The sequence below is a fragment of the Ammospiza caudacuta genome, chromosome 11 (assembly GCF_027887145.1).
Source record: "Ammospiza caudacuta isolate bAmmCau1 chromosome 11, bAmmCau1.pri, whole genome shotgun sequence".
Classification (NCBI taxonomy): Eukaryota; Metazoa; Chordata; class Aves; order Passeriformes; family Passerellidae; genus Ammospiza; species Ammospiza caudacuta.
The window spans coordinates 6,890,862-6,997,399 of NC_080603.1; the positions used below are offsets into that span (position 1 = coordinate 6,890,862).

General features: G+C 49.3%; 6 protein-coding genes across 6 annotated transcripts; 4 read left to right on the plus strand and 2 right to left on the minus strand.

Annotated features, from left to right (window-relative positions):
* Positions 1–1,649: 1,649 nt before the first annotated feature.
* On the plus strand, positions 1,650–4,753 carry NRROS (negative regulator of reactive oxygen species). The gene is made up of 2 exons (XM_058812545.1): positions 1,650–1,763; positions 1,990–4,753. Exons 1-2 carry the CDS (start codon positions 1,656–1,658, stop codon positions 3,946–3,948), a joined length of 2,067 nt encoding a protein of 688 aa, XP_058668528.1. The 5' UTR covers positions 1,650–1,655; the 3' UTR covers positions 3,949–4,753.
* Positions 4,754–12,585: 7,832 nt separating this feature from the next.
* CEP19 (centrosomal protein 19) lies at positions 12,586–16,135 on the minus strand. Its single transcript, XM_058812376.1, has 3 exons — positions 16,008–16,135; positions 14,042–14,203; positions 12,586–13,364 (listed from the first exon to the last, which is right to left on the minus strand). Exons 1-3 carry the CDS (start codon positions 16,132–16,134, stop codon positions 13,003–13,005), a joined length of 651 nt encoding a protein of 216 aa, XP_058668359.1. The 5' UTR covers position 16,135; the 3' UTR covers positions 12,586–13,002.
* A 174-nt stretch (positions 16,136–16,309) lies between these two features.
* PIGX (phosphatidylinositol glycan anchor biosynthesis class X) lies at positions 16,310–22,326 on the plus strand. The gene is made up of 6 exons (XM_058812520.1): positions 16,310–16,377; positions 16,979–17,042; positions 17,434–17,566; positions 18,641–18,854; positions 20,349–20,449; positions 21,803–22,326. The coding sequence occupies exons 1-6, from the start codon at positions 16,311–16,313 to the stop codon at positions 21,944–21,946; spliced, it is 723 nt and encodes a 240-aa protein (XP_058668503.1). The 5' UTR covers position 16,310; the 3' UTR covers positions 21,947–22,326.
* A 2,912-nt stretch (positions 22,327–25,238) lies between these two features.
* On the plus strand, positions 25,239–64,984 carry PAK2 (p21 (RAC1) activated kinase 2). The gene is made up of 15 exons (XM_058812002.1): positions 25,239–25,362; positions 46,788–46,995; positions 52,045–52,145; positions 52,602–52,752; positions 53,319–53,350; positions 53,711–53,818; positions 55,088–55,220; positions 55,639–55,702; positions 56,155–56,203; positions 58,079–58,191; positions 58,347–58,464; positions 60,328–60,427; positions 62,912–63,108; positions 63,775–63,912; positions 64,826–64,984. The coding sequence occupies exons 2-15, from the start codon at positions 46,812–46,814 to the stop codon at positions 64,910–64,912; spliced, it is 1,575 nt and encodes a 524-aa protein (XP_058667985.1). The 5' UTR covers positions 25,239–25,362; positions 46,788–46,811; the 3' UTR covers positions 64,913–64,984.
* Positions 64,985–72,728: 7,744 nt separating this feature from the next.
* Positions 72,729–75,636, plus strand: LOC131562725 (aquaporin-12-like). The gene is given in 7 exon segments (XM_058812566.1): positions 72,729–72,782; positions 72,784–72,819; positions 72,821–72,895; positions 72,897–73,050; positions 73,053–73,667; positions 74,502–74,618; positions 75,455–75,636. Coding segments are annotated over 7 exon segments (1,233 nt in total).
* A 2,312-nt stretch (positions 75,637–77,948) lies between these two features.
* On the minus strand, positions 77,949–85,681 carry LOC131562668 (galactose-3-O-sulfotransferase 2-like). Its single transcript, XM_058812494.1, has 6 exons — positions 85,653–85,681; positions 81,406–81,516; positions 80,577–80,741; positions 80,291–80,402; positions 79,823–80,191; positions 77,949–78,851 (listed from the first exon to the last, which is right to left on the minus strand). Exons 1-6 carry the CDS (start codon positions 85,679–85,681, stop codon positions 77,949–77,951), a joined length of 1,689 nt encoding a protein of 562 aa, XP_058668477.1.
* Between the last annotated feature and the right edge of the window lie 20,857 nt (positions 85,682–106,538).

The following is a 106,538-nucleotide window of genomic DNA, read 5'->3' on the forward strand; positions in this document are numbered from 1 at the left end:
CCTGCATGGCTGTGCAAAGCAGAATCACTCTGGTCACCATCTCTGTGTGCTGAGCGTGAGTTCTGCTGCTGGACTGCACAGAGGAGCCACCATGCAAGGCTTGGCTTGTCCCCAGGAGCTGTGTGACACCCTGGCTGCCTGCTGGGCCCCGTGGTTCCTCCCTGCAGGGTGTGAGTGAGTGCATGACCCGTGCAGGGAGTGCTGTGCTCAGTGAGCAGAGCAGCAGGGCCCGCTCGCTCGCTGCCTCCATGTGACTGCAGCTTCCGTCGCTCCTTCCGCAAAGCCTAAATTGGTGCTCAGCCACAGGGCGGGTGGCACACGGCCCCAGGGGTGGCACACCGACCCCCAGGGTGGCACACCGACCCCAGGGTGGCACACGGACCCCCAGCCCTGTCCCAGGACCCTCTGAGGGGCTGCAGGATGGAGCGTGCCAAAGCCCACGCGGTGAGTAACTGCCCCCCATAGCTGTGCTGGGGGAAACACCCAGCACAGGGGTTCCTGTGCCAGTCTGGGGACCTGTGTGTCACCAACAGCCGTGCTCGAAGGGCTGTGGCTGCGTGGGCTCGTGCTGGGGTTGGTGTGAAGCATGGGGAGCAGCCGGCAGCTCCCAGGGCTCTTGGATGTGGGCTCTGGTGAAGGGCTGCGGGCAAGGGTTTCCTGCTGGGGCTGCTGCCTCCTCTCCTGGCTGGCCAGGTGCCATCCCACCAGCTCCAGGGAGCACTGGCAGGATGGAGGAGCTTCTGGTGTTGGGAGAAGCCGAGGAAGGTTGAGGTGGGTGAAGGAAAGTGGGAGTTTCTGCAGAGAGCCAAAACTGTGTTCTTTGGGTGCAGCAAGGACCGAGGTCCAGGACAGCAGGGTCCCTCTCCTACCACTGTGCCTGGGTATGAGCTGCTGCTGGACCCCAAGGACTTGAGAGGGTGAAAGGTGCTGTGTGTCACTTGCAGCCTGGGGAAAAGGGGGCTACCTCTCTAGGGTAATAGATTCTGCTTTGATAATTCACCAGTTCAACCCTTTGGCTGTCCCAAGGAAGGAGACAGCCCAGGACATGCCCTGCTCCCTCTGCGCTGCGAGGCTCTGGCTCCCTGGGCTGCCCAAAATAACCCTGTTTCTCCTTCATGCAGTGGCAGCTGTGAAAGTGCCGTGTGTCAAACACTGGCTGAGCCCTCACTGCTCATTTGCCTGAGTTTCAGCTTTTCCCCAGATGCAAATGCCGTCAGCTCCGCTCCCACCAGGTCAGTGATGGGGCAGCTCCTGCTGGAGAGCCTCTGCTTCCCTGGAAGGGTCCCCAGCACTGGGATGGGCACTGGGGGGACTTGGGGGGTGGGCTGGTGTCCCCTGGGGAGTGTTTGGTGCCAAGAGGGGCACAGGAGCCCTGTTGGGGGATGCCCTGCTGGAAGGATGCAGCTCAGTGGCCTCCACGAGCAGCTGTGCAGCAGTGACAGTGCCTTCCCCCTGTGCACTGCCACCCCCATGCCTGCCCTTCCCCAAACTGGGGGAGCCCCACCAGGGCTTCTGCTGGGCTGGGTGGGCTCAGTGCCAAGGCTCTGTGCCCCTTATTCCACAGGCAGCATCACCTGGGGCTTTTGGGGTGAGCAGTTTGCAGCTCCTGACCTCCTCCCCTGTGCCTCCCTCTCCACAGGAGTGCCGCCACTGAGATGGAGGCCCCGCTCCCTGGTCTCTCCCTGCTGCTTCTCCTCCTGGCAGTGGGATGGGGAGGCAGGATGGACGCAGCCTGGGCACCATCTCCTGGGGGCTGTGAGCTTGTAAGTCCTCTCTTGTGAACCCTCTCCCCTCTGAGTGCTTGGTCCTGCCGGGAAAAGCCCAGGCAGCTCAGCATCTCCAGACCTTCTCCATCCCAGCTACTGGCTTGGAGTGGACTGGTGTGCCAAGGCTATAAGCAAAGAGCCACCTCCTACCCCCTTCCCCAGACTTGTCCCTCTTCATCTCCTGCCTTCCACAGTGGTGTTAGATATCCTCCTCTTCCTTCAGGTGCAGAGCATCATGGACTGCACTGGCAGATGGCTGAGTTCCATCCCAGGAAACCTTCGAGGCGACACCGAGGAGCTGTTCCTTGATGACAACACTATCCAGGTCCTGAGCAATGCCTCCCTGCTCCTGTATCCCCACCTCTGGCATCTCAGTGTGACCAGGAACCGCCTGGAGCTCATTGAGCCCGGTGCTTTCCTCAGCAGCCAGGGCCTGGAGGTGCTCTCCTTGACAGACAACCTGCTCTTCACCAACTACTCGCTGACAGCCACTGCTCTTTCTGCTCTGCCAGCCTTGAGGATGCTGGATCTGGCTGGAAACCAGCTCAGGGAGGACATGGTGTCAGTTTTAGTCTCAAACCTCTCTTCCTTGGAGTCCCTGTCTGTGGCCAGGAACATCATCATGAGATTGGACTCATCCACCTTCACAAACCTGACAGAGCTGCTGGAGCTGAACCTGGAGAAGAACTACATCTTTGAGATTGACAATGCCTTTGAAGGGCTGCAGAGGCTGCAGAGGCTCAACTTAGCTTACAACTACCTCCCGTGTCTGGTGGGGTTTGACCTGACCGAGCTCAGGGTGCTCAATCTCAGCAACAATGTCATTGAGTGGTTTCTGAGCATGGAAATTGATGACCTCTTTGAGCTGGAGGTGCTGGACCTGTCCCACAACCGCCTGCTGTTCTTCCCTGTGCTGCCCAGGCAGAGCAAGCTGCACTCCTTGCTGCTGCAGGACAACAGGATGAGCTTCTACCAGCGGCTCCCCAACGGCACCTCCCTGGCCAACGTCACCATGCAGTTCCTGATCATTGATGGCAACTCCACCAACATCACCACGGTCAGGCTCTGGGACGAGCTCTGCCACAGCAACCTCTCCTCCTTGCGCCTCCTGGACATGAGCCAGAATGAGGTCTGGGGCCTGCCAGATGATTTCCTGGCCCAGATGCCCTCCCTCACCCACCTGAAGCTCAACCAGAACTGCCTGGAGGCATTTCACCTGCCGGAGGAGGACCCCTTGGCCAGGCTGACAGAGCTGGACCTCAGCCAGAACCAGCTGGTGGAGCTGGGGGTGAAGGTGGGCACTGGGGACATCCTGCCCAGCCTGCAGCTCTTCAACCTCAGCACCAACAGGCTGCAGGCTCTTCCTCCTGGGATTTTCACCCACACCAGGAAGATCACTACCCTGGACCTCAGCTACAACCAGGTTGCCCTCTGTCCCCGGCCAGGTGAGTCCCAGAGTCTCTCCTGCGTGGACATCAGGGGTGTGGAGACCTTGAGCCACCTCTCCCTGGCTGGGTGTGGTCTGCAGGGCATGGGTGGCCGCCCCTTCCAGGGGACATCGCTGATGCACCTGGACCTCTCTGACAACCGCCAGATGCTCTCCGGGGACCTGGCCTGGCTGCAGGACCTTGTCCTGACGCTGCAGGTGCTGTCTCTGAGGAACACCAGCCTCTCCTCCACCACGGACCTCTCTGCCCTGAGCAGCCTGGTGCGCTTGGACCTTTCTGGGAACCGCCTGGCCGCGTTCCCCGCCTGGCTGGGCGCGCTGAGGCTGCGCAGCCTGGACCTGCGGGACAACTGCCTGCCAGCGCTGCCGCGGGACCTGCCACAGCAGGCGCCGCTGGGCAGGAGCCTGCGGGAGCTCTACCTCAGCCACAACCCCTACAACTGCTGCACGCTGGGCTGGTGGGACGCCCTGCAGCAGGCCCGGGGGCTGCGCGTCCCCGACGGGCAGGAGGTGACCTGCAGGCACGGCCCCAGCGCGCTCAGCCCCGGCGCGCTGCCCCAGCCCGTCCTGCAGAGCTGCCAGTGGCACACGGCCAACATGGAGCTGCTCTACCTGGTGCTGGCTCTGCCCACCTGCCTGACGCTCCTGGTGGCCTTCGTGGTTGTCTTCCTCATGCTCAAGGAGAAGCTGCTGAAAATGGTGAAAAATCGGTGTGGGGTGTCCAGCCCTTACTGATGGCTGAGGAAGAGGAAGGGCTTGGGAAGAGTCAGTAATAGGAGGTGGTCAGGAGTGCAGGTGATAACCCCTCTGAGGTGGTCAGGATGGAAAGCTGATGGATGCAGGACAGGAGGTGCTGGGAGAGCTGCCATTCCTGCCTTGATGGTACCCAAAGGGTGAGAGCTGTGTCTGGTGATGGAGCGCTGGGAATCCTCAAGGAACGTGTCTGCAGCAGAAACCTTCAGCTGGTGCTGGTGAGAGCTGAGTGGACACAACATCAAACATTCCTTGGCTGAAAGGACAGGTTGCCCAGAAAAACCTGTGGATGCCCCATCTGTGAAAGTGTTCAAGGCCAAGTTGGAGTGGGCTTGGAACAATCTGATCTAGAGGAAGGCGTTGTAACCAGATGGGTTTTTAAAGTCCCTTCCAACCCAGACCATCCTGGGATTCTGTGACAATTTTCTCCAGCACTGCTTTCCCCCCCACCTTCCAGCAGTTCTTTTTATTTATTCCCACCTGTAGCCAACTCAAAAAATCTTCCAGATCTGCAACCAGCCTCCACAAAGTGCCCCAGGCTGGAGCAAACATCACCTGGGCACTGTGGAGAAGGGTCTCTCTAGTCACAGCTTTCCAGCACTGCCAAACTCGCAGGCAACCCTACTCATGCACCATATGGATGTGCTGATAAAGACAGGCACTGTCAGCAGGGCTCAAAGACACATTTTGGGGTGTTGTTTCTCCACTAAGTCACAGTTTGGGCTAGAAAACTCCATTAGAAACAGCCCAAGCTGCAACAAGAGGAAAAGCAGGGGAGTAAATTATATCCCTCAGCGATATTTTATCATGGATTTATGTTTCTCCAGTGACTGCTGGATTAAACATACAAAGGAAACAAGAGAAATCCTTCCTCCTTGTTGTGCAAGCCCTGCTCTGGTGGGCAGTGCCCAGGGGTTTCCTCCACCCAGCCCTGCTCACAGCAGCTCTGCCTCTGCCAGAGCAGCCAGCACTACCTGGGGAAGTGCTGCTCTGCTCCTTGGGGGTCACTGAGGGGAAAGCAGAAGTGGTGGTGATTTGTGCTAACTCAAAAGCCCTTCTGAGAACTGGAGTGGCTTTATTCCTGTGGCACTGTTGGGATTTTTCTAGTGAAACATGTTTAATAGGAACGGGGCACAGGCAAGTATGCAGCAGTGCTGGAGTGGAATTCTGGGGGCTTGTCCTGCCTTGGTGTGGTGGGCTCAGTCAGTGATGTGGGGTGTGCTGGGGATCAAACCTGGTGGAGTTGTCCTGTGAGGTGATGGAGGGAGATGCCCAGGCCTGGCCTGAAGCTGGGAGGATGCTCGGGATGGTGCAGGCAGGGGACCCAAGGCTGGCAGCAGGACAAACCCTTCCCAGGCACGGGGCCTGGGCTCATGGAGGAGCCTGGTGTGGCTGCCGGCTCTCCAAGGCTGGAAAATGGATGGGTCAGACCCTGCTAGAGCAGCCAGCATCTCCACTGGGGCTGAGAGCAGTACAGGCTCTGGAAACCCATCTGTCAGATCTGGCTCAGAAATGACCGCTTTCTGCCCCAATTTTAGACTGAAATAGCCAAAACCAAAGCAGGCCCCAACTGGGGAATCCCTCAGCCTATTTCAACTCTTCTTTTGTTTGTAAGCTGAACCCTGGGGGACAGCAGTGACCTATAAATACACCCCTGCACTGTCCCCAGCTGCATTCTGGTGTCTCCCTGCTGGCAGGGTGAGCAGATGTCCCTGAGAGATCCCCTCTTCCTGGAGCTGGGCTTGGAGAGGGGTGTGTGTCCTTCCTCACCTCCACAGCTGGAGAGGGATGTGTGTCCTTCCTCACCTCCACAGCTGGAGAGGGGTGTGTGTCCTTCCCCAGCTCCACAGCTGGAGAGGGATGTGTGTCCTTCCCCATCTCCACAGCTGGAGAGGGGTGTGTGTCCTTCCCCATCTCCACAGCTGGAGAGGGGTGTGTGTCCTTCCTCACCTCCACAGCTGGAGAGGGGTGTGTGTCCTTCCCCATCTCCACAGCTGGAGAGGGGTGTGTGTCCTTCCTCACCTCCACAGCTGGAGAGGGGTGTGTGTCCTTCCCCATCTCCACAGCTGGAGAGGGGTGTGTGTCCTTCCTCACCTCCACAGCTGGAGAGGGGTGTGTGTCCTTCCTCACCTCCACAGCTGGAGAGGGGTGTGTGTCCTTCCCCATCTCCACAGCTGGAGAGGGGTGTGTGTCCTTCCCCAGCTCCACAGCCAATGCTGCTGCTCCATCCAGCATGGGGAGCAGGGTGCAGATGTAGCAGGAACCCAGGCACCTGGCACTGCCCAGGGTATGGATTAAAAGGAGATATTCTTAATTGTATGGAGCTGATGGGGACATTCAGCATTCCCTTATGGTGCCTGGAAAGCTGTGGCTCACCTGGAGCTGTGATGTGAATGGGATGTTGGGGCAGCAAGAGGAGATTCCACTTTCTGAGGTGTCCTTACAAAGCTGCTCTCAGCATCCTTGCAAGGCCATGGTGATCAGGGAAGGTCCTTGGTGACTGGAGAACCCAGGGGTCACACCCAGCTTCAGTAATGGCCAAAAGGCCATCCCAGAGAGCAACAGGGCAGTCACCCTCATGTTGGGGAAGCCATGGAATGAATGTTCTTTGTTTGGAGTGTGGTAGTCAGGGAGAGGCGCTGCGGAAGATCTCGCGATGTGACGGAAAGGCAGGACCCTCTGTTCCCCATAGATAAGACCCTCAGTTACTCACAGATAAGAAATTAACATAGGAATGTAGCCCCACTAACAGTAGGAATGTTGCCCCACTGAATCCAGTAACTTTCCACTCCTTACCCAGTACTTTTCCATTCCCTACTAACCATAGGTAAGAAAGACAAACCCCTTTTTGACGTAGAGACCCCCAAGACTATAAGATCCCAGAAGAAGAAGTAATAAACGCCATTTGACCGTCCACCACATTGGTGTCTGCGTGTGTCATTGGCCCGAACGGCCCTAGAGAGAGAGGGCTGTCGAGCTGTACCTCAGAACCAGGTCGCCTGCCTTGGAATAGAAGGCAACATTCTGGTGCCGGAACCCGGGACAGCGGCTTGCGCCCGGCGAACGGGGACACTCCTGGAACGAGGACGGCGGCTGCGGCAGCAGGTCTGACCGCAGCGGGGAGGACGCTCCCGGACCAGCTTGGACGATGGAAGCCATAGCGAAGGTCGTAACAGAGATGCATGCGCAATGGGGTATAGAATGTAAACTTAGGGATTTAACTCTCGCATTGTCGAGATTGATTAAGCTTGGGGCTATTGAAAGCCCCGTGGACGTCCTACATTCGGACGTGTGGGATAGTTGTACAAAAGCCCTGGCGCAGGACACTATGTCCTTGGGCTCAGGGAAAGCCTTAAAATCGTGGGGCAGAGTTGTTCAGGCTCTGCAAAAAGCTCGACAAGAGCAAGAGACCTGGAAAGCCGCTCGAACTTGTTTATTAGCCGTGCCGCAGTTGGGGGTGGGCGCGGCGACACAAACCGCGGAGGTGCCTGATCCGGACAGGCACGCGGAGGCGCGAACGCCAGATCCCCCTCAGAGAGCGGACTCACCATCGGAGGGGGGGGAGCACACGCGGGCGTTCTGGCAGGGGCTTGCGGAGGAGGCGCGGAACGCGGCCAGAATGTCGGACCCCATAGAGACCGATAAAAAAGCTCCCCCACCATATGCGTTTGAAAATGGCGCCGGACCGCATGGTCAGGGCGGAAAGGAGGAGAAGGGGGGCGGAAATGCAGTCAGCCCACGGAACAACGCATGCGCGGGCGAGCGGGGAGACGGGGCGGCCCCCGCGGAGGCGCGTAAGACCAATCAGAGCGCTTTATTCAAATTAAGTCCTTGTAGGGCAAGGACCTCCCCCAGCAGGAGGCGGGGGGACCCCAGGGGGAGGGAACGGCCCGACCCCCGTAAGAAGGGGCGGGGTCGGAGCCCGAGGAAAAGGCAGAGCAGCCCGGAAGCGTTTCTTTACTCGACTTCCGGCTCGGACTCGGATTCGAGCTCGGAGCCCGAGACAGGGTCGGAGGACTCCGGCTCAGATTCTAGCTTTAACGGAGAGAGAGCAGTGGCGTGTAAGGTTACTAGCCACAGCGCTCCTGCATGGGTGAAGGAGTTACCAGAGAAAAACCGAACCCCGCTTACAAACTGGCGGAAAATAAAAATGGCTTGCGCGGAATGGGCTCCGTCCGCCACTCTGGTGTTCCCGGTTCGTGTGGGGGGTGCAGGCGGAAACCAAAGGATTTATTCACCGGTCAATCCGAAAGATGTGCAGGCAATTATTAAAGCGATCGCGGATAAGGGAATTAATTCTGCCATGGTTAGCACACTTATTGACGGCCTTTTCGGTGGGGACGATATGCTTCCCTTTGATATTAAGCAGACGTGTAGAATGATATTTGATGGTGCGGGGATGATCGTTTTTAAACAAGAATGGGAGGATAATTGCCTCAAACAGCTAGCCTTGGTAACAGGGGCAGACCACCCACTGCACGGCTCCAGTATACAGAGGCTAATGGGCACAGACCCCACTATGATCACCCCCCAACAACAGGCTGAGGGCTTGCGGGCCCATGAGGTCATGACAACAACCCGTGCTGCCCGAGAAGCTATCCGTGATGCTTCTAAAGTGGTAGCTAAACCATCCCCGTGGTCTCTCATAAAACAGGGTGAGAGTGAGAGCTTCACTCAGTTTGTGGACAAACTTCAGGCTGCATTAGATTCCTCTGCATTACCCCCAGAGGCGAAGGGTCCCGTGATGGCAGAGTGCCTACGCCAGCAATGTAACTCAGCCACCAAAGACATTTTAAGGTCGCTACCGCTGGGGTCCAGTATAGCTGCCATGATCAGACACGTTGCAAAGGAGGAACATCTAGTTCCCATTCAAGCAGCAGTTCAAACCGCAATAACCAGTGTGATGGCGTGCCTTAAGTGTGGCCAGGCAGGCCACTTGGCAGTAAACTGCCCCCAACCAAGGCACCTATCAGCAGATGCTCCGCATCACTGACCGGTTTCCAGGACAGCCAAGGGTAAACCCCTATTCCACACACGTCACACACTCGTACCTATCCTACTGGTGCCCAGCTTCAAACCCTGGGAAAAGCTACTGCAATTACCCAGGGTGGGGATATTGTGGGCACTGGGGTTGCGAAACCATAGTTACAGATGCCAGACCGTCGGGGCCTGGGTGGGACCCACAAGAGCCAGACAAATTTTTACAATTCACCTGGGCACCCATTGGCTGCAAAATACCATTCTTCTCCCACGGAAACTTCCATCGAAACCAACATAAAGTCCCAAGTTTTCGGGCGTGCACTGATTACAACATGACGGTCTTGCAGCCAGATCACCCTAGCTGGGCCACAGGCAGAACGTGGACAGTGGTCCTTCAAGGGTCAAAAGAGAGGGTGAACGTGCAAATTATCAGGCTCCAGCCGTCAGCACCCCGAGCAGTCGGACCCAACAAAGTGATTAAAAGTGTGCCGAAAGGGAGAAACACAACCTACCCCAAAACCTTACCCACAGGGGTCAGCAATGTCCCGACCGGTCAAGCGGAAACCTTCCAGATGAGCCGCTTAACCGAGTCAGACTCAGACCCAATCCTTCGTATGTTAGAAGCTACCTTTGTATCCCTGAACGAATCCAACCCTAACCTAACCGAATCCTGCTGGCTTTGTTACGATGTCAAACCCCCCTTTTACGAAGGAGTCGCTTTAGACACTCCCTTCAGTTATTCCTCAGCCGACGCCCCTCACCAGTGCAGATGGGACACCCCTCGCAAAGGAATCACCCTGAGTCAAGTCACAGGCCGAGGCAGATGCTTTGGCAATTCAACCCCAGCTAAGCGGGGAGGTAACATCTGCACCAAAATTGGCAGGCCGAACAGGAAAAACAATAAGTGGGCAATCCCATCCGCATCGGGGATGTGGGTTTGCCAGCGATCCGGAGTGAGCCCTTGTGTGTTTCTTCCCAAATTCAATGACTCTATCGACTTCTGTGTCCAAGTTCTGATTGTTCCTAGGGTTTTGTACCACTCAGACGAAGAAATGTACCATCTTCTTGAGGGACCCAGCCGGATCCACAAAAGAGAAATAATGACAGGTATAACTATCACAATGCTGCTCGGCCTGGGAGCACCCGGAACGGCCACAGGAGTCTCAGCCCTAGCGACACAGCACCAAGGACTGTCACAGCTGCAGGCAACGATTGACGAGGACCTGCAGAGGATCGAGAAATCCATCTCCTATCTAGAGAAGTCGGTCTCCTCACTCTCAGAAGTGGTCTTGCAGAACAGGCGAGGTCTGGACCTCCTGTTCATGCAGCAAGGGGGCCTGTGTGCCGCCTTGAGAGAGGAGTGCTGTTTCTATGCAGACCACATGGGAGTCGTGAGAGACTCCATGACAGAACTCCGGAACAGACTGGCTCAGAGGCAGAGAGACAGGGAAGCCCAACAGAGCTGGTACGAGTCCTGGTTCAATCAATCACCTTGGCTAACCACTCTAATTTCTGCCTTGATAGGTCCATTGGCGATGCTGTTTCTAACAGTCACCTTCGGACCATGCCTGCTGAACAAGCTAGTCTCGTTCGTTCAGAGCCGCCTGGAACGGACCAACATCCTGTTCATAGGGCGACGACAATTGCTGTGAATTCAACCAGGGAATTCAACCCAAGGAACACTGCCAGTCACAAGACTTTCTAAACTTGTCTGGCAAAAGCTTACTCAGGTTTCCCAAAATCCCTTTCCCTTGTCAAGCTACAACCTTATACCTCATTTCAATACCTATGTACATGACTACCTCATTCATTTGTGAAAAGGGGGGGGGAGATGTGGTAGTCAGGGAGAGGCGCTGCGGAAGATCTCGCGATGTGACGGAAAGGCAGGACCCTCTGTTCCCCATAGATAAGACCCTCAGTTACTCACAGATAAGAAATTAACATAGGAATGTAGCCCCACTAACAGTAGGAATGTTGCCCCACTGAATCCAGTAACTTTCCACTCCTTACCCAGTACTTTTCCATTCCCTACTAACCATAGGTAAGAAAGACAAACCCCTTTTTGACGTAGAGACCCCCAAGACTATAAGATCCCAGAAGAAGAAGTAATAAACGCCATTTGACCGTCCACCACATTGGTGTCTGCGTGTGTCATTGGCCCGAACGGCCCTAGAGAGAGAGGGCTGTCGAGCTGTACCTCAGAACCAGGTCGCCTGCCTTGGAATAGAAGGCAACATTGGAGCATAGCTCTGCAAAAAGAGGGTGGCTGGAAGAAGTCAGGATGGACTGCTGAGGCTAAGTGATGCCTGCCCAACCTGCTCTCAGGATGACCCAACCTTTCCTCTCAGGATGAAATGGATGGGTCTGTAGGCAAGGGGAGAGTGGTGGATTCCATGTGCCTCAGCAAGGCTTTGGACACAATATCCCACAACGTTCTCCATGCAAGTGGAGATGTCAGGGTCTGGATGGGTGGGCAGCCAGGCAGGTCAGGATCACGGGGAGTGAAGTGCAGAGGGCTGTGGCTATGGGATTTGCTCTACCAGGAGGCTGCTGAGGGGACTGTTATGGGATCTGTCCCATTTTATGTCTTTATGCATGATCTAAAGCTGGTTGGGAAGTGCCTTCCTGTCATGTTCCCAAACTGGGAAGAGCAGTCTGGCTCCCTGTTGAAGGTCTGGGGTGGGCTGGAGGGATGGGGAGCAGGAACCTCACAATCCAGGCACTCCTTTGGCCTCATGTAGCCCTCACTGGGGCTGGGCACAGGCCATGTCCTGGTCAGGATGAAGCTGGGGGCAGGCTGGAAGTGGAGGAGAGGTTCCCAGGGGCCCTCTCCCTCCCAAGTGGGAGATCTTTGTGTGTTGTTATGTTGCAATTGTTGAGGCAAGGCCTGTGCCAGAACCCTGCACGCCCTTTCCTGTCCTGGGAGAGCTGAGTCAGCCTTTACATTTTTTTTTTAATTTTGGCAAGTGAGGGCTCATCTTTCATTTCTCTCCTGACTGAAGACCCCCTTGGCCAAGTGTGAGCTCCCTTGTCCTCTCTAGTAAAGCACTGTGGTTTAACTGACACTTGCTCCATGTTTTTCACAACAGCAACTCATTTTGGGGTGTAGGAGGAGAGCTCTTCCAGCTGTTCCTCCAGCCACTCCTCTTAGTTATGTCAGGCAGCAGTTTGTTGGGGACCCTCAGTTTGGGATGAAGGCCCTTCTCACCCTCAGCCCTCCCAGCTGCCTGGGTTCAGAAAGCCAAAACCCAGGAAGCTTTTGGAGTTGTAAAATTTCCCAAAGAATCCTAATCTTAGTCCTCCAGTTATTACATGAGAGCAAGACTGATCTAGTAGGGCCCAGCCAAGGCAGACAGCTGGATTAAAACCTTCAGTGGGACGAGTTTGTCTTACTCCAGAACCACCCCCAGCCTCTGACCTTCTACCACTCTGGTTTTTCTGATATTTTAAGCAATTTCTCCCAGAACTAAGCACTAATGAGGAAGCATCACCCAGGAGTGTAAGGATTCAATCATCCCATTTCAGCAGTCTGAAATCACTGTCTTTTTAAAAGTACTTTCAAGACTAATTCATTTTCAAGATATTCATTCTCTTACATGTAAGGACTTATTTTTGTGTAAGCTAAAACTGAAGATTTAAGCATGCTAGGGAAAGGTGAGAGTAATATTCTCAATGCAGAGTTGATTTATCCAGAATGACTGATACATATTTAACCTCCCAGCAGGCAATAATAATCACCCTATTTGTACAGTACAGCTTTAACAGTGTCCTCAGGACATGAATATTTAACACCTCATTTTCAGCCAAAGCTGACTGAAATGTAAGAAATTGAAAGATTAAATAATTTAAAATTCTTTTATGTAGAAAAAGACTAAAACCAGCCAACAATTTCAGCTATGCAGTTTCCATTTAATCAAGTCTGGCTCCTTAAAAAAAGCTGACTCAAGCCTGGGACTGCTGTGGCACCTTGGGTTCTCCTGAGCCAGTGTATGGTGACATTGTTCTCTCTGCTGGGACACTGAGATTTGTCTCTGAACTGCCTATCTTTGTCTGGAATCACATTTCTTCATCTGACTCCGTGTCCCAAGCACAGGACTCCAGGTGCTCATGCTGTGGGAAATCCACCTCAACGTTGTAAACAAAGTCAGGGTCATCCCTCCTCTTCCTGTTCTTTTCGAAGAGCTCGTCCATGATGCTCTTCCTTTGGGCCAGTTCCTTGTCATCCAGTTTGTTCATGTCCTCCTCTGGGTCAATGGTGTATTCATGGTGATACCTTCCCAAGCTGTCAGACAGGCTCTGTCCTTCCAGATGATCTCTCAGCAGCCTGTGCAGCTTCTCCAGCTGGTGCAGTGAGACCCCTTCCAGGTAGGGCTTGTGCCGGGGGTTGTTCTTCAGCTGCTCAGCAGCGCTGACGCAGTCTGGGGAGAGCCAACACAGCCACCTGCAGCTCCAACAAACCTCTTCCCACTGACACACCTCCTCCCAAACCCTCCCCAGGGTGTCTCCAAACCCTGCAGGCTCAGAGAGCCATTGAGATGTGGGCTCCTCAGAGAGGCAACATTACCCCCGTTGCCATATTTCTCTTCACAGAGAAAAGCAAGGCACAATTCCTCTCAAAGATTTCTGAGATTCACATTCTCTGAACTTAACACAATTCTTATCACTTGCTGTGCCTGTGTTGTGCCAGAGTAGAATGCAATATGGAAATTGTTTACTCAAAGTGAAGATGCTTTGTTCCCTTGGCCTCTCAGGACCAAGAGTGTGTGTCCAGACTGTCATGGGACAGTCATGAGAGAATCAGAGATGAGTGCAGCTCTGTGCAGTGCAAGCAGTGAGTGAGTGCATGGCAGATTCAGTGTAGATACAAGGTACATAGTATAATATAATGAAGTCATTAATTAGCCTTCTGATGATAGAGTCAGATGCATCATTCTCTCTCCCTCACCAACATCAGAGTCACCTTTGATTTACAACAACCCCAGCACAGCCCCTCCCTGCAGGCTGCTGGGAGGGCACTCAGTGTGCTGCTACCAATGGGCTCCTCTGGAGGAAAAGAGTGAATTCATTCCTGCATTCAAGAAGGAATTTCCCTCACCTGAGAACCTGGAGAAATTCCTGATGGGCATGATGCGCTGGCGAGTCTTCTCCTGGACATTGTCTCTGTAGATGAGGATGATGGAGGGGGGCTGGAAGCAGATCCCACATTTCTGAGCAGTGAAAGTCATCCTGGCTCCATCAAAGTCCCCAGCAGCTCTCCCTGGGAAACAGGGAAAAAGGAAAACAGGGGGCAGAGTCTCTCAGTCGTGGTATTTTCTGGGGTCCCCCGTGGCAGGAATGACATGCTGAATCTGACTCCATGTTCTTAGAAGGCTAATTTATTATTTTATGGTATTATATTATATTAAAGAATACTATACTAAAACTATGCTAAAGAATAGAGAAAGGATACTTAGAGAACAAGATACTAATGAAAAACCTGTGACTGATTCCAGAGTCCCGACACAGCCTGACTGTGACTGGATATTAAGTAAAAACAATTGTTGGATGAACAATCTCCAACCACATTCCAAAGCAGCAAATACAGGAGAAGCAAAGGAGATAATATTGTTTTCCTTTTTCTCTGGGGGCTTCTCAGCTTCCCAGGAGAGAAACCCTGGGCAAAGGGATTTTTCTAGAAAATATGGCAGTGACACTCAGTGCTGCTCTTTTTGTCAGGAGTTCAGCAAAATCACAGAACCCCAGAGTGGCTTGGGTCAGAATGGGCTTAAACCCCATCCAAATTTAATTATGAAATTAAATTAGAGGGGACTTAAAAATCCAAATGTGTTGCAGATCTGTTTCCCAGCTCAGTGAACAGCACTGAGCGCAGGTGTTACTTTTATTTTGAATAAAATAAATTGGTTAAAACCCAATGTTTTTATTGGTTTAAATGTTTGTATTGGTTTAATATTTTTATTGGTTTAAAACCTATGAAAAAATTTGTTTTAAATGAGTGAAAATATGTCAAACATGAAGGCGATTTCCAGGCTGCAGTAAGGCAAAGTAACATATTTTACCCCCCAAAAATCAATGTATTTCTCCACATTAAGAAAAATCGCATTAATGTTGAAAAGCTGCTTTGAGGCAGAATTGGAAACACTTCTTCCTTTGCAAAAAATCACACAGGAAAGAGTTTGAACATGCAGTAATGTCCTTAAAAATGGAAAATTTCCAGTGCCAGGCTGGTGGGGATTTGGAGGAACGTGGAGCAGTGGAAGGTGTCCCTGCCCATGGCAGAGGATGGAACGAGAGGAGCTTTAAGATCCCTCCAGCCCAAACCGTTCCGGGATTGCACGAAGATGAGAAGCACAAACGGGAGCAGCTCTTCGGGTCTGCGGCAAAGAGCGTTTGGCTCTCCCGGTAACCGGGCTGGGCCCTTCCCTGCCGGTGTCACCGGTGGCTTCGGGGTGTGTGCCAGTGCCCGGGGCCGTTCAGAGCCGCAGTTGAGCCGCACGAGCGGCCGAGCCCCGAGCTCCGAGCTCGAGGGGCAGCGGGGCAGGGCCGGGCTGGTCCCTCCCAGCCGGGCCCATCCTGGAGAGGCAGGAGGGACCACGGAGTCCATCTGGTGCCACCTACCCATGGCACACACTGTGCCCAGACAGCTCTGGGATATCCCCAGTGAGGAGACTCCGCACCCTCTCTGGGCTCTGTTCAGGGCTCGGTGACTGCCCAGGAAAGTTCTTGCTCATGTGCAGGTGGAGCTGCCTGGGCTCAGTCCCTGCCCGTGGCTCCGGTGCCATTGCTGGGCCTGGAGCAGAGCCCGGCCCTGCTCTGCCCCTCCCTGCAGCCAGGGCCAGCCAGGGCTGAGGGCCCCTCTCAGCTGGGGCTCCTCTCCAGGCTGGGCAGCCCCGGCTCCCTCAGCCTTGCCTGGGCACCCACACGCTCCAGGTCCTTCCTCCACAGCTTCTGCAGCCCCGGCTCTCTCAGCCTTGCCTGGGCATAGAGATGCTCCAGGCTCTCCCTCCGCTGGCCCCGCTCCAGGCACTCCCAGTCTCCCTTACATTCTCGCCCTGTCCCCTCACCTCGGGGGGCGTAGAAACACATTTCTTCCTCTTCTCCTTCCTCCTCCTCTTCCTCCGGCTCCATCTCCATCTCCTCCCGCTCCCGCTCCTCCCCCGGGGCGGTCCAGCCGCTCCGGGCGGTTGCCATGACTCCGCCGCCGCCGCCGAGCCCCAGCGGCAAAGGCCCCGTCTGCCCAAGGCCCCGTTCGGGCTGCCCACAGCAACGCCTGCGGAACACGGCGTCGCGCAGCAAGGCGTGGGCGGGCCCCGCGCGGTCAGGCGGCGCGAGGGGCAGCCCGCGCGGGCCGTGAGGAGCGGGCCGCCATGGCGGGCGGGCGGCGCGGGCCGGTGCGGGTCGGGGCCGGGCTGGGCGCGTTGCTCTGCGCCCTCCGTGAGTGCCCGCGGGGAACCGCGCCGGGAAAGGAGCGCGGGGCGGGCAGGGTTAGGGAGCCAGACTGGGAGAGGTGGGGGTGTTCCGCCTGGGGAAGGGAAGGCTCCAGGGAGAGCTCAGAGTCTCTGTCAGTGCCTAAAGGGGCTCCAGGAGAGCTGGAGAGGGACTGGGAACAGGGGATGGAGGGACAGGACACAGGGAATGGCTCCCACTGCCAGAGGGCAGGGTTAGATGGGATTTTGGGACGGAATTCTTCCCTGTGAGGGTGGCGAGGTTCTGGCACAGCTTGCCCAGAGCAGCTGTGGCTGGAAGTGTTGAAGGACAGACCTGGAGCACCCTGGTCTTGGGAATGCATCCCTGCCCAAAGCTGAGGGTTAGAACCCACCTTCAAGATGGGCTTGAAGGTTTCTTCTAACCCAAACCATCCTGCAACTATGGCTTGGCCAGTGAACCAAGAAAGCTCTTCTGCTCTTTGGTCACAGTCAAGTACTGCTTCCCTTCTTCTGGGAGAGGTTTGCAGATGAGGCGTTCGTGGGTTATAAAACTTTTCCAGCTCCTGTGGTAGCTGTGCTGTTACACTGTTGGCTCTGTGTCACCTTAGATGTGCAGGCAGCCTGTCGGGTCACCAGTGTCACACAGGAGCTGCTGAAGGAGGGGTTTCACAGGTGAGTCCTCTCCCTGCCCTCCAGCACCAGGATCTTCTGTTGGAAGAAACGTCTTTTCATGTGGAATTGTATCAACTCCCTGGGCCATGATCCCTGGGAATGTATTAACAGCACCAAGGGATTAACCAGCTGTAGTGGAGGGAAAATAGGAGGCCCCTTTGTAAAACCTTTGTGGAGGCCATTGGTGGTTTTGAGTCATTAACAAAGAAGTGAAACTTCATTTTGGCCGTGGATGTGGGGTTGAGGTTAAGAAGGCTGGACAGGGAAGTGTGATCAGAATGGGCTGCGCTCGGTGTGAGAGCTCATCTCATCTGAGAAATGTCTCACGGGGATCTTGTGTCCCACTTTTGAAGTGTGGGTGTAAATGTTTTGCTCCTGTTGCTGTTTGAAGGGACCTGCTGGTGAAGGTGGAGCTGGGGGAGGATGCAGGAGGATGTGCAGTGGCAGCTCAGGTGCATCTGCCACCAGGACTCTACGTGGATCCCTACGAGCTGGCAACGCTGCAGCAGCACAACCTGACCAAGGTAATGGCCCCAGCAGATGTGCCAGTGAGCCAGGGAAGGACTCAGGGATTTGGAATGTCTGCTCATTGCCTGGCTCATTGGAACAAGGTGATTATTCCTGGAAGGAGGTGCCAAACAAATTAATCTTCCTGGTGTCTCCTTGTAGCTCAGCTTGCTTGGCATCCCCTGGTGCTGCTGATATTGTCACACACAGGGGATGTACCAGGGAGCTGCTGCTCCTCTCTTAGCCCCAGGCGAGCAGCTGTGCTAAAAGGGACTGGGGTTCAGAAGGTGGAAGGGAAACCTGTAGCCATGATATCTTTTGAAAAATCCCTTTGCCAGGATTTTTCTCCTGAGAAGCCTCAGAAGAAAAGAAAAACATTGATTATCTGCTGCTGTGGAATGTAACAGGTGCATCTGTGATTGGTCTCATGTGGTTGTTTTTAATTAATGGCAAATCAAAGTCCAGCTGTCTCAGACTCTCTGAGAGTCACAAGATTTTATCATTCCTTTTCTTTCTTTGTTAGCCTTCTGATGAAATCCTTTCTTCTATTCTTTTAGTATAGTTTTAATATATCATTTTCTTTTAATGTAATATATATCATAAAATAATTAATCAGCCTTCAGCCTTAATCCTCATCTCTTCCCTCATCCTGGGACCCCTGTGACCACCACCACAGAAACTCCCAGAGAGGTGCTGGTGAGCTCTAAATCACATGCTGTGTGGTTGGACTGAGCAGCTTCATTTTCAACCCAGCTTTCTGTGCTGCTGCCCAGTCTTTGCCTCACTTTAGAGATGTGCAAAGGTTGTGGCTTTTATCTGCTTAGGTGCTTAATTGGCCTAAAACATGGGTGCAAAGGCTGTGGGCACCATGATTGAGCTGACACCTCACAGGTCTGGCTGTAGGCACAGTGACACTGTGAACTTTTCCCACACAGTCTTGGAAAGGTATTTTGGAACAGCTTAAGGCTGGGAATTCAGGAATTCCCAACCTGATCACCCTGACCACAAAATCACTCTCAGTGTCGGAACGAGGAGGGGAAACAATTCCTGATTTCCATCCCAACCAGTGCTGTGTCTCTCCCTGCTTGCAGGCAGTGCTGTTCCCTGCTGCCATTGATGTGGAGGCTCCTGAGTACCTGGCTCAGGCTGCTGTGCTGCTGCTGTTCCTGGAGCCGGAGTCGCGCTGCTCCCGCTGCTTCCGCGGCACCGTGCCCGTGCACGCCCGCTACCACCGCCCAGCCCGGGGCACACACCGGGCCTCGATGCCTCTGCAGAGCCCTCAGGTGCTGCTCTGCTGCTGCCATGGTGAGATCCTCACTGGTGCTCCTGGGCATCCCAAAGCTGGCTGTGTCTGGGATCTTGTCATCTTGCTACCACCGCCCAGCCCGGGGCACACACCGGGCCTCGGTGCCTCTGCAGAGCCCTCAGGTGCTGCTCTGCTGCTACCATGGTGAGATCCCCATTGGTGCAGTCCCAAAGCTGGCTGTGTCTGGGATCTTGTCATCTTGCTACCACTGCCCAGGGAACACACCAGGCCTTGGTGGCTCTGCAGAGCCCACAGGTGCTGCTCTGCTGCTGCCATGGTGAGATCCTCACTGGTGCTCCTGGGCAGTCCCAAATCTGGCTGTGTCTGGGATCTTGTCACGACATGTGTTTGTCATGGTCCTGGTTTGCCAAAGGGCCCCTGCTCTGACCACTTTTCCCTTGGCAGCTAGAGATGTGCAGGGTATGTTCAGTAGCCACTGTCACCTATTTATAGTAATCAAAGTGTTCAAATGGCTTCTGACACTATTGCTGCATTCCCTTTATATGAAGGGGGAATGCAGGAAACTGTGCCCAAAGCTTGGAATGGTTGGAGTCTCAAACTCTGGTGAAACAAGAACCTGACATCCAATTAATATCAATAATTACATTTCAATAATACATTTATAATGTATTATATGGCTTCTGACACTATTGCTGAATTCCCTTTATATGAAGGGGGAATGTAGGAAACTGTGCCCGAAGCTTGGAATGGTTGGAGTCTCAAACTCTGGTGAAACAAGAGCCTGATATCCAATTAATATCAATAATTACATTTTAATTATACATTTATAATAATTACAATCAATGCATTTATAATAATTACAGTTAATATTTCAAGTTATGTGAACAATGAAATCCTATATTTTTGTTACAAATTTTGTGTCCCTTCACAAAATCATTCCTGCCAAGTCAGGCACACTCATGATTTTCAACTCCTTTTTCTTTACTTTTTCATTATTTGAGCAATGATTTTCTGGGATAAGCACAGGGGCAGGCAAGACTACCTGGTCACTTAAAAAAGGGTGTTAAATATTCCTGGCACATTTACTAGTTATGAGCAGGAAAACTGTTATTATTAATGATTAATGGGGAAGGATTTAAAGTTTTGGAAAGAGATGTTTTGTGTGCTGACAGGAGGCCAAGAAGAGAAATGGCCTTACTTACTTTGGGGGAAATTCTAACTACATGGCTGAAGTTGAGGGATCTGCAGGCTGACCAGGAATTCTTTGCCCTGTTAAGGGCAGAAGGGCCAAGATACCACACAGGTGAGATTCTTTCTTGGGTTCCTGCTGTATCAGGAAGGGAAGAGTTGTAAAGTCCACAGCAAAGACTGCCCAGTGTCACTTTGACCATGCAGAGAAGTTTCACCACTTGGCTCCCACAGAATAGATTCTGTTGAGCTGTTGTAGGGGAAAAATCCCTTATTTGGAAAAAGCTTGCAGGCTGATTGCTTATCCTGCCTGGCTCCTGGTGATGCAGGAATGCTTTCCCTAGGTCAGCTGTCTGCAGAGTGCTGGGAACCTGCTGAAGTGGACACTCCCTGCTCATCTGACACCAACAGTTCCTGTCAGTGGCACACCACAAAACACAGACCTGTGAGTTCTCCCTCTGGTTATTTTTAACAACTGTTGCCTTTTTGCTGTGATTCATACCTTTCTGGATTAATTTTTAATCCTTTTTTCCTTTCTGACTAGCTTTTAGTGGGGGTCATTCTGCCCTTCTCCTGTGTTTACAGGGATTGTGCTCTCCTGACCTTTTATTTCCCCTTACTAGTTTGGAATCCTAGGATGTAATTGGCACTGGTCAAATTAAGAAAAGTCTTTATAATGCTGGTGCTTCAGAGGGGAAGATGATAATCTAGCTAAAGTAATGGTAAAACTGCAAAGATTTAAGGAGTAGCATCCTAAAAAAAGGCCACTTCTGTTTGCTTGGTTGTTACCTGGTTGGGTAAACGTTTAGGAAAAGGTGAAGTTTCTTACTGTGTTCAAAACCAAGGAAAGTTGAATCTTTAGTGTGGCCAACAACTGCCTTTGATGTCCAAAAGTACCACAGCAGTGTAGAGATTCAGAAATTAGACTGATTTATATAAAAAAATAATCTGTTGTTGTTGTAACACATGTACCTTCCTGTACAGGTCACACAGGGGTCCCAGGACGAGGGAAGAGATGAGAATCTTGACTCCATGTATCAGAAGGCTGATTTATTATTTTATTATATATATTATATTAAAAGAAAATGATATATTAAAACTATACTAAAATAATAGAAGAAAGGATTTCATCAGAAGGCCAGCAAGGAATAGAAAGGAATGGAATGAAAATAAAATCTTGTGACTGACCAGAGTCCAAGACAGCTGACTGTGATTGGCCATTAATTAAAAACAACCACATGGACCAATCACAGATGCACCTGTTGCATTCCACAGCAGCAGATAACCATTGTTTGCATTTCATTTCTGAGGCCTCTCAGCCTCTCAGGAGAAAAAATCCTAAGGAAAGGATTTTTCATAAAACATATCTGTGACACCTTCCTATGTTTAAGGTACCTGCAGACCACTGGTACCTCTGTAGCTGTTGTCCATAAACATTTTGCAGCTTCCTGTATCAATGAAAAAAACCAAATGTTTGTTGACTTTGGAGAAATCTGTCTGCTTAGTGGTCTGAGCTCAGCTTGGGAGCTGCTCTCCCTGCAGCATTCCAGACATACCCTCAGTGGCTGGAGCAGGAGCAGAGATCCAGGGGTACAGGTGGCAGCAGATCCATTTCCTGAGCTCTGCAGTGCAGCAGTGGAATGGCTGGGAATTAAAAGGAGATATCCCATCCTGGTTCTGATATTGAATCCCAGAAGAAGCTTTAGCCAAGGGCTAATTAAATCAGGGTCTGGTTCCTCATCCTCTCAAAAAGAAACAACTGGTCAAATGAGTGTTATATATTTATTTTTCTTTGTAGGTATGTGAGGAATTGATGCTGAGGGTTCCTGTGGGGCACAGGGAGCACAGTTCCCTGGTGTGTGCCCTGACCCTGCTCACCACAGGGCTCTGCTCTGGCCTGATCCTGGCTGCTGCCTGCAAGTATGGACACTTCTCACAGTGACCTGGGGAATGTGGCGTGGCTGAGCTCCCTCCAGCACAGCTAACTGCACATTGCACTGGGCTCCTGGGTGCATCCTGCTCTGCTGATATTTATATCTTATGGGGTGCAATGTCCCATAATGGGTTATGGTTCCTTTGGCTCATCATGTTTACAAATGCCTTTCACAGCCCACAAGACATTCTGGGTGTGTTGTCAATATCCAAAGCAGATGGAGAGTAGGAAAAAGCCTCAAAAAGCTGAAAGCACTGCTGTGGGCAATGAGGCAACAATCAGGAGTGGGTTTGGGGCTCCTATTCCCTCCTCCTGGCCCAGAGCCTGCTTCTAATATAGTGCTGCCTCTCACAGAGGTGTTTGTATTTATTCACTCAGGGATTGGTTATTAAGGGTATGAAAAACATCATTGAGTAATTAAAATTTTTTAATTTTAAGCTTGTTGTGCAGATGGGTTATGTATGAATTTGTGAAGAGACATTCTGTGCCTACCTGGGATGTGTCAATAATCTCTCCCATCCTAATGACTGAGGAATTGGCTGCTCTTGGCCTAATTAGAATCACAGAGTCATTAAGGCTGGAAAAGCCCTCTAAGATCCTTGAGTCCAACCATTCCCCCAGTGCTGCCAAAGCCACTCCTAAGCTGTGTCCCCAAGGGCCACATCCACAGGTCTGTGAAACCCCTCCAGAGGACTCCACCACTGCCCTGGGCAGCTGTGCCAGGGCTGGACAACCCTTCCCAAGAGGAACCTTTCCCAATATCCAGCCTGAACCTCCCCTGGCACACCTTGAGGCTGTTTCCTCTTGTCCTGTCCCTGTTTCCTGGGAGAAGAGCCCAACCCTCACCTGGCTCCATGTCCTGTCAGGAGTTGTGGAGAGAGTGAAGGTTCCCCTGAGCCTCCTTTTCTCCAGACTGAACAACTGGTCAGAATTGAAAGAGTTTAGAAAATCTGAAGAAATTTCACCCTATTTCATGAGTGGAAAGAAACCCTTGGAAGATGAAAGTGAGGGACAGAATAGTGACCAGAAGCAAATATTTAGAAGATGTACCTTCAGTCTCCAGGACAGTTGATAAATAGAAGGAAATGGAGAGGAAATGAGCTAATGGAAAAGCAGAGAGGCTCTGGAGCAGCAAGGCTCGAGCACTGTCTGCAGCTGTCAGTAGGTGGCACTGGGAGCCCACAGTAACCTGTGTGGAGAAAAGAGATTTTATCCCCATTAACCTCGAGTAAATCAGTCAAAGCAGTGAATCTGGGTGAGTGTGTGTGTGAGAGTGAATGAAATTCCTTTCATCCTTGTCCTTTGGGCATCTTTCTTCTGTTGGAATTGAACAGAGTGAATCCCTTGGGAAACCATCAAAGAGAGATTTGGGCTGTCCAGCACTGGGACCAGCAGTGTGTCACTTGTCTCCAAGTGGGGTGTTTCATTCCCAGAGCTCAGTTTGTTCCTGTGCTCTGGAGGTTTGGAACCAGACCCTTGGAATGGCAATAATCCCAGTTTGCCAGAGCTGAGGGACAGGATTCCATTGCCTGTTTTTAAACACCAGTTGAAAATCACAGGTTGAATCCCTCAGCTAAATCAAAAACCTGGGGAAGGGGAATGGGAATGAAACAAAAAATATTGCAGGTGGAAAAAATATGGAGGTAAAGTGTATATCAAGATTTCCATCAATCACCTTTTCAACTGAACCTAAGTAATTGATTCTGATTAATGTAAAATATGAGAGGAATGGCAGAGCTTCACAAGGGGTGGGTTTTGTTGTGGTAAATATTTGCTGTTTTTAAATCCACAGCACTTGTATTATAAATACAGCAGACACATTTTTCCTTACAAGCTGTAATTAATCTGATAACCATAGCAGTGTTAATTACAAAGGAATTTGCCAGTGAATCTCTCTCTCAGAGCAGAAACTGCTGTCACTGAGGCAGCACAGAATTTAGCAGGAGTGCCATGCAGGGGGATTCAAGTGCCAGCTTCAGAGGGATCACAGAGATCAGAGGAGGAGCTGTAAGTCCTCTGCCAAAATTCTGGCAGTTTTGGAGACAGGAATGAAATGTTCAGGAGTTCTTGGCAAGAGACCACCACAAGGAGGGTTGGACACAAAGATCCCCCTTACTCATCCTTAATATGAGTAAGGAGGAAAGAAAAGGGGATGGGGCATTGAAGGTGCGTTGGGGATTAAGGCTTTTTGAATCACAAAGAAATGGGTATAAAAAAACCCCCAAAACAAAACAACAAAAACCAAAATAAAAAACCCTCCTTGGGGAGGGAGACAGAAGGGAGGGAGGGGGGTCAGGATTCTGCAAATGGAGCTGGAGCTGAGAGGGATTGGGTGTAGGAGGCCAAGGCAGCACAGAGAGGTGAGGAGGGATGGGGAGGAAGGCCAGGGAAGGGTGAAGCCACAAACCTGCTGTGGCTTCTCCAGGGGTGAATTAGCAGTGGCTGGGCTGAGTCAGAAAGGAAAAGCAAACGTGGGAAGAGCAGTGAAAGCATGGCTGTGCCTGCAGGGGATTGGGTGGGGGTCACTTGGGAATGGTGTTCCTGGAAAACGCGCACATCTGCAGGGACAGGGGTTCTGTGGCTCTGCAGAGCTTCTCTGAGAGTGAGGGAGCACACAGCACACAGGTGTTGGCTGGAAGCTGGAAATTGGGATGTGCCTGGAGCTGCAGGGAGGATTGGGGTGTGCGTGGATCCTTTCCCTGAGAGCTGGGGAAGGGGAGCTCCTGCTGTCCTGCTCCTTGCACAAGGAACATCAGATGTTGCTGCAAACTTGGGTGCACAGAGGAGTTGAGATCCAGCCCCCAGGGCATGTGGAAGCTTGGAGAGATCATGGAAGATTAAATGGACCACGGGAATTTTGGGGGAGAAGCCTTGAGGGTACATATGTGCTGCGTTCCTGCTGGATGTCTTGGAAGCTGTATTTCCAGCTGGAAGGGGCAGCACAGAGCTCTGTGTGTCCTGCTGCTGCCAGCAGAGGTGGGACCCTGGGCCAGGTGGGCTCTGAGAAGGACCCCAGGCTGGTGGCAGGAAGGATGGTTTGTTCTGAGCTGTATCCACACAGAAGATACAAAATGAGCCCCTTTCAGGGCAGGAGGGAGAGCTGAGCACAGAGGAGGAACAGGAACAGAGAAGCTGTGGTTGCCCCTGGATCCCTGGCAGTGCCCAAGGCCAGCCGGGGCGGACTACAACTCCCGTCATGCCCCGCGGTGACTCAGCTTCCGGCGCGCGGCGGGCGGTGCCCCCGCGGCAATGCTCCGCCCCGCCCCCGCCCCCGCGGGCTGTGGCCACGCGCGGCGGTTCCGCTTCCCCTCCGGCCCCGCCGCCGCCGCCCCGCCGGCTCCCGGTCCCGCCGCCGCCCCGCTCAGCCCCGTTCCTTCCGTCCGTCCTTCCGTCCGTCCGCCGAGGCGGCGGCGCCGCCCCACCCGGTGAGTCCGCTCACACCTGCCGGCCGCGCCCCCCGCCCTTTGTGCGGCCCCGGCCGGGCCGGGCCTGCGGCGGGCGCGCCCGGGTCGCGGATCGCCCCTCGCTGCTTCCCCCGCTGTCCTTCCGCTCCCTCCGCTCCGGCCCCGCTGCCCCCGCCCGCCCCGGCCGCGGCCCCGCCGCTCGGCCCCGCTTCCTGTGGGCCCCGCCGGCCCCGCCTCGCCCCCCGCCCCCGGGAGCGCCGCGCCGGGCGCTGCGGGCAGCGGGGCGAGCCCCGGGAACGGCGGGGACAGCGGCGGGAGTCAGTGCGGAGAGCCCCGGGGACAGCGACGGGAGTCAGTGCGGAGAGCCCCGGGGACAGCGGCAGGAGTCAGTGCGGAGAGCCCCGGGGACAGCGGCAGGAGTCAGTGCGGAGAGCCGCGGTCGGGGCCCGGCCGGGGTTCCAGCGGGAGAGCCGCGCTCCGGGCCCCGCGCTGTCAGAGCCCGCCGGCCCCCGGTGCTGGCGGCCCCGCGTCTGTCCGTCCCTGCGAAAGCTGCTGCTGCTGCTCCCTGTGTTTCTGCCTGCTTTCCGTGGCTGCTTTCTGTGTTTATCCCAAAGGCCAAGCAGGATGGGTTAGAATCACAGAAATGCAGCATGGTTGGTATTGGAAGGGACGTTAAAGCTCATCCAGTTCCACCCCTGCCATGGGCAGGGACACCTTCCACTAGCCCAGGTTCCTCCAAGCCCCATCCAAACTGGCCTTGGACACTTCCAGGGATCCAGGGGCAGCCGCAGCTTCTCTGGACACCTGTGCCAGCACCCTCACAGAGAACAATTTCTTGTTATTATCTGTTCTAAATATACTCTTAGTAGTTTAACAGCAGTGGGGAGCGAGGAGAGTAAAGTTGGATGTAGCCTGGTCCATGTGGCAAGTGCCCAAAGGCTGCTTTGGGAGCAGAGAGTTCATCAGCTGCTTTCGAGGAGCAAGGTTGTGCTTTGCTGTAGCCAAAATAAACCAGCTCACCAGCTGCCCTACAGCCAGCAGTGTCTGGGTATGGAATATAAACATTGTTGTGGAGGTCCTGCAGTAATAGCAGTGTAAGGTGCAATTCAAACATGGTATATTGTGAAATTTTTATTGTTTCTGTCTTTTCAGGTTTTGCCTTTTTTTTTTTTCTTTTTCTTGGTGGGTCTTTAATACTTCAAAAAGCAATGCCTGCTCTAGAGAGTCTGGGATTTGCTTTGCAGCTGGAGTGTCCTCATAATGTGAGTTCTGGGGTGGTATCTCCTTAAAAAAACTGAGATGAGCTACTTCAGTTTGTTCATTTCAGAGACAATAGTAATTAAATTTACAGGGATATTGGGCAGGCTGGTTAAAGCACATGTTACCAGGGAACTGGTTGGTTAGTACAGACTGAAATAAAATAGAAGGAAAGTAGAAATACAAAAATGCAAAATTGTTGTTTTACGAGCTTTTGAATAGAATCTTTGAGACAGTAAAAACATTTTAAACAAAATGCTCTGGGTAATGTATTTTAGAGGCAGGAAAAACCTCACTCTAAAGTTCACTGGTTGGATATGGCAGTTCTGGAGGGCAGAACAGAAATGCTTGAGGGAGGGTAACTTGGAATTTCTGTGCTAAGTTGCATATGGAATTTGGCTGGTCTTTGTACAGAGGTGGCTGTTAAAACAAAAATACCAGGCTGTTAACTGTGGAATATTGGCTCTGTCTGTATATTTTGCACTTTTTATCACCAGGCAGCTGATTCAGTGCATCTGAGGCTTGTGCTCTGCTGGGCAGCTGTTTGTCAGAGGCAGATTTACTGGGATGAGGTTTGTGCTGGGATACAGCTTGGACCTTTAACAGTGGGAGTTTATTCCTGCAGGCACCTGGGCTGGATGCTGGGCTAGGTGGGTGGATGATGCTCCAGCCATGTAAGGCAGCTCCAATCTCGGGCACATGTTAAATTAATACCCTTTTAAAATCCCAAGTTTTAAAACTTGGGTTGCTGTTGGTCAACATTCTGGTTGTGTTAAAAGGGGGAAATTATTCAAGCACCTTTGGTTTCAAAATAACTTCATAATTCAGGGTTTTGGTTGATGCTGCAGGTTTTGTTCTTGTGACAGGGACCCCAATGTAGGTCTGTGTGCTATTAGTAAGATTCTTCTGCTTCAGAGCTCTCACATCTGTCTTGGGTTGGTTTTGTTTGGGTTTTCCCTCCTTTTATCTGTTCTGTGCATGAGGAGGTTTGTGTGCTCTGAGGTTTGTGCCAGTGTTTTCTGCTTGCTCACAACACGGGCAGCTCCTGAGTGCCTGTGAAGCAGCTCTTTGTTCTGCAAACAAGCCCCAGTCACAGAGGCTGCTCTGCATGGCCCAGCCCAGGGACAGCACCAGCACAGCTCCCAGTCCTGCCTCCCACACCGGGACAGCCTTTGGGAGGGAGCTGAGCGTTCCAGGAGGCCCTGGGGACACGGAGCAGAGGCTGGTGCTGGGGAAGGAGGGGACATGAGCAGCCAGGCACCTGCTGTGGGTTACACTCATCCTGGCCACTGCTGCCAGCTGGGAGGAGGCAGAAGTAAGGTGGAGGTGGATATTTTGATTTTATTATTCCCCTTCTTCCTCTTTCTTTTCTTTCTTTCTCTTTCCTTCTTTCCTTCCTTCTCTCTCTCTTTCTGTCTTTCTCTCTCTTTCCCGGAAGCATGATCAAAGCAAAGGCACTCCTTGGGGCTGGGATTGATTCAGCAAGGCTGTACCATGCTCCATTTTCAGTTTCCATGCAGGTACCTCCCTCCTAAATCTGAATTCACAGAGTGACCAGGTTGGAAGAGACCTTAAAGACCATGAAGTCCAGCCCAGCCCCAACAGCTCAACTCAACCCTGGCACCCAGGGCCACATCCAGGCTTGGTTAAACACACCCAGGGATGGGGACTCCACCACCTTCCTGGGCAGCCATTCCAGAACTTTATCACCTTTCTGTAAAAAACTCTCTCCTTATATCCAACCTCAATTTCCCTTGGCAGAGCATGAGACCTCTGGTTGTGTCAGTGCTGCTGGAGAAAGAGCCCAGCCCCAGCTGAGCACAGGCACCTTTCAGGAGCTGCAGGGAGTGATGAGGGCACCTGTGAGCCTCCTTTTCTCTGAAAAAATGTATCTGGAGGCTGTGCCCTGGCCTTGGAGGGCACAGTGTCCTCTCAGAGAGGGACTGAACCTGTGCAGGTGCCTTGCCCTGGCTGCCACCTGCCCTCCCAGAGATAACCACCCAGCTGGGTGCCAGGCTGAGCTGCCAGGCTGGCTCCAAGGAAAGATAAAAGTCCAATTAATGCCGAGCTGGATTGGTTCTGCCTCTTGGCAAGGGCAGTTTGACCAGGAAGGCTCCATGGAGGAGGCAGAATCTCCTGGCAGCTCTCAGGAGGAGGTGGGGAAGAGAAGAGTCCAGAGTGCTCACCTGGGGGCAAAGGACAAGGAGCCCTTGGGCAGGGCTCTGGTTCGTTTTAGCAAGGAAACTCTGCAGTGTTCCCTGGAGGATTCTTATCGTGCTCTGCTTTTCTGTGTCTCGAGCTTGATAAGCTTTTGAAAGCTCTTATTTGCATTTAAATGCAGGTGGTAAGAGGTAGTAGAGCTTGCAGGTGAGAAGAAATCTCCTAGTGACCCACAAGGTGTGAAGTGCAAATGGAGCTTAGTTCAAGCCTTATTTCACTATTCAGGGTTTGTGAGAACTCGGAGCATGATTTTACCTAAAGCTGTTAAAGTTGTTTCCTTTAAAGGGCAAACACACATTTCAGTGTTTGTATTTTCACTGATGTAGTGGGCAGTGTCTGCCGCTGAGAGCTGGAAATGCAGGTTTTGGTCCTGGTTCTCTATCTGACTTGCTGTTTTTTTAAGTGGATCATTCTAAATGTTTTCTCAGCTTCTTTCTGTTTTCTCAGCTGGAAATGGGGATTAACCAGGCTTTGAAAATGTCTCACCTGGCAGGCAGGGATTTAAGTGTTAAGAAGATGATTTAAAACTGAGTTTCAGTTTTTCTGTTGAGATAAATTTTGATTCGATACCCTGTGAATTCATAGGAATTCCTTGTGCTCTCTAAAAGTTACAGTACATTGAAATGCTCCAAAAATTGGTGAGGCAGCTCTTTACCTTCAGGCAAAGCAAGTGGATTTTGAAATTCTCAGATGGACATATCTAATTTATATTTATGAATTTGAAAATGCTTTTAAAAATCTTCACTTCAATCTCTAATAATGTATTTGTGCTTAAAATTGTTTGTATGAATACATTTTACTTGGGATATAGAATATTTTTAATACTCATGGAAGTACTGGGGGCTTTGTATAATTGATTGTTTCCCAAAAGATCTGAGCCCAGCACTGGTGTTGGTGTAGCCCAAAGCTGAGTGATATTTGCACCTTAGATTGGGGCTGTTCTCTCAGCTAATTAGCAAAAGTTGTTTTATATCTTGAAAGGAATTATTTTGATAAGAAAGGTTTAATTATTTTTATTTCTGTAGTTTGATTTAACACAGAAAGAGCCAGCATACTGGGGCAGTGGTGAGTGTGATTTAAGTGGTGCTCAGTGTTGTGAGAGGGATTTAACATCATGTGAGGGCAGCTGGCAGGTGTAGTAAGGAGTGGAAATACACTAAAAACTTTTTCCAGTTCAACTTCTACCTTTTTTTTTTCCCCCCCCTAAAGTTTTCTGCTTCCTGTTTTAGGTGCTGGACTTTTGACTCAGTGTGTACCCACTGTCAGCTTTCCCACAGCTTCTTTAATGAGTAAAATTAGAGTTATCTGATAGTGTGGGGTTTATTTTAGAAATGGGATGTTTTCTACTCTACGTTGCATTAGTTTTTCATTTACAGTCATTTTACAACTGCTTTAGCTAGCAGAGGTATCTCCTGGACAAAAGCAAGAAAAAACTGCTTCTGGAGGAGGATTTTTAAAGTCACCTTTGAATATTTAACCCATTTCCTTTTGAAAAGGTCTCCAGTAAAGTGAGAACCTGGAAGAATTGACAGTATCTTTCCCCTAAGCCTGTCTGCAGCAAAAGGCTGTTTAAAGGGATCTGGGGATTTGGGCTCCAGGCAGGACCTGGCTGGGCAGATTTCTGTGGAAAAAGTTCATTGGCAGGGGCTTCAGCTTGTGAGTTATCTGCTTTACCCTGAAAAATAACCAAAATAATAAAATAAACCCAAATAAAATCACCAAAATAATACAATAAAAATATCTTAATGTTTGAAAGTGAGCAACTTCTAAAATTCAAAACCATTACTTAAAAGGTAAAATTGGTATTTTCTACTTGTATTAAATAAGCTGAATGCTTGGGATTTTACCAGGACATTAAATCCACCTGCTGGCATTAATGGAGACACAAATACGTGACCATGAATTTGTTACTTGGGGCCACCTGGGCAGGTGGCAGCAGCCACAGTTTGGGTTTTGCCCTCCTCTGGCCCCAGTTATTCCAGCCATCCCAAAGTCCCTCTGTGGGGATCCACATCAGGGAATTGACAGCTGGAAAAGGAATTCCTGATGTTAAACTGGGTTTGGGAATGTTGCTGAGTGATCTGACACGAATTCTCTGTAACAGCCTGGGAGTGTGTCTGGATTTCTGCTCCTCCTGCCTTTTTCAGGTGTTTGCTGAGCTTTTGGGAATGCTGCTTCAGATCAAACACACAAAAATGAGCAGGATCTCACAAAACACCACCATGGTTTTCTGTGGCATAGCAAATAGGTCCCTAATGTTGTTAAGTGATTTTTGGCTTTGAAACAGCCTTTTATTTCCAATGTGTGAAGTGCTAGCTGTCACTACTATAAAAATAAATTATGTGAAATCTTTGATTTGTCAGAGCTGGGGCATTATCACCAAGTGTGAAATATTTTCTGCTTTTACCCATTCAGTGGAAAAAGCAAAGAGGAGAGTGAAGTTGGGGATTTTCAAAGCTCTTTAGCAGCAAGAAGAGTTAATTTTCATCTGATGCCAACGTGCTAAGGCTCTTTGATACCAATGCCCAAGCTTAGGAATTAATTCTTTGTGGTGAAGAGAGCCTTGACTGCTGCAGCCTGGAAGTTCAGGCAAGCATCTCCTTCTGATTTTTGGGATTTTGCAGTAACCAAAGTATGTGTTAGCTGAGGGCTCATTGCTTTTTCTTTTCAGCCCTTTTGGGCCTATTTACAGGGATTTTATATTTTATAGATATATTTTTAGAGGGAATTGGTGTTGAGATTTTTAGATGTAGATTATTTTCCCAGGTAGCTGCTGGAAATGAAAAATAAAAAAATCAGGATAGTTCAGTAGAGCTGGTTTGGGTGGTTTCTTCACAAGCAGGGCTCTGTGTTTTAATGTGTGGTTGTGATGCCTTTTATTTCCTTGTTCATTAATAATTATTCTATTGTAAAATATTTTACTTCTGAGAGGCATAATTCTCATTCTCCTTGGCTTGTTGTGTGCATGCTGGAAAGTCTTTTTGCAGCACAAGGAAATGTACTCAGTCTTGGTAAACCTGGATGGAGTTTTGCTGTGGAAAGTTAAGAAGTTAAGATTTCTGGTCAACCTATACATCCACATCAATCTGACTGCAACTTGGAACATCTGATATAATAAAGTTTTAGTGTTTTAAAAGAATTAAATGAAGGGTTAGGGAATAAGCTGGAAGAATGAAGGATAAGTGAAAATACTGAGATGAAATGATTTTTAATTTGGTTTAATTTGTGGTAGTGATGACTGTTACTCCTGCAAAACAAAATTTTTACTAACACCATCAGGATTTAAATGACTTTTTTTTTTTCATTCCCTCATTGCTGCTAAGAGATACTTGACAGACGCATGGTTGGCACTGGGTTTTATCTTGTAACACTTTGGGCAGAGCTCCTTGGAGATCTCTCTTGCTCTGGGATTGAAGATCTTTGGCTGTAAATCTTTGGCAGCACCTTTGTGCCTGCTCGTGCTTGGCTGAGGGACTGATGGTGGATGCACTTCACTTCCTCAGCACTTCCAAAGCCCATGGACCAGAGTGAGATGCAGTTTCCTAAATTTAAACACATCTGAACTGGAGAATTCTTTGTTTCCAGGATCTTGGTCAAGATTTGAAGTAGATGTGACTTTCATTCTACACACAAGCGACCATGTATCCTGCACTAGTGGAGCAGCTTTTGCTGCCCAACCCTGAAGGTTTGGGCAAATAAAGTTATTTTGTCAAATAACTTGTCAATAATCCTCAGCACTTGGGATCTTTATTTCCCTTTATCTTGGCCATGTTTTTAATTTCCTAAATGAGATGAGGATGCCGTCAGTGCTTTGTTTTGGTTTCTCACTCACTGCCTCTGCTCTCAAACCTGGCTGTGGAAACCCAGCATGGTTTGGGTTGGAAGGGACCCTCCAGCCCATGCAGTCCCACCCCCTGCCAGGTGCAGGGACACTTCCCAGTGTCCCAGGTGGCTCCCAGCCCTGTCCAACCTGGCCTGGGACGTTTCCAGAGGGATGGGGCAGCCTCAGCTGGTTGGCAGTGGATGATGGGGCATTCCCCGGTGGGACAGGCTGGTGGCAAGGGGCTGCTCAGACTGATGCTCTGTGGGTTTTATCTTTGCTGCCAAGTTTAATAGAGATCTTTATCTCTTGTTTTACTCTATTGAAATGGCTTACTGAAATTTGCTTCCTGTTTTCTTAACAATTGAAAGGACCTGAGAAAATTTTCCTTTAGATGACAAACTTTTGGAAAGCTGACCAGTTCTAAAGGTATGACCTTCTTCCCTAGTTACAATAAAATTTATGAGGAGAATAATTTTTTTAAATTAAAAATATAAGCATGTGGATTTTCATAAACACAAAAAGTGTAAGCCTTCCATGTTCATTTGTTGCAGCAAAATTGTTTTATGCCCTTGTTTCTGTGTTCACCCTTGCTGGTGGCAGCTCCTGGTATTGTGAATTAAAAAGAGGAAGATTTGGAAGGCATGAAATTGTTGTGCTGGGTGATGTGAGTTGCCCCATGTGGTGGCTGCAGTGTCATTGGGATGGTACCAGCTTAGTGGGAGGACTCTGTTAAATGGGTTTTTGGAGCTGGGACGTGGCCCAGGATTTGCTTGGGCTGCTGTTTGTATTCTTCTGGCTGAAGGAATGGATTATTGGTGCTGCCTCCCTCACCCTCCTGTGATCAGGGCTCAGTGAGGCTGGAGGTGAAGGCAGTGCTGTGGTGTCTGATGTTTTTCCATAATTATCATCATGCATCCCTTGCAGTGGAATTAGACCCCTCAGATTAGTGCTGTCTCTGTTATTTCTATTAAATTAAACTGCTCTAATTTGTAATTGGGGTGGTGTCTGTGTGTGAGGACATCATGGACAGACACCTCAGTGTTGTCACCTCACTGAGTTTTGTTCTGTGGCCGTCAGACATTGCTCTTGGAGATCTGTTTTATATTAATTCAGTCTCACTCTCACAGATATCTTCATCTGCTTTACAATTGCACAGCTGTTATTGGGGCAAGATAATAAGGTGGAGCAAGGACTCAGAGCTGCATTCTTTTGGTGTGTGAATGCCTGGGCCTCATGAAAATGCATTTTCTGGAGCTTTACTCCTGCTCTGTCATATTTCACTCAAATCTTCTAATTCTGCCTATAGGAATGCCATTCATTGTTTAATGAACAGGCACAGTTACCTATGCTTATGTGTTAAACTCAGGATTTGTACAACAATATCAGTAGATTTTTTTCAAGTCTTTTGCAGCTTTCTAAGTGCAATATTATGTTTTGTCAACTGTTTCAATATTATTTTAACTTGACAGCTTCCTTTGGAAGCTCTTCAGATTCCCAGGGTGCTGGTTGTAGTTTTCACAGGCCTTCTGTCTATTCAGTTAATAACTGTGTTTTTCATTTTGTATTTTTATTTTTTAAAGAGTATTTCATTCCTGAGCTGTAAAATTAGTTTTTGTGGCTGTGGTGCTGCTGCATCCTATATAAACAGCCATGGTTAGTAACTCCCTCAGTGTACTAATATTGGTGGGATGTATTAAATCACTTTGAAAATTCAATTTGTTTAACCACTCACAATTGGTGTTTAAAGCATTGTACATTTATTTAAATATCTATGTTTAGGGCATTTTTATAATACATTTGATTTTCAAATTGTAAGTAGTGTATGGGATAGTCATCACAAATGTTGGGGCTTTTCATATTTTTTCTCTACTAACTGACTCCTGTACTTGTCCTGTAGGCTTGGCAAAAATCAATTTCTACATCAGCATAAGAATTATTTAAATATTTTGAATTATTATATAGTTTCAGGCTTTTTCTGGCTATTTAATCTATTTTGATGTGTAGCGTGTGTACAGTTATAGTTGGTTTGGATTTGTTTTCTTTGGCACTTCAGATAAAAACCTGTTTATGGGCAAGAAGAGTGAGAGATGTAGTTTTACAAGGAATGACTTAAAAAAGAAAAATCAGAAAGTTAGTTTAAAAACTCATTCTGGCAGCCAGCATTTTCAGTGGAAATTGTTATTTCCAGTGTCCAGATGGGTGCGTTGGCTCCCTGAAAAGCACACAACAACATTATCCCAAATTTCAGGGAATTTGCTGCATTAAGCTGTAAGTGAATGCGTTGCTTATATGTGTGCAAGTAATTTTAAAGTAGGAAATCTGTAAGAGCACAAAAGGAAAAGTCTGGTAGTGTCACAACAGGAGTGCTGGGGTGTGAACTGCTGTAAGTGATTTCCAGAACACCTCTGCCTTCCTCATTGCCCCCCTTTTTAAAGCAAAACATGATTACAGTATTTAGTTTTTCTGTTGAGGAATCCAGGTCTAATGTTCAGAATTGTGTCTGAGCATTCAGGATAATTTGAATTTGTGGCTGTTGTGCTTTGCACTTTTTTACTGTTTATTTTGTCTTGAAATAATGGGGAAGGAGTTGCCTGGGCTGCAGAATTGGTTGTATACCTCATCTAGGTATTCCACTTCTCATGATAGACCTAAACATGCCAAGAAAAAACAAAATAAGGGCTTGTGTCCTTATATAAAATCTGTAAAACTTCAAACCTCAGCAGTGTAAGGAAGATGTCCTGAAACACTCAGTGCAAAAATGTGAGTGAGGTTTCACCACCAAGCTCTGAGAATATTTTAGTAAGATCTGATTTCATCCTGAGCTGCTGTTGGCAGGGAGATATATTGGGATGATCCTTCCTGTGTTGCATTCTCATTTAATGAGAAGATCCCACTGGGAATATCCAGCTCCAGAGTCCTCAGCAGAAGAAATGTGGACCTGTTCAAGTAAGTCCAGAGGAGACTGTGGAGATGCTCCAAGGGCTGGAGCTTCTCTGCCCTGGGCTGGGAGAGCAGAGAAGGCTCCAGGAAAGACCTTCCAGTCTCTAAAGGGGGGTTACAAAAAGGAGGGAGAGGCTTTTTACACAGTACAGTGAGGAGTGGTTTTAGGATAAAAGAGGAGAGATTTGAATGGGATAATATTGGGAAGAAGTTCTTCCTTCTTCCAAGGGTGCCCAGAGAAGCTGTGGCTGCCCCTGGATCCCTGGAAGTGCCCAAGGCCAGGCTGGACAGAGCTTGGAGCCACCTGGGACAGTGGAAGGTGTCCCTGGCCATGGTGGGGATGAAATGAGCTGAGCTTTATGGTCCCTTCCACAAACAGCTGTCCCAGCTATCAGCAGTGAAATTCCTGGTGCAGAAGTGGGATGCTGCAGGGAACCCAAGTCCTGTAGAAGTTTCCATGTGTGAAGAAGCCAGTGTGGTCTGTTGTGACACAAATGGAATAAAGCTGTCCCAGGAGGAATGGTCTCTAATTTCTGTGTGGTGCTGCTGAATACACTGGAAATGAGCTATGTCCACCAGAGCCATCTCTGGAAGGGGTTTGGTTTTGCCATGCTCAAGTGCTTTTGGTATTTTCAGCTCCTGCATTTGATCTCTTGAAGCCTTTGGCCTCTCTCTGCTGGATTTGTGTCCCGTGTGGGTTTGAGAAAGGAAGCACCTTGAGCTTGTGTCATGCAGGGGTTTCAGCAAACTGGTGAACCTTCCCCAGGGGCTGTGGCTAGCTGGTCGGCATCTGTACTGGTGTCCCTTGGGATTTCCCCCTGTGGCATTTTGTGGCAGGTTGGCACTCCTGTAAGAAGAATCAAGGTTTGGCCTCAGGACTGCTGTGCCAAGCTGAAGTTCCCACTATCCTCTGGTTCCTGTGGTTGGAGCAGCCTTGGGCAGCCACTAGAGAGAAACAAAGAGCTCTATTCTGAGTGCCTGTGAAAAAGAGAGCTCTTCTGGAGGGAGATGTTTCATTTTCCCCTTTGTCTTCTCCCTTGTTACTCCTTTTTCCCTTAGCTGACATTTGACAGCTCTTCCAGTGTGATGGGGGAGTACCAGCTCCCTTAACCTTGGATTCTTTCTGCTTCTGCCACCCTCATACACACTTCATGTTACCTCTGCTTTTTCCACTTACCTCTAATCTGGATGAGAAAGCCATGACCTTGTGTTACCATTGCCCAATAATATTTCTGGAGGTTAAAAGAAAAGCTTAAAAAGCACTTTCATTCTGTGTTGGCATTACTGGTGACCCTTCAGCACTTTGCCAGCAGTCTGAGGTTTTTAGAGCTCTGTTGCGTGGTGAATCTCCAGTTTAAAGAGCTGGGAATGCTCTTATTAACACAGAAATGCACCAAACTCTACAGGTGCCTCATGTGGGGCAGCCTTTAGTCAAATAACTTTTGCTCTGGAATGTGTGGTCCCTCCCTGCCTGTAAATGTCAGCTTTAATTAAGAGAGAATCTCAACAATGAGATGCAAACCTTCTTTTTTAATTTTCATGTAAACTTTCCATACTTGCCCTTTTCCCTATTCTCCTTTGATCTTTAGAAAACCTCAGCTATAAAAATAAAGACTGAGAAGTGTCTGCTAGGTGGTGAAATATGAGTAAGCACAAACACCCCGACTCGAGTCGTGGATTTGCATGTGCCGCCGGCTGCCTCGTCTGCCTTTAGTTGACTCAGGATTTTCAGCAGGCAGAAGAAAGATAATTTCCTTGTTCATTGCTGAACAGGCTGGTTCAAACACCTTGGAGCACGTGTTATCATGATGCATCTTTGCACAATGGTTCCGTGAAGGAAAACTCTGGCTGCGGGCTGGATAAAACAGAGCGTGGCCTGAATTTGGTGGGTAGGAGGCAGCTCCCCAGCCCTGGGGCCCAGGCTGGGAATGGATCCCTTGGATCCCTCTGGTTTCATTCCTCCTCCACCAGGCTCCTCAGATCTCTGTATTCCTGCAAGGGCTGCCTCAGAGAAAGGTGAGATTGGTGTTTGTGTCCATCAGCACATCCCTCTGCCTTGTGTCTGTGTGCTGCTCTCATCAGCTGCCTTCCAAAGTGAGTTTTCCTGCCACATTTAGGGGAAATCAGGGAAATCACTTCTGAGGCCCATCTGGTGCTGTCACCTGTGGTGTTTGAGGTCTTTCAGAAGCAGTAAAGCAGAGAAGAGGTTCCTGGTTTGCTGGTGGTGAAATGCCACCACAGTTCAGCAGAGCCACATTTGTTTCATGAAGCAGAAGTGATGACTCGGGTGGGCGTTGGGTGCTCTGCAGGGTTCAGGGGACAAGGTGAAGATGAATCACTGCTCACAGGTGGCCCCAGTTTTCAGTGACCCAAACATCATTCATTTGCTATTACTAATAGCTAATAACTTACTGGTTTTTACCAGGACTCTTGCACATCTGGGCCAACTCAGATTTTCCCTGTTTATTTTTTTCAGCCATGATCCTCCTCAAAAGACTGAGATCCCTTTTTGATTTCAAAAATGACATTTTTGCAGTCTGGTCGCTCATTTTTGGTGCAAGACTTTGCACATCTGCTTTATGGAGTCAATAATTGCTTCAGGTTGTAATGGACTTCGGCAGTGGGTTTGAAGAATATTTTCCTTTAGGAAAGCTTAGGAACCCTTTCAAATACCCCTCAATACACATTTGTCTTGTGTAACTCAGTTCATGATAAGCACATTTATTACAGTTTTGGCTATTCCTTTTTCTGTTCTAAAGATAATTTCCTCTCTGCTTTTTTTATTCCTTCCGCTCAACTATGATTTTTATCTTCTTTTTTCCCCTAAATCTCTTTATCACTTGGCAATTAACAGTTGTTTGTGCTGTGTTTTCCTTCTGTTTGTGTGACTCAGCAAAAATCCTAAGGAAATTAATGGGTTGGAAAAAGACAAATTGGAAAGAATTTAGCTGGGTATGTTCTGTGTGTCATCCAGTTGGATTTTGTCAGGCCAGGCTGAGGTTCTCCTGCACCCTTGTTAGGAGTGGGAATATTATGTGTTTCCTCTGTAGCAGTAAAGGGAAGAGGCAAGGAGGGACCTGATCTGATTATAAACTTCATATAGTTTATAATCAGATTATACCATTGGTAGTTGGTTTGGTTACTGTGTCTCTTTGTAAATCTTAATGACAGATTGGTTTGGCTCAGATATTTTATATTTCTGGGGTTTTTTCAGCTGTTCTCTCAATTGCATCGTTTGAAGAGTGAGTGTCTTGCTGAGGCAAGGAGGGACCCGACCTGTTTATAAGCTTCATGGTAGTTAGTTTGGTTACTGTGTTCCTTTGTAAATCTTAAAGATAAATTGGTTTGGCTCAGATATTTTTTATTTCTGGGCCTTTTTTCTGCCCAGAATGCAGTTCTCAATGATGCAGTTCTCTTAACTGCATCATTTGAAGAGTGAGTGTCTTGCTGAGGCAAGGAGGGACCTGACCTGTTTATAAACTTCATGGTAGTTGATTTGCTTGCTGTGTCCCTTTGTAAATCTTAATGATAAGTTGGTTTGGCTCAGATATTTTTTATTTCTGTTTTTTTTTTTCAGCTGTTCTCTTAGCTGCATCATTTGAAGAGTGAGTGTCTTGCCTGTTTGTGGTTGTAAATCTGAGCTTGGTCGGAGGGTTTTAGGTCAGCGTAGGTTCCTCTGCGCTCCCTATAAAGAAAACTAAATAAAAATAACTCGGTTTTCACGGGTGTGTGGTTTGGCATTGACCAAATCCTCTTTTCTGAGACCCCCTAAAGCTGGAAGGAGAGGTTCCAGCACATCCCATGGAAGTGGGTACCTGCTTTTCCAGAGGGCTGGCTCTGAGCATCCGCGGCTGTTTCCAATAACCGTAGGTGGAACAGATGATCCCTCTGCCTCTTCCTGGCCACTCTCACAGTTACTCTTCTCCATGCTTTTGCACGAATCCTCTCTTGGCAGGCAGAAGATCTAGGATTATGTTTGCCAAGTCTGCAAGAAAGCAATTCTTTGTCTGCCTCTGCTGGGTTTTTTTTTTGCACGGTTTTCTCAGTTGAAATGATGAGATAAGTATTTTCAGGCTCTGAAGGTAGTCTCATTCTGTTCCAAAAAACTCCTTTTTGGAGCTGATTAAATAAATCTCGTGGATCCAAATGCTTCAAGTTGGAAAGCTAGACATCCCAAAAGACTTGTTTTGTTTTTTGTGGAGAAGACAGTCTGAGATGTGCTGCTTTTGTGAATTTTTCTGCAGCAGTGAAATAATTTCAAGCTGCTGAGCTGCTGAACTAAGAGGCTGTTAGTGATGGGGCAGGAAGCTGTGGCTAGGTAGCACCATCTGAATAAAAACTTGTCAGAAAGCTGCTTTCTGCTAATCCCTGGGAGGAAGTGAGCTATAATCAGCACTAAGTGAGCTAATCACAGGAAATCTATTGCTCAACAGGAGCCTTTGAAAAAAAAGGAGGGGGGCAGGGAGAAAAGAAGAATACCCATGGATATTTTTCATTTTGCTTTTGGACACCAAAATCTGTTTGATCTAAGAAAATCGAATACCTGATGAAGTAAGGATCCCTCCAGTCTCCACTTTAAAACTGCACCTCTTTTCCAGAATAATGAAGCGTCAAGTCTCCTCTCTTCCAGTGTGGTGATTTTCAGGTATTAGGAGGCGGTGGTGTGGGGAGGCTGTGTTTAGGCAAACTACCAAAACCACTGGAGGCCTGGGGGGGATGAGAATGAGTCTCTAGGCATTTTCAGCAAGGATTTTTATGATATAAAGCCAGAGTGGGACATGACTACCTTAAATCTGTTTTGCCACACCAGTCTTCCCTTGGAGCATCACACACCAGCTCTTGTGTTGTTCTGTGCTCCTTTTCATGTGACGCCTTGTGCCCTGGAGATTTCTTTCCCGGACACCTCCTTTGCTCTTTTCCTCTGCTCTGGCTGTGGCTGTCCCTGATGCAGTGACAAGTGTGGCCAGTGGCCCCATGAGGCCCCCGGGGCTGTGGTGAAGGCTCTGCCTGGAGATCTGCAGTGGAACCCTGGTGTCCTCTGCAGGGACTGCACCCACCAGCAGCCCTTCCTTCATTTCTGGCCTGTTCTCTTTTCTTCAGTTCCTTATCTCAGCCACAGGCAGTTTTGCTGTGTTGCCTTCAAGCTGTGTGCATGGCCCAAGTGTTTCAGGTGTTGTCCCAAAAGTGTCCTGCAGCTGTAGGGGCACATTAAAAGCAAAGTGGTTGTTTCTTAATGCCTTACTAGCCTCAAACTTGTTACTCCTCCTTTTTGCCAAATGGACTTAAATGTGATGTTTGTGCTGCTCCTCCTGTGTTGTGCTGCCGATAGTGAATGAGCTGAGTAATATTTACCTGCAGTGAAGAGCTGAGTTCGGTTTGCAGCTCTCTGAGGCTCCTGTGACAGATTTATTTGATGTATTTCACTGATTCTGCTCAGAGATCAGTGGCAGTGTAAAGCACAGTACTGTGTGCCAGCAGCAGGAATTTAGGGACATGTTATCACGCAGCTCTAATGTGGATCTGTTTTGTTTTGGTTTCTTTTTCCAAGCAGTAGCCTGGTGTAGTTCTGCATTGCATCCCAGGCAGTGAAATACAGGTGCAGCCTAGACTGCTCAAATACATTAATTTGAACATTGTAAGAAGACAAATTCAGGTCATTGTGGTGTGAGAACTTCCTACACCAGCTGTTTGGTTTGGCACATGGTGCCATCTTCCTACCCCTGCTCAGGGCTTTGTAAAGCTCATGTGAGTGCACTGTAATCCAGATTTAAAACTGAATCTGCTCAAATACAACTGCTCCAGGGAAAATGTGAGTGTGCACTAATAGCAGAATGATTGATTTCTATTTTGTTTTATTTCCTTTCATCCTTTTATTCAATTTTCCTTTTATTTCCTTTCCTTGTCTGCAAGCCAAGTTGGAGAAGAAAAATGTTTGTTTTTTTCCAGAGTCAGGGGGGCTGAAGGGCAGCCCAGAGCTTCAGCTGGGATGGGAGTGCGTGTCAGGCTCCATCCCCATCACGAGGGAGCTGGGCTGGCACCAGAGCTGTGCTTAGGAAGTCCTTCAGGAAGCAGCCAGCTTTATGCTCACACAACGGGAACTGGGGGGGACAAACAACAAAAAAGGGCAAGTCAAAGCCAAAGCATTCATGACATGCTGCAGCAGTGTGTGTTTGTCAGCTTTGTGAGAGCACTGCCCAAGCCTCACTTCGGCTTTTACTCACTGGCAGGGTTACGTTTCTCTGGGTGTTTTCCCACCAGGGACAGGAGTGGCTGTCTCTCTCCTGTGACCTGTCCTTGACCTTGGGTTTTGGGGCCCTTTCCATCCCCAAAAGAGGAAAGACAGCGAGCAGCAGGATGTAGATTGTAAAAATGAAACTTGGAGCATGTGAACGTGGTGGGCAGGTCCCTGCAGGGGCTGGGAGGGGACCAGAGGTGGGTTCAGCCACACGAGGAGCTCCCTGTGCTTGTCTTGCCTCAGCCTCTCTGGGCAAAGGTGGGGAGGTTGATGGTGCTGAGTTAACTGTTGGACTCAATGATCTGATGGGAGAGAGGAGTTGCAGTTGTGAGGAGCTTCTCCAACTTCTCCAAGTGTTGGTGGTGAGGTATTCAGGACACCCAGACCCTTCTGGACCCTCTCTGCTGCCTCTGCAGAAGAGCACATTTGTTCTTTGGCTGTGTAGGATGGAGAGAGCACTTCATTTTCACTGCCCCAGTGCAGGGCAAGAAACTTTTGTCCAAAGGAGGAAGGAGTGTCCTATACTGGGGATGAGGACTGAGAATCAGAGCCCTGTGGTCACCTGTGACACACAGGGCACTGGCACCTGTGACTGTGTTTGTGGGTTAAGCAGCAGAACTGTGGGGAGAAAAGCTTTTAGCTTTTTTTGTCTGTCATTTTGGGCTGCAGTTGTGTCCTGTGGTGGGACTGAACCTGTCTGAAGGCTGTAGTTAAGTGTTATTTGCAGCTTCTCAGCTTGTCTCTGTGGTTCAATCCATTGCTTTCTAGTTCTTGTACTAAATGTAGTGTGAGTGGTGGTTGTGGGGGAGCTGCTGATGTGCTTGAATACATTATTATTACTGGCATTTCCTGCACTGGCAAAGATGAAAGTGAATCCCTCTTCCTTGTATTACCTTTAGCATATTTTTGTAGGGCTGCTCAAATTCAGGTTAACTATTTGAGTAAATGTCTTTCAGCCAAGCTAAAAAACCCATCATTACTTGTGTTGTCTGATTGTGTCAGAGAAATATGAGCCTGACATCCCCTTTGCTGGGTTACAGATTCCTGGCAGGCACTGGAAAAAAATTCCCCATGTCTTTGCAATTCCCTGCAGATCAGCAGGGCAGGCAGTGGGTGATGGTGCAGGAGTGATTCTGTCTGGCTGCTGCTCTGAACAGGCTCCTTCTCCTCTTTGGAGGCTGAGACAGCAGAAACAGAGCTTTGGGGGTATTTACACTCTTCTTTTATTTTTTTTTCCATTTTTCAATCCCTGCTCCAGTCATTGTCTATAATGCCAAACCTCTGTAGCCATTTCCAAGAGCTTCCTGACACTGTGGAAACTTTCCTTGCATGATAAAGGCAGGATAAGGATAAAGGAGATGGGAACTGCTCTCCTCTTCAGCTGAGTGCAGAAGAAAGAGGGCTCTTTGGATTTGAACCTGGACAAAATGATTGATTTTTCACTTCCCATGATGACTGAAGAATCAGAACTGTGCTTCATGATGTTCTTGGCCTGAGTGGATCTGTTGTAATTTATTTAAATGATGAATTGAAAGCTTTGAAATGGACCTTTGTGCAAACTAGGTTTGAATTCAGCACTTTATTTTATTAATGATCTTTGAAATGGCCACTCAGAAATTCTACCATGTCTTGTTAAATAAATCACAGTTTAAATTGTTCCTTGCAGCTGAGGTTTTCCTAGACCACAGATTTAGTGAGCTGGAAGGGTTTTGGTGCTGGAGGCAGTCCTTGAGGTGGGAAGCTGATGCCTGAGCTCTTTGTGTCACTGCAGTTTGCTCTACCAGCCCCACAGGTTGTTTTTCTGCTTTCCCTGAGCTCCTGGGCTGTACTTTGGGCAAGGTCAAGGATCTCTGTGAGCACTTGGACAGTCAGCAGCTGATCAGAGCTGCAGCTCTCAGGGTTCTGCTCACATGCTCTACACCAGTTCCTTGGAGCGCTGATTTCCTCCTGTAATAAATTTGGATTTCCATATCCTTCCTTCCAACTTGTTATTTCTCTTGAGCACACAAGATACTAAGGAATAATTTGTTTTTGCTCAAGACTGAGTATGTGATGAGCTGCTTGTCACTGAAAATGAAGATTTTTACTAGAGTGAGAATTTGATTTTAAAATTACAACAGCAGAAGTGCAGTTGGTTGATTTTTTGGGCGTGTTTCTTTTTTGTTTTTTTAAATTTGTAGTCTGAATATCACATGGCAGTGTTGTTAATTTAGTGACTGGCCTCTCTAAGGGAGTGTGTGGGGAACTGCTGTGGGTTTGGAGTGCCAAGTCTGTTCTTGTCCAGTTTCAGGTGCAGGTGAGTTATCCTTACATCCTGCTCTTGCCCTTATCAGACACCTCAGAAACACTGCTCAGATTAGGGAAATAATAGGGTTTGCTTTAGAAAAATACAAAAGGCCACTCTTGATGTTGTTTTCTTTGCCCAGTATACCATTTGGGCATACAAGTTATGTGATGCACTTATTTATCTGCTATGGTTTATTTGGCTGTCTGATTGCATTTGCTGCAAAGAAGACATTTTTTGTTTTACCTGTCCCCATTTGGATACCTAATGATCTTATATCCACCTTTTTTCTGAGTTTTGATTCACAGAAGGGACATAGATTATGGTTCCCTGTATTACCATCACTCCAAACTCAACTTGAATATATATCTATATATACAAATATATATATTCATATATATATATAAATATATAAAATACATATATGAATATATAAAAATACACATATGCATATATATGTATAGGAATATATACATATATATGGATATATCAGTTTGATTTGGTGGCTCTATTATATGTTAATAAAGGAAATATCTTAATTGATTTATACATCTCAAATGGGTGGCATGTCCTTGCTGCAGTGTCTTGTAAGGGAAGCATTTGCAATTAAAATCCCTGTGGGTTGGCTGCTCAGGCCTGCTGTTGGATTGCAGGATACTTAATTTTTGTACCCCATATTATGGTGGAAAACAAGAAAATCTTGCCGATAGCTTGCAACACCTGAAATAGCAATCAGTAAGTTGATTTGGAAGAGTGGTGGTGTTACTGTTAGGTTGGATGTGCCACACACACGTGGTCAGGGTTTAAGAAGAAAAAGGTTTTTTATTCTGTGTGTTCTTTAGCTTATATACTCTTAATAAATAAAGTGTGATCTTAAGTCATTAACTACATCACAATAACTTATTATATTTATTGGTATAAAGCAATTTGCATCAATATAGTTGGCAAAAGTTTGACAGAAATTTAATAAGACACCTGTACACATCTACTTAGGCACGTAGTCTAGCTTACAAAATTTTTCATGTATTTTTTCTAATCTGTTTCCATGCTGACAGCCTTGTCTTCTTCTTTGCTGTGGATACACTTGAAAATCATTAATTGTTATTTCTTCTATTAACTCAGCTTTGCTTGCAGGCCAGCTGTGCCTGGTTCACAGGTGCATCCCTGCAGCCACGTTCAGGTGGCAGGTCTGTTTATAATCCATCAGCAGAGAAGGCTCCAAGGCAGGGCTGTGCAGGTGGGTGCTGCACAGCTTGGAGTGCTCTTCCTGCTGCCCTCCAAGCCGTGGAGCAACCAGCACATGTCCAGTTTCTGCTGTTCTGCCAGAACTTGTGCTGCTTGTGCCTCTGATGATATATTACAGAAATTACATTCTTTCATGGTCATTTATGGGAATAATTATCGTTAATCTCCTTGAGCTTCACAACATAAACCAGAGTGCTGCTCCAGTCCAGGCTGCTGGCCTGACTTGTGTGTCTCTGTTGGGGTTTGGCAGCATTCAGCCAGCCTGTGAAATGGCAGGGAATGACAGCCCACGTTGTTTTAGCTGTGCTGCTGGGCAGGATGCAGGTGTTGTGCTGTTTGGAGCACAGTAACTGACAGGGGATGGCACTGCCTTGCTGTGGCTCTCGTGAATGGCACTGATCATGTGAGTCATGCCTTGAGATGTGATGGGGAAGCTGGTGGGCACCAGGAGGCCATTCATTTCCCAATGAAATTCCCATTTCCCTCTCCAACTGTTGTGAGAGAAGGAAGTCAACACAAAGATGTGTTGGCTCCTGTCCCAAAGAGGTAGCTTGTCATTTGAGGGAACAGAGGAACTGAGGGTACATTTGTTACTGTTTGTTACCTATCATTGAGAAGTATTTTCTGTACATCTTTCTTTGTGCTCTTTACTCTGTAGCACACAGGCTGCCTGTTTCCTGGTAATCAGAACAAAAATCCCTGAAATACTCCAAGGAGGGAGGAAGTGTTAGCAGAGATCTTTCTGAATGGGGAATGTGTCACGTAGATGTTTTATTGTGCTGTGGTTGCAGCTCCAGCAGCTGTTTGTCCGTGTTCTCACTCATGTTTTTGTTGAGGATTCAGGGGATTGTGGTGATACTATGTGTTATTTTCTGCACGTGGAAGAAGTTTGGCACCGAGTGGGGAAGCAAAGCAAGCCTCATTCAGAAGTGGGTCCTGTGGATCTCAGTGCTGAGCTTTTTAATGTAGGCTGTGTGACTTGGGTAGAGATGTTTTGAGTGCCACTTAATGTGGATAGTGACCTGAATTATGACTTACAAACATAATCTGTTCCTTTGTCTGATAAATGACAAGAAGGGAAGGCTTTTTCAAAGCTGTTTGGTACTAGAGCATGAAGCTTTTTGGACTAGAGCTACCCCCAAAGGATGCTGTACTTTGTGTGAACAGAACCAGATTTGGAGTTGTTCATTTGGTCTGGGTTACTTTTATCACTGGAAATGTTTGTGGCTCCATCCCACAAATGCTGCTGCTGGCACAAATGAATGGGTGGCCCAGAAGTGGGAATGAGGAAGGGATTTGCTTCCTTTGGTGGAGGCGGCAGTGTCTGCGTTCCTCAGAGTTGAATTCACGCCTCCTTCCCCTGTGCCAGCAGAAGGAATGGTACATTCATGTACTCCATGCTCTTTTCCTGTGTTCAAATCCCATTTTTTTTTCTCTTCCAGGGCTTCCCCTAGCTATTGAGAGCCATGTCTGACAACGGAGAGCTGGAAGACAAGCCCCCTGCCCCTCCTGTCCGCATGAGCAGCACTATCTTCAGTGCAGGGGGCAAAGACCAGTTACCAACCAACAACAGCTTTAAACCCCTGCCCTCTGTCCCAGAAGAGAGGAAACCCAGGCATAAAATCATCTCCATATTCTATAATGAAAAAGGTGAGATGCCTCCTTTTCCCACTCCTATTTTTATTCTTTACTCTCCTTGTAAGTTTTGGTGGTGCTTTAGATGTCAGAGTCCAGCCTGTCCAAGGGGATTGGAAAAGCAGCCCCTGTTTGTAATGCATTTCCAAACAGCCCTAATCAATGTTTGGCATTCCTGGGGATCATGGTACTTAGATGCAGATTTCTGATTCAAACTGAGCACCCAGCTGCTTTGGAAGTTAATTCATGTTGCTGGTCATTTATGTGGCACCTTGAGGAGGAAAAAAAGTCAGTAAAGAAGTAGTGCTGAAGGTGCAGTTGCATGAAAGAAAACTCAGGGAAATTACATATTTTTGTCTGTGGAACTGCACTGTTAGGATTGATTACTAGTGGAGATAAACCTGGATTGTTATAAAAAAGATTATTTCTGAGAAAAAAAGTTGCTATAATGAATACTAGACTGTATTTGTGTGTTATTTGTCCTCTTTTCTGTATGGGAAGTGCATGTAGAGGTCTTTATCCTGGCTCTCCAGAATGTGTGTCCGTGTACAATAAAACAGTGCATAGATAGAAACACTTCTAACTGAGATGATAAAACTGCACAGAGACTTAAGCCTGACCTAAATCTGCTAAGCATTTTATTAATCTGCTGGTTAACATGACTTTTAATATGCACCTTGGAGAGAACCCTGCTGCTCTTGATGCCTTCTGTGCTCTTGGCTCCTTGTGCCTCTCTGCTGGTGTGCTGGGCAGGACTGGTTCAGTCATGCTGACACAAGTTTGGTTGTTTGAAGAGATTCTGCTCCTCTGGTTGATTATTCTCTTGGCTGAGTGTTTTCCCCAGGGCTGGTTTTCACTCTCTCTCAGCTGTGTGAGCAGCTCTGCAGCCTGCCTCTCCCTGGAGATCAAACCCAGAGAGACAGGTTTCCCTCTGTTCCCAAGGCCTGGCTTTCTGCTCTCAGCAGTAGAAGGTGTGTTTCCTTTTTTGGAGGATGGAAGGATTTGGCCAGTGTAGCTTCTGGAGGGAGAATATTTATTTCATTTATTGTGAAATAGCCTGTCTGTGGCTGTAGCAGTGGTGGTCTTTCTACTGACATGGGTGAGCCCCAAAGTACAAAGTCTGCAAGGAGAGCATGAGAAGCTACCACAGGTTGGTGGCAGCACCCCAAGAGAGACTGCAGCCCTTGGGATGCTGAATTTGGGTGCTGAAGGTGGCAGGTCTGGGTCTTGTCAGGTCAGTGCAGTGCTCTGTGTCTGGAGCAGGTTCTGCCTTAGTCCCTAATCAGTCCTGCAGAAATGGGTGTTTGAATGTTTTGTGGACCAGAGGGAGGTCACGGAAGAACGGCAAGAGGAAATCTTGTGAAAGATCAATGGATGTAGGAAGATTTGGAGTTAGGAGCTAGGATGGGCACTTGTCTTTCTTTATGCATGTTGCATTGGTGGCTCAGAGCTGATAGCTTTTACAGACAGGGATGAAGTATTATTTGTTGTTTATGTTGTTGGGTTTATGTTTGAAATCCCACGTTAAGGAAGGTTTTCCTTGCTCTGAATTAGTAATGAATTATGAATGCAAGTGAGAGCTTTTAGTCATTCCATGGCACTTTTTTTTCTCTTTTCATTTAGATGGTGGATTTGTTCATTGCTGGAATGGGGAAGTGATTGAAGAATTATCTAAAGTTGTATTGGCTCATCTAAAGTTGCTTTGGAGTCCTTTGATGATTATTCAGACCACTCTAGATATTGACAAGTACCAAGTTTAGGCACATTAATCTGCATATTTATTTAGCATCTACCTTCTGATACTTTGTGTTGCAAACTGAAAGTAGGAGAAAAGATTTCTGCAGAGAAAACTACATTTTAGAGGAAATGAGTGTCAGTTTGTGTTTTCTAGATGTTAAAAAGTAATTCAGCTAATGTCCTCCTGAAAGAAAAGCAGGCTTTCCTGCATGGCAAGATATTAGGAAAAATGAAAATTGAATTACCCAAATTAGAGAAACTATCTGGAAGTTGTATCTTTTTAATTTGGAAGAAACTTGTCTATTGCATGACCTGCAGCAAGGCTAAGATAAATATCCAAAGAAGGATTTTGGCCCTCAAGTCTGCAAAACTGGCTGTTGAGTGTGAGCAGAACAGAAGTGGGCACAGTGTCTTTCTGGCACTTACACAATGGTCAGATGTTAGTTGTTTTGTTCATTAGCATGGCTGGGACACACCCTCCCCAGAAATGCCCATTTAAATCCTTCTTTTCTTTAAATTCAGCTGCTGGGAAGCTTTGCAGAAATATTAACTTTATGCTCAGATTTAAAAAATACATTGGGACTGGATGCAAAATAATCTGTCAACCTGGGGTAGAAATTTTGTCATGGGAAAAATGTTTCCAGGCATTGTCAAAGTTTAACAAATCTCTCCAGAAATGTTCAGTTTTCCTTTTCAGAAAATGAAAAAATCCTTGCCATTAACCAGGAATGTTGTTTGGCTTTGTCTGCACATCTCTGTCCATATGATTTTGCAAGGTCCCTCCTGACCAGCCTCATCTGCTCCTGGATCCTCTCTTGGGAGGTTCTTGTGCTTTGGGGGACTTGCAGATGAAGAGATTTAGCAATTACACAGTTTCTGTCCCAAGTCTGAGCTAGTTCTGTGCTGAAATAATCCTAAGGGTTTGAAGGGATTATTTAATCACCAGTCATGGAAGATTTTTTTCCCCCCTGGTTCCATTGTTTAGGATAAATGAAGTGATAGTCATCTTCTTACTAGAGCACTTTATTGCCATGAATTTTCTTGGCCTGACTTCTGAAGTGAAAGGAACCTCTGTGTGGTTTTGGAAAGCTTTAAAATAGACCCCAAAACCAGAAATGTTTGTCTTTGAGCAGAAAGCACTGAAGGAGGTGCTGAGGGCATCACCCAGATCCTGCACATCACGTGTTTGGGGGCACATTTCGGTGTGGTTTCAGCTGGAGCTCAGCAGCTCCAGGTGCACATCTGGAATCAGCTGCCTGCTGCCTCCAGCTGTTGGGAAACAGCTGTGCTTCTTGAATTCTGTATGGAATTTGGTTGGTGGGAAGCAAGGGCAGCCTGAGGAAGTACTGAGGCTGACACCTTGCTGAGTGCCTGTGGCTTCACTGGGGGAAGAGTCTGCTTGTATTTGAGGCATCTTCTTAATCAGACAGAGCCTTTCTTCAGCTCACCAAATCCTTCCAAAGGACCTGTGTGTGTCTGCAGGGCCAAGGGCCAAATTTGAAGCCTGTGGCTTCACTTGGGGAAGAGTCTGCTTGTATTTGGGGCACCTTCTTAATCAGACAGAGCCTTTTTCCAGCTCACCAAATCCTTCCAAAGGACCTGTGTGTCTGCACAGGGCCAAATTCTGGATGCCATGACCAATAACAAAATGATCAAACACCCATTTCTGCAGGATTGAAGGGCTAAGGCAGAACTTCTGCACTGCACAGCACCCAGACCTGCCACATTCAGCACCCTCAGTGGGCTGGAGTCTCTTTTGGGGTGCAGCCGCCAACCCGTGGTAGCTTCTCATGTTCTGCTTACAGACTTTGCTCTTTGTGGCTCACCCTGTGCAGTTGGGAAGGAGCATTGCCCTGCACTGGAGGGATTCCTGTTTCAATCTCAGGGCTGGGAGGCAGCGTGGCCTCACCATGGCCTTGTTCTCAGAGCTGAGGATGTCCTGCCAGCACATGACTCACCGGGCTTGCCTCTGGCTGGGGCTGTTTGTTTGAAGTGCTGCTCTGCTGTTCCTGTGGGCAGAGCAATGGCTTTCAGTCTCCTTGCCTTGCCTACTCATGGGATCTGTGTATTTTTGGAAGGAGTGGGTTTATTTACCCAGCACATGCTGAAGGGTTTGAGCACCAGCTCCTGTTCACTGCATGTCAAGTGCTCCCAAACAGGAGCCTTCCTGAGAAATACAACTTTATATATATATTTATATTTATATTATTCTCCTTTGCTTCCACATAAAAACCTGCAAGAAATAGATCAGAAATGGTGCTTCCCTTGCTTCTCACAGCAGTGAGTTTCTCCTGTGTGTTAATGAAACATCTGACAGCCTGTTTGCTTTTTGGCTCTGCCCTGTGCAGCCATATTAAAGATATCCTGTTTATAACAGCCGTGTCTTTCCACGGCATTGTTCAGCTCCAGCAGCCCACATGGCTTTTCATTCTGAGTATTGTCCTCACTCCCCGTGCTTCCCTTCCCAGCAGGAGGGGATTTCACATGGATTCCTGCCTCTGAGCAGCACCAGCTTTGCCTGCTGTCTAGTAACCAAGAGAGTGCTGCTTTACCTGCTTTTTCTATACTCAAACAACAGGACTTTTAAGGTGAATTTAGAAACAAAGCAGAAAAATTAAATTAAAATAAACCCCCCTCCCTCCTGAGCCACACCCTGAAAACTCCCAAAACAAACAAACAAAAATCCAAAGCCTGAGGTGTTAGAAAATATCTTATAAATTCAATTGACTCTAGGTTGGATTGTGCATGTGGTCCTTCTAATTATTTGTTCCTGCTTCTGGTACTTATTATGCTTCCCCCACCTTTAATTTAAATTAGGTAATTGCTCTGAGGCTATAAACTCTTATCTTCATCGCAGGAAGTCTTAGTTTGCATTAATTACCTTGAATTGAAGTAGTGAGGCAACTGAGTTTTAAGTGTCTTTAGGGTGAACTTGAGGTTGAACTGAAGTTGTCTTTTCTGCTGTTCTTAATCTATATTAAAATGTCCTTTTTTGCATTGTAAACATTTAATATGTTTAGATTTCATGTGCTCAACTGAGCACTCAGGTGCTCTTAATCTCTTATTTTCTTACTGCCAGAGTATACATTATTTGAATGGAACAAGGAATTACAGAATCCTAGCACAGTTTGGGTTGGAAGGGAATGAAAACTCATCCAGTTCCACCCCTGTCATGGGCAGGGACACCTTCCACCATCTCAGGTGGCATCAAGCCCTGTCCAGTTTGGCCTTGGACACTTCCAGGGATCCACAGCTATGCCAGGGCCTCCTCATCCTCACAGGGAAGAGTTTCTTTCTAACATTGAGATCTTTGAATGTCTTTTTCAGGAAGCAAGAAGAAGGAAAAGGAAAGGCCAGAAATCTCCCCACCATCAGATTTTGAACACACCATCCATGTTGGCTTTGATGCTGTCACTGGAGAGTTCACTGTGAGTATTCCTGCCTTGGAGCAGCTCAGGGAACACCATGGGTCAGTGCTGCAGTGAAGCCAAGGCAGAGCTTTAGAATAAAGTGCAATTTAGTCTTTGTTTTTACCAAGGAGCTGTTTTTCCTTTGTGCTTGCACAGCACACTGTGACCTGTTAGTGCTTCTGCAATGCCAGTGGCACCTGGGAGAGCCCTCCCTGACAAACCCTCTTCAGTTTGCTTTATTTACTGGGTAACACTGGATCTGCTGAGTGTTTCTGTGTTCCCACTCCTCACATCTGGCCCAGCATACCTGGAGGAATTGTGTCCTGTGATCTGTATTTCCACCTTTGGCTCCCCATCCTACTCATGTGCTTAAGGCTGTGCACGTTATGCTTTTATAGAGGGAAGAAATTTGTTTTGCTTTCAAAAAACCTTTAAAATACAAAAAGGATGCCTTAAATCCCCTATATTTTTCAGGGAATGCCAGAACAATGGGCTAGGCTGCTGCAGACCTCAAATATCACCAAGCTAGAACAGAAGAAAAACCCCCAGGCGGTACTAGATGTGCTGAAATTCTACGACTCCAAAGACACAGCAAAACAGAAATATCTGAGTTTTTCTGCTCCAGGTGAGAGCCTAGTGTGCAAGACACTGGAGTTGGGAATTTGGAGCACTGTCTTCCTCTATGTCAGAGTGATAAACCAGGTTCAAGTGCTAAAATCAAGGTGCATTTCAATGAGGCACAGATATACAAAGATGGATTTAAAACTGACTGGAAACTGGCGTTGTCCAGTTAATTTCCTGTTTTAAGTGGAGAGGGGAAGAAAGGGAACTGCATCATTCAGAAGAGCAGCCAAAATGAGCTTGAATGGGCTGTGTTTATCAAGCTGGGGCTCTGGGACTGGGATGAACTGGTTTTGTGCTGGAGGCCTTGCCTCCTCACAGCTGGCTCTGAACTTGATGTCACCAGCTGGTGACATCAGCAGTGCAGAATAATTTGTGCCTCCTGCATGGGGGGCTGAGAGAAGGACTGTCCCATAAACAGGTGCAGTTTTACAACCTTTCTTCCAAATTCTTTCCAAAAGTAGCTTAGTAATAAAGCTTTGTAATATTCTTACCCTGTACTTGACAAAGTTCGCTTTTTATTACTTCTTTTCTGATGATTTTATGTATTCTGCTATTTGTCCTGTTTAGAAAAAGATGGTTTCCCTTCAGGAGCACCAACGGTGAGTGTGTTTACTATTATTTGGATATTTTGTGGTGCATACAAGTTCAGGTTTTCTGTACTTGTAATATCCTGAATCTTGAAGTATTAAATTGTGTAAAGATTAAAAGTATAAAAATTAAGAATTTTTTTTGTGGAATAGAAACTTAAATTTGGGTGGTCAGTCACATATTTTACTGCAGCAAGTGTTTGAGTCAGATAATAAAATGTAATAACTGAAGGATAGACTGAGTGGTTTAAGTTATTTTCTTTTGACATAGGTAAGAATTATTTTCTTTTAATGTGAAGAAAAAAAAGTAAAATCTTTAATACTGTGGGAGAGAATTCATTTATCTTTTTTTAAACTTTGGTAAAAATGTAGACCAATGCCAAAGGTTCAGAACCATCAACAGCTGTGGCAGATGATGATGAGGATGATGAAGAGGCTCCTCCTCCTGTGATTGCTCCACGGCCAGATCACACAAAATCGGTGAGCAGCTGTAAAACTGACAGACCTGCATTTCTCAGCATTGCAGAACTTCTGCTTTTTAGGAAAGTGTTTTATTTGGGCAATAAGGTGCTGTTAGTTTTTAGGGGAAAGTTCTGTTTTTTGAATTTGCTAAGAAAATACCTAATTTCTGAGTATCAGTTGGATTAGAAGTCCTGTAGTTAATAGAATCATAGGATCATTTAGGTTGGAAAAAACCTCTCAGATCATTGAAATTTGTCAATTTGTTTGTTAGCTTGTGTTGAAGACATCCAGTTACGCTTATCCTTCAACTCAAGATGTGAGGAGAAGGAGGAGGAGGAGGATTCTTATTCCTAAATAAAACCTGTAGGCCATTTGTGTAACTTTCTGCAGCACAGTGATAAAGGTGTAATGTATTTGCTTTCCTTTATTTGATTGGGTTGCAGCGTGGTAGCCCCTCCAGGTACACCACCTAAACCCCAACCAATGCAAATTTTAGATTTGAAAGCTTATTTCCCTCACAAAGCCATCAGCACTACAGGAACAGTGAAATGCTAGAGAAGATGTTAATTAAGTTTTAGGGCAGCCCCTCATCTGCACACCTTGGTAATGGTGTCCCAGGGGTCCCACTTAGTCAAGCTCCTTCTTTTGGCTGTGGGAGCTGTTCATTTTGCCTCTCCGCTGCCCACTTTTCCCAGGAGTGCAAATGTGAATTATGTTTATTTGTCTAGGGAATATTGCTTTATAATTTCCTACTCTTGGGATTTAGACATATAAAAGGTGAGAGATCCAGAGCTGGATATTTCTGGAGTAGCTGTGTATATCTGTGTACAGCTCAGGAGGAAGTTAAATAAAGCTCCAAGAAATTAAATCCCTTAAAAAAACCTTAAATTGGGGACAATTGGGAAATATTTGAGAATCTTATCCTTCTTTTCATCGCAATCAAGTATCTTTTTCCTTCAGATCTTAGTAGAGGTTGATCTCACTATTAAATAGTGATTTCTGCTCTGTTAACTGGTATGGGTTATAAAGAATAAGCAGATAAAAATCTGAGGAACCCACTGTGGAAGCCCCTGGCATCCTCTCTGTTCAGGAGATGCCTGGATCTCTTTGAGGGGTCAGTAATGTTGCCAGCATCTTGTTTTATGGAGCTTTAATGTGTCTCAGCTCTAATTTCTGCCTCCTACCTGTTATAAAATGTTGCTTGGGGATCTTTGAGGGCTGTGGTGGGTTTCAGCTGCAGGTGAGTGGTGGCAGAGCAGCTGCTCAGGTCTCTGGTGTCCCTTGCAGATTTACACCCGCTCTGTCATTGACCCCATCCCTGCCCCGGCCGGTGACACCTGCGCCGACAGCGCCTCCAAAGCAGGGGACAAACAGAAAAAGAAAACCAAGATGTCAGATGAAGATATCATGGAAAAACTACGTAGGTGCCTTCATTTCAGATAAGCAGGGGAGCAGTGGGAGAGTTTTGGCCTCAGCCTTGCTTTGTGTGCAGTGCTTGGGTGGCTTTGTGTGCAGCAGCGCTGGCTTGGAGGGTTTGTAATGCTTGGAGCCCTGTGGGGTGGAAATTAAGGACAGAACAGGTTTGGGATTGTATCATACATGCACATCACAGTGTCACAACAATCAAACCATAGTAACAAAATAGTTTCTGCTGTTGCTTGTTCCATAATCATCTTGGTGATGATTTTTCACTGTGTTAATGCTCCCCTGAAGCTTTGGCTGTTGATGCAGCAGCTTTGCTACTTGAGCTGAGCCACTCTTGTGTGTATCTTGGTCAGGCCAGCCCTGCTGTTGAGGGGCAGTGAGATTGGACTGAATTTTGATTGGTTTTTTTTCAGGCACTATTGTAAGCATAGGAGATCCCAAGAAGAAATACACCAGATATGAAAAAATTGGGCAGGGGTAAGTATTGACCCCAACTTTTATCCCCAGTGAGCCAGTGTTAGCAGCAGGGTGCTGTTCTCTGCCTCACACCACTGCCTGTGCAGGCAGAGATGTTGGCTGCATTCAGCAGTGATAAATCTCAGAATCCCACTCTAGTTAGGGTGGGAAGAGACCTTAGAGCCCATCTCTTAAAGTTCCACTCCCTGCCATGGGCAGGGACACCTTCCAGTATCCCAGGTTGCTCCAAACCCTGTCCAGCCTGGCCTTGGACACTTCCAGGGATGAGGCAGCTGTGACCTCTCTGGGCAGCAAAAGTAAAGTAAAGAAACAGTGAAGGCATCACTGGAAAAGTGGTGGAAATTTTGAATTGAAAACTGAAACAATTTTGTGTTTTTGACTTGGCTGTTCATGTGTGTGTTTGTTACACAGGGACATGCAACTTGCTGTAACATTTTTCTTTCTCTTCACAGGGCTTCAGGTACAGTTTTCACAGCTATTGATGTGGCAACAGGGCAGGAGGTAAGATTGCTGTGTTCATTTTTTGTTTAAATGTTCTTCTGTAGGTGGCCAGAATGATTTGAGTGATTTCCTTCAGCGGCTCCCATTGTTGCTATCACCTCTCAGATCTGTTTGTCATAGTCAGTTTTAACAATGTGCCTTGTTCTATAGTAATCAGATGGTGAAAGCTAAAAACAGAGATTTGTCTTTCCAATGAAAAGCAGAGAGAGTGAGATGTTCCAGAAGTGAGTTTGTAAAATGGTTTATCCTTCAAGAATTGCATGCATTGTTGTGTTATGTTTTCAGAAATAAAATTTTGTTTAGTCTTTGCACACTTGGCTGTGGCTGTCTCTAGGGAAGCAGCTTGTCTCATGTGATGCCCTCAGAATGTCTTCTCCATATCCTGCTCTTTGCTTTTATCCCTTGGTTTCTCCAGTGGAATTGGTGGCATCAGGAATACTCTGCATGTTTGTCACCCACTGGCCATACCTCGGGAGACAGAGGGCTTTTGGGACTAAGAATTTAGGAATTATTTGGCTTTGTTTAACTTCAGATTTCCTTCATTTTCTTTCAGTGTTTTTATTTAAATTCTTTCCTAAATTTTCCTTTAAATATCCTCAAGCAGGCATTCTTTAGGTCACTGATAAGTAAATGTCCTTTCAGCAGTAACCACATTCAGCAGTCCTGCAGTGGAGGAATACATCTTGATGCAACATGAGCCTTGCCATCACCTCAGTGTCTCTTAATTTGCTCTCTACACACTGCAGTATTTCATGTCCTCTTACTGATTGTAGAGTGAATTTTGGGGTCCAGGGCCTTTCTTTGCCCTGCTCTGCACTTTTCCAGGCAGTTGATGGCTTGCAGCCTTCATGCAGTGCTCAGATTTCCTCTGCTTAATGCCTGAGGACAGAGTTAGGTTTGTTCAGTAAGAGGAACACTCGTCTTAGAGCTACACAGTGACAGGACAGGAGGGAACAGACAAAAATTGCCATAAGGGAAATTCTAGTTAGATATTAGAATTATTTCCCTCTCAGACAGAATGACTTGGCATGGCACAGGAGCTCAAGAGAGGTTGTGGAATATCTGCTATTGAGGTCTCCATTCCAAAATCCCACAAGACCCTGCTCCACCTCCAGTCATGGTTATTTTATCACTCTGTGCTGCAGAATGATGAGAATTTCTTCCTTTAATGTCCTTGGCAATATAACAACAATCATTTTTACAGGGTTATGTTGGTTCTTATGTTTGGTTTTGGAGTCAGCCCAAGCTGTCTTGCAGAACTCCAAACTGCCTCCTCAGAGTGTTGGAGTTAACAGAGCTGGGATGATTCTTCTCCATTGTAAACTCTCTAGTGCTTGTCCTTGTTATTTATTTCCTGGACGAGGTGGGCCTTTATCTTCCCTTTTCTGTCTTGGGTAGTTCATTAATGGCTTTGAGAGGAATTTCCTCTGCCTCCCAGCATTCCTTATACCCAAACACCAGTTTGGTCAGAATAAAGAACAACAAATTGCTTCACCTTGCATTAGTGGGCTCAAATTTTCTCTTTGAGTGCTACAGGATTCTCTTCTGCTTCAGGCCTGTTGATATGGAATTGAGTGAATACCCTTCTGTCTTCTGAATGCCCTTTGCTGTTTGGTCTGGCCTTTCTCACTGTTTGTGGATCCTTTCAGCTGCAAGAGGATGATGTTGGCCATGGGTGCAAGTTGTGTGCTGATCAAGCTGAATTCTTTTAAGTTATATGCTGATAAATTAACAACTTGCCAGCCACAAACTGTTCTAAATTCCTTTAATCCAGTTACAGGATTCCTTCTGCCTTTTCACTGTATTAAGTGTGACTGAAAGGTTTGAGTGCAGAGGTTTGAGATTGCTGTTTTATTTTTATTTTGCCCTATTCAGGTAGCTATTAAACAGATCAATTTGCAGAAACAGCCCAAGAAGGAGCTGATAATTAATGAGATCTTGGTAATGAAGGAGCTAAAGAACCCCAACATAGTCAACTTCCTGGACAGGTAATTGCAGCCAGCTGGCTGATTCCTCATCCCAAGGGGGTTATCCCTGCTCAGACCTGCTCTTCCTCTACCTGGGGGTCTTGGAAGCAGGTGAGGCTCTCTGTAGAGTGTCACCCTGATAGCACAGGGACATGCTTTTGGTTTTCTCTTTGTAGTTACCTCGTAGGGGATGAATTGTTTGTGGTGATGGAGTACCTGGCTGGAGGCTCTCTAACAGATGTGGTCACAGAGACATGTATGGATGAAGCACAGATTGCTGCTGTGTGCAGAGAGGTGAGTGTGAGGGGCTGGGTTTGAGGAATGAAGGTGCTCCCTATTCCCCTGATTTTTGTGGCATGCTCAGGTTAGCACTAATTGCCACAATTGCTGCTGAAGTGAAGAATGTTGAGTAAAGAATGTTCATTCGTTACTGTTGAGTAAAGAATGAATGGTGCCATGAGCAGAAATCAAAATTGCAGAAAATAACAAAATTAGGTTAACTCAGAAAACTGGGGCTTTGCAAGTTGTGAGACAAAAGAGCTACAGTGGTTTTTGAGAATGTTTGGTGATGGAGCAAATAAAGTCTGTGGGTTTGGTACCTGGGGTGCCTCGTCCTGCTGACAGTGTTAACAAAAAGATATGAATAATGTGGACTATTATTACCAGAATAATGTGAATAAAGTTCAGGGAGGAGCAATAGAGAAGTTTAGCAGCTGGAAGGAGTGGCTTTTTTAATTTGGACTAACAAAGAACATTCAGAGGCACTAAGGAAAAATCTGCATATTCATGTATGGGTAATGTAGAAAGGAGAAAAGAGAAAGAAAAATAAAAACTCCTGAAAGCTTTGAAGTGTTTTCCAGAAGGAAGAAGGGGAATGGTGTCTGCTCAGTTTGAAAGTGGATCTGCTGAAACAGGAATATGTTGAACATACACTAAAATAAAGATGAACTGAGTGCAGACTATCCCTTTCTCACTTTAGTCATTCCCATAGTGTGTGGCATCCATAGTTCTGTGCCAGCTAAGCTTTATGGATTTCTCAGGAAAATAATGCTCCAGAAGACTGTAGATGGAATAACTTGGTGGTTGCAGTAAGATTTCATATGGAAGTGTTAAAAGCAGCTGATACCACATCTTATCAGTGGTTTCTGCCCTGAGCAAGTGCCAGTATCCAGCTCAGGCTTGATTTTATCATGGCAGGAGGAGAATTGTGTTATCTGTTGTGCAGGAGAAACTGGAGGCTTTTAAAAAGCCCGTCTGACTCCATCAGCATGACGAGAGGTTTTGTGACTCACCCCAAGGGAGGGGAGGGAAAGCAAACTTGCACAGTAACGTGTATGGACAGGGAATGGTTTCCAGAGAAACCAGAGCTGGAAGCAGAGAACCAAAAGAGTAACTATTTACTGTGACACTAATCAGCTTTTCTGAGGAAGAAATCAAATACTGAACTATTGTACTTCATCATAACTCTGCTGCCCAGTGTTTTAGATACATTTAGTTTTGCAAATCAGTGTCACTTTGCTAAAGCAAACCAAGATTAAAAAAAAAAAAATTCAGTGGGGACATCTGTGCCAAGCTGCAAATGGCAAATGTTCTGCTTAGATGGAAAGAGAAAAATCTGGCTTTTGTTCTTTTGCCTTTTATTCTCAAATAACAAAAGTAAATTTCATTATGGTTTTGGGCAGCAACTTAGTGTGAAAGGTTTTCATCTGAAAACAATGCAAACCAATATTAGAGCCTTTCAGAATGAAGATGTTTTACAGCCTGCACTGTAGAAGCTGTGTGGATGTTGGACATGAAGCCTCACCAATTCCTCTTGGTGAGACCTCAGCCTGAAAAGCTCTCACTTAATCCTTTATGAATCTGTGGAATGTGCCAAAATTAACATCAGGGATTTCTGAGAGCATCTTGGGTGATGAGGAGTTTAAAGGATTCATTTGTTAAAATAGAGAAACTCCACTGTGAAATAATTTTTGAGCTCCTGAAATCCAGAGTGTATTTTTTTAGCCCAAGAGCTTCCTCTGCTGGTTATTTTCAATAATACCTTTCTATTCTTGCACTCAGAGCTGGCTGAGGGTGTGAACTTGGCTTTGAATTTGTGCTCATGTACAGCAGTTCTGTTCCTGGATGCTGAGTGGGGTTTTGTTCTCTCCTATCCAGTGCTTGCAAGCGCTTGAGTTCCTCCATGCCAACCAGGTGATCCACAGGGACATAAAGAGTGACAATGTGCTCTTAGGAATGGATGGATCAGTTAAATTAAGTGAGTAGCCAACAATTGTTTCATGTGCTGTTTCTCTTTTCCAGGAATCTCTGCCTCAGAGTGTGTAAATTGGTAGAAGGAGAATTAGCAGGGAAATTTAAGGTGGTTTTTATTGACTATGAGTAATAGAAACCAATTCTGTTATAAAATATGTGTCAGACAGCAGGTGCTGATACTATGAGGGCCCTCAGACTGGGGCTGTGAATGTGTTGGCCCAGAAGGATGATGAAGCAAACCTGTGGCCTCATGAATTCGTTGGTAAATAGGAAGTAACTGGCACAGACAGTGAAGCAAAATGGGAATGATTGCAAGAGCAAAGTTGCAGCAAACTGCAGTGACTTTGTTAGGATGTCAGGAGTTGATATTAATGCTTTGCCCCATTCATGAACAAGAAAATTGGGCATTATTGGTCATTTATTGCAATCTAGTCTAACCCTGTACCTTTTCTTGGACTGGAAGTGTAACACTTTTATGAATATAATAATGACAAAACAAACTGCTTGCTTTTCAGGTAATGGTTATGCATGCATGGGCTTGGACAGTAAATCCTTTCTGGTGTGTGTAAATAAAAATTATGTGGAAGCACTGGTAGCTGTCAGGACTGTTGAGAAAGAGGTGCATTATCTGCTTTTCTTGTATGTAGGAATGTACAAAGCATATAACAATCAAAGAGTTAAGGCAAAAAGATGTGAAGCAAAAAGTGTTTTCAGTAGGAATTTGAAGTGCCATGAAAATGTGTCTTAGCAATATTCTTATTCTAGATGCTTTGCAGTCTCATTTTATTTATGAAATGGAGTGTGAAGAAAGATTACCAGCAACCTGATTCGCATGCCAGCATTGTTGGATGCACTGCTTGCTTGCATAGGGAATTTTTATTTTAAGGATGTGATGTGTCTGTGCACAAGCTGTGGATTCAGAGGCTGAAGAGAAGTCAACAGTTACAGCAGAGGATGTGGCTGAGAAGAGTTAGCTGGAGAAGGATCAAAATTGCAAAAGAGGTGTCAAAGCAAAGTGGCCAAAGGACAGAGTTAGTAGCTGAGTCAAAATCATCATGCCAGCACATTGGGGGAGGATGAGGAGGAAGGAGACACAGGAGGAGACAGGAGTCAGCTGTAAAAATTCCCTGTATGAAGGGGAGGTGGTGTAATCAGTGCTGAACAAGCTATTCTGGGCTGTGTGGTTATGGTGCTTTAGCAGAAGTTTAGGGTGGGAGAAGCTGTACCTTCTTTTTGAACTCTTGCTCTTCTCTGAGGGAGTCTGGTGGCAGGACAGGTGTCACCACTGCAGCTACACATGCTGCTGGTGGGTGAAACTGTGCTCCTGCCTGTCTTCTTCCTCTGTGCTGGTGGCTGGTGCTGCAGGCCTGGCTGGAAGGTCAGGAGAACACAATGCTGCTGCTTCCCTGGGCTGGTCACAGAAATGGGCCATGCTGGGAGGTGGCTGTGACACCTTGATAAGGCCAAAAAGTGCAGGAGGACCTTGGTGACTCCTATAGGGTTGGTTTCTGTTTAGTTTTGTTGTTTGGTTTTTTTTAAGGCATCATTTTGACTGTCAGGGTGGGTTAGTTCTGTGTTAAATGGTCTTGGCACAACTTGGCACTTCCATGACTTGGCTCTTTCCTTAGCACTGCTTGGCATAACACTTCCAAAATCGCCCTGGAATTTAAATTTCTCTCTCTCTTCTCTCCCTCTCTCTTTCTCTCTCTTTCTTTTTCTAACTTAGTGTCAATGATAAGGTAATATCTGTCTCCTGCCTTAACTGTGTTCTTATTGATGCTTTACATGCCTGGGAAGTGGGAGTGCTGCAGCTGGATAAAGTAACATGATGGGACATGCATTGCTGCTGCACCTGAAGCTATAGGAATAGGTGACTTTTCTCCTTTTCTTGAGTGTGGTTGTTCTCTTTGGTAGTTACCTTGTGGAAAGGTTTGTTTGTCCAGGTTCCTGCTGCTGAGTGGGGTAGCACTGCACTTCCCTGGAGCCTTGTTTCCGTGTCTGTCAGCTGTAGTACCTGTATAGATGGCCAAAGTGCTGTGAAATGTTGACCTCAGTAGCTGCACAAGTACAATCTGTTTAGCAGGGCAGAGGCCATGGAGTGTGGATGGATTTCTTCTAATTCAGGCTGTGTAACACACCAGATGCAGAACACTCTGCCTGTGTTCTGCCTGATTGCTTATTTTGGCTGTTACCATTCTAGAACTCTTGACTGGGCAAAACACCATTCTTCTGCAGGGTATTTCTTGTTTCCAGAGGACAAAAGCCTTGTCTTCACTCCATGGAATTCTGCCCTGCTTAAGCACCTTCAGGTTTTGTATTTTCATTGCACGTTGGCTTTTTTAAATATGGAGAATGTAGTGGGGGAGGAAAGAAGAAACCGCTCCCAAAACCCCTCTCAATGAAATGTATGTGTAGCAATAGAAAAGTCTTGTAGAAAAACTTCTTGGTGTGCACCAGTTTGACCTGTTACACTTGTGTTGTTCTGCAGCTGACTTTGGGTTCTGTGCCCAGATCACCCCTGAGCAGAGCAAGCGCAGCACCATGGTGGGGACTCCGTACTGGATGGCTCCCGAGGTGGTGACACGGAAAGCCTACGGCCCCAAAGTGGACATCTGGTCCCTGGGCATCATGGCTATTGAGATGGTGGAAGGAGAGCCCCCATACCTCAACGAGAACCCCCTGAGGGTAAGAAGCTCCTGGTGTTGCTGGAACTGGGTGTTCACCACTTGTTCGTTAATTGCATCTGCATTAAAAAGAAAATTAAATGAAAAAGCCAACAAGCTTCAGCAGTACAAGAAAATTCCTCCAAAGGAAGACAGCTGTCTTGAATTTGCAGTCAGCCTTACCCTGACTCCCCATCCCTGGAAGTGTCCAAGGCCAGGTTGGACAGGGCTTGGAATAACCTGGGATAGTGGAAGGTGTCCCTGCCCCAGGCAGGGAGTGGAGCAAGTTGGGCTTTAAGGTCCATTTCAGCCTAAACCAGTCTGGGATTCTGTGATGATACTTAGAAGATTTGCCTGCCTGTAAATAAAACACAGGACTTTGACCTCAGGCCTCTGTGATAGTCTGGGGAAAGTAAACCCAAGATATTGTTGAAAGTGCTGCTGTGTCACAAACTGATGTTTTCTTTGCTAAGGTCAGTACCTGTTGCCAAAAGATCTTGAACATTATTTTGCTACTAGCAAGAAGAGGTCATGAGTGCCTACATTTGTGGCATTTTTACATTTCTAATCTCTGAAGTTGAGGAGAAGTAGCTGCAGGGCCCTCTCATCTGAGGGCTTGCCACAAGGCAGGTCACTTTGGCATTTTTTAAAGCTTGTTTTTGGCTACATCTTATTCTTCATTTTACAGGCTTTATATTTGATAGCAACTAATGGCACACCAGAACTCCAGAACCCTGAGAAACTGTCCCCAATATTCCGGGATTTCCTGAACCGATGTTTGGAGATGGATGTGGAGAAAAGAGGATCAGCCAAAGAATTGCTACAGGTGAGACTCTGCTGCTTCTCACAGTGAGGTCCAGAAGGCAGAGTCAGGTCAGCCTGTGATGAACCACACCATAGACTGGCATCCTTTCTTCTTTTTTTGTGTTTTCTCCTGGGAACTGTAGTGAGAGCAGTTGGCAGAAAAGATTTATAATATACTCCAAAGTTATTCCATCATAATCTGTGATTTTACTCTGCCACTGCCAAAATGCCCAGGAGTTTAGGAACTCCTTTCAGAGGGTGGCCACTGATAGCATTTGCATTGCTTTTCATACTTCCACTTGCAAATGTGCCCCTCAGAGCTCCTGATGAAATAATCTGCTGGTTTGACATCAGTGTTCAAGCCTTGAAAAGAAAAGTTTCCTTTCTACCCTCTGGGTTCTGCCTTACGAGCTGAGCACCTGGAGCAGTGACACCATTTCTCCTTTTAGTTTTGATTTTAAATACTTTCTGTGCACTGGGAAAAGGCTGGTTTGTTACATGAGATCTGCTTGTAGGCAGCATTGTGTGAAGGTGTGAGGGAATTGCTGATGCCATTCGTGAGGAGATCAAGGAGTAGCTCTGAGGCAGATGGTGTTGAGGCTTTCCCAGTAAAGCCAGCTGCTGCTTCTTACCTTTCTCTGATTATTTCTTGTTTAGATCTTTGTTTTGCTCATTGCAAGTGTAGTTTCAATACTCACCTTTTCCAAAACCAGTGAGATGTTCTAGGAGAAACTCCACTGGGCAAGGCAGTGTGATCCCAGCCGGCTTGGGATCGTGCTGTCCTTGTAACCATCAGGAGAAACACATGACACAATTGAACAGTTAAAATGCAGAGTCATTGCTGCCTAGCTCCATGGAAACATGAATCCTGCTGGAAATCAAACTTTTAAAAGTGTGTCTTTCACTGATTCCTCATGTTTCTGTCTTCCTGGCAGCATCCTTTCTTGAAACTGGCCAAACCTCTGTCCAGCTTGACGCCACTGATCCTGGCAGCCAAAGAAGCAATGAAGAGTAACCGCTAACATCCTGCCACAGCCTTCTTCCTTTTTTGTTGTTTGTATTTTACAAATCTTTATAATATATGAAATTGTTACACCTTGGGGGGGGGAGGGAAGGGGTTTTTGTGGGGGTGGGAAACATCTGCAAAAGGGAAGAAACTCTCATCCAGAAGACACCCAAGTACATTGTGGCGACTCTATAGAGATCCCTGTCTGGGGTCCAGAAGGAATTGAGGGCTGAATTATTGGCCTTTGTGGGGTTTTTTTATTCTGATTTTTTGTTTCCCAGACAGCCCAGAAATACCACTTGCTGTGCCTGGGGCTTTAAGGGGTTTTAACGACTTCGCTGTAACAGCTCCTGTTGTACCCTCTGGGTACTTTCAATACTTGAATGACAGATTCAAGCTTTCAGAGAGCAGTACTAATTTTACCTGCTGATCTCTTTGACTCTCCTCTTCCTCCCCTCTACCTACAATCCCTGTGGGAAGCTCCCAGTGACCAGATTCACGGCAGGTGTGGCGAATGTGAAGGTACATCTTGCCCCTCGTTTCTTTTTTGGATTAGCTGTTGCTGTACTGTAGAATCAGCAACTCGGTTACTTAAGGAATCACAGTGTATGGAGATTCTTTTCACTTTTTATGATGAAAAAGGAGAGAGAGAGAGAGAGAGGGGGAAGAGAAGTATTCAGCTGTTTCTCATACCTGTGCTCTGTGGACATTTTTTTAAATCAAAAATGTGGCCTCTTTGTAAAACCTTAATGATCGGTCAAGTCTTTGGATGTGGGTTATGGATGTGTAGGTTGGGGTCAGATACTTTATTTATGATCAAATGATCAGTTCTAGTCAGGGCAAGAAAAAATTCCAGCTGTCTTCCTGTCTACTCTTTTTTTCCCTGTTAGACTTGCTGGCCAGAAGCTTGAGGGATAACGTGCTTGGTGCAGTGGGTGGTTCACAAACTTGTATCTGTGCTCTGACTTGGGCTTTGGAAGTTATGCTGGTGCCTTTGACTTTTTTTATTTTACATTTCCCTTCTTTGTATCAAATACATTTTTGTATATGTTGTAATTTCCCCCCTCCTCCCCCCGCCAAGCAAATAATGCATCAACCTATGGAGTTGTCAGAGTTTAAAGTATTAGAGCTATTTTTTTCCAGTTTTGTATGTGCTCCATTTGTACTAATGAAACCAGAAGAACAAATAACCAGATCTGAGGACACTGACGATACAGGATTTTGGAAACATGATGTGAACAGATGATGATGAACACCTGGAGATGCCAAAGTTGTGAGATGAAGCAGAGGGGAAGCAGTGCTGTCAGACCATCGTGGGGCCTGTTGGACTGGCTGGTGTCACTCTGTTCTTGTCATTGAGGATTCTGTGCTAGCCAGGTTGGCTGCAGCCAACCCTTCGAAACAACAAAAAGTGCCTTCTTCTGAAGGACAGCGACAGCCTGAGCAGTTGAGTTCTTGGGGTGTTGCCAGGGTTGAGTTTAGCAGAGCCTGTGCCCCTTCTAATGCTACAGTCTATGCATTTCAACCTCCCCAAGTGTTTAAGGAAGAGCCAAGTAGTACCAATGTGCCAAATGAGTCTGTGAAAGAGTAACCATGACTTTAGTGGGATTGTATTGCATTCCCAGTGGGGCAGGGCCTGGGACAGACAGAGCTACCGTTGGGTATGGACAGAGGACCCTGAATAAAAATTTTTGCACACTGTTCCAAACATTGCTGGCAGGGGACAGAAATAATTTTCAGAGAATTTCAGTATCTCTATAGATAGAATGACATTTTGGGGACTGGTAGCCAAGGTATGACAAAACAAACTTCCAGGTGAGAGTGGCTGGGCAGGATGGCAGAGGCAGTTTGGGGGGGATGGTGGAAAGGAGCAGGGCTGGGGTCTCACAGCACCTGGGGGTCCTGTGGGGCCAGCAGGGTGCCTTGTTGGGCAGGTTCAGCTTGTGTTCTGCTCCTGTGTGGCAGTTAAAATCCATGTTGGGTTAATTATCTTAACTGTTCCTCACAGGGATAAATCTCTCTTGCTCTAAGTGTGAGAACAGTTATGGCTTCAAATTTTAAATTCAAGGAAGTGTCTCATGCCAGGTAAGGTAATCCAAGTGCATTTGCCTGGAAAAAAGTTTATTATGAGCCATGGGCACTGTAATCACCCTGTTTTGAGTGTGTCCTGGCTCCCTGGTCAAATGGAGCAGCAAGGAGGCTTGGCTGAGGAAAAAACCTGTTGTACCAGTGGTTCCCTCTTTGTCCATTGCTGGCAATGGACTTGGTGAAACTCCTTGTGCCAGAGTTAAAATGGGAGCTTTTCTTTCTTTCATCTTTTTTTTTAATGGCACAATCTAGATAAATTTAGCTTTTTTAAATAGAAAACAAGAAATCATTAAGTAATTTTAACTTATTAGTTCACTTTTACTGGTGAATGAGAACGGTTTAAAACATATGTTGCAAAATTTGTCCAATTTAGCCTGCTTAGGAGACAATTTCTGAAGATTCAGCCATCCTGATGCACAAAACTTGGCCCAGTCCCAAGTTCCCAAATTGTGTGTGTGTGACGTAGGATGATGTTCAGCTCCAAGGCTGGAAGTGCCAGCATCTGCCTGGCCCCACGCAGCAGCTGTTCTGTGGTGAGGTTTCCATGGGGAGCAGAGGTAGGGCTGGCAGGAGAGGAGAAGGAGAAGGATTTTGTGCTGTGCTTTGTGTCTGGAGGGTCAGGCATTGCTTTTCTGAGGGTGCCTGCAGGGTGAGGAGCTCCAGGGTGAGCAGAGTCCTGGGGTGGATGCAGGGCTGAGAGCTCTGCCGTGGCACTGGGGTCCAGCCAGAGCTGGAGGAGATGATGGGAAGGGATGAGTTGCATCCAAATGTGGGGATTCCTGTGCATCCCTCTTGGGTGCCCACCCAAGGTCTGAGTGGGGATCAGGTGTGCACACAATCCCTGTGAAGTGTCATTTGGGCAGCTTGTGGCTGAGGTGCAAGTGTGCAGGGAGTGTGAGATTCCTGAGGTGTTGTTATCATAGAACAAACCAGAGTTCTTAATAAAAATAACCATGGGAATGAGCACTTTGCCCTACCTTAGGTGTTAATGAGATTAATTGGAGCCTTCCCCCCCGCCTCTCTGTGCAGGGAGGTGCAAAGTTTTGGCTACAGCAGATGGGTCCCCTTGTCACAGGGGCTGGGGAGGGAGCAAAAATGTGATTAAGGGTCTCTCCAGCTGGAATTGAGTCAATAAATCTCTCTGGTCTGTTTTTCCCTCTGTTCCTTATGCTGTTGATGGGAATGGAAGTAGGTGCAAGCTTTCTTTTTATTTTTTTAACTGTCTTCAGATGTTAATGTTGCCTTTTGTGTAATTTAATCCCATTATGTTATTTAATTGTTACTGCAATATTAACTACTGTATTTGTTGACTTTGTTTAATAACTGTTCTTTCAGGGCTAGAAATAAACTTTTAAAAAACCTTTGGGGTTTTTTCTCCCCTTTTCCCTGTCATGAGTTTATGCCTGTGATAACAAGAGTATCTGAAAGGGTTCATGTGTCAGTGTTTTACTGAGATTAACAGAATGTATTTGTAATTAAGCTCCTTATGAATGCTTTAATAATGGTGGATATAATTTTATGCTATACCAGCCTATTTCTTTAAAGTTTTATTACTCATCAGTGTCAGTACCAGCCTTGGGATCCCCACAAGCTTTCCTGGATGGCTGATGGGAGGAGAGCAGCTCCATAACACCCTTTTCACCCACTGTGGAAGAGATCCATGTGAAGGGAGCAGAGCAAGCACCAGCCTGGCCCGTCCCAGCCGCACATTCCCCCTCCTTGGCCAGTGCTGGGGCGGGACCGATGGGCTCAGTGACCTCTGGAGATGTGGTGGTGATTGAGGAGCTGCTCCCTAGAGCTCTGCTTTGTTGTACCATGGGCACCACGCACCATCCTGCTTATCATGGCACAGGATCCATGGGAATGGAGCTGTCCTGCTGGCTGCTGGGAAGATTTGGGTTTGCTCCGTCGGCGCTGATTGGTGTTGGACCATGGGAGTGAGGGCACTGGGTGCCGACAGCTCTTCGAGGATTTGGGATGAGATCCATGGTGCCTCTTGGCCTCCAAGGCTGCAGAGAGCCACTTTTGTTTTCCACTGGACCTACAGAAAGGCTGTGGGATGTTGGCCTGCCAGTCCAGCCAAGGACAAGGAGGGATTTGCTTTGGGGTTGAGGCCGGGTCAGTTGGCTCCGGATGAAGTTCCTGCCTCAGTTGTGAATGGTGAGGACTTGGCATGTCCTGTGTTCCCTGTGTGCTGCTGGGAAATGGGCTCTTCCCCTTTCTTGCATGTTGTACAAGCTTTGCTGCCACACTGACAAAGGGAAATGAAGAAACCACTCATCTCCAGCAGCTGCTTCACCCACACATGAGAATGTTGGTTTGCTCAGAGCCTGTCTCTTCAGGGTTATAATTTGTTGTAGTATCTTTGTCTTCCTGTATGATTCACTCTTTGTGCATTTAAACTGGCGTTCTTTAACACTGCATTTAAGTGATTTGGCATTTAATTTCTGGGGGTAAAGAGGACAGGAGGAGAAGATGCTTAGTGAACTCAGGACTGTTGGGATTTTGATACTTGAAGGAGAGCAGAGCTTTGGCTGATTTTGGCTTGCACAGCTGAAAGTTGCAAGTGTTTGGTAAATCCTCCTAAGTCTTGTGTGAATTTGCTCATCCCTTGCATTGAGCCTGAGACTAAACCCAAGAGCAACCCCTTTTTTAGAGATCAGCTTATTCAAAATTGGGTATTTAAAACACAGTTCTTGAAAGCAGTGAATTTGGGGGCAGCAATTTCTCCCTTTCAGGGCTGCTGTCTGGCTGCAGTGCTGAGCACAACTGTTTGGACCGCACCAGGATAGGTGAAAAGTGAGGATCCTCATTAGCAGCGTTTTCATGGTGGTGCCTGAGGAGCATTGTTGGGTTTCAGTGCAGTTCCTGTGGTGGAGCACTGTGCTGCCCATAGATCCCTGCTCCTGGGATTTGTACAGCTGCATTTCCCCCCCCTTTTTAAATATAACTTGCATTTTGCTCTCAAGATTACTTTTAATAAAAACAGCTGTCCTCAGTCATGTGAGAAAACAGCATGCAAATTTGCTGAGCTCAGCCAAACTGGCTGTTGCTCTCCAGATGTGTGGAGGAAGCAGGTTCTCCAAGAGCTCTTTTCCCTGCTGTGAATCCAGCCTAAGGAAGGATTTCTTTTCCTTGAGGGAGGGAAATACTAGCAATGAGAACAATGACTTTGTGACTTTTCAACCTGCAGCCTGTTGGAGGGAGCAGGGCAGCACCAACACAGCTTGTCTTGCTTTTCCCAGCTGGTGTCTGCAGTGGGAATGTCCTCCAGCACATCATCACTTCAAATCACAGAATCATCAAGTCAAATCCATCAAGATTTCAAATCCCTGTTGACCTGAGTGTTAAAACAGCCCTTAGGGACCAGTGGTTGGGGTTTTCTAATGGGATTTTCCCAGTGGGAAGTTAGGAGTTGCTCATTCTCTTTCAGGGTCCCCAGACTTCTGCTTTGGAGCTGTGTTGAGTCAGTGCAGAGGAGGGGAGGCAGACAGGCAGTGTCAAGGCATGGATGTGTCTCAATGCACAGGCTCCACGTCCTGGTGTTCCTGGAGGGCTCTGGACAGTGAATCCAGCTTGGTACAAGTGTGGATCAACTCTGGGGACACTGATGGGACTCAGGACAGCTCCTCAGAATGGTCTGGAGGGGAGATGTATCCACACCATGTGCAGGGCTGACCTTCCCCAGGACAGATGTCCTCTGGAATTCCTTGAGGTTTCTAGAGCCAAGGATGGCCCATCTTTGTTATTTTTTCCTCTCAGTGAATGCTTATTCTAAGGATTCAGGTCCTTTCACAAAGCACAGTTAACTCTTGGATCCCCTGGAGCCCTTTTCCTGCCTGACCATGAAGGGAAACCTGCCCCAGGTTCCTGCTGCCTTGTCACAACAGCTGGGAACATGTGGCTGCTCCTGGAAAGGTCTAATCCACCCCCTGCTCAGTGAAACTTGCCTTAAATAACCTCATAACTCTTTTTTTCCTGTAGCTGTTGCCTCTTTGAGAGTGCAAACAGCAAGGGAGCCAGGGTGGGTCTGCTCAGCTCTTGTGACTGTTCAGTGTTTTTGGGGAGTGTTTATTTTGCTGAAATCTGGAAGTGCCAGCTTGTTCCTGTCCAGTGGCTAAACTTAAATATCTGCATTTTAAGCCCTTTAAGCCTAAGCATGTTTGGTTTAGAAGGACATTGATGTTCCAGCTACAGAAAAGGGTTTTTTTGGTGGAAATATTGGAATTTTTAGATAGTTTTGTTCCTAGAAGAGCAGCCCTGCAAACCTGCATGAAGCCTGCTGTCAGCACTAACATAAATGAGGGAATGAGCCCCTGGCTTTGTTTAATCCCATAGTTATTCTTGGAATCAACAGCTCCCAGCTCCTCTCTCCAGCCTGGGTTAAATGTCCCACAACTGTGCCATGGGCAGAATTGCGAGCAATGGGTGGGAAATAGTTTTTAAACCTTGGAATGTTTATTTCCTAAGGCCCAACTCTTACAATGGTTGAGAAGAAGGGGAAATTTATTTCTGGGGGAAGGAAAAGATGTTGGAATTTCTTTCCCATTTTTACCAGTCTGTGTCCTGTGATCTGGTGGTTCTTTTCCAGGGACTGGATTCAGGCTGTGTTGCTGGGTCCTTGGGAGGTTTTGTTTCTAAACAGGAAACTTTACTGGTTTCTCTACTCCTGAGGAACACAGGAGGAGGGAGGGGAGGTGGAAAGAATTGAGTTGGATTGTGATGTTGGGTATTTTATGGCTGGTTTTGCAGTAGCTTTGACCAGCACTTTGTTGCTGCCAGAGGTCAGTTTTCTTGAGGACAAAATTACTAATTTATGAGACTCTTAAAGAATATTTTATCTTCTGTTATTCAAGCTAAGTCATTTGTTCATTTGGAGTGGAAGATGGGTGCTTTTCTTGCCATCTGGAGGGCGAATTGGGGTAAAAAGGGTTAAACTGGGAGAAGTTCTGAGGCAGGCTGGCCAAAAGGTTTGTGGGGGACGAGAGGAGGGCTTGGATGGTGGGTGGCTGGCAGCTGCTCCCTCTCCTTGCCCAGACCTCCCATGGTTCCCAAAGCCAGGGCCGTGAGCAGTGATACCTTCCCAAAACCCCTCTGCAGGGTGGGCACTGGGGCATGGAAAGGAGTGGGGAGGGATGAGAGGAGGAGGGTGGTGCAGGGGGATGTGCTGAGCTGTGGCCTTCACAAGCACCCCCACAATGTCCTGTTTCTTCTCTGCTGCCAAAGACTGTTGAGGGAGAGGCTTCAATGCACTTGAGGCATCTGCTCCTGCTTTTCATGGCTTGGGCTGCTCTGCTGGAGCCACCTTGAACTGTATGAAGAGCCTCATCCCTGCCCAAGTGTGCTTCAAACCTGGGTTTCCTGAAATTTGTTTTCTAAATGACTTGGAGGGAAATAAAATGGCCCAAATCAAAGCTGTTGGCTCTGTGTGTGTGACAGGGCAGTGAGAGGAGCTGGGTTACCTGCCAGCACTGCCTGCCCTGTAGGGATGGCAAATGTGGGCTCAGAGTGGTGACACTACTGCTGCAGCTCAGGGAAATGACCCAGAAGATGCATTATATGTTGTTTACCATGGAATCCCAGAATGGTTTGGGTTGGAAGGGGCCTTAACCCAATTTCTTTCCACCCCTTCCATGGGCAGGGACACCTTCCACTATCCCAGATGCTCCAAGCCCTGTCTAACCTGGCCTTGGACACTTCCAGGGATGGGGCAGCCACAGGCATTGGAGCCAAGCAGAAAGCAAATGAAGTTTTTTGTTCCTTCTGGAAGAGCTGTCAGCTCTGGGGAGCTGCTGTGGCCTCTCAGGTGTGAATGCCGGGGCTGAGGGCTCAGTGCCTGGTGGAGATAACACCAGGATTTGCTGGGACAAACAGCTTTGTGGCTGCTCCAGCTGCTGTGAGTCCAGCAGCTCCCTGTGGCACTGGCATTGTCCCATGGGGGCCACACGTGTGGCCTTCCCAGGCCTTCCCAGGCCTGTCGGGCTGTGCCACGTTTGCTTTTGCTTGGCTTTATAAAGAGGAGGTGCAGGAGCCTCCTTTGCTCCTTGCCAGACTCTGGCCCCAGCACAGCTTCGCTATGGATGGCTTGAATGTCTCCATTGTTTTTTTCTTCCTGGCTTTTGGGCTGTGCCAGGTGCTCAGGTGGCTTTCCAAGAGGCTGCTGTCCCCGGGGACACATGGCTGCCTTGCCAGGGAATTTGCTGGCTCCTTCCAGCTGTGCATGAGCTGCCTGGAGCTGAGGATGCTGATAGACATCGGCCCCTGGGGTGGCGGCTTTGGCCTGGACGTGGTCCTGACCCTCCTCTTCCTCCTCTCCGCTGTCCACGGCGCCTCTTTGGATGGAGCATCTGCCAACCCAACGGTGTCCCTGCAGGAATTCCTGCTCCTGGAGTCCAGCCTGGCAGCCACGGGGGCCAAGCTGCTGGCCCAGGGTGTGGGTGCAGGGATGGGCTGGGCTCTCACCCGGCTCTACTGGTCCTGGGAGCTGACACAGCTGCACTTCATCCAGAACCTCATTGCTCCCGAGTGCAGCTCCTCCATCCACACCTCCCTGCCCCATGCTGCCTTCCTGGAGGGCTCCTGCTCCTTCCTGCTCCACCTCATCCTCCTCAAGCTGCGACAGAGCCACCCCCTGTACCGGGTCCCTGTGCTGGCAGCCACTGTCACTTTCCTGACCTACGCAGGTGAGCAGCGCTGGCGTTTCCTGTCCTCAGTCATTTGGAAAAATGCCTCATTTGGGGGGGGAACAGCCCCCTGTTTTTCATCTTCCAGGATTGGAGAGGTAGGGGTTAACAAGGTAATGACCACTAAGGTGTTTGTTTTCTGTTATTTTGGGGAGTGTTCATTTTGGGATGAAGATGGCGCTTTGGGCAATCTGGGCTGCTCTTGTATTAGTGGGGTTCCCATTCCAAGGAGGAATGATGAATCTGACTCCATGTTCTTAGAAGGCTAATTTATTATTTTATAATACTATATTATATTGAAGAATGCTATACTAAACTATACTAGAGAATACAGAAAAGATACTTACAGAAGGCTAAAAGATAATAATGAAAACTAGTGACTCTTTCCAGAGTCCTGACACAGCTTGGCCCCAATTGGCCAATGAGTGAAAACAACTCACAGCAGAATCCAATGAAACAATCTCCAAACACATTCCAAAGGGGCAAAACACAGGAGAAGCAAATGAGATGAGAATTGTTTTCCTTTTCTCTGAGGCTTCTCAGCTACCCAGGAGAAGAGTCCTGGGCAAGGGGATTTTTCAGAAAATGTGATGGTGACAGGCTGCAGGTGAATTTTGGCTCACAGCCGTAGCTCAAGACTGGGATCCTTTCCCTGGAACCTCCTCTCCTGCAATCCTCCAGTCTTTCACTGAGCTTTCCTGCTTCCCTCAAAGCTCAGGGCCACAAGGGTGGGATTTCCCCAGCCTGAGAAGGCAGGCAGGAAGGGTCTCAGCCCTTTGTCAGTGTTCCAGAGGATGCAGTGGGACTGTTGGCCATGTTTCTCTTCCCACACAGCCGGACCGTACACGGGGGCCTTCTTCAACCCTGCCCTGGCCACAGCCATCACCTTCCACTGCTCGGGGAGCAGCTTCTGGGCCTACATCCAGGTCTACTGGCTGGGGCCCCTCGCAGGTGAGAACTTCCCAGGGGCAGGAGCTGGCATAGGGACAAGGCAGAAATGCTCAGTGTAACGTGGACTGTTCTGGCAAAGGGCTGAAATTAGAGTTGCCAGTGGCAAGTGTCACTTTTCACCCAGCCTCGTTGACTCTGGGGTTATCCCTTTGCTATTCAATTTTTAAAATCCAACTTCTGTGTGGTACAAGGGCAGGAATCTCCTGAAGCCCAAGTCTGGGTGAGGTTTAGCAAAGGTGTTTTAGGGCAGTGCCAGGCTGAGCTGTGCTTTGAGGCTGTCCCCAGCTCCAGCATGGTCATGGGGAGCTGGATGTGTGCTGAGAGTGGAGCCGGGTTTCGGCTGGGCTCTGCTCCCAGATGGACAAGAGGAAATGGCCTCAAGCTGCCCCAGGGGAAGTTTAGGTTGAGTATTGAGAAAATTTCTTCCCTGAAGGGTGGTCAGGCACTGGCACCCTGCTGAAGGCAGTGGTGCAGACACCATCCCTGCAGGGATTTTAAAGCCTGGATGTGGCACTGGGGTCATGACCAGCAGTGAGGGAATGGCTGGGCTTGATGGGCTCAGAGGACTTTTCCAACCTTAATGATTCTCTGCCAGAAAACTGGGGTGGTTTATGGGTCGAAACAAGCATTGTTTGTTATGTTAAGGACAGAGTGGTAAATTCTCCTTAAAGCAGAACAGCGAGGGTCCCTCAGCTCTTGGTGGGGACTTCAGTGGTGCTCAGCTGCCTTTTGGCCATGGCGAAGGTTGTGACCAGGACCCAAAGCCACTGCTGAGCTGTGGGGAGGGTGGAGATGCTCCCCACAGTGCCTGGAAGGGGTCTGTGCTCTCATTGCAGGGATGCTCGCTGCTCTCCTGCTGTTCCAGGGCAACATCCCACGCCTCTTCCAGAAAAACCTCCTCTACAGCCAGAAAAGCAAATACAAGGTGCCCAAGGCAAAGGTGACAGCGCAGGTGGAGGGTGACAAACCACAGAAGAAGAGGAAAGGAGGGAAGAGCAACGCGGAGACCCATGCCTGAGCCCCTCCTGGCCCTTTTCCTAAGAAAGGGTTTCCCGATGTGGAGGATTTTGCAGCTCGCTCAGTCCTTAAAGCACCACAAAGGAATCCTGCAGGATGCCCCTGAGCTCCTTTGGGAATTGCTTTGAAAGCCTCCTTGGAGAGCCCGAAATGTTTCAAGCTCACTCTGCTGGCTCAGAAGGAAAACACGGAACACTTTTGCATAAATTGCTGGTTGTCTTGTTCTGCCAGGAATCTTACAGAGAGCTGGGACCGTTCCATGGGCAGGCTTGAGCAACCCGGCGTTACTGCACCGTGCAGGGCCTGCAATAACCCCAGTGGGTCTTTTGCAGCCCTAAAAACAAAGTATGAGCCAGTAACTACCTTGGACACTTGGGATGGGGAGGAAACAGGCTCTGATCTTTTGAGTTATTAATGGAAACTGGTTAAAAATTGGTGGGGTTTGAGTTAAACTTGGCCTGAAGTCCTTGAGTTGCACAGGCTGAACCTGGCAAGTCTTGGAAAGGAATAAAAAATGCTCCAAGGCAAGAGAGTTCACTGGCCACGGGAGAACCTGCTCCTCTGGGGATGTGCTTGGCTTGGGTTTTGGTGCTGTAAAGCATCAAGAAATGGTGTGCAAAGGAAAAAAAAACAAACCAGAAGAGACCCAGGCAGCTGCTGTGCATCCCTGTGCTCTGCTCCATCTCTAGGTGAAATATTCCTAACTATAAAATTACAGTTTGTGGGGAAAAAAATTGCTGTGGTTGGCATTTGGGTGAGTGATGTCATTCCTGGGAGACATCCCTGAAAATGGGAGTCACTGTGATGCCCAAACCACCTCTGCCCTGCCTGCTGCCTGCTCTGGAAAGGGGGAAACACCTGCTGGAAATGGGGATCCCTCCGGGCTGTGCTGGGGCCAGGGCACCCCATGGGAGCTGCACCCTGGGTGACAGCACAGGGACATTGGGATGCTCTGGCTGACCCAGTATCTCTGCCCTGGATCAGAGCTCCTGACAGGAATCACCTGCTCCTATTTCCTGAGGTGCAAACAGGGAATAAGCAAGTGGCACCCACTGAAAACCTGGAGTGGAGGTGTCAGATGCAGGTTTGGTACCCAGTGTCCAGCCCTGCTCCTCCCTCCCCTCTGCTGTGCCCATGGGGAGACATCCCCAGGGTGCTGCTGGGCCTCTGGGCTGCCCATCCCAGGTGATTTCCTCTGGGATTGCCCTCTGGAGGCACCTGCAGAAACCCCAGACCTCTGACACCACATCCCAACAGGAGAAATGAGGGAAGGGACCAACACAGCCATGCACAGATGCGCCCCAGAGGTGAAACTTCATGGAGCAAAATCCCCAAACTCTGCCCTCTCCTTGTGCCATCTCCATCCAGTGCCTGGCTGGATGCTTGGCACTGCCCCAGGAAGGGCTCTGGGAACACAGTCTGGCTTTTTTTCCTGGTTAAACTGAGCAGGAGACCTTTGGGTGGAAGCTGAAACCTTTGAGACTCTTTGTACCTGCCCCAGGGACACCCTGGGATGCTCAGATCCCCCTGGGCAATTTTTTCAGAACCTTTTTTTTTTTTTTTTTGGCTTTGTTTTTTGGTTTTTTCCCCCCACTTTTCAGGACATATTAGGACACACTCAAATGTTTGGGATGTGCTTCTGGGGCTTTGGGGGAGGTCATCTACTGAGCAGACTGATGTAATTAAGAGGAATTTAAGGAGTGACAGTGACTGTTGTTATCTTTAATTAAGAAGCTGCTTTTCCAGCATGGTAATATCAACGGAGCAGGGACGAGGTGCAGCTGCACAGACAGACAGACTCATTCCCATGCTGTAAATCAAACCTTTTGGGATTTTTTGGGAGAGTCAATCCTGCTGGGATTTTTTTGAGAGAATAAATCCTGCTGGGATTTTTTTGGAGAGTCAATCTCACTGGGATCTTTTGGGATCTTTTGCCCACAGCTCTGATTTACCGCTTGGCCCTGTTCTGTCGCACCCCACTGCGGGGCTGATGATTTGGGCTGCCCTCCTGGACCTGCTCCTCGCTGCTGGAGCTGGTGCTGTCCTGAGGCTCCAGCTGCTGTCTGAGGGGATTTCCCTGTGGAAAAGTCCTGTCCATCCCCCGAGACCCCCTCTGCGGCCTGTCCGGAGCTTGTGCCCAGCAGCGGGGCACGGACAGAGGGCCCGGGGCAGGGCAGCCCCGGCCTGAGGGCCGAGCCCGGCGTCCTCAGGAAATTGAGAAGGATGCCCGAGGGCCGAGCCTCGCTGTCTGCAGCAGATGGAGCCCCGCTGTCCGGAGCAGATGGGGAAGGACGCCCCAGGGTCCAGCAGGGCTCAGTTTCGGGCGGGCTCTGGCCGCTGCGGAGGATGGAGCTGGGGAGGCAGCGGGCCGGGGGCTCTCAGTTTCGGGTGGGCTCCGGCCGGTGAGGCAGCGGGCCGGGGGCTCTCGGGGGCCGGCGGCGGGGGGAACTGCTTCTTGTAGAGCAGGCTGCTGTACTGCAGCTCCGGCGTGACCAGCCGCCGGCAGGTCCGCTCCAGCTCCCGAGGCAAGCCCTGCTTGAGGTTATATCCCAGGATCCGGGCCCCGCCGTGCTGCAGCGGCCGCAGGGAGCTGTCCTTGATGTCCTTGGGGCCCACGCTGCCCGTGCCCTGCAGGCAGGCTCGGGCCAGCTCCGCCTGCCGCTGCCGCAGCGCCCTCACCTCCCGCCGCAGCCGCTCCCGGCCGATGAGGCGGTCGAGCCTTTCCCAGAAGGTCCTGTTAAAGTGCGTGTAGATCTCCCAGTCCAGCCTGTTCCAGGCTTTCAGCTTCTCCACGACGGAGTCCGGGAGCGGGGACTTGGTGCTGCTGTCCCTGCTGTTGAGCGGGAAGGAGACAACGCTGTCCAGGTCCCAGCACAGCATCTCCTTCAGCAGCACCATGGACTCGTCAAAGTACTCGGAGATGAGCAGGAAGTCGAAGGACGCCTCGATGGCCTTCAGCATGAGCTGCACCCGCTCGGGGGACGCGTCCCCGTCGGGGTTGAAGCCGAAGTCAAAGGTCATGAGGTTCCTGGCGTAGTGGCGGTCGCCGCTGGCGGGGTCGTAGTAGCGCCAGGGCTGGCTGAGGAACTCCTCCAGGCTGCGGACGCGCGAGAAGGCCGAGGCGCCCTTGTAGTACACGAAGGAGGACTCCATCAGCTGCACGGGGTTCCTCAGGATGGAGAAATATACAGCGGAGCTGGGCACCACTTTCTGCACCTGCGGAGGAGGAGAAGGAGGGTTTGAAGGTGGGGCAGGGAGAGGGGACCCGCTCGCCCACAGTGCTGGTGAGCAGAGGTACCTGCTGGGGCAGGAGTGGCGTGTGCTGGGGAGGATTTCAGGGTGCAGCTCATCAAAGGAGCTGTGGGGATGTAGGAGATAGAACATAAGGAAATAAAGATAGTGTGGAAAGTAATCTTACCCCTAAGGAGTTGCAGCTGGGCCAATTATCAAAGATTAGGAACAGGCCTGGCTTCAATAGGCCACAGCTGTAAGCAATGAGAAGAAGAGTGCTATAAAAGAGTGGGGTGGCTGGGTGAGAAGAGAGCTGGAGTCAGCTGGCTGCTTTGTGAAGAAGAAAGAGTCAGTGCTCTGAGAAGCAGCCCATGAGAAACACCAAGAAGGTATGAAACTTTTGAGATAAGGTGACAGCAGTATGGAACCCCTGCAATAACATGACAACATGGAGAGCTCCAGAAGAGTCACACGGGGAGAGCAGTGAGCAAAGCTCCCCACAGTGGGCTGTCACAGCTGTGTGGCTGGGCTGGGATGGAGATACTAGCCATCTCCTTCCCTTTGCCCGTGTCCACCTGTCCTCAGGTGGCACCAGAGGGGTGAATGCTGGGTATGGCTGACCTGAGCTGATGCACTCTGGTTGTTCTCTTGCAGCTGGTCCCCTCTGGGCCTGTCCAGGGAGCAGGACATGTCCCAGGGCCCACCAGACAAGAAAGAGATGAGAGTTGCTGGCTGCTACAAATGCTGTCTCCCACTTTGCCATGGCTCACAGCACTGGGCTTCACCAAACCTGCTCACAGAATCTCTCGGGAGGTGCCAACAACATACCAGGTAACCGTGGGCCATCCTAACTCTCTTTAGCTCATCCCTGCAGAGTTTATGTGCATGACAGGTGCCCCCTGAGCCCCTGTCCCCGTTCCCTGCCCGTGCCCCCAGGGTGGCAGCGTTGCCCGTACCTCTGGCTGCAGGAAGCGCATGTGGTGGCAGAGGATGTTGAAGCGCCGGGGGCTCAGAGGGGAGAAGCCCTGCACGAACTTGGCCAGGAAGTGGTGGGGGTAGTAGAGCTGGAAGCCCCCGCCCTTGGGGAAGGCGAAGGTGAGGTTGTGCATCTCCCCAAAGCGGAACAGGATGTTCATGACCGTGCTGCTGGCGCTCTTGTGGACCTTCAGGAAAACAATGTCAGTCTTGGGCTTGCACGTCTTCCCTTGAGAGGTGACTCCTCTGGCCTGCCGGACTTCTCCAGCTGTTACCTCCTGGATCTTAAAGGCTTCTGTCCAGCCTGGGAGAAATCCTGTCTGCAGGGCTGTTTTGTAAGAATCCTCTGCCTGCAGAGGTTGAGCTGAGTTTGGGATGGGCTGTGTAAATGAGGTGCCCCACTCAGGGTGAAGAGAAGTCACAGCTTGAGGCTGAGTCTGGCTCTGTACCTCCACTTGCACCATTCCAGGTAGGGACATTCCCCTCTGCTCCTCTGTGCTCAGCCTGTTTGCAAAGATGATGAACTTGCTGGTGACATCTTCTGACAAATCTGCAGTGACCCTCCCGGGAGGGCCTGGAGAAGGACTTTCCCTAGCTGCATTTTTCAGGCCAGGAAGCTGGGGTTTCAGCTCTGTGGGTGACAGATGGGCTCTCACCTTCTCACTGCTCTCCCCAGGCTGCTGCATCCAGCTCTCCTCCTGGCTGCTGCCCGGAGGGGTCTCCTGTCTGAGGTACAGGTGCATCCTGAAAACATCCTCGGTCGAGGCAGGGGCTGGCTCAGTTTCCCCTTGCCCCTGAGGGGAGTCATCCTCCCACAGCAGGTCAGGGCTGTGCAGGGCAGAGCTGAGCTCATGGCCCGTGGTCTGCTGCAGGTCCCGCTCCAGCTCACACTGGCAGCTCCTGTGGTGGGGAGGACACAATGCTCAGCTGCAGGAGGTGGGAGGACAATGGAGAGGCAGCTTCTCTGCAGCCCAATGAACCTCCCGACTCCCTAAAGTCACCCCAAAACACACTCCCTCCTTTTCGTGGGGTGGGTGGCCTTGCTGATGGGGTTCACTGCTGCCCTCAGGGGTGGGGTGTGGGGGTGCAAGAACTTTGGGCTTGATCATCTTGGAGGTCCTTTACAACCTTAATGATTCCATGAAGAGGAGAAGGACAGGCCAGCAGTGATGTGGCAGTGTCTCTGTCTTGCTGGAGCATGACAGGACAGTGGAAGGGGCGCAGCAGGAGAAGGCAAGGAGGGAGAAGAGCTGGTGGTCTGGAGAAGCTGGAGGAACGATTGCAGATAACCCCAGACTGGGAGGGCTGGGCTTAAGGGCTGTAGGGTTTTGTGGTGAGCCAGGACAACGCCCAGAGCAGCCTTGTCTGACCCAGGGTGGGCTCAGCTCTGGCCAGAGCACAGGGGTGCGATATGGGACCCCCAGAGGGTCCTCTGTCACCTGGATTTTCCTCCCTAAGGAGGACCCTGCTGGTGGTTTTCAGGAGGGCAGTTCTGAGCCCACCTCAGTGGCCAGCAGAAGGCTGGAGGAGGAGGTGCAGGTGCATAATTGTGCTCAGGACCTACCCAAGAGGCTGCAGCTTCTCCACAACCTGAAGTGTGACCAGGAGGAGGACGAGGAGGCTGAAGGAGATCCAGAGCCGACCTGGCTGGCACCTGTAGATTGCACTCAGCTTCCTGCAAGGAAACAGACATTTGAGCTCATTTGTGGGGAGGAAATGCCAAGACCAGGCAGGAAAGGTGCCTTGAGGCTTTTTTATTTTTATCTTTATTTAAGGTAGGTCCCGTTTTCAGGGGCGGAAATGATGCAGAGGCAGCGATAACTGGGGAACCTCCAAGGCTGTGCCCCAGCAGTGCAGCCTCATGGAAATTTCCAGATGGGCCACAGGCATTGTGCTGAAAAGCAAACAGTGATAACCACTGAGTCCCTTGGCTGCTCAGGGAGGCCTTCCTGGAGCAGCCTGAGCCCCCCCCAGGCAGCAGGAACAGGGCACTGCCTGTGTGCTCCCTGCCCTGCCTGCCCAAGAAGGATCAGGATCTTGTCTTTATCAACATGGACAATAAAACTCTTTTTTCCCTGCTCTCCCCACTCTCTGCTGTTGGACTGCCACCTGCCCAGGCTCCAGCTGTTGCTGCAGATGTTGTGCCACCATGAGGGCCCCAGCAGTGCCTGGATCTTGGTCTGATTTTAGCCATGTCTACAACAGCAGTGTCATTTCTTCAGGCCATCAGAATTGTGCTGTTGTGTATGGTGACATTAAAGCCATGGAAATGCTGCCACAGGGCTCCTTCTGTTTGTAGAGCTTGCTGCAAACCCTGGTGGAGCTTGATTGTAGCTTTAATCTTCAGTGGAAGAATTGAGGGGCTGAATTTCCTGGAAAAAAGGATTTATTTGTATTTTTCTCTTCACAGAAAGGTTGTCCAGTCCCAGGAGATGTGACACTTGGAATCATGGGTTAGTGGTGGCCTTGGCAGCATTGGGGGAAAGATTGGACTTGATGATCTTTGAGGGCTTTTGCAACCTGAATGATGCCATTATTCTGCTGGGTTTTCCCCTGGGAGCTCATTGTGGCACAACAGGATATGATTTGCCATGAGGATCTTGTTAAACCCTCTGGGATTGGGCTCTGCTGAGGGGGAAGTCCAGCCAGACAGCTTCAGGTGGCTGCTCTCCCCTCTCAGGGAGGGAGAATCACAGGCAGCAGGGATCTAAATGGGAGGAATTAATGACAGCAGAAATGTGTGCAGAGCCTGCTTGGAAGCCACATTTCAGCCAACCTGGGTTTGTTGGCATTTCTGCCTTCCTGCAGTGGTCAGCTTTGGACCAGGACAGTGGGACTGCACAGAGCTGCTTGTCCTCACCTCCATGGTGCATTACCTCCTGCTCTGGGCAGTGCTGTGACATTGGGAGCAGAGCTCTCTTGGTGAGGCAGCAGTGACACAAATGTGGGCTGTCCGAAGGGGTCACGTGCATCCCAGGGTACAGGTCAGAAATTCAGGTTTGCTACTCAGAATGACTTTGTTCCCGGAAAATCATCAGCTGTCAGGATTAAGTAGTGGTTTGATAATGGCAGCACTGCTTGCAGTGGTTGGATACTCATGGACACAGTTCTGCCCTGCTCCCAAAAATGCCCCTTCACTGAGCTGAAAGTCCCAGCTGCTCCCAGGAGGATTTCAGGGTCTGAAGTACTCAGGGCTGGAAAGGCTGGGAGCTTTTAGGCCATGGCAGTGGTGCTGAGGATTCAGAAGGTGTCATCACTGCATGGGATTGATTACTGCCCATCACAGCATCCCCAATCCCCACGGCAACCTGGAGGTATCCATGCTCTTTGCCACTCCAGGAGCAGGCTGCCAAGCTCAGATGAGACAGGAGGTGGCAGATGCACGTGTGGGTCACTGCCTGGCCATGCCAGTGGCACAAGGAGACCCTTGTGAGGTCAGAGATAAGCAGATGTGACAAATAACAGAGCAGGAAAATGCTTAAACAGAGCTTAAAATACCAAGAGGTGTTAAAGAGGGAGGGTTGAAGCAGAGACCAGGGCTGGTGTGAGGAAAGGTTTGTTGAAATAACTCCATGTGGAAGATCAAAGACCACAGAGGAAGAAGGCAATGAGGGAGGAGATGCTCCAGAATGAAGTGATTCCTCTGGATCTGGTTGGAGACTCAATCCAGCTCTCCCATCATTCCAGGCAAGGCTGATCATCATGTTGTCTGGCTGACCATGACAGGACAAGCAGCAATGAGGGAATGAAGAGCTGCACTACTGTGATACTTAGTGATACACACAAACTCTCAGCAGAACCTGCAGGAGCACCCAGTAATGAAGGCAGAACAATGGAACACTTTCCCCCAGACAGGGCTGGGAGCAGCACCCTCTGCCACTCCCTTATCTGTATCTGGTGCAGGTATAACCCTGGCCTTGCTTCCACAGAGGTCCTAAACTTTCAACCTGTGAGAATCTGTGAAAGATCCAGGTCCTTTGGCTCTTTTGAGGTGGCTGGTGTGTTGGTGGAACACCCAGCTGAGAACACACAACACGTGCTGGGCTGACATGTGTTGGGGTGGCCAGGCTGGCACAAAACCACAGCCTTTCCTTCCTCCTCTGGGCTGGTTCTGTGAGATACAGGGACATCAAGGAGGGTGTGCTGAGAAAGTGGCAGCGCTCAAATTGCCAAGAAGTTGCATTGAAGGCAGCAAAACACCCATTAAATGGCACATGGTGCATGAGCAGCCCTTGTCTTGGAGGCTGGAGCAGGTTGGCATGAGGTACCTGAACAGCAAACCTTCAAAAGGCTCAGCTGCCCTCTGTGCTGCACAGCCTGCTCTCCATTTACACTCTGGGATGGGATCAGGGATGTGGGGCAGAGTTAAACACCTGAGACCAGAGCACCAGGAAGGGGTCCAGGCTGCACTTGGAGCCCTGCAGGGCAGATTGGGCTGCAAGAGCCCAACTCCTGCAGAGTCTTTGGAGATGCCTCCATCTGTGGGCAGGCTACAGCTGAAGAGCCCCCTCAGACCAGAGCCTGGGTGCTGTCACCTCCAGGAGTGACAAGCAAGGTGCAGAGCTGGATGCAGCACCCCAAAGAGCCCCCTCAGACCAGAGCCTGGGTGCTGTCACCTCCAGAAGTGACAAGCAGAGTGCAGAGCTGGATGCAGAACCTCAAAGATGCCTTTGGCTGCAAGGTCCAAGTGGAAGAGCCAGAGCAGCTGGATCTCCCCATGCTGGCTCAAGGAATTGAATCTAAACCTGAACTGATGGTGAAATCTATGTAAGGGATGCTGCTCCAGCTGTCTCAGTGCCAGACCCAGCAGGACAGAGGGTGCCACTTGTTCTCAGCAGGGCAGCAGATTTCCCCTCTGTTATTCTCCCCCCTTCTCCAAGCAAATCTTCCCTCCAACCCTGTCCCTTTCCCTGTCCAACCCAGAGACAAAAGCTCCAGCCAGGATGGGGCTGGCTGGAAGCTTCAGGGCCCTCAGGGTCTCAGCAAGCTGCAGGAGGTGCTGAGGCTGAGCTCATCAGGCAGGTGAGTGGCAGAAAAAGATTTTACTGTTTTGCTGTGCCCAGATATTCTCCAGGCAGTGAGCAAAGTTGCACAAGGAATTAATGTACACAGTGTGTACACCAGCCACAGCCTGCTCCCTCTGACCAGTTACTAGAGCCAGTTTTTTGGCAGTAAATGAGAAATTGGGCAGAATGGTCAGCAGGATGCTCAGGTGGCACAGCAAGGGCACAATGGCACTGTCTGCATCAGTGCCCACCCTGCACTTGACAGCTGGGTTGGGAATAACCCTGAGCCCTCTCACCCTGCAGCTCTCCCCCAGCCAAAGGACTCTGCTGCAGAGTCAAGCCTTGCCCTTCCTCATCCCTCCTGTCCAAACCAGAGCCTGTGGAAGGGAGCACCTCACCCTAGGGGCTGCCATGTGAAAAACTTGCCCAGAGACACCTTTCTGCTCCACATCTACTCCTCTGGTGATCCCTCACCTGGGATGCTGCAGGAGGGACCAGCATCACAGTGCCCTGCCAAGGTCTGTGCCATTCTCCTTCCTTTGTGGCAAAAGCCTCACAAAAGATGCTGTTTTCCAGTTGCCTTTGGAGCATCACCAGAAGGGAAAATCCCCATCACCCCAGACTGCCCTGCAGTGATGAGGAGCAGAAACATCTCCCTGCCCATTCCATCACCACTTAAACTGTTTCCCAACACGAAAGGATCTGCAAGGACATCAGGACATCACCTCCAGGTAGGACAGAAAGAGAATTTTACTTAGGGAAATAGTATTTTACCTAAATAAATACATAAAAATATTCCACTTACGTGATCAAATACCTCTTGAATTTCAGCATGGTGAGCTGGAGCCCTGGCTGGGAGCGGGTGGTTATCACCCGCCCGGGAGACTGGAAAGCAAACACCTGGAGCCTGCCTTGTGTGCTGTGGCCAGAGGCTCCTCCCCAGGGGGGGCACTGGGACACAGATCCTGTCAGACCTTCCCACCCGTGCCCTGTGCCTGCCCCAGGGAGTGCCCAGCCTCTGGGAGGGTGAGTGGCACCTTCACCCCTGCCACGTCACACACAGCGTTGGGCACGCTGTCCGCCCAGGCCAGTGTCCCTGCCTCACTCCTTGGTTTCACCCATGGCTGCTGGTGTTCCACTCTGACCCTCTCTTTTCCTTTCTCATGTCCTGATTTTGCTTCTTGACAAAGCTGAGGGCAGAGCTGGTGGTGACTGCTGAGCTCTTGGCAATCCTGATGTCTCCAGGTCGGTGCTGCTGAGGCTCTGTGGTGGCTGGGTCACCCCTGCATGGCAGGGACCTTGTCCTCTCCAGTGCACCATGGCTCCATCCATGCTGGGATGGGAGTGTGGCTCTCCCCAGCTCCCTCCTTTGCTGGCTTGGGTGGCACAGGGGCCAGTCTGAGCATGGCACATGGAAGACATTGATGTGAAGTGGTGTCTGGAGAGGTGAATGGGATGAGCGAAAGCAAAGTTGTCAACCCCCCGTGCTGGGACTGTGCTGTGCCAGGATGACCAGCTGGCTTCCAGGACCACTGGGAAAGTGGTCACTGGCTCTGCTTCTTGCTGGCTGATGGGCAATGTAAGACAGCTCAAAGGAGGACAGGAGGCTGTCCTCCACCATGGAGGTCCTTTGGCCACATCCTTCCCCTTCAAGGCTCATCCCAGCATCCTGCACAGCATCAGCCTATGACTGGGCCCCAGGCAATTTGGCAGGGACTGTGTGCTTCTCCTGTTTGGGCACAGACTCCCATGGTGGTGTGGACATGGAGAGGGTGGCTGGGATGTGGGACATGAGTGGCTCCAGCTGTGTCACACACTGTCTGCAGGTGCCCCATGTGCCTGCTGGCCCTGGAGGAGATGACCTGGCCATGTGGGCTTTCCCTTGACCCGTTCCTAAGGGTTCAGGAAGTGCATAAAGGGTGGGTAAGTCACTTCCAGCCTGGACCCTGGCTCTCTGGAGGGATAGAAGGGCTCCCTCCTCCCCTTTGCCAGCAGGGAGGCAGCTGTTCCCCTCACCCTGGCACAGGCAGGCACTGCCTCTCCCTGTCCACCTCATCAAAACCACAAGTTTCCTGTGGGGCTCTTGTGTTCTCCACCCATCCTGGGCTCCAGCTCTGTGCCAGGGCTGCCAGCTTCCCTGGGAGCCTGGGGCTGCCTGAAAGCCATACAAGAGCTTGCAGGGATCAGATCCTCTCTGGTGCAGGGGCTGAGGGTCAGGTCCTCCCCTCTGCCTCCCTCTGCACAGCCATGCTCTGTGCACTCCAAGCTGGATAAGCCTGCTTGGGGTGGATGGCTGAGGGCTCTGTGAGCATCCTCCATGCAGGATCTCCAGGGAACATCCTATTGCTGCAGGGCAGGGAGCATCCAGAGGCTCAGCAACATGAGGGTGTCCAGACAGGCTTGGTCTTGCTCCTCTTCGGTTGTTTCCTCTTGCTTGATGGTCACTGGTGGGATTTGCCACTGCTCAGCTCACTTGTTTCCTTAAAGACAAACCTTTTAGTCCAAGGTGACCTCATGAAATTCCAGATTCCACATGTAATCCTGCTCAAGATATGCCCTATTCCTGTCTCCAGCCTCTTCTTGGGCACAACTGGAGGCACCTGTGGAGGAAAAACTCAAGAGGCAAAGCTGTCCCTGCAGGAATGTGGTCATGGAAATCATGATGTGTGGTCTCCAGTGCCTGTGTGCTTCCTGTGCCAGATCTGCATCCCAGGCACCTCTGCAGCTCTCTGGGGATCCTTCTGCTGCCTCATATCTGCATCCTACAGAGCCTGTGCTGGACTGACCTGGGCAGCACCAGTGTCCAAGGGCCTCTGTGGGGGTGTCATTCCTCTGAGGCTGCACCTGGTGGTCTCCTCTCTCCCACAGGTGCTGCAGTGGGGTCAGGACACTGCCAGGTAAATGCACCTCCTGCAGTTGTGTCTCTTGAGAAGCAAAGGTGCCCTGGAAGGAGGGACTGGGCACCTCCTCAGGTGCTGACCTCAGCAAAAGGCAGTTCAGAGACCCCAAAGGCTCCTGTCCCTTCCTGTCCCCTGTGTAAGATGATGAGCCAGGACATGGCCTCAAGACCCTCAGGACCTTGTCACTCTCAGGCAATGGCTTTCCTGCTTGGCCAGCCCATGGCCCAGAGGGGCTGCTGGTGGGATTCTCCCAGGATTGCTGGATAAGCTGCACCTGGAGGGCAGCCGTCCCTGGTGCATTTGTACCTGGGGTGGAGGTGAAGGGGAGCACATGGGAAGGTGCCTCTCTGGTGAAGAGGAAAGGAAAGCTGGGAATGTGATTGCCCCTCCAGTGAGGAAGAGAGCAGACCTGTGACCTGGATTTCCAACCCTGGGCTGGACCAAATGCCAGAGCACTGGGTGGTGCAAAGGAGAGCCCTGGGGTTTGCAAGGGCTTGAGCCTGGCTGTAACCTCAGCCAAACATCTGCCTCCCTTCATCCTCCTCACCTTATTCCTTCTTCTGCTGGATATGGAGTCCTCCAGCATGAGAAGAACCCAGCAGAGAGCTGTGTGTGGGATTCTGTTTGGGCTTGCTGAGGGCAGATTCCCTTTGCCACCAACAGCACTGAGCTCTGCTGAGCCCCGAGGTGTGAGCAGCCACCTGCAGGTGGGCAGCACGACAGGGCTCCTGGCAAGGGTGACAGCCAGCAAGGACCTTCCAGGCAGGAGCAGGGGAGCTTGGTTCTCCTGAGAGAGCTTCCTTGTTCTCCTGAGAGAGCTTGGATGACAGGAAAGTGCTGCAGAGGTGAGGAGCAGGAGAAAAGCCACTGTTGGAACCAGGGACAATTCCTTGGTTAAGGACGAGTCTGACATCCTCCTGTGTGTTGGCAAAGGGAGGCAGCTGAGCCTGGAGGGTGCAGGCAGCCAGGGAGGAGCCTTTGTTAGCAGCAGAGTCTGGGATCCTGGGCAAGATGGAACTGCTGTAGGGCTTTGCCAACTGGAGCAATATTTGGGAATTTCCTCAGTCTGGAATGGCCTGCAGAGGTTTCCTTACTGGGAAGTGGAGAGTGATGGAGCTCCTGCTGGAGATGGCTCCTTGCTTTGAACATCTGCAAAATAAACAAAAACCTCAGGAAGAAGGAGTCCATATTGCTTAAGTGAACCCATTAGCTGGAGAGGTACAGAAAAGTCATATCCAGGGTTAAAATTATCCTGGGAAAGTCCAAGATTTAGAGTGCTACTCATGAGCTCATGTCAGAGGGGCCTGGAAGATCACTTAGCAGTGCTGTGATGGTGGGGCAGACTCCAAAGACGCCTGGCTGGTACAAGGGGACAAGGAGCCATCCCACAGGGCAGTACCAGGGTGGCACTGGCTGCATCCACAGTGGCAGCCCAGTGCCTGAGCCCAGAGTCCCCTGGCTCCACACCTGTCCCTTTGCCTCCTGCAGGTAGCCACAGTCTGAGGACCTGGAAGGAGGTGTTGCCACTGGGATAAGACAGAGAATTAATGCCTGATGTGGGACTGGGTTCCATTCCTCCCTGCAGATGACCACAAGGACCCTGCTCACATTGCTTGTGTTTTCCCCCTGTATTTAATTCTTTAATTTTTCTTTTTGTATTTATATTGTGTTTATATGTGCACTTTGCTTAAACAAGAATTTATCTCCATCATTTTCTGCCAGCCTGTGCTCACTTTGTCATTTGTACCCTGGCAGCCTGGAGCTTGTTGAAAAGACATGAGGACTATGTGTGCCATCCCAGCAGGAGTCAGCTGGCAGTTCCAGATGCAGGGACAGACGGGGGAAGCTGAGTTCTGGGACACTCCAGTTTCCTGGGTCCCACAAAACTCCCAATGGAGAGAAACTTGAGAAAGGCCCCCTTGCTGCCAGCGAGCCATTTTTCTGTTTGCTTTTCAGACCTTTTCCAGACAGACCTGTTCCTGGACTGCCCCATGATAATTTCTGGATGACTCTCCCAGGGGTATCCAGCACGCTGCTTTATCAGCAAGGTGCAGTTTGCTCTCCCAGTCGTTCTCCAGTCTATCAGCCCCTGGGCCTCCCCTTCCGCCGCCGGGCACCGCGCTCCAGCAGCACCCACCTAAATTGATCTCTAGTTAATTTTACACCCAGCAGAGAGAGCAAGGCAGGCCCATTTCCCATTAATTCCAACAGCTCTCCTGGACCCTGAAGGGAACCTGGCCTGCAGTGGCCATGCCCATGGATACCATCTCTCCGAAAGGATGCTCAGGGAGAAAATGCATCCAGCTGGGAGTTTGGGAGCAAAACGTGGTGGGAGCTGAGTGCAGGAGCAGTGCTGTGGCTGCTGGGCAGTGTGGGACATCACTGTCCTGGGCACCTTGCCCCAGAGACAAGGCAGAGCCTGTGCCAGCCCTGGGCAGAGCTCCTCTTGGCTGGGAAGGCTGGGGAGCAGCTGGATAAGTGTGGCTTTAGGCAAGGAGTGCGTTGTTGCTCTGGCTGTGTGGTTTTGGCTGGAGTTGGGACTTTGGCCCTAATCGTTCTTTTATTTGTTCTTTAATCTCAGTCACCTTATCAGAAGCCTTTGAACAACCAAACACATCTCTGCTCAGCTGGAGAACAGGCTTTGCTGTTTCTTTTCTGTTGGTTTTGTTTGCTTGCCAGAGACCTCCAGGAGATTAAGTGATCCCTCACAAACCTGGGCTTTGCCTTGAAGCCTCTGGAGGCTGCAGCACTTGGGTGCTGAAAGACATCTGTGTTTTAGGGTGGCTGGCATTTGACCAGATCCCTCAGGGCCTTGTAGGATCCAGGTCTGAACCATTCCTGAGACTACCCATGATCAAAGACATCAAGTTACTGGGAGGACTTGCTGGTTTGTCAGCAGAAGAAATGAAAGTGGGCATCCCAACCATGGGGTGCCATGGGCTCTCCTCAGCAGAGGTGGGACAAACATCCCCTTGTCATTATAATTTGTCCAGGTTTGGGCTGTTCAGAACAAGAGAGACCTGGAGCACCTGAAATGGGTCCAGTGGAGGATGAAAAAATGCTGAAAGGCCTGGAGCATGTGGGTGCCCAGGCAAGGCTGAGGGAGCCGGGCCTGCAGAGGCTGTGGAGATGCTGAAGGGCCTGGAGCGTGTGGGTGCCCAGGCAAGGCTGAGGGAGCCGGGGCTGCCCAGCCTGGAGAGGAGCCCCAGCTGAGAGGGGCCCTCAGCCCTGGCTGGCCCTGGCTGCAGGGAGGGGCAGAGCAGGGCCGGGCTCTGCTCCAGGCCCAGCAATGGCACCGGAGCCACGGGCAGGGACTGAGCCCAGGCAGCTCCACCTGCACATGAGCAAGAACTTTCCTGGGCAGTCACCGAGCCCTGAACAGAGCCCAGAGAGGGTGTGGAGTCTCCTCACTGGGGATATCCCAGAGCTGTCTGGGCATAATGTGTGCCGTGGGCTCTGGCATGGCCCTGCTGGAGCAGGGAGGTGGCACAGGGTGACCCCACTGTGGTCCCATTCTGGGATTCTGTGGGACAGCTCCCATGGGTGAATTTCATGCAGTTTAGTTTGCTCCCATTGCTTCCTGTCCTGTCACAGGGCACTGTCGACAACAGCCTGGTTTCCTGCCTTCATTCCCTCCCATCAGATGTTTATACACATCTACAAAGTCCCTCCAAGACTACTTTGCTCTGGGATGAGCAGCTCCAGCTCTCTCAGCTGCTCCTCATATGAATGATGCTTCACACCTTCATGGCCTTGCACTGGACTGGCTCCAGTCACTGCATCTCTCTTGTACTGTGGAGCCCAGAGCTGGCCCCAGCAGTGCAGGTGTGGCCTCACAAGCACTGAACAGAGTGGGAAGGGAGGCTGCTGGGGCCAGGAAAGCTGTGTTTGACCAAGGGATGGCCAAGGATGTCCTTAGGACTTTCCATGGCCAGCAGGAGCTGTGTGCTGTGTCTGACCCTGAGGAGTGGGAAGTGGTAAGGACTTTGTCTCAGCCAGAGCTTGGTGCCCACAGGAGAAGAGTGGACATGGTTTTCAGGGGAAACCTGGAGAAAAAAGCTGTATTGATCAAGGGAAACTGGGTGGAGCAGGTGTTTACAGAGCAAATGCCTTTTGAAACGTATCAGCAGGCAAACAGGGTGGGGACCTCCCGAGCTGATGCCACCTCCTCCTATTTATGGAAAGTGTGGCAGGATGTCCAGATAAATGTGATGCCTCACCTGGCGGAAAAAAACAACAAAACAGTGAAATCTAGGAGAGATTTTATGGTTTCTAGGAAAGTTCAGCATCTCCATGTGTGTACAGAACAGTTGCTCCCGTCACTGCAAGACAGACAGTGAAGGGCTGGGGTGTGTCCAGGGAAGGGAATGGAGCTGCTGAAGGGCACATGCAGGACCCCTATCAGCACTTTCCCTTCTCTTTACTGGGCTCCACAGTTCATCCTCCATGCCCAGGGGGATTCCAGCCAAACGGGGATCTCTTTGGGTCGTCACCTCCCTGCTGTGCACACCCGGACACACCAGCCCCTGCCTGGACAAAGGGTGGGAGAGCAGAGCAGCCACCAGAGAGCCTGGCAGGGCCAGTCCCTTTGTTCCTCCCACCCAAGCCTCTTCTGGCATAGCCAGGGACAGTCTGGATCAAAAGTCACCTGCAGGTCCTGCCCTTGGGGTGTGCTGGCAGCAGCCAGGGCTCCCGGCCCTTCAGCTCCCCAGCTCAGCTGGAGCAGCTCTGCTGAGCTCCACAAACATGGAGAGGGAGACTTTGATCCCAGCCAGGGCTCCAGGCCCTTCAGCTCCCCAGCTCTGCTGATCTCCACAAGCCCAGCCCTGCAGAGGGAGAGTTTGATCCCAGCCAGGGCTCCTTCAGCTCCCCAGCTCAGCTGATCTCCACAAGCCCAGCCCTGCACAGGGAGAGTTTTACCCCAGCCCATGGCAGTCCCCCCCCAGGCAGGAGGCCACGGGCAGCTTTCCCCAGCCCAGACTCTCCCATCCTGCCCAGCCTCACACGGGGCTGTGGGTGCTGCATGGGCAGCCCTGGGCAGCTCCATCCTCCTCCCCAGCCCAGCTCCCTTGCACTGCTGGGGCTGCAGGCTGAGCCCCCAGGCCCCCCACGTATGCAGGGGCTCTCTCCTAGAGATCCCAGGGACAAAAGGCCAAACTCCTGCCAGAACACCCAGCTCCTTCCTCAGAGAGCAGCCTTGCTTCCATCCCCAGCTCTTCCTAACACCTGAACATCTCTGGGAACTGATTCCTCCTTTCAAGCCCAGCAAGAGCCCGAGGCAGTGCCCATGACCACACCACGCACTTCCAGGTAAGGAAGGAATTAAAATTCAAGACCATTACTGCTTGTCCCTGCAGGGGTCATCAAAGCAGCGTGGAAATCCAGGTATCTGCCCAGGGAACAGGCACAATGAACCAGTTCTTGCTCAGAGTTACTTTTTGTAGGAAAAAAAGCCCTTGAGATTTGTGTTTTCTATGCTCATTTGCAATGGAGGAATCTTGACATATTTTAAGGGCAAGAAAATTAATCTTTGGGCCTTAGAAACCTGCAAAGGGGATAAAGTTCGCAGACAGCCTCACTTTACACCTTTGCTTTTCCAGGTCTTTTGTGGCCTGGCTCCTTCATCACCATCATCTTCATCCCAAGAAGGAAAGAATTTCAAATCATATCCTCACAGGAAGTCCTTCAGGTCTGAGTTGTGCTGGTCCCACCAGCTTTGTGCTCTGGTCCCTGGAGCTCCCACAGGTGAGTGTGTGACACTCTCAGCCATGAATGAAAAGCTGATGCTCTGTTCCTACAACTGCTCTATCACACACATAAATGACCCCAAAAGGTGAGGGTGGCCAGTCCTCCTTTCTCCAGCAGCACTTGTAGCTCTTCTACAAGGGGAGTTGGTCCTTTGTTGACCTGCTGATGGATCAATTAATTTATTTATCTATTTAATTATTTATTAATTTTGAGGCTTTTTCATGTGATGGTGCTGCTTTAGGGGAGTTCATGGCTCAAGGTGTCTGTGGGTTGTGTTTGCTCATGCAGGAGCTGCAGGTCAGGCTCCTGCTGAGGCTCCCAAGCTCCTTGCTTGGTTCTGCTGGCATTGAGGCTGTTGATAAACATCATTCCCATCCCTTCTTGCCCTCAGGACAATGTTGACATAAGGGTATCCAGGGCTTGGACATTGGCCAAGTCATTGTCATCTTCTCCAGGACCAACTGAGCCCCACTGGACAATATTGTTATTGTTTATGGTTAATTAAACCATCACCCATATGGTTAATTAATGTGGTGTTGTGAGGTCCCCAGGACAAGGTGAGAAATGAGAATTTGACTCCATGTTCTCAGAAGGCTGATTTATTATATTAAAAGAAATTATATGCTATAACTATACTAAAGAAAGAGAAAAGAGACATCATAAGGCTAGAAAAGAATGAATAATAAAAACCCATGACAGACCCAGAGAATCTGACACAGCTGGACTAGGATTGGTCATTAAATAAAAACAGTTCACATGGAACCAATCAAAGATGCACCTGGCGCATTCCAAAGCAGCAAAACACAGGGAGAGGAAGTCAGATAATTATTGTTTACATTTCTTTTCTGAGGCTTCTCAGCTTCTCAGGAGAAAAGGTGAAAGTATTTTTCAGAAAATATCATGGTGACAAATTAATTAACTCTAAACCATTATTTATGGTTGATTACCATATCCAGCTCCAGTAATTTCCCTGACTGGGGTGTCAGTGCCCTGTGGGGCAGTGTGGGGTAGCTGAGGAGTGATGAGGTGAGCCTCAGGGGGAGCCCCACAGCCACATGGGCTCCTGCAGGTGCCTGAGCTGAGGTGGAGGTGCTCAGTGCTCCACTGTGATCCTGCCATGGCCACAGGGAGGTGGTGGCACTGCTGGGGGGCTGCTGAGCCAGCTCTGGCCATTGTGTTTGAGCAAGGGCTGTGCAAACAGAGCACTACGTGCTGGGCCAAGGCTGCCGCTGCCATTTCTTGCTGGCAGCAGAAGGTCGGAGGTTCAGAGGGACCGGTCTGGGTGCAGAGTCTATGTGTGAGGAGAGCTGTGACTCATCAGAGTCATGACAGGTGCTGGGGACTGAGAGGGGTGGCCTCAGCAGCAGAGTGGGTGCACCATGTGGGGCTCTGGGGCAGGAGGGGATGAGCAGGTTGAGGTGGATGTTGTGAGGAAGAGGAGCACAATGCACTTGTTTCCTTCCTGCATGTCTGCCCACACACGCTCTGCCCCTGCACCAGGTCTGTGGCTGCCTTCATTCCTTCCTCCTGCCCTGTCTCTCTGATGTCCCTTCTCGTCTGGCGCCTTGGCCTGGAGAGATCTCTCTTTCCATGCAGTCTGAGGGCACGTTTGTCCCACAGAAAGCCAAGGAGCTGAAGAAGGTGGGGATGGAGTCCCTGCTATGCTGTGCGTCACTGAGGGGCATGGGGTGCACTGGGGCTGTGTGTGAAGGTACATCCCCCACGCCACAGTTGCAAAAGTGGCCCAAATACCAGTTCTTTGCAGATGGTCAAACATCCCCTTCTCTGAAAATGCTGTCAGGGCTGCAGCAGCAAGGCTGGGGCAGGAATGTTTGCTGAGCAAGCAGCTGCTGATTGCACAGATGGGACTCATTAGGCTCCAGGTGGGTTGAACTTTGTTCCAGGAGTCACCTATTACAACTTGTGCTCCCCTCACCTCTGCTACCTGAGCTTTGGATTCTTTTCTCTGCTGTGGAATGATTTTCTTCTAGGCCATTTGTCATGGAACCACAGAATGGTTTGGGTTGGAACAGACCTTAAAGCTCATCCTGTTCACCCCCCTGCCATGGGCAGGGACACCTTCCACTATCCCAGGTTCCTCCAAACCCTGTCCAACCTGGCCTTGGACACTCCCAGGGATGGGGCAGCCACAGCTTCTCTGGAAGAAGTTCTATTTCTATCTTTCCTGCCTCATGGCTCTTCCTCATAGTTATCTTCTATATCCTCTGCAATAGCCTGACCCAGGGCAGCTGGCAGGACTGCTCAGAGGGGCTTCTCTCTCACCAGACATGGCATTGGGTAGAGCTGATGCATTTTTTGAAGCCTGTCCCTGGGATGCTGTAAGGAGGCAAGAGCTGATATTTAGGAAAACATCCAATTCCCTGCAAAACCAGGGAATGTAGATGGCACATACTGTGGGTGAAAGCAAGAGGTGTGTGCAGGCATGGATGACATGTAACCATGACTGGCACTGCTCATGAGACATCTCTCTCCTGTCAGATCCATGCTGAAGAATACTCACCATGCTCAGCAAAGCTTGGCTGGGAAGCAGGGAAGAATGGAATAGAATCTGTTGCAAACAATCAGCAGGGAAACCATATCCCAAAAGGAGCTGTCTCCTCTACCCAATGGTTGAGTCCAGCTTTGAAAAAGCAATTTCTGAGTAAGGAGAATGCAGGTTCCAGGCTGGGGAGAAGTGAGGAGATGAGGAACTGAGCCCCCAGAACGAGAGACTGGAGCACTCTGAGCTGTTTGGCATTGAAGGGGCACAAAGGAGAAGCCACAGACATACAAGTGGTTGAAAGTGTCTCGGGATGAATGACAGATGTGAGGGCAGGTCACAAGGAGTGGAGGAGCTCTCTGAGTGTCTGTGTAGCTGCAGTGGTTTCCACCAGCCTTGGAGGGCCTGCAGAGCTGGTCTGTGTGCTCCCATGTGTGGTAGCTCCAGGGAGGGTTGGGCATGATGCCCCTCCAGAACCACCCCTGCACCCCAGGGAATGGATATCCCTGTCCAGAGACCTTCAGACCACTGTCCTTCTGTTGGTGCAGGAGGTGTCTTTTTCCAGGTGTTCCTCAGCCAATCTGGGAGAATTATTTTATTTTGAACAACCAACACCAGGAGATACTGCATAAAACCATTCTGCACCTTTACACTGCTCCTTAATCTAGTTAATCTTACAGATCACAACCTTCTAGATGTCCCCTGCCTCCCCTTTCACCATCCAAATCTCTGAGTAGGAGGTGTATGAACATGAGAGTTTGCCAACTGTGAACTGAGGAAGGGATGAGTTAAAGAAGAGGGGATAGTTCCTCAAACTGAGAACCCAGAGTGGGACTCTTGCATTGTGTTAGAGCTCAAAGAGCAGCCCCAGCTCCAGCTGTATGTGCTGTTCCTGGGGCAGGGCTGTGTCTTGTGCCTGAGAGCTGGAGTTCCCTACTTGGCTCAGCCAAGAAGATTGTAGATGGAGGAAAATTTCTTGAGCAGAACCAGCACCCCACTGAAATCCTTCAGGAGATGATTATGTCCAGGGTTTGGGTTGGGACACTGTCCCCTGGTTCGTCCCCTCAAGCCAGGACCCTGAGCGCTGCCAGGACTGGGACAGGAGCTGGCCACTGTCCCAAACTCCAGGTGCCCCAGCTGGGGGCAATGTCCCTGCCACAGGACTCTGGCCATGGCACATCCTCTGTGTTCCCTTGGTGCCCTTTCTGCTTAGGTCTCTTTTATTTTTGGTTGGTCACCTGTGACCAGGAGAAACTGCCCCGTGGCTGCTGGACAAGTGAGCAGCCTGTACTTTGGTGTTTGTGAGCACAGCAGATGTAACCCTGAACTCTTCCAGGTGCAGGCTCTCCTTAAAACCAGAACAGCTCGATTTGCAGTTAATCCTTTAATTCAGCTTGGATTGCTGAAGGTGGAATAACCTCTGAGCCACCACCTTTAACAGGGGATACTCTGTGGTATCCCTACTGTTATTACCCTCTGAAAGTGTCAACACTCTAGAATGAGAGAGGCAGCTCAGATTTATCTGTTAGGGGCTAGGCCAGTGTAACCTGCTCCCTTCTCTAGTTTAGTAAGTCCTCTGCCACAGCCTACAAGAGTTCCTAATGGAAATATTATGCTAATGAGAAAAAAGCTGATGGCTCATTTGGTGTAAAGCTCTCCCCTGTGCTCTGAAAATCTGTGCTGGCATCCCTCGTGGTAGACAAGGAAGAACACACAGGTTGGTGGCTTCAACTTCCCCGAGCCTGCTGTCATTACACAAGGCTGATGACCTTGACCAAAGGCTCGGTCCTTTTTCGGGGATTTCCCACCTCAGAGAATGTGCAAAAGGAACAAAAATATTGCTCGTAAGAGGATCTCCACACAGATCTTCCTGCTGTTTGTTCATGTTGTGTCTCCATGGCATGTTTATGAGGGTGGTGTTGATGTCAGCTTGGGGCTGTGGGACTCCTATGAGAGCCAGGACTCAGTAAAAATGTTTGGTTTGATGGAAAATCTTACTGCTGCATACAAGAAACTGCTGCCCAGGGTAAAGTGGGATGGAAATTGATTGAGGTATGGAATCAAAGCCCTGCAAAGAGCTGGGGTCTTGTTTCCCATTCCTTGGTTTAACCAGGGGAGAGCTCTGTGTTCTTGCCTGCGTGCCAGGGTACCACAAGGGCTGATTGCTCCCAAAGGAATGGGGACCCCAGCATGATCCCTGTCCCCCACAGTCTCCATCCAAAGTGATCAGGATGGGCCCTGGATAGCAGCTGGACTCAGCCCAGAGTCCAGATCTCCTGGGATCTGTTGGTGATGAGGAAGGTCTGAGCCTGGGATCACATCTGGGGACAGTGGCAGGGTTGGAGATGCCCTGGGGACCACCAGGTAGGTCCAAGGTCTGGCTGAGGAGTCTGCCTGTGTGTTGGGGTCAGGGGCAAAAGGGCCATGGCCAGGCAGGGGCAGAGCTGAGGTGGAGCTGGGGACCAGCACTTCACCATCATTGCTCAGGCAGGGAATGATCAGCTGAGCATGAACAGACTCCTGGAAGCTTTTAGTGGAGGTCCCCAAGAGGCTGGAAAGGAGGGAGGATGGGGTTGTAGGAGCAGGTGATGCTGAGGTAAGGGATATCTCTTGCAGAGCTGACTAGTGTTTCTCCAAGGCTTGTTCCCTCTCTCTGCCCCCAGCACATGGCCCTGGCACTCTCTGGCTGTGGTGTGTGTCCAGGTTCCACCTGGCAGAGGTGTGGCAGTGGCAGGAGGAAGATGTTGGTGGCCAGAGATGTGCAGGTGGAAGGGTAGAACCTCTGGTGAAGGGGGGAGCAACAGATCTCAGATCAGGTCCTATGGACCATGGTCCTGTAGCCATGCTGAGACCCTCAGTCCCTGGCAGGGAGCAGACTCCCCAGAAGGAGTTCATTTCCCTTTGCCACTGCAATTAAAAGGGAATTGCAATGGAATGAAGTAATTTCTCCCCATACCTTGCCTAGAACATAACTGATCTTTACTGATCAATCTCCATTGTACAACAACAACAGTCCTTGTTGTCTAGAGAGGTTCTGGACCTCCCCTCTCTGGAAGTGTCCAAAGCCAGGTTGGACAGGGCTTGGAGCAACCTGGGACACTGGAAGCAGTCCCTGTCAATGGCAGGAGGGCTGGATTAGATGAGCTTTGGGGTCCCTTCCAACCCCAGCCATTCTGGGATTTTATGATTACACCTACAGCGTGCAGCCACGTCCCTCCACCTTATGCAATTTTTAACAAAGCATCTGAAGCAAGAATTTTTCTGGTTCCTTCCTTATTCTTGCAACAGTTTTCAGGAGCTGTTAGAGCCATGTAACACTCCAACTGGCCTTTGCCATCACATTCCCCATTGCCACAGCACCCACATGAGCAGAGGGTGGGGACAAGGACCATTGGATGATGCTGGGGGGCTCTGGGAGGGCTCTGCTGCATCCTGATGTCCACCCCAGCCCAGAGCTCCCTCACTGAGACCAGCCCCAGCTGGTCACAGCCAGACCTGTGTCCTGAAGCCCCCTCATCTCTGTCTATGTTTTCTGCTCCTTTATCCCTGCAGTTGGAAATGCAATGAGGATTAAAATGCCACGGGAGTCTAAAAGCCCTCAGGAGGGGGTTTGAAATCTGCTCAGCTGGGTCTTTTGCTCCCCCCTCTCTTCTCCTTCCAGAACTCTTAACAATCCCAAGACTTTTATTATTTTCCACATTGCAAAACAGTAATTACTGGAAAGGAGGAGGTTGTTTGAGAGCCAGGGTCCAGCAGTGCCTCGAGGCTGTGCCAGCCCCGGGTGGCCCGGAGGTGAGGATGGGAGGAGCCATTCCCCTTGGATTTTATCTCGATGAGAACATCTTGACCAGAGAGAAGGAAACAAACTCCTCTGACACTTAGGAGTGAGAGGAGGCACCAGAAGGTCAAGCCTGCTCGTGAGCTCCTCAGTGATCCCTGGGCAGGACAGGTGTTTCACTGGTGGTGTGGTGGTTACCAGCACTGGGCTGGCAGGAGGAGATGCCCTCCCAGGTCCTGGGGCCAGTATTTGCTCACTGGTGTCATACTCAGCTCTTGACCTCTAAAGGGTGAGATGTTTGCATGGCTCGTGACAGATCTGTCTTTGAAAATCTCAAGAGCAGGAGGGAAATTATTTTAACTAGAGTTCAAAGGGTCTCTAATAAAGACTAAGCCTTGCTGTTATTTTAAAGTGTTATTTCCATTAATTCCCTTTTAATGCTGCTTTAAAATTACAGAGTGGAAGGGAATGTTGGCCAACAGATTTTTTTGGTGGTTTCAAAACAACCCCTATTAATCAGCAGGGAATTATATTGACTGTAAGAGTGTTTAAACTGGAAAGTGGCTTCAACCAGGACACATGTAGCAGTGTGTAGCTGTGGTGACAGATTAAAAATTAGCTATTGTGAAGCTTCCCACATGGACAGGGGCTTAGAATTAATGATTACCATAAATTAACTAACTGGAAAGGGGTTGAACAGCAAGTGGTGGAGTTCAGCTTGATCCACTGGTGAGCTGACCCTTTTCCCGTTCATTTAATGCCCAAATCTCATTTCTGGCCAGAGCAGCCCTTGGGTGCAGCTCTGGGTGGCTGTGCCAGCCCAGCTGGGCTGCCTGGCCACTGTGGAGGATGGGAAGGGGTTCAATCCCTGCTCCCTGGGTCAGATCTAGCAGAGAGTGCTGCTCCAGCAGATGGACAATGCTGCAGCCCCAGGGTTGGTACTGCTGCCCCTGCTCTGCGAAGCTGCTTCCCTAGTTCTTCTGGGCGTCTCCCTTGCCTTCTTCTTTGTGTCCTTTTGGCTGTCAGCCTCTCCTGCCTGCTCTGCCTGTAGCTCCATGCCCACAGCAAAGTCAATTGCAAATTTGGTCCAGCAAAATTCCCAGCATCACTCTGCAGCAGGCTCAGAGCTGCTCCCCTGGCTGCACCTGCCAGGACCTGCTTCAGTGATGGCCCCTGCTCCCTTTTGGTGGTGGAGTAGCAGTGCCTCACCCCCAGGTTCATCTTGTGCCCCTCCACTCTTCCTCCCCTCTCACTACAAGGTCATCTCTGTCCCCATCCCAGTGTCCTGGGCTCTGCCACTGCAGGAGAACATCCCTGGATGTGTGTACAGTATCTCACAAGAGCCACAGCTCCCTCCTCCTGGAGGTAAGCCACTTTTTCTCCTGTTCCCAGCCAGCCACATCTCTGGGATGGTCCAGCATCTCGTTGTGGGGACATGTCCCTGTGGAAACTGCCTGGCATGTCCCAGGGAGCTGGACACAGCCACTTTGTGGACAGAGGAGTTGTGCAACTGCCTGGTGCGTGCCCTGGCGTGGGACCTGGGGGCCTGCAGGAGAGGAGCAGAGGGTGCTGTGGCCACACAGGGCAGCTGGCACTCCTGCCATTTATCTCTCAGATAGCAATATTTACTCATTTGTTCCCACAGATCTTTGGAAAATATACAGGAGGCAAGGCTGAGTGTTATCAGGCTCCAGCTGCTGTCTTTGCAAGAGTGTCTTCAGCTGGAATTCACCACCTTCCCTTCCAAAATCCTTTCAGGAACACCACAGCTCCTGGTGTTGCACAGAGTTGCTGGTAATCCTGTTAACCTTTGGGTTAATTAAGCAAACAGAGACCCTTCATTAGGAGGAATGGCACTAATTGCATGTCTGAGAGGGTGAGTTTTGCGTGGACCGCTGGCTGGTGGAGCAGGAGCCACTGCTGACTTCAGCAGGGGGGCTGAGGAGTTAATGGGGGCCAGCTTGGGAAAGGAGGTCAGGAAAACCTGTTTCCTCAGCACTGCTGGGCCAGCTGGTGTTTGCTGGAGAGGGGGATGTGCACAGGAGGATGTGGGGCGGTGGCACCGTCCTGCAGAACTCCCATGAGGAGGGGAGCACGGAGGGTCGAGCTGCTGGCACCTGGCTGTTGAGCTGCCATTAATTTCCAACCTAAAAATGCAAATCTGTATTGGTATGACCTGGTAAGCAGCTCTGGACAAGAAGCCTCAGTCTGCAGCTGAGCTTAGCACTCCAAGCTGGGAAGAGCAGCTTAAAATCAACAGAGGGCTCTTTGTTTGCTGTGTGCGGTTTAGAAATTAGGCAATACTTAGGAGCAAATATTGGTTCAAACAACACCAGCTCCAACTCTCCAGTGGCCAGTTTGGCTCATCCCAGGTAGAAAACAACATTTTGCAACACAGTCAAAACCTGATACTGAATATTTCTCCTAACCAGCAGGGAAACGGGTTTGTGGCACTTCCTTAAAAATAAACTAAGCACAGTGACTCTGCAGTTGGAGCATGGCCCCAAAATTGACACATGGGTCCAAACACGGTCTGCAAGCCTGTTTCTGGAAAGCCAGCCACAGCTCTCCAGGGATCTGTCAGGCCTTGGGAACCATGGGGAATGCCAAGCTGGTCCCAGTCCATTGCCAGCCAAGGCCATGCTCTCAGAGCTGGCACTCCCACAGTGGCTTACAGCCCCATGCTGACCTGGGCTCCAGGGCAGGAGAGATTTCCTCTTCCAGGAGACACTTGGCATCAGGCAAGAGGGCTGGGATTTCCCCCAGGTTCTTACACAAGTGAGGTAAACCAGTTCTGCAGAAGCCCCCTGATTTCTCCCTGCCCCTCCTGGGTACCTGAACATTGAATCCCAAAATGGTTTGGGTTTGAAATAACTGTTAAAGACCATCCTGTTCCACCCCCTGCCATGGGCAGGGACACCTTCCACCACACCAGTTTGCTCCAAGCCCCTTCCAATTTGGCCTTCAACACTTCCAGGGATCCAGGGGCAGCCACAGCTTCTCTGGGCACCCTGTGCCAGTGCCTGCCCACCCTCACAGGAAACAATTCCTTCCCAATATTCCATCAAACCCTGCCCTCTGGCAGTGGGAAGTCATTCCCCCTTGCCTTATCACTTCATGCCCTTGTCCAAAGTCCCTCTCCAGTTTTCTTGGAGTTGTTAAGGCACTAGAAGGGACTTTAAGGTCTCCCCAGAGCCTTCTCTGTTCCTGCTGCTCACACTGCTTTGGATGTGGCCCAGCAGACACTTGGCTGCCATTGCACAGTGCAGCTTATGTCCAATTTATCACCATCCAAATCTTCCTCCACAGGGATGCTCCCCAAGCATTCACAAACCAGAGTCACCATCTCCCATCTCTCAAGATAGGCACCTTTGCCACTTAAATGCCCATCTCAACTTCTGTCCCACCCAGGCTATTGGCAGAAGATAATCTGGGAAAATGTGTTCCTGCTCTTCCTGCCTTCACCTGCCTCCACAGGCAGGTCCAGGACAGGACAAGAACCTGACCCCAGCTTTTGTGGTTGACCATGCTGCCATCCTTGTCTTGGGCATGCTCCAGCCTTCTCCAAGCCACAAACTGGAAATTCCTATTTCCTGAGGGAAACAATTCTGGAGAAGCTGTGGCTCCTGGTGAGTGTATATTTTGCCCTCTTCCTTCAGCACACCCCACCTCGAGGTTCAGTAGATTCCCCTTGGGTTTTTTCTTCCATTTTCAGGGCATTTTCTCCTTAGTCACTCATGGTGAGCTGGGTTTTCATCACAGCTGCCAGCCTGGTGACTCCTGAGAACACCAACCTTAGCTCCAAAGGCTTCCACAGTTATCTGGGAGCACCTCTGTGAAATTAGATGCTCCAACGTGTTGGGTGAGATATCTTTGTGGTGCCTTGATCACAGCTTTCCCTATTTCCCTCTTTTTTTGGTGTTTTTCAGAGGCCCAAACACAGCCAGAGCTCAGTTACAGCCCTGTTCAGCTGTGGGATGAGCTGTGCTGTGGGCAGCAGCCAGCTCTGTGGCAAAGCCATGCCTTCTCCCACACAGCCCTGCCAGCTCTAACTTTATCCCAAAGTCCTTTGGATAAAGGACAAACCTTTCCTGTCCTTTCCTTAGGACACAACCAAAACTCCAGAGCAGCCTCATCTCAACCACAAACCACAGGGCACACACATGACCTTGCAGTAATGAGGGAGATGTGAAAATAAACAATATTACTTTACCTTCTCTTGGCATTGTTCTTTCCCCAGGGTTCAGCTGTGTTTATACATCACCAGTGATCCGTGGTTGGGCAGAGGGTGTGTTAATTTGTGTTTCTTCATCATTCATGTAATTTTTAGCAGCAGCATCCTCTTTTGGAAAACACAACGGCCGGTGTTGCAACGCAACGGACTCGAGATATGTGACAATAATTCAGGTCATTCCATGAAGATGTGCACTGCAGAGGGGTGAATGATTCTGGGTAATTGGGACAAAGTCTGAGAGGCACTGACTTAGCTCTGTCCTTTCTGGTAAAGCTACTCCTGCTCACATGAGCCAGAGCACGGAGCTCTTGCCTTGAAGGGCAACAAGAATTTTCAGCATTACTAAAAATTGGCCTTTGCTGCTCAGTCTCAGCTGAGTCAGCCAGACATGGCCACTTGGGAATGGGACCAACCATGCACCCAGGCAGCCAGGTATGAGTCAGACAGGACCTGTAGAGAGAGGTGAGTGTACTTAGCAAGAGGCAGGATTCACCATATGACTAAATATGTATTTTCTAATACAAAATTTGGCAAAGCAGATGTCTGATGGATGTTCAGGGGAGGAAATTGATTGCATCATGCAGTTCATCCCTCCTGGACTCCAAAACAAATGGCATTTTGCAGCTGGAGGCTACCCAGGACACTTTCCTTTTCCTTCCAAGGCATCCCATGGTGTGGTGGGCTGTACTCCTCAGAAAGAACCACCTTGGAGAGCTGTTGGGTCCTTTGGAGAGCAAGGCCTGAGCCTTCAGCCCAGGTGGCCCAGAGGGCACAGCCCTGTCCTGCTGTGCTTCTGCCATGGGGTCCCTCCAAGGAAAGCTGTGTATTCAAAGAGTTTCTTCTCCACAGGCTTGGCCACAGGAGTCCAAGCTGTTGAAGGAGCATCCACAGGAAGGATGCACACCAGGAGGAGAGTGGAATCATCATGGAGAAAGGTAGGATTTGCTAGCACCAAAAGGAGAAGCACCTCTGCATGTGGCTGGTGATGTTACAGATGACTTGTGGCTGGAGATCTGGAAACACAGGAGGTTGCTGTAGTACAAGAGGTATTGCAATCCAAGCCTCTTCCTTCACCTCTGGATTTGCCTTGATGCCAACTGGGAGGGCAAGGGAAAGAGATGTGAAGTGAACACCACCCATCCCATCAGCACATCACAGCCATGCCCTTGGCAGGCAGAGAAGGCATTGAGATGCAAGCATAATGTGAGAAGGGAGAGAGGAGTTGTCCATGGAAAATGGTCTGGGAACCATGTCCAGAAGGCAAAGATAGTTTGGGCTCTTCCAGAAACTGCTCTGCTGTTATTTGAGTGGATCCTTTATGTTTTCCAAACTCTCTTCTGCATCTTTCCCCTTCATCTGTCCTGTGGTAAAAGTATCTTTATCTGGGCAGTGCTGTAACTGCTTGTGGAGTCAATATGCCCAAGCATTTCCACCAATGTTTAGGTGCTCAGGGGTCTTTGTTGTTTCAGCTGCAACTACAGTTTCTCAATATCTCTGTTAGAAGAGGCATTTTGGAACAAATCAGCAAAAGGTTCTGGAAGAACCATGTGGGACATTTTCCTGCAAGCCCTTGTGCTTCTTCTTCCCATGGATGGGGATGTTGCTAAGGCTGCATGAGTGAGACAGGGATCAGTGAGACCTGCAAGAAGCTGGGGATGGATTTCAGTCATTTCTACCTGCCTTGGTGGAAAAAGACCTTGTAAGGCCACAGCTTGCTGGAGTAAATATGGATGGGAGATCTTTTAAAAGGAGGGGCTTGAGGTGCGAGAAAGTCAGTCCTCCTACAGCTGCAGTGTGTTTGGAGACACTCTGGACACAGGAAATTCTGCTCTTCTGGGAAAGCAGGGGGTGAAGGGATGAGAAACAGGAGCCAGCCATGCTGAAGGAAGTGCCACAGATGATGCTGAAATAACCAGTGTGTCCAGGAGTGCCTCTCACTCAGCCACAGGCAGGGTGGGCTCCTGGTGCCACAGCTGAGGTGGTCATTGCCTGAAGGCCTCCACCTCCCTGGGTCACTCTGTAGAGTCAAATCCTTGGCCTGGCACTGGGCTCCCACCTGTACTGAAACCACTCTGGGCACCACCACCACCTGCAGGTCGCTTTGCCCTCAGCCTGCTGGGAGAAGGGAAAAGAGTCAACCCAGGTGCTTCCAGTCAGCCTCCAGCTGTGTGCAGAGTGAGGGCTGCAGGGGAAGAAGGACCTGTGCAGGGGATCCAGGAGATTTTCCCTCCAAGGGAGGCTCATGCTCTTGAAGGCAAGCCTGGGAGCTGGACCTCCTGGCTGGGCTTTTTGCCCTCTTCCTTCAGCACACCCCACCTCAAGGTTCAGTAAATTCCCCTTTGGTTTTTTTCTTCCATTTTCAGGGCATTTTCTCCTTAGTCACTCAAGGTGAGCTGGGTTTTCATCACAACTGCCAGCCTGGGGACCCCTGGGAACACCAGCCTTAGCTCCAAAGGCTTCCACAGCTGCCTGGGAGCACCTTTGTGGAAATAAACTGCTCCAAAGAGTTGGATGAGATACAGCTGTAGCTT

What these genes read in the sequence shown, in the direction of transcription:
- CEP19 (XM_058812376.1), bottom strand. Translation starts at nt 16,134, where the DNA reads ATGGCAACCGCCCGGAGCGGCTGGACCGCCCCGGGGGAGGAGCGGGAG. An exon ending in GTGTTTCTACGCCCCCCGAG is followed by an intron (nt 14,204 to 16,007) that starts GTGAGGGGACAG and finishes CCTGTTTCCCAG; the next exon opens with GGAGAGCTGCTGGGGACTTT. An exon ending in GAATTTCTCCAGGTTCTCAG is followed by an intron (nt 13,365 to 14,041) that starts GTGAGGGAAATT and finishes GGCTCTCCCCAG; the next exon opens with ACTGCGTCAGCGCTGCTGAG.
- LOC131562668 (XM_058812494.1), bottom strand. Translation starts at nt 85,681, where the DNA reads ATGCTGAAATTCAAGAGGTATTTGATCAC. An exon ending in GATGTTTTCAGGATGCACCT is followed by an intron (nt 80,403 to 80,576) that starts GTACCTCAGACA and finishes CCCTCCCGGGAG; the next exon opens with GGTCACTGCAGATTTGTCAG. An exon ending in CTGGAATGGTGCAAGTGGAG is followed by an intron (nt 80,192 to 80,290) that starts GTACAGAGCCAG and finishes CAACCTCTGCAG; the next exon opens with GCAGAGGATTCTTACAAAAC.
- PAK2 (XM_058812002.1), top strand. Translation starts at nt 46,812, where the DNA reads ATGTCTGACAACGGAGAGCTGGAAGACAAGCCCCCTGCCCCTCCTGTC. An exon ending in ATAGTCAACTTCCTGGACAG is followed by an intron (nt 58,192 to 58,346) that starts GTAATTGCAGCC and finishes TTCTCTTTGTAG; the next exon opens with TTACCTCGTAGGGGATGAAT. An exon ending in TTGCTGCTGTGTGCAGAGAG is followed by an intron (nt 58,465 to 60,327) that starts GTGAGTGTGAGG and finishes TCTCCTATCCAG; the next exon opens with TGCTTGCAAGCGCTTGAGTT.
- PIGX (XM_058812520.1), top strand. Translation starts at nt 16,311, where the DNA reads ATGGCGGGCGGGCGGCGCGGGCCGGTGCGGGTCGGGGCCGGGCTGGGC. An exon ending in CGCGTTGCTCTGCGCCCTCC is followed by an intron (nt 16,378 to 16,978) that starts GTGAGTGCCCGC and finishes GTGTCACCTTAG; the next exon opens with ATGTGCAGGCAGCCTGTCGG. An exon ending in CTGAAGGAGGGGTTTCACAG is followed by an intron (nt 17,043 to 17,433) that starts GTGAGTCCTCTC and finishes TGCTGTTTGAAG; the next exon opens with GGACCTGCTGGTGAAGGTGG.
- NRROS (XM_058812545.1), top strand. Translation starts at nt 1,656, where the DNA reads ATGGAGGCCCCGCTCCCTGGTCTCTCCCTGCTGCTTCTCCTCCTGGCA. An exon ending in CTCCTGGGGGCTGTGAGCTT is followed by an intron (nt 1,764 to 1,989) that starts GTAAGTCCTCTC and finishes CTCTTCCTTCAG; the next exon opens with GTGCAGAGCATCATGGACTG.